Below are 118,326 nucleotides of genomic sequence, written 5' to 3'. Positions count from 1 at the left end.
CATTTGAATTCCTAAATTGTATTTCGTAATTTAAAACCTAGGTGAATATTGCCTTCAGTTTAAATTCAATTTCCATTTTATTTATATATATATATATATGACACACAGTCCCACCTACTGATTCTCACTCGCTCACCTCCTCCCATTGTTAACTGACCCTTCTCACCTCCAACAAACCCCAACAGGCCTCCCCACACAGCAACCCCTCTCTTACATTTACTTATCTTTCCAGTGGCTGTCATCGCTGGCTCTAAGGGAAGGAAAGGATCTGATGCTGACAAACCTACAGATCACAAGAGCATTGAATATAAAGGTAACTGGATTTACTTTTTTCTTTTTTTTCTGCAGTATGGCTTTTGGCTGGCTCTTTAAGGTTGAGGTTCTATGTAAACCATTCTCCCTGCACGGTGTAGTTAGCTGTTCTGGGATCGGTCTCAAACGTCCTTCCAGATGTGATAGCCTTTTTCACAAGTTGAGGCCTGCAGGTTTGAGATCAGTTTTATTTTTAAGTATTTCCTTTTTCACTTTAGCACACACAAATAACAAACCAATGAAGTATTGCTTAAGCAAGACATGGGACAAGAATGGAGCAACAATGACTTACAACAACTAAGCGTTCCTAGTCAGTATTCAGACTGACACCACGTCTTGAGAAATCTGCTGGAGTTAGTCCTGGGGTAAAAACACATATTTTCCAAGTTAATGGTTTTAAGCATTTCTGCTAGTCATCTACGGAGCTGGGGGGGGTGAAAGTCCATGTTGCCCAGCAACAGCCCCAAAACATCACTGCTCTAGAGGAGATCTGCATGGAGGAATGGGCCAAAATACCAGCAACAGTGTGTGATAACCTTGTGAAGACTTACAGAAAATGTTTGACCTCTGTCATTGCCAACAAAGGGTATATAACAAAGTATTGAGAAACTTTTGTTATTGACCAAATACTTATTTTCCACCATAATTTGCAAATAAATTCATTAAAAATCCTACAATGTGATTTTCTGGAGAAAAAAAATGCTAATTTTGTCTGTCATAGTTGAAGTGTACCTATGATAATTACAGGCCTCATCTTTTTAAGTGGGAGAACTTGCACAATTGGTGGCTGACTAAATACTTTTTTGCCCCACTGTATCGTGCATCCCTAACCGAGATGGAACAAAATAATGATTTGCAGCCCAGTAGTAATGCTTAAAGATGAGTAGGCCTAAACTGCCTCTTTCCTTGTGCATTTGCAAGTTGGCTTTACAAATATGATGGGTTTTGTAACCCCAGACAAATTACAAGATTTTGTCGAGTCCGAAGGCATAAATTAATAGGTAAGAGGAATTGGAAGATTCTGGCACGTTAGAAGAGAAACCCTTTTTATGGCATTAATGCGCCCCATCATAGGAGGAGGCAAGTATCCAGCTCTTTTGTTGTAGCTGTCCAACCAGCTCATTGTAAAAGCTTGAAGATGAGCTTTGGGATTCTATGTATTTTTAGTCTACGGTAAGTGAAGTTGTCATGCACCACTTTAAATGGTATCTTCTAGACCACTTGCTCTAATATTATCTGAGATCACTTTTTCTCCCATTTTAATGAATAGCCAGACAGTTAGCCAAATGAATTAAGTATCGTCGGTTAGGGACAGAGGCTGTGTCATCGTCTGCATATAACGAAATGCGGTCTTTTGTTTCCTACTTTAAGACCTTGGATATTAGGATGATTCCTTATTTGTATAGCTAGGGGTTCAAGGGCGACAGCAGACCGCTAAGTGGGGAAACCCTGCTGGACAGATCTATGTAGTTCAAAGGGCCTGGATTTGTCGCTGTTGGGCAGGCAGAGCATATTGCCCCAGGCGATAAAGGAGTCGCCAAATCCAAACCTAGTGAGCGCTTCGAGCATGTGTGACCATTCTATTTGGTCGAACGCTTTTTGAGCATCTAGCGATATAATAGCCGTCTTGGCGCTTTTTCCCATGATTTGCGTATAGAATGTTAAGCAGCCTGCGCACATTAGAACAATAACCTGCCGGGGATAAAACCCTGTCTGATCTGGATGAATAATGGTTGCATGTTTGTGTAACCTATTACAAGTACTTTGTTGATCTTTTTTTAAACGTCTAAATTAAGCAATGCTATCGGTCTAAAATTTGCGGGATCTGTTACCTCTGCCTTTTTAACAAGGCTAATATTGGCTTCTTACAATGACTACGGCAAAATGTAATTTTCTGTTGAATCAGTAAACATCCTGAGTAAGAGGGGAGCGAGGGCTTCACTGAACGTTTTATAAAATTCACAGCCGAAACCATCAGGGTCTGCAGCCTTTCTAGGTGGGAGAGCTTTTATTGCCTCAATTATTTATTCTATTGTGAAATTTGAGTAAAAAAAATAGTTTTTTGCCGCTATCAAGTTTTGGCAGGGTGACGGCGTCACAGAAGGCTGACTCATCGGATCTGGAAAAATATAACTGAGAAATTCTTTGAAGCAGTTTATCTCTTTAGGATATGCCGGCAAGGTGCCCGCCTTAGACCTGATTTTACGGATTGCTCGATTTGCCTGTGCATCCGTTAGTCGTCTAGCGAGCTACCTTTCCGGTTTGTCCTCTAGTTCATATTGTTTTTGTTTCAGCTTTACTGACCCGAGAACCAATAATAGAACTGTGTTCATATTGTTGTAGTCTACCTGAAGTTCTAGTTGTCTCCAAAGCTGGGAGTTAATTTTCTATCTCATGCGATTCCCTGTGTCTGTCACTCGTATGAAATAATGACCTCATAACCGTTTAACGTTTCCCATAGTGTAGAATCAGATACCACTCCCGTGTCATTAGTCTGAGGAACTCATTCAACTTAACTGCCATGCAGTCAATGAATGCTTGGTCTGTGAGCAAGGAGTGGTTAAAACGCCAACTGTAATTCTGTTTTGGTAAAGAGGGACAATGTAATTGGACTGTGGTCACTTAAGAATCTATGGCATTTTGAATTGAGCACTTTGGGTATCAAGTTGGAGTCGATTCTAGAAAAAGACAGACTTCTCATTCTACTCTGTCTGTGGGATGTTGCAGTCTCTTCAAGATGTCCACTAGAATCCTGGATTTGTTTAGATTTAGTATCTGGACATGGGTGAAATTTCGTAGAGTCTGTGTAGACGGTCTGTATGGATCAAGGTAACAATTAAAATCGCCTCCGATTAGTGGGACTAAGATCTGGGAGTAAATCAAAAAACAGGAGAGAAATGTGGGTCGTCAATGTTTGTGCCATTAGAAATTCAATAGGGTGACTGGGAAAGAGTTAATGTTGTACCTACCGTCTGGGTCTGTGGACAAGAGTTAAAAATAGCTGTTTTTACAAAAGAGACTAGCAACACCTCTTGCCTTGGAAGATAAGGGTGATTGATAAACTTGAGAAATCCAGTTGGATCTGATGCCGCTGTCTGGCAGCAGAAAACGACAAAACGCAGTAACGGACGCCAGAGAAACCCACCCTCCCCACTACTTCTCCAAATTAAGCATTGTTCTCCCCATCTCACATAAAACGAGGACTGCTGTGCATGATGGCTAGAACAGACCAATACTACGCTAGCAACAGTCGGACTTAACAGCCCTCTCCGCGGTTGTTGGACATTTTTATTTGTATACTTGTCTTGTCTTTTATGAATAAACATCAAATCCACTGTTTGTTCAGTCAACATTCCAGACATTTGTGGCCAGGGGATTTGCTGTAGTTTTGACACGTAGCTTGCAACATCTTCGAGCTTGGTGAAGGCTCCTGTCATGGCGTTGTGATTCAAATGCAGGCTTGTATTTCACCTCTGCCTCTCATGGTCTGCATCACAGCAGGGAGTCAAGTAGCAGAATGTGTGCCGTTGCTCAATCACCTCCATGGTGTAGTTGGGGAAGATGAGAAACTTTTGACCTTTTTGTATTCCATTGCTCCCTGTTGTATAATGAGCTCCTTTTCCTGAAAGTGATTTACCCTTGTAATTATGGTGTGTGGCTTGGCACCTGATGAGCAGTGTTGTAAAAAAAATAGTTTAAAGTACTACTTAAGTAGTTTTTTGGTGGAATCTGTCATTTATATTTACTCCACTACATTCCTGAAGAAAATATTGTACTTTTTACTCCATTTTCCCTGACACCCAAAGTACTCGTTACATTTTTGAATGCTTAGCAGAACAGGAAATGGTCTGATTCATGGATTTTAAAGAATCCCTGGTCATACCTACTGCATCTGACTGATCTGGCGGACTCACTAAACACATGCTTTGCTTGTAAAATATGTTTGAGTATTGTGCCCCAGGCGATCTGTAAATAAAGTTTTTAAAATAGTGTCAGGATCTTGTTGCTGGGTATCTAGAGTTGTAGTCAGTACTCAATGGCACTAGCTTCTGCTTGCTGGGCCTTTGTCAACTTTGTGTTAGCTGGTCTGTTGGGTTTTCGCTGCCATATTTCACTGCTAGTTGTGCCTCGGGAATATACTAAACCATGTGTATTTTTTGAGGGTTGAACTTGTGAAACGGTAAATTAAGATTTCAAAATTTGTGTCCGAGATATGAACGCTTCTACTTCATGCGCGCCAGCGCCCTACTTCTGAGATCAGTTCTGATTTGTCCTCTGGTCTTCCTGTCTTCCACAGATGCTTGCATGGTGCCCTCGGACTCGGGCCCTTGCCGCGCTGCCTTCAACCTGTTCTACTTTGACCACAGCACTAGCTCATGCCAGTCTTTCATCTACGGTGGCTGCCAGGGAAACGGCAACCGATACGGCACACTGGACGAATGCATGGCCCGGTGCACTGGAGAGCACGGTAAGAATTGTTTTCCTTTTTGTTGCGTTAGTGGGATTAAAATGGATTTAGTTTTGTCATTGATCAACACAATGCTCCATAGGTCAGTGAAAAAATTCTGCAAATGTAAACAAAGTAGTTGCAATAATATATGTATTAAAAGGGCAAGCCTAAATTAAGGGTTTAGCAAATCACAAGTTACATGGACTCTGTGAAATAATGGGGGTTGACACTTGAATTTTTTTTTTTTAATTATGACTACCCCTTCCTCTGTCCCTCAGTGAAATATTTAATTTCAAGCACAGATTCATCTTCCTAAAGAAGAGCAGTGATTGGTAGCTGGGCAACGATAACAAATCAGACTTTGAATATCTATTTTAAGCAGGATCAAGTTCATTAGGGTGTGGATTATGTATTAAATCACCCAGACACAGTCATATTTAACTGAGCTGCCGGACAGGAAGGAAATGTCACCATGAGACCATTAGTGATTTTAAAACCGCTACAGAGTTCAATTGCTGTGAAGTGCGAACTGAGGTGGGTCAATAACATTGTTCCACCACAATGACCTAAATGACGGCATGAAAAGAATGAATAAATATTCCAAGATAAGGTACTACAATAATACTGCAAAACAACTTTGCAAAGGAATACACTTTTTGGCCTAAATGCAAAGCCTTATGTTTGGGACAAATCCAACACAGTAACTGACACCTTATTTTGAGGCATGACAGGGAAAATCTGCTTTACACCAGACACTGGGAGAGTAATTCACATTTCAGCAGGACAATAATCTACAACACAAGACCAAATCTACACTGGAGGTGTTTACCAAGAAAACAGTGAATGTTCCTGAGTGGCGAAGTTTTTATTTTTATTTTTTTATTCTGCTTTTTTAAAAATCTGACACTACTTGAATTGCTGTCTAGTCATCATCCCAAACACCTTGACAGAGCTTGAAGGATTTGGAAAATAATAATTGCCAAGTATTGTGCGATCCAGGTGTGCAAAGCTCTTCGACTTACCCAAGAAGATTCACAGCTGTAATCGTTGCTGCCAAAGGTGTTTCTAACGTGTTGAATTGTTCATTTAAAAAATTTTTTTGTGGTGGCTAGTGATTTTCTCTTTTCTGATTCCATAATTTTCATAGGTGAGCAAGGGCAACACAATGGCCATAACCGCGTGACACCAGGTAAGCTAACCTTCCTTAGGTTCTAGGCTAGCGGTGAGGTTTAAAGGGTTGTGTTCCAGTGGGTGTGATATGGCAAAACTTAACAGTTCTGAATACAGCTTCAGGAGAGGTTTTGATCTAAAGTTTTTTTGGGGTGGCATATGAACTTGGCTTGTGCGAGCCGGAATGGCTTGCACAAGGAGCAGGAGCCAGAGGCAGCTTGAGGTACAAGTACACCCCCTGGACAGAAGGTTAGTTTATCAAAGGGCATTACTGCCAATCTATCTCCTTAATCCCGAGTGCCAAGCAGAGACAGATCAGGTGCCATTTTTAGTCTTTGGTGTGACTCGTCCGGGGATCAAACTCCTAACATTCAAATCTGAGTGCACAAGCCACTGCATTGATCTCATTGATAAATGAGACTGTTATAGGTAACGTGACGTGAAACCAAAGTCATCACGAACAACTGAAAGATACACTGAGTGTACAAAACATTTGGAAAACGAACACTTTCCTAATTGAGTTGCTCCCCCCCTTTGCCCTCAGAACAGCCTCAATTTGCCAGGGCATGGACTCTACAAGTTGTCAAATCGTTCCACAGGGATGCTGGCCCATGTTTACTCCAATGCTTCCCACAGTTGTGTTAAGTTGGCTGGATGTCCTTTGGGTGGTGAACCATTCTTGATACACATGAGAAACTGTTGCGTGTGAAACCCAGCAACATTGCAATTCTTGCACAAACTGGTGCGCCTGGCACCTACAACCATACCCTGTTCAAAGGCACTTGAATATTTTCTTGCACATTCAGTCTCTGAATGGCGCACACACATACACAATCCATGTCTCAAGGCTTAAAGATCCATATTTAACCTGTCGCCTCCCCTTTAATTTACACTGATTGTTTGAAGTGGATTTAATGTCAAGGTATCATGGCTTTTACCTGGATTCACCTGGTCAGTTTGTCCTGGAAAGAGCAGTTTGAAGCTCCAACTTTTTAATTTGGCTCTGTACTCCAGCATTTTGGATTTGAGATGCAATGTTTCAGTGACAGTACAGTCAATGGGTTTACTGTTTAGAAATGAAAGCACTATGTATTTTGCCCCCCACTTATAGCACCTTCAAATGGGGGGGGATGAGATGATAGTTATTTCTAAACAGTACAACATATTTATGAAAATACCCTCAAATACAAGTAATGTACTATTGCCTCCATATGAAACATTTTGCTCTCAAGGAGTATAGAGCCAAATTTAAGCTTAAACTTTCCTGTCCAAATAAATGCATAGGGAAGTGTACTTAAAGTAAATGCATCCATCCTTCCCCTCCAGGGGTCTTCCTGGTGGCCACGCTGGCTGTGAGTTCAGCTCTCATCCTGATGGGTCTGATCCTTATCACCATCTGGCGCTCCAAGCTGCAACGTGGCCACCGCCGCCTCGGTGACAAGGAGGACCTGCTGCCCTACGAGCAGCTGTTTGAGGAGCAGCTGCCCGAGGAAGCGCTCCCAAAAGTGGGCACGGCACCATGAGGGAGCCTGCTCCTGTGTGGCTCCATGGCGCCACAGTCGCCTTACTCCACTGTCACTTTCCATTCCACAAATATCACTGACCCGGAATGCCTGCATCTGTTGGTTGTCAAGGGATGTATTCAGATATGATGGGAAGTTGTTTAATTGTGTCTTTTTGTCCAAATAGCCACGGTACTAATGACATGGATACAGTGATACGTGCATTGCTAATACAGGCACACCTAAGAGGTGTTTTAGGTTTGGGGTTTAGTGAGTGATTTTAGACTTATGCTTGACATTTTCAGATCATAGTGAATATCTGCTGCTGTCATTTACTTCTTGTTTATTTAATTTAAAAGGCTGAAACTTTGACGCGCCGTCTCCCGGACACAGATTAAGCCTAATCATGGAGTAAAACCAACTCAATTGAGAATCTCCATTTTAAAAATGCTTTTTAGTCCAGGGTTAGGCACATCAATGGGTCTGGGGGAAACCTCGCCTGAATGAGTTTTAAAAAATAAATAAAAACTTTTGTAAACTTGAGTTAATGAACGGCACTGCTACACTATGTTTACCGTGATGTTATTTTGTACACCCTATATTCAGTGGCAAGATTGCCTTTTTTTTTAAAGTCTATTTAATGAACAAATAACATATTTCGTTAACATTTTACTTACATTTTAAGAGGTGCACATAATTTAAGTCTTAAACATGACAACTGTTATTTTCATGACTTACACTAGTACCAAACACTTATCTCCTCCATATAGAATGTAAATGTTCAGTAGCTTATTGTGGGATTTCCTGTTCTACCTGTAACTCTGCAGCAGTGAGCCGGATGATGTCAACACTGCGTCCTCTGTATTAACTACTAACTCTTTAATAAAGGACTGGTACTTTACTGATTGCTGTATATCTCTATTTTCTATAGCACATTTTGTACAGTGCAAAGTGCGTCGCATAATTTAAAGGAGAATAATGTATTTATAAATAAGAAGTAAATGCATACGTTTTAGGATGGGGAAAACAGGGGACTGAAACCGAAAGCGTCCTAGGTAAAAAAAGCAGTGAAGTATGTTCATCTTTTTCTTAATGTCCAGTTTGTCAACTCACTCCCATCTGCATTTGTATCGCTACAGATTGGAGAGGACAAGGCTGGAAGGTTTGTTTTTCTTACCTCTAGAGGGCAGAAGTGACCATGATGCATACTAAGTATCTTCCTGGTGAAGAGACTGATTTGAGGGCACTCCTTAAACTGATCTTATTAGTACAAGTTTATGCATAGCGCAGGACTCAAATGTTTTTTTCAACACTAGTTGTGGAAGTTCAGTAAGTGAAGTTTTAATCTGCATCGACACATCCTATTCAACATGATCACAGTAATGTAGGTTTTCATGCAGTTGCTTTCACTGTCAATGTATTACTTTGCACATTTCATCGCCATGCAAAAAAGAATCAAGATAAAGTAAGAGTTTCTTATCTTGATGTGGTGGGTCGTTTTGTAATAAAACAGGAATTAGCTGAACATTTTCATCCCGCACCAATTCTAAAATGACCTAGCTAATTGAGCAAACTTAATTCCCTATTAATTGGTTCCAGGTCTGGGAAATAGTTAGTGATAAAGTAGGTAGCAAGCTGTCTACAGAGGCCGTGGTGTGGTCATGCAGGGTTCTGTGTGTTCTTGACTCTTTCTCAATTCATTTTTCTCGATTCCTTGCACCCTCTCACCACCAAATCCATTGGAGCGTAAGGTACAAGGGGAGTGACTTTGGACCTTCTCGAATACGGTTGAAAAGGAGGCGAGGCGATAGGATGCGTGGAACCACAGAAAGACAAATTGAGAGAGCCCCAGTGGAACGTTCACCTTCCTCTCCCGTTTCTTTCTGCTGAAGAGACTCAATACGAAGCAGCTGGCCTCCTTGACGTTGTGTCCTTGGGTACTAAAGTGCTCTGCTTTCGCTGCGCTCTAAAATGAGGCCCTAAAGACAATGATTAGCTCATTTCCCAACCATGTAAAGCCTCCCACCCCCACACACACACACACACACACACACACACATACTCATTATTAGTCAATGGGATTCAAACTCATTTCCATAAACAGTCAAACATAATGATCATTCTAGTGCCCTGGCTCTGACACAAAACGTTGAGGTAGCTGATGGCCAAAGAGGATGGTAGGAATGAGAGGAATGGGATAGATGGAGAAAGTACAGGGGAGGGTTCGCGATAAGGCTGTTGGGTGGACCAGAGACTTCAAGACCAGAACTCCAACAGCGCAGCATGGGGTGATAATGTTTATAGAGCGCCAGTAACCCTCACTCACTGTCTGAAAGCAGATACACTGCCCACCCCTATAACTCTCACTGACTGTCCAAGGTAAATCCACAGGACACTACAGTCGACTCCTTCTCTTCTCTCCACAGCTCCCAGGCCCAAAACCCGTAACTCTCCTCCTGTAGTTCCAGTGGTGTGCACTATGTGGGGCTTTGTTTGGCCCGATGTGTACCCTGTCCTTGGTAACATATTTCTGTGTTGTCAGTGCCTGTGGTCATCTGTTTTCAATCTGGTGTTGGTGTAATTGTGCTTGTTTAGCATGACCCCCCCAACCCTCCTGTACACCTCCACCCCTCACCAGCTGCCTGACAGATTTGAGGGATGCTCTGCATTCCTGGGGGCATGAGTGGGAGTGTGATCCCTCCCTTTTCCCCTTCTCCAACAGAAGTGTGTGTCGGGGTTTGTGTGTCAGGAAGTTATAGATGGTGGGTTTGAATGCGTGAAGGAGGGTGTTTGTCTGTTTGCTATTATGTCAAGTTGAAGTGAGTTAGTTTGTGTGTCTGTGTGTAAGCTCGTCATGCCCAGGGACACCTCAGTCTGTCCTCACACTCCCCCTGATAGAGCCCAACGCCCCCCCCCCCGCCTCCCCAGCACGGTAGGACCTCTAACCGTGGACCAGTTTCTCTGTCCCACACCTCAGGTACTTTCCCTCACCTCCAGCCCTCTACCACCCATCACCAGGCCTTTAGCAGGCTGATAACAGAGCCCTAAAATTCCACAGAGCCAACCACAAGAACTGACCCCAAATCAGCCATGCAAGAGAGGAGGAACAGAGGAGAGAAAAAGAGAGGGACAAAAAGGGAGGAAAGACAGAGGGAACGAGAGGAAAAGCAAGAGAAAGAAAGTAGTGAGGTGAAGGCTAGGAAAGAATACTTCTCCACTAAGTATGATGTCATGACTTTGGCTCTCTAGAGCGTGGAGGGAAGGTCCTAAAGGGGAGTTGATATCTTGGCAGTAAAGGGGACTGAAATCCGAGTGACCCCGACTAAAATTGAAAGCAGTTGCGAATCCTCTGGAGGGCCGACGTTTTTGCGATCCAGACTCTTCTCCCAGTTCCCACGACACCAACCGACCTCCACTTCTCTTTTTTTATCCACTTCCCCTATATTTTCTCTTTCTTTCTCTCATTCTTTCTTTGGTCCCCGTGCCTATAAATGGGAAGTCTGGTGATATTTTGGACCGCCGGCCATGACCAGTCACACTTAAAAAGTTCAAATTAAGAGGGGGATGGTTTCACTGGGTTGGAGTGGAAGATGCTTTATAAAAAGCATCCTTGAGAATGCTTAAATGGCCATGAAATGGAAAATACTTTTGGCGGATGATTTAGGAGATGGTGAGGTGGCTAGACAACACCATGTCCTTTGACCCCAGTTTTCTTCCAAACACTTCCTGGTATGTGGCTCTATTTCACTGATGATTTGTTTTTGTGAGAAAGTGTGAGAGAAAAACCGAGAGCAGTATGATGACGAAGGGAATGTGTGGAGGAGGGAAAGTGTTGTCAAAGGAAAATGTCGGGCAAAGTGTTGATGGGCTTATACGTGTTTGTAAATCGCTATTCAGTCGTTCATCTCTCTGAGGCCACGAGAACCTCTCAAGCAGAAAACAAGATATTTAAGATATGTCATGTCAATATAATAATAACAATACATGCCATTTAGCAGAAGCTTTTATCCAAAAGGGACTCGGTCATGCATGCATACATTTTACGAAAGGGCACCATGGGATCGAACCCACAATCCTAGCATTGCAAGTGCCATGCTCTACCGAGTCCATGACGGTAAAGTGTTGCGAATAGCTATTCAGTGTATTTAACAGTATCCAATGAAATATGTGGCTATGCCTACACGAAGACGTACAGTACGTACTTGTGTGTTCTCCCAACCTCTTCACTTGGCACGCCCATTCTACGATAGAGTGCCGTAACAACATTTTGATCTGCCTTTTAATGCAGACTGAATGCTAAATGCCTCCAGACTCCGTGTTACATCAGGGATAACCTATTGTTACCTTGAGATGAAGGCCAAATGGTCCTTGATGGCTGTGCATCTCACTTGCCAGGACAACAGACCAATCAGGGCCTTGTATCTAGGTGAAATCTGTGTGGTATTCCTCGTGGTAGCCAAGTCGATGTGTGTGGTAAACTTTACAGGCAATTAACTGTATTTATGAGATTAGAGGAATGGGGGAGAGGTGTTCTCTCAAGCCAGCAGCTATTCACCTCCGAGGAAGGACTCTTCAGTTTGATGTCAAACCTGAGGGAAGTTGAGCTGTTTTAAGGTCATTTCAGTTGTGGTGAAACGGAACAACTTGGACTTTTGGCAGAAAGACCCTGTGTGTTATTGCGAGATACAATCATCAGTGTAGAGGAATGTTTTGGTGGCGATTCAAATATGTAATTAACCGTTAGGTAAACAACGTTGTGCGTAGAGCCTCAGAAAAAAAGTTGAAGACATGCACATTTTTACTACAGTCAGTATTTCATTCTTATGGTTTCACCGGTAATGTGGAAACTGTGGTAATACTTTTCATGTAACGACATGATGAGGTGAAATTAGGCCTATGAAACGCTGGCACCCTCTACCCATAATGCTTCTCCTCCTCCTCCTCTCTTGACGTCTTCTTCCAAACACATGTCAGTTGCACCACTTCGACATAAACAAGGAAACACTGGAGCGAGGCATGAGAGGGGTAGACACTTTGTCATTTGTCAGCTATGATTACAAGCCACGTCGAGCTATTGAGCTATTTCGTTTGAGCCAATGAAAACAGAGATACCTGGGAGTTTACCTGGGAGGCGTGAGAAGCAACTCTACTCTCTCATTACCATCAGAGAAATGTCCATGGTGATCCTGCCTCAGGGAACAGATGCGTAATAGATAATGGTGCAGACATAATGGATGATTCACATAATGGATGATTCACATAATGGATGATTTGTTGCAGGCAAGACAACAAAAGTTGACACGGTGGCGCGGTCATGAGGCTACATACATTGCGCAACTCGAAGATGATTTTTTTTTGTCTGCCTCATATGAATCATCAATGTTTACTGTTCAAAGGTAGTGCCTCTGGTTTGAACGTGACTATCGCTCTGTATGGATATGACAATGTTAGGTAACTGAAGTCGTCTAAGGGCTGGCTTTTATTTCCCTACACCTGGAGGGATGAAGCTTCGTCTGACACTTTTAATTGGCTGAATCATTTTGTGGTTTGAGCTGTCAGGGCACACTGAAACTAGATGAGTCTCCCCAGGCCAGAGGCTCGGAGTGGGTCATTCACCATGGCTGTGGAGGTAGAGAGAGGATCCAACAGCAGGGAGAAAGACGAGAGGCCTTTAAAGGTGTGCTGACAAAGATATTATGAACAGAGAGACAATGAGGACGTGTATTGTAACAAACTATTCTATCTCTGTCTCTTTCTGTCTCCCTCTCGGTCTGTCTGTCTGTCTGTCTCTCTGTCTCTCTCTCTCTCTCTCTCTCTCTCTCTCTCTCTCTCTCTCTCTCGCTCTCTCAGACACTCATGAAGTACACACATTCCAGACTAATGACACAACCTAGTAGACTACAGAGATATTACAGAAATAGCTTCCCAGACACATAATCATAAGCAGTATTATAAACAGCCACTCAGACACACACACACATCCTAACCAACTCGTACCCTACGATATCCACAGTGAGAACAGGAGCTGTGCTTATGCAGCAAATGCCACTTGACTTGTTCCAGACACACACACAGACAGAGAGACAGAAACACACACACACACACACACACACAGAGCTATAGCCGCGGGAAGTAGAGGTGCTGTAGCTTCCCCTGAAACATTGGGGGTAAAATTGTACACAATTATAAGAGAGAAACACAGACACACATAGTAGTTCCAGGACAGAGGGTGACAAACAGTTAGGGAATGTCTGCCACATAGGGGGGGCTTAAATCGAGGGCCCGCCTCCCGTTAGGTTGAGCCTGCTGTATTCAATTAGTCTGTATTCACCACATCATGAAAATAAATGTCCCTTTTCCTGACCTCCTCTCGGTCTCCTAGCCCCATCTCTATCATGATGTAGTTCGTCACACATGTTGTCCTCTGTGGTAGAGCATGGCACTTGCAATGCCACGATCGTGGGTTTGATCCCCGCTGTGGGCCACCCAACCGAATAATGTTTGCATGCATGCAACTTTGGATAGAAGTGTCTGCTACATGGTATATTATATAATACTTCTCCTTTAGGGGCTCTCCTATTGTCTGATGGGTTATTGCTGTCTCAGCGATTAGCAGCCACAACAGCAGACCGTCTTGATCTCCCGGACTCCAACATCTGTCACGAGTTTCTGTCTCTCTGTCGGTCTCCCTTTCTCTCTCTCTCTCTCTGTCGGTCTCCCTTTCTCTCTCTCTCTGTTTCTTCATCCCAATGCTCCCATATCTAGTGAGATGGAGACAGGATCCCTGCATAGTGAGAGTAGTAATCAGAGCATTGGTTTCTTATTCGTCCTCGTATGACATCAGAGGGTGATGTCATCTGCCGAATTAGACACACAGTTCGAATTGTCTACCACAGCCCTCTCTTGTCCCCAAAGAGACCCTACAAAGTACACCGCTTAATGTTCATTTTAAGCATACAGTGTGTGTGTGCCATCGGCAGGAAGGTGTGTGTGGGCATCAGAAGTTGCATGTACTGTATAACTAATGATTCAGTACTTCTGATGTACTTTCCTATAGAGTTTCTATACGTTGGAACTGAGAGACAAAGGACAGAGATGATGTGCAAACTAGTTTGGAGACACATTTAAGCCATCTTGATAAACTATTCTGCCTGTCGCTATCTTTCCATCTCTCCGTCTTTTGCTTATTCTCTCAATCTTTCTCCCCCTCTCTCAAATCTGTTCACTCCTTCTCAATCACTCTCCCCCAATTCCTTCCCTTCTTCCCTCTCTCCCTTCCTCTCTACAGTCTCACGCTAGAGAGGACGTGACAGTGTGAGAGGAGTGGAGGCTGATTATCTCTTCCCCCTAACCTTGCCCAGATTCATCCTTTCCTTTTGCTGACTGCAGCAGACCACTGTCCCCCCCCCCTCCCCTCCAGTGTGTCAGTGTAGTGTGTCGAGGCCCCATTGCTAATGTGTAGATTTATCCTCCATGAGGTTTGGATCCCATGCGGGATGATCCCCTATGGCTCACCTCACCTCCAACATTTTCAGACACTGTTTAAGAGTGAGAGGGTCTTGAGGTTGTGGAGAGAGGGGGGTTTAAGGATAGGGGGGATGCAAACAATGTAACCGCCACCAGCTGTGGCAATAGAACATAATTGGCAAAGCATTTCCTATACCCCTGTTGTCATAGCAACGGGTGAAAGGGAGGGCAAAGGGGTGATTGTGCTGACCTTGGGGGTCCTTGGCAACACACTGCTGGACGGTAAGCGTCGTCTTCTAGGCGCAAGATGCACGGGGCAGGAAGTTGGGGGACTGTTTTCTAGGCCAAAGGCTACAACCATTTCCTGTTGTTGGTCTGGTCACTGCCTTCTCAGGCCTGGGGTCGATGGGCCCTGTGTTGGTTACCCTGCTCACTGTCAAAATACAATGTTATCACTCCAGTATGAGCCACACAAAAGCTGAAACTGTTTGGGAAAGCCCATGTGTACATTACACTCTTAGAAATAAATGTGCAAGTTGGGACCAAATACGATTCTTGAGAGCGATGCCATAGGGAACCATTTTAGGGTCTCTGAAAAACCATACATGTGATGGTTCTTTGAAGAACTGTTAAGTATACTCCCTCCCCGGCGCTCTAGGTCACTAGGCTGCTCATGATGGCGCACACCTGTCACCATCGTTACGCGCACCTGCGCGTCATCAGACTCCCCTGGACTCCATCAGCTCCTTGATTACCTTCCCTATGTATGTCACTCCCTTTGGTTCCTTCCCCAGGCGTTGTTTCTGTGTCAGTTTCATGTCGGTGCGCTGTTCGTGTTTCTTGTCTGGTTCATGTTTGTTTATTAATTAATTAAACGTATTCACTCCCTGAACTAGCTTCCCAACTCTCAGCGTACATCATTACAAAAACCTGACAAAAATCCAGAACGAGAAATGTTTATGCTCTTCAGGACCAGAATTGAATAGGTGGTTTTTAACCTTATTTGCATACATCCCAGGGTGCATTTCGAGTGAATTTTCGAGTTAACAGTTCCAACTATGACTGTGTTTGCTAGTCTAAGGTGGAACCAGGGGACCAAAGCGCAGCGTGGTGAGCATACATACTTCTTTATTATAAGATGTTGCCAACAAAACAATAAACATCCAAACGAACACGTGACGCCAACGTAGTGCTCACAGGCAACTATACATGGACAACTACCCACAAATACAGGTGGGAAAAGGGCTACCTAAGTATGGTTCTCAATCAGAGACAACGATAGACAGCTGCCTCTGATTGACAACCATACCCGGCCAAACACACAGAAATACAAATCATAGAAAAAGGGACATAGAATGCCCACCCAAATCACACCCTGACCAAACCAAAATAGAGACATAATAAAGCTCTCTACGGTCAGGGCGTGACAGTGACAGAGACATGGTTGTTACATTCATTAATTTTCAGTCCTGTGACTTTCATCAAGTGAGATCCTAAGTGAATGAGGGTGTCATCAAAATGTATTTATTAAGACAATACAATACAATACACACTACAGGACAATACAATACATACTTCAAAAGGCCTTTTTTTGAGTGCCTGGTGTTAGCCTAACACAGTGGACTGAAACTCATAGTTTACAGGCCACACCAGGCCTGCAAGACACATTCTGTTGGCTCGCAAAGTGATGTGTAATTCCTATTCAGCCAAAGTGGGGATATCCAGCATTTTGAATGTTTATTCCACAGCAACCTGCATTCAGAATGACTGCCAGGGTCGGGAAGACTAAGATATGAGACTGCCTTAAACATCTAAACTGGAACAACCATTTCTGTAACAGGTGCAATAAGTCCAAGTAACAGATTGGAATAGTTTAGAAAAATGTATAAGATTAATTAGTCCATCAATGTAAAAAAAAACATATATCTTGAAACAAACAATTGTAAAAATCAACCTGCAATAGCACATGCTGGGAAATATGATAATGATGGGCAAGGTTTTGGTTCAACTCTGGTTATTAACACTGACACTGAGCTTCTCGTACACTACTGCATTTTGAATCATCAGGATGATGTGGCAGTTGACACTTTGCTTCTTGAAAAGTCCAACATCTTGAAAACTTGACTACTGGCATGCAAGACATTTTGGGACTGTATTAACAGTGAAATACATACCAACGTGTTGTTTTTGAAAGGAGTTTTCCTTATGAAGGAACCTTATGAGCTGAGGAAGAACCATTTAAGAATGTTTCTTTTTTTCTGTGTAGGGAAACGGGATGGTAATGGTAAAAATGCTTCCAAGACCCAGAGTTCTCTCTGAATGAGATCATTACTGATTGTTCTTATCTGCTCTCGAGATTCTAATGTAAAACACGACACTAATCATTTTATGTGCTTGGAAAGCTAGTTTTTTGAAGGAACGTTGTCCTAGATTTTTTTTCTTTCCCAGAGCATTCATTGCATTAGAAGATAATCAGCTTTTCAACTTCCATCTTGAGGAAGAAGTTGCTCATAGGGAAAGGAATTTGGACACCAGTGATGTTAAGTAACAAGAACAGCTACAGCTGGATTGTTGCGTCACTTGTTCTTGAAATGGCAAACGGCAGAGTACCAAATTACATAGCCGCTTCTACTGACACTGTTCCCCATACTTCTGCCTAACTACAGCCTCTGTTAGAGGCCTGTAATATTCTCAGCTGAAACAGGCCTAGAACTAGTGACTAGCAGCTGTGTGTGTTCCCTAGCATGTGCTCTGACTCATCCAGTGTCTCACTGGATCACGTGACTCATCCAGGTGACCTACGCAATCCTGCTCGCTCCTCAGGGATGTTCAGCTGCCATTTTAAAATCCAAAAACCCTTCCAGCAGCTCACTCACTCACCTTATTAGTCCAGCCAATCTGTCACAGCTCGGCTGTTGCTACAAGTCTGGTGTGACGACTGGTTGCCCACGGCAGGTGTCTGACAGGGTGATTAGTCAAAGGGCCAATCCCTGGCTTCCCAGGGTGAGAGGTGACCTGTACTGGGAAGCAGGTGTGTCTGTGTAAATCACTGGGTACAGTAGTCACCTGAGGGCTGTCACTCATCATAGTGGGGATGGAGCCCTGGGCAGTTAAACAGCTATGGGCCAATGCCAATGGCCAGACAAGGGTAATTAAGAGTAACATGAGCCTGCGTTCCACGTCCATTTGCGGTCTCCTCTCCTCTGAGCCGGACAGTGATAGCTGCTAGCAGTAACGAGGCTCATAGGTCCAGGCAGGGGCCAGAAATCACCTCAGCGTATATGTAGGTCACCGGCATGCGTGTGGCTTTGGCTGGGATCCGGCCTAATCTAAGGGCTTTTGCTCCAGTCAACCACTTTCATCTGTGGTGTAGATGGAGCGTGTGTTTGTAGCCCTCCACTCTGCGGCTGGTGGTTTAGATTTAGCAAGGCTGGCTGCAGAGACGCTGGCTGTAGTCCTGTGATATTTCAACCAAGTGGAATGAATGATATTCTAACTCCGGGGGCCAGAGATTCCTCTCTTTAATCACCATTGCTGCTGTTCCTTTAGATCTCGCTCTGTACTTTGAGGTGCATATTAAAAAGCTACATCTAAGACCATATGGACCTGTTAGAGTAGTATTGTTGCATGGTGAAATATGTAGCCTTTCCTCTCCTTCAACGCCTGTCCTGTACAATTCTCCTACCCTCTTTCCTCCTTAATAAACGATTCAGCAGCTTCAGCGCGAGCAGGCCAGTCGTTGAAACAATGAAAAACCATCTTAATGACTTCTGTTTGGCTTCCCTCCCCTGGCCTAGAATGGGACGCAGGATTCTCTGGAAAGTTTGACTGTTGGGTTTGAAAGGCTCTGCATGGCTAAAACGCCAGTCGCCCATCAAGACATCTGCAGACCCCCTCTGGCTCAGCTTCCTGCTATCTTTCTGTTTCGGCCCAAGATGCACTCGAGTGGAGCATCATGGGATGGCATTTTGTTCAGCTGTATCTGAACTCCAGAATGTTCTGTAGAATCACTTAGAGTTTTTAGCTGTCTGCTGCAAATTCCGTCTGGTCGTCAGAGTCAGACTGGGTTGGATGCGTCAATGTGACCTGCTGGGCCTTCAACAGTAATGATATGGGAAACGGTTCCACATGGCTGTAGTGTGTGATTATTATCAATGGAAAAAGTAGATGATTCTTGATATTGCAATAGTAAATCAAAGACGGGATTTGATGACATAACAGATCAAGGAGCATAGAATATGGCCATCATGTGGAGCTAAAGTAGTCAGCTTCATTTATTGACAAAGCACGGTGACCCTTTGACATTCCATGACCCCCCCAGCATGGGTATCCACTCCACTGTGTTTGCTGGCTCCTGGTTTGAAGAGACAATGTGACTCAAGAATTTCTCACTGTGGCACCAAAGACTCACGTGAACGGCGCAAACATGACATGTCTGTTTATCTTCCCAGAACAAACCTTGTGCCCACGCAGACAGGAGAACACCTGGTCAGTCTGCTCCTTTTGAAAGCAGGGATGGTGTTTGTTTGTGTCAGGGTCAGATGTGCCTTTGGAATGTCTCATGCTTCCCCTCTTCTGCCCTTTCTCCCCACACTCTCGTTATGCGCTTAGCGGGTCTCTGGGCATTGCATGTGTTTGTGTTCAGTTGGGAGTGACTGAATGTGCATGTTGAGCTTGAGCGTCTAAGCACATACAGTGTTCACTACGACAAGAGTGTGCACTTTTGTTTGACAACAGCCTACTAAAGTGCAAATATGGACCTAAACAATGTGGGTCTTTAGTATCATGGTGTTTCAATGAGAGTGGAGTTCTGTGCATGTGCAGACACAACAACAGTGGCTTGGCTCTGGATATCAAACAACTTATGTCTCAGAATGCGTGGTTTCTGTTACCCTTGAGCAAGATCCTTCATCAGCACTGCTAGAGCAGATCCCAGGTGTGGGAATGAATATTTGTAATACAATACAAATGTGGGTTGTGCTGCTAAACTGCACGATATTGATTGGAATAAATCATGGCGATTTGGGAATATGAGGCAATTTAGTCTATGGGGCAATTTCAGATGTGTTCAAACTCTCATGTAGAATGAAAAGCTCAGATGATAAACAATACATTTTTTATCCGAATTTGTTTGTTTTTTACACAGCTGTTTATTGGTCACTACCTTATTATATAGGAGTAAAGACAAGTACATTAACATGACAGAGTACTGTAAGTCAATACAAAACAGTGACTGCTGTTAGTACTGTGCAAGTACGGGTAGGCTATAAGAACAACTTAATGTTAAGTGTTCCTGTAATGACAGTAGTCAAATGAATTCAAAGGAATAAATTATACTGTTTTTATAGGCCAAGCCAACACTATACTTTTTTTATTGTATCCATATCATGTTTACTAGGTGAACCCCCACATGGTTTCCTGATGTGTCCAAGACAACCTTCTGTGTTGTTGGTAATTAAATACCTGTGCAGATGCCGGAGTACATGAGTTGACTGTGGGAGCCCCAGGCTATGATGAGGACTCACATCATTTCACCTAGTTTATGTTGCTATGTCTGAACCGTGACTGACTCACATCATATTAGGAGGATTTCGCAACTATAGGCTTTTTGTGTTTCAGGGGAAGATTAATATATATATATATATATATATATATATATTTTGTGATTTTTTAAATTTGACATACTGTATATTAAGTAGACACTTAAATAATCTGAAGCATAATCTTTCATCTTAAAATTTTGATTTAGTGTTTATTATGTAAAGCATATGGATTTTGCCTTGTCTCACAACTAGACTTTTAATATTCTGTTAAATATTACATTTAGAAAAGTTCTGATAATTTGAAAATATGTAATGCACCTGTTTACAAAAATACCATATAGATATTTGATGTGCATAAGCCGTTTGTTACTTTCTTTTAAAAAAATACTGTCGTCTCACAGTATTGCGTCATGACCATCACTCTGAACAAAATGATTAATTCACACACAAACTGGTAAGTGACTGAGGAGAACAAGGACATAACAAGGAGAGTGTATGATATTATATTTCCACGTATCAAATGACAGCGGATCATATTAACCAAGTAAACCTTACTACCTGGCAGTCAAATCCCAAAAGGGTGCAAATTGTCATTACAAACACTCATTACTAAAACAAAATGTGTCTGTAATGACGATTTCCAGGTTATTGCCATCAGAAAGTAGCAACTTTTTGTATAACTTTTGTATAAAATGGGTATACCCCTGCTCAATACTGCGTATCAAATTATACAGTATTTTATTGTCTTTATAGCAATCAGTGATATTGTAGATATCCATTTTCACCCACTAATGCAATTTAACATTACCCTGTTATTACTGCCACACAGTCATTACCACCCAGGGCCGCCAGGGGGCCCCCAACCCCCAAAATGTAATAAAATACATTACACTTTAATAACAAATGGGCCTCACAATGGGCCTCCGGATATCGTCATGGTATTTCTGTGCATTCAAATTGCCATCGATAAAATGTAAAAGTGTTCGTTGTCCGTAGCTTATGCCTGCCCAGGGCGGCAGGGTAGCCTAGTGGTTAGAGTGTTGGACTAGTAACCGGAAGGTTGCGAGTTCAAACCCCCGAGCTGACAAGGTACAAATCTGTCGTTCTGCCCCTGAACAGGCAGTTAACCCACTGTTAGCCGTCATTGAAAATAAGAATTTGTTCTTAACTGACTTGCCTGGTTAAATAAAGGTAAAAATAAAATAAAAATTAAAACACCGCTACCATGGGGCAGTCTGTTCACAACATTGACATCAGCAAACCACTCGCCCACACGATGACGTATACATGGTCTGTGGTTGTGAGGCCGGGTTGGACGTACTACCAAATTCTCTAAAACTGCTTACGGTAGAGAAATGAACATTAAATGATCTGGTAACAGCTCTGGTGGACATTCCTGCAGTCAGCAGCTCTGGTGGACATTCCTGCAGTCAGCAGGCCAATTGCACACTCCCTCAAACCTTGAGACATCTGTGACATCTGTGGCACTGCACATTTTAGAGTGGTAGTTTATTGTCCCAAGCACAAGGTGCACCTGTGTAATGATCATGCTGTTTAATCAACTTCTTGATATGCCACACCTGTCCGGTGGATGGATTATCTTGGCAAAGCAGAAATCCTCACTAAAAGGGATGTAAACAAATTTGAGCACAAAATTTGAGAGAAAAGCTTTTTGTGCTTATGGAACATTTCTGGGATCTTTTATTTCAGATCATGAAACATGGGACCAACACTTTACATGTTTAATTTTTATTGTTTTGTATCTGTGACCAACACATGCATGTCTGTATTTCCAGTCATGTGAAATCTGTAGATTAGGGCCTAATTTATTTATTTCAATTGACTGATTTCCTCATATGAACTGTAACTCAGTAATATATATATGTATATATATATATATATAATATATATATATACAGTTCATAAACATAAATTGTCGGGGTCTCAACTTACTATTGAGAGTAGAAATAGTACAATAAACCATGTGCAATTTCAAAAGTTGGTTGTGCATCAGCAGTTTTTCTCTGGTTATGTCAGAAGTGTTGGTGCAAATGCTAGCTTGCCACAGGCCGGCGGCCCTGCTGATTTCTGCGACGTGAATAGACAGAAATCGCCAGTGTTGGGGAGTAGTGAACTACATGTAGTACAGCTAGTAATTTAACTACATTTTGCAGTACCTTGGTGGTAGTTGAACTCAATTCAAATCTTGGTAGTGTTTTCAGTAGTTAAGTTCTTTTTTTTGCTATGTAGCAGTGGTAGTTAACTACTGGAACTTATTCAAGCCCATTCCCGCCACCCCGATCATTTTTAAATGTCAATACTATCACAACATTTTGGACACTATCTCAGAATTTTTAGATACTAAGTCAAAATTTAGAGATACTAACTTGACATTTTGAGATACAAACTTGAAATTTCCCAGGTCATTTTGAGATAGTAGAACGTACAGGATATGTTTCTTCATTTGTTGTAGCATTATGTGTCGATTTTCATCTAGCCACGTTGCAGAGATACGCACAGCAGGTAAACGTGTGGCGAACTGCCATTTGCCTCAATACTTTTGATCAGATGGCAGTTGATCACACTGAAGCACAGATTAATTGTGCACAAGTTGCAAATCAGCCTAAACAACAGTACTTTGTCCCTATTTTCAATGATTTTGCATCAATATTTTGTATTAAACCTCATTTTTGGGTGTTGGGGCATATGCCAGCTCGCCAGCCCCCACATAATACCACAAATGAAGAAACATATCCTATAAATATATATCTCCACATTTCAAGTTAGTATCTCAAAATGTTGAGTTAGTATCTAAAAAAAATGTAGATAGCATCTCCAGATTTTTAGATAGTATCTCAGAATTTTTAGATAGTATCGATCTTTTGTGTATTCGTGAGCGGAATGGGCTTCCATAGCCAGGAGTTTTTCCAGGAACTGATTTAAAAAAATGACCTGATTAGAAAACCACTGTCTATCAGTGTATCAGTGTTTTGTTGCTTGTCATGTGTTGTGGTTTTTTTTGGAATCCAGGAAGAGTAGCTGCTGCAAAAGCTAATGAGAATCCAATTAAACAAATAAACATATTATATTATAAGTAGCCTATTATATTAAAACACAACATTATAAAAACGTTTTACAGCTGATTTTTTACTATGTCATACCCTTCAACTAGGGCCCAGAGTTTTACCTGGTTCGGTTAGCCTACAAGATCAGGAAAATCTCTTGGCCCCAGAAAAACACTCCCCCCTTCCCCTCCACCACTCTGGGATGCCACCTCTGAAACCAGCACACAATGTTACAAATTAAGAAACATGTGTGATCTACTGTCGAACATTTGACATAATATCTCAAAATGCTGACGTAGTACCTACACATTTAGACTTATGTATCTCGAAATTTCGACTTAATATATAAAAATGTTGTCTTGCGTATCTCTTAAAACTTAAAAAAAAAATGTTTTGATGCTGAGTATTTTTCTAATTTAGTGGAGATTTGTTTTTGTTAAATAAATTATTTTTGTATTGTGATGTATCAGGGGGTGCAGCACCCTCAGCACCCCTAATCCCCGCGGCTATGCACACAGGCCTACGATTCGACACTTACTATAATACTATTAGTGTATCTGTAATGTAGTACTGGCAATTAGAGACGTTCGCGACGCCTTTTCAAGGAGGAACGAACGGAAAACCATATATGTGCTTGAGTTTTCAGAGGCGGTGGGAAATCGGACTTTTCCTCGGCTCGGTGTACTTTGATCATACCCCTTCACTTTCACTAGTGCTGGGTGATATATGTTGAAGAGACCTTGAGCTACATTGATGTGCCACATTTTCCCGGGATTGTCATACAATTGCGAACGCGGATGTGAAACCGTTACTTTATGGGGATGATCCATCAGGTGAAGAAGCAGTGATTCAAGCCAAAGGGGATGGTTCTTGGCGTCAAGCACCAAGCGAGGCTTGTGCCAAGAAGGGGGAAGACCAAGAATTGAAAGCGGAGTTTAATTTCTCGTTTTTTGGAGCTCTTGTGTGCGGAAGACACCGAAATAAAACTGTTTTCCTTTTAGGGAAACGCATTATCCACCCCAAAGCGTCCGGACTGTGTGATAAATCAACAACATAGCAGAGTGACAAAGTACAGGTTGAGTCAAAGGAGTTTATCGGGCTGCGGTTGGAAGAGGAACACTGATCAAGACAGCAGTACAGCGGTATAGGTTTTCATGTCTCCTCTCCACACACCTGTAAAGGTAAGTTTATGCTCTCTATAATAATGCATTATTAGATGATAATGCCAAGTGATTTATTTAGTTTCACCACAGGATGACAACATCGCATGTTTAACACCGGCGGACTAACCTATGATAAAAATTATGTTTATGTTTTTAGTTTTTCTGTTTTCTGTACATGTTATTAATAGCTATCCCCTCAATCTACGTACATTAGGCTTAATGTTTCATGTTATTAATGGCACGTGTTTGTCTGCCACAAAGTGAATGAGGATAGCCTTTGTATAGCAGATAAGACACAGACAGTACAGTATAGGGTGTTACTGATCATATACATGATTTACTGGTGTAATAATAACAAACTGTCTGAGCATGTCAAACAAAACGAATTCATGTGACTGAATACCGGGCAGCCACATTGAGTCATTGGTAGCATATTCTAATTAGTGCGCAGAGACAGTTGAATAAAAAAATAGGTTTTTTTGGGCGACAGTAACATTTCTGTAGCTGTTCACCATAATCTTCACCACAATTTCAAGTGTTTAAATGAGTCTTTCTTTTTGCCGGTTTTGATTGCCTGCACCCCGCCCTTTTGCCAAAACCGCACTTTAGCCTAGAGTACTGCAAGCAGGAAAATGTCCAAGATCTCACACAGAGATGCTGAAACAATGTACTCATTGCGGACTTTTGGGTCTGGTTTCCTGGACAGAGATTAAGCCTATAGTCCTGGACTAAAAATAACTTTAAATGGAAATGATCCTTAAAGTCGCTCAGGAGGTGCCTTCTTGCACGAAGTTCTCCAGCAAATCAACTGGAACGTCATCTATCCAGAGTGGACAAATAAAACCTCTCATGATCCCTTACGATTTTAATTAAAGCCATGAAGACTCTATTAAATGACTAGAGGGGCTATGTCATAATCCCTCACAATGCCATAATGGGGCAAAAATGGCAGCCATCTAATTGCAAATGAATGGCAGTAGAGGCATAGGGGATGCATTTCCTGCTTTTACTTATGCAGAAAAATAAAAGTAAGGCATGTGATGTATCAGAATTGGTGTAATAGAATTATAGTCAATCTAAAATATTGTCATTGACAGTTGAAGTCAGAAGTTTACATACACTTAGGTTGGAGTCATTAAGATTTGTTTTTCAACCACTCCACAAATGTATTGTTAAACACACTATAGTTTTGGCAAGTCGGTTAGGACATCTACTTTGTGCATGACACAAGTAATTTTTCCAACAATTGTTTACAGACAGATTATTTCACTTATAATTCACTGTATCACAATTCCAGTGGGTCAGAAGTTTACATTCACTAAGTTGACTGGGCCTTTAAACAGCTTGAGAAACTACAGAAACTTTTTTAACAGCTTGAGAAACTCCAGAAAATGATGTCATGGCTTTAGAAGCTTCTAAAAGGCAAATTGACATAATTTGAGTCAATTGGAGGTGTCCCTGTGGATGTATTTCAAGGCCTACCTTCAAACTCAGTGCCACTGCTTGACATCATGGGAAAATCAAAAGAAATCAACCAAGACCTCAGAAAAAAATGGTAGACCTCCACAAGTCTGGTTCATCATTGGGAGCAATTTCCAAACGCCTGAAGGTACCACGTTCATCTGTACAAACAATAGCATGCAAGTATAAACACCATGGGACCACGCAGCCGTCATACTGCTCAGGAAGGACACCTGTTCTGTCTCCTAGAGATGAACGTACTTTGGTGCAAAAAGTGCAAATCAATCCCAGAACAACAGCAAAGGACCTTGTGAAGATGCTGTAGGAAACAGGTACAAAAGTATCTATATCCACAATAAAACACTTTCTATATCGACATAACCTGAAAGGCAGCTCAGCAAGGAAAAAGCCACTGCTCAAAAACTGCCATAAAAAAGCCAGACTACGGTTTGCAACTGCACATGGGGACAAAGATTGTACTTTTTGGAGAAATATCCTCTGGTCTGATGAAACAAAAATAGAACCGTTTGGTCATAATGACCATGGTTATGTTTGGAGGAAAAAGGGGGAGGCTTGCAAGCCCGAAGAACACCATCCCAACCATGTAGCACGGTGGTGGCAGCATGATGTTGTGGGGGTGCTTTGCTGCAGGAGGGACTGGTGCACTTCACAAAATAGATGGCATCATGAGGGGGGAAATGATGTGGATATATTGAAGCAACATCTCAAGACATCAGTCATGAAGTTGAAGCTTGGTCGCAAATGGGTCTTCCGAATAGACAATGACCCGAAGCATACTTCCAAAGTTGTGGCAAAATGGCTTAAGGACAACAAAGTCAAGGTATTGGAGTGGCCATCACAAAGCCCTGACCTCAATCCCATAGAAAATGTGTGGGCAGAACTGAAAAAGTGTGTGCGAGCAAGGAGGCCTACAAACCTGACTCAGTTACACCAGCTCTGTTAGGAGGAATGGGACAAAATTCACCCAACTTATTGTGGGAAGCTTGTGGAAGGTTACCCAAAAAGTTTGACCCAGGTTAAACAATTTAAAAGCAATGCTACCAAATACTAATTGAGTGTATGTAAACTTCTGACCCACTGGGAATGTGGTGAAAGAAATAAAAGCTGAAAGAAATCCTTCTCCCTACTATTATTCTGACATTTCACATTTTTAAAATAAAGCGGTGATCCTAACTGACCTAAGACAGGGAATCTTTACTAGGATTAAATGTCAGGAATTGTGAAAAACGGAGTTTAAATGTATTTGGCTAAGGTGTATGTAAACTTCCCACTTCAACTGTAATTATAAATAACATTTATACCGTTTAATTATTTATTTTTTTAACACATTTACAGTATAAATAGCCTCTACAATATATTTCTAATATGGCATTGTGGGTACTTGTTTCTGATTGAATTCAATGGCTATAGTTCATTCCTATTGTACATGTTCAATGTTTCAGCTGCTTTTAAAAACATTATGGGCATTGTTGCATTCGATTTTCATAATAGTGAGCTAGGACTGATAGTTTGGTTAGCTAAACAAGCAAGTCTGTTTGTTTGGTTACCCAGGCAACTACTGTAGCTATCTAGTAAACTCGCCATCTACTTCAGTGGATGTTGAACACATTTCTACCAGCAAATAAACACATTTCTAGCGTTGACATGTGTTCAATTATGGCAGTGGTATTAAAGGGATAATCAACTTGGCGCTCTATCTGTTCTCTGGAAAAGAATGCAACTCCTTGGAAGATTAGTTCCAAAGCCGCTAGCAAGTGGTTGAACACACCTTCCATGTCGTTCATTATTTTGCATAGAGTGCATGGCCCCTAGTTGATTATCCCTTACGTAAACAGACCGTAAATGTCTCAGATTTTGTTTTCTCGGAAAGTTGTGAGTCCTATTATATGATACAATATCATTACTTGTTACATTTACAACTTCTCTAAGTCCTATCGTAACTGAATTGAGCCAGTGTATGGCTGTAGAGATTGACTGCGTTGTTTGAATAGAGTGTTGGCGTATTGGCAGTTCATTTGAAAAAATGTATGGAATCATTCCTCTAAAACTGACAGGCTAGCTAGATAACACACATACAAAGCAAGAATTTTTTTCACTTTCAATGTTTTACACACTATCTTATCACAGCACTGGCAAACCAACTCCCTGACCAAGATGGCTGACCTTTGGACCACGATAAGAAGGTTCATGCCCATTCTAGTATTCTAATACCTAATTCTGTGATTGAACACCCCTTATTAGTCATGGGAGAGATCCCTAATCATGGCAGGAAAAGAGAGTGAAGTCTGAATAAGTGTAGTAATACTTTAATCTGAAACAACCACAGTCATATTTATAGTCAACCAGGATGAATTCATCTCAGCCAGGTTTTAAGCGGGGGGGGTCAACTGGTTGGAGCTATTTTCAGGGGAACATCCTTCCTTCAATGTCACTCACTGCCAATATAAACGGGCAAGATTTCCCCTGCAAACATGGTGTGTGTATATATATGCACCTATTCAATAGCAAACACAGATTATTCACTGGCACTGGACTGAACTGAATTAGAATTCCTTGTCTTCTTTGACAAGCCTTCTGAAGATCTTTGTTGGAGGATTTCCAAACGTGCAATTCCTAATTATCGTTTGTGAATCCCTCCAACACAAACGTTTTTCACAACTGTGTTTTTTCTGTCTCTGACTTACAATGAATTCGGAAAGTTTTCAGACCCCTCGACTTTTTGCACATTTTGTTACGTTACAGCCTTATTCTAAAATGGATTAAATTTGTTCTTTTTTTTACTGATCAATCTACACACAATACCCCATAATGAAAAAGCAAAAACATGTTTTTAGATGTTTTTGCAAATTTATTTTAAAAAACATATATATATAAATATATCACATTAACATAAATATTCAGACCCTTTACCCAGTACTTTGTTAAAGCACCTTTGGCAGCGATTACAGCCTCGAGTTTTCTTAGGTATGACGCTACAAGCTTGGCACACCTGTATTTGGGGAGTGTCTCCTATTCTTCTCTGCAGATCCTCTCAAGCTCTGTCAGGTTGGATGGAGAACATAGCTGCACAGCTATTTTCGGGTCTCTCCAGAGATGTTAGATCGGGTTCAGGTCCGGGCGCTGGCTGGGCCACTCAAGGACATTCAGAGACTTGTCCCGAAACCACTCCTGCGTTGCCTTGGCTGTGTTCTTAGGGTCATTGTCCTGTTGGACGATGAACCTTCGACCCAGTCTGAGGTCCTGAGCACTCTGGAGCAGTTTTTCATCAAGGATCTCTCTGTACTTTGCTCCGTTCATCTTTCCCTCAATCCTGACTAGTCTACCAGTTCCTGATGTTAAAAGCCATCCCCACAGCATGATGCTGCCAGCACCATGCTACACCATAGGCATGGTGCCAGGTTTCCTCCAGACGTGACACTTAACATTAAGACCAAACATTTCAATCTTGTTTTCATCAGAGCAGAGAATCTTGTTATTCATGGTCTGGGAGTCTTTTAAGTGCCTTTTTTTGGCAAACTCCAAGCAGGCTGTCGTGCCTTTTACTGATGAGTGGCTTTTGTCTGGCCACTCTACCATAAAGGCTTGATTGGTGCAGTGCTGCAGAGATGGTTGTCCTTCTGGAAGGTTCTCCCATCTCCACAGAGGAACTCTGGAGTTCTGTTAGAGTGACCATCGGGTTCTTGGTCAACTCCCTGACCAAGGCCCTTCTCCCCCGATTGCTCAGTTTGGCCTGGCTGCCAGCTCAAGGAAGAGTCTTGGTGGTTCCAAACTCAGTCCAATAAGAATGATGGAGGCCACTGTGTCCTTGGGGACCTTCAATGCTGCATACATTTTTGGTACCCATCCCCAGATCTGTGATTCAACACAATCCTGTCTTGGAGCTCTACAGACAATTCCTTTTGACCTCATGGCTTGGTTTGTGCTCTGACATTCACTGTCAACTGTGGGACCTTATAGAGACAGGTGTGTGCCTTTCCAAATCATGTCCAATCAATTGAATTTACCACAGGTGGACTCCAAATTGTAGAAACATCTCAAGGATGATCAATAGAAACAGGATGCACCTCAGCTCAATTTCAAGTCTCATAGCAAAGGGTTTGAATACTTATGTAAAAAGGTATTTCTCTTTTCTATTTTTAATACATTTGCAAAAATGTTAAAAAAAACTGTTTTCACTTTGTCATTATGGGGTATTGTTTGTAGATTGATGAGGACATTTAAAAAATAAAATAAAAACATTTTAGAATAAGGCTGTAACGTAACAAGATGTGGATAAAGGAAAGGGGTCTGAATACTTTCCTTTTGCACTGTATTTTGAACATGGCCGTGTAGCGTGACCTTATACATAACCTTAGAGCTGGACTGAAGCTGGAGTCTTGGGGGAGAAAGGGTATTGTTTGGCTTTTTGGACCATATCAAATGGAAGAATGGGAAATAGGAATTGGCCATGGAATCTGAACGGAGCAACAGGATGCGACCCAAACCCTCCCTCTCCCTCTCTGAGTGTTCAGGCCGCTGCAGTCTGGAGCTTAAATGCCAATAAGTCCTGTTTGCTTTGAAAGCTGGCATTCCGTTCCTTCCCCAGCCCAGTTCCATCCTTTTTGTAATAGAAACAGACCCCTCTCTTTCAGCAACTTGTCCTCTCTTCGTTCCCCCTAACCCCCTAACTTCAGGAGTGTGAACCCCCTTCCTCCAAATGCTCAGAGGGAATAGGCTTAATCCCCATTTCCTCCTGAAGGAATTTGGACTGATGAGCTTCCCAGCTCTGTACAAATGGGTCCCCCAGCAGAAGTAAAGAGAGAGCCAGCCAATACCAGCAGGGCACATTTGAATATACAGCACAGCCAGAAACCTGCACACAACAATGCAGTCTTGGCTTTGGTCTCTAGATTTGTATTAGATCAGTGATGTATGGAGACAGAACTACAGTATGTGTATGTGTCTCATTTGTCTATGTGGGTTTACCTGCCTATGATGAAAGTATGTTCTTTGAATTGCAAGATATGGTGATCTGTATTTTATGACTGTCTGACACTCCTTTGTTTTGTCCATTGGAGCTGACACACTCGGCTCTGATTTGTCGGTCACTTTTTAGGACTCTCTAAATCCTAAATGCACAATAATAGTAGAGTATTTGTTTGGGACAGAGAAATAACTACCATATTCCTCAATGCTGTTCAGAATGAGCTCTAGCGGCGACAGTGAGAGAACGGGATACTCAGAATGAGCTCTAGCGGCGACAGTGAGAGAGCGGGATACTCAGAATGAGCTCTAGCGGCGACAGTGAGAGAGCGGGATACTCAGAATGAGCTCTAGCGGCGACAGTGAGAGAACGGGATACTCAGAATGAGCTCTAGCGGCGACAGTGAGAGAACGGGATACTCAGAATGAGCTCTAGCGGCGACAGTGGGAGAACGGGATACTCAGAATGAGCTCTAGCGGCGACAGTGAGAGAACGGGATACTCAGAATGAGCTCTAGCGGCGACAGTGAGAGAACGGGATACTCAGAATGAGCTCTAGCGGTGACAGTGAGAGAGCGGGATACTCAGAATGAGCTCTAGCGGAGACAGTGAGAGAACGGGATACTCAGAATGAGTTCTAGCAGAGACAGTGAGAGAACGGGATACTCAGAATGAGCTCTAGCGGCGACAGTGAGAGAGCGGGATACTCAGAATGAGCTCTAGCGGCGACAGTGAGAGAGCGGGATACTCAGAATGAGCTCTAGCGGCGACAGTGAGAGAACGGGATACTCAGAATGAGCTCTAGCGGCGACAGTGAGAGAACGGGATACTCAGAATGAGCTCTAGCGGCGACAGTGAGAGAACGGGATACTCAGAATGAGCTCTAGCGGCGACAGTGAGAGAACGGGATACTCAGAATGAGCTCTAGCGGCGACAGTGAGAGAACGGGATACTCAGAATGAGCTCTAGCGGCGACAGTGAGAGAACGGGATACTCAGAATGAGCTCTAGCGGCGACAGTGAGAGAACGGGATACTCAGAATGAGCTCTAGCGGCGACAGTGAGAGAACGGGATACCACAAAATGACAGACCTCACAGTTCACTCAGTGGCCAGGAAGCTTTTTAAAGGGCTGTCTGGTTCGAAGATGTGATACGAAAAAGAGACAGAGAGAGAGTGATGTGTACACTGTGATTTGATAAGCCGTTTAGTTTTTTCTTAGAGGCAGCTGTGTGTGGTTATGTGATTTTATTCCCATGTACAGGTGTGTATATTGTGGGTGTGTGTGGCTGTGAATGTGTTCCTCTGTCTGTCAGGTGACTCGGGACCAGACTGTCTCTTGGGAGTGTTTTCCATGAGTCATCAATCCCTCCTCTCCCTCTCATGCACACACATACATGTGTCTCCTCCCATGGGTCCAAGGCCCCCACTATTTCCTTGCAACGCCTTCATTGTAAATACCCCGTCTCCCCATCCACAGTACTCCAACTTTCAGCCCCATCTCCCTCCCAATACCTCTTCATCTCCCTCCCAATACCTCTTCATCTCACTCCAAATACCTCTTCATCTCCCTTCCAATAACTTTTCCTCTCCCTCCCAATGGCTATTCATCTCCCAACCAATGCCTCTTCATCTCACTCCAAATACCTCTTCATCTCCCACCCAATACCTCTTCATCTCCCACCCAATACCTCTTCATCTCCCTCCCAAATCCCTCTTCATCTCCCCCACAATACCTCTCCATCTCCCTCCCAATACCTCTTCATCTCCCACCCAATACCTCTTCATCTCCCACCCAATACCTCTTCATCTCCCACCCAATACCTCTTCATCTCCCACCCAATACCTATTCATCTCCCACCCAATACCTCTTCATCTCCCACCCAATACCTATTCATCTCCCACCCAATACCTCTTCATCTCCCACCCAATACCTCTTCATCTCCCCCACAATACCTCTTCATCTCCTACCCAATACCTCTTCATCTCCCTCCCAAATCCCTCTTCATCTCTCACCCAATACCTCTTCATCTCCTACCCAATACCTCTTCATCTCCCACCCAATCCATCTTCATCGGCCCCACAATACCTCTTCATCTCCCTCCCAATCCCTCTTCATCTCCCACCCAATACCTCTTCATCTCCCCCACAATACCTCTACATCTCCCTCCCAATACCTCTTCATCTCCTTCCAAATACCTCTTCATCTCCCACCCAATGGCTCTTCATATCTCAACCAATACCTCTTCATCTCCCACCCAATGCCTCTTCATCTCCCTCCCAACACCTCTTCATCTCCCACCCAATACCTCTTCATCTCCCACCCAATGCCTCTTCATCTCCCTCCCAACACCTCTTCATCTCCCACCCAATACCTCTTCATCTCCCACCCAATACCTCTTAATCTCCCCACAATCCTCTTCATCTCCCATCCAATACCTCTTCATCTCCCCCACAATACCTCTTCATCTCCCACCCAATACCTCTACATCTCCCCCACAATACCTCTTCATCTCCCACCCAATACCTCTACATCTCCCCCACAATACCTATTCATCTCCCACCCAATACCTCTTCATCTCCCTCCCAATACCTCTTCATCTCCACCCAATACCTCTTCATCTCCCACCCAATACCTCTTCATCTCCCACCCAATACCTCTTAATCTCCCCCACAATCCCTCTTCATCTCCCATCCAATACCTCTTCATCTCCCCCACAATACCTCTTCATCTCCCACCCAATACCTCTACATCTCCCCCACAATACCTCTTCATCTCCCACCCAATACCTCTTCATCTCCCACCCAATACCTCTTAATCTCCCCCACAATCCCTCTTCATCTCCCATCCAATACCTCTTCATCTCCCCACAATACCTCTTCATCTCCCACCCAATACCTCTACATCTCCCCCACAATACATCTTCATCTCCCACCCAATACCTCTTCATCTCCCTCCCAATACCTCTTCATCTCCTCCCAATACCTCTTCATCTCCCACCCAATACCTCTACATCTCCCCCACAATACCTCTTCATCTCCCACCCAATACCTCTTCATCTCCCTCCCAATACCTCTTCATCTCCCTCCCAATACCTCTTCATCTCCCACCCAATACCTCTTCATCTCCCCCACAATACCTCTACATCTCCCACCCAATCCCTCTTCATCTCCCTCCCAATACCTCTTCATCTCCTTCCCAATTCCTCTTCATCTCCCTCCCAATACCTCTTCATCTCCCCCCCAATACCATCTCTCCCTCCCTGACTCCATGCACAATGTATGACACCTCTCCACCTTTCCTGGCACCTCTGTGCCCACTAACCCCCCACCCTTCTGTCTATGGTAAAGTGCTAAAACAGAATACTGTGTTGTCACCTCCTACAGTACAATACAGTGACAGACAGACAGACAGACAGACAGACAGACAGACAGACAGACAGACAGACAGACAGACAGACAGACAGACAGACAGACAGACAGACAGACAGACAGACAGACAGACAGACAGACAGACAGACAGACAGAGACAATACATCTCAGCATCTATAATTAGTCCCGTGCATGCACGAAGAAAAATGGAATTTCCCTCCTGGCGTGTTGTTTGACTGCCTCTTGGATCCTAGTGCCTCTTCCCCATTGCCTTTCTTTATGGCCCCATTCTTTACTCCAGCCGATGACACATTTATAGAGGCCCAGAAACTTTGGATGTTACAGCTTTCCCGGGCCAATTTGATGGATTTACTTCCTCCCTTATGGAAGCTCTTTAGGGGATTGATGGCCTTTGTGTGCAATCATGACACATCCCAGAAAGGAACAGAACACGGGATCATTTTGGTCTCTCGTCTCTGATTGCTGACGTCACAAGGTCGATGTCAACTGCCCCACCCATGCCAGGTAGTGTCACAGTTACACCTACTTTTCCCCGGTGACATCGCCACATTGTTGACTTGGTAATTGCTCACATGTTGCATATTACTGAAGAACACAGCTGCTATTTTGTTGGAGCGGCTGCTTGACGTAGTTAACCAGAAGTGCAACTTCTCAGTTTTGGACAGAGGAGCCTCTGAGAGTTGTAAAGCGGGCCTACATAGGCCAACAGATGTTGATTCAACCCAGCTCAAAATAGAAAGCCTGTCCATCACACCCCATTTCAAATCTTCTCAAATCACATTTAGTGTTCCTCATTGGCCATAGCAGCACGACTGTGTCCATCTGCTTCAAATAACTTCAGGTGACCAGTCCAGATCATAAATAAATTGTCTGCTATGAAATGGCACATTTCACATCTTTATATTTAGATAACCTTTAAACCAATGAGCTTTTAACCCTTAACCCTAAGAGCCACCGGGTCTCCTGTAATCCACCATGACTCAACCAAACTCAATGTATTATCCACTACTGGTCAGCTGCTAGACAGAGAATATTGTCTCTGACTAGAATTCTGAGGGTCATGTTGATTTAGTGGTTGAGACGACTGAGTGTTCAGCTCATTAATTGAGCGCCCGAGATAATAAAAGAACAACTGCTGCACGGCAGACCACATACTGTGTTCTCTGCATTCAGTAGCCTAAACACTGCCATGGGACCAGACCTCTTTAAACTATTGCTCTTACCTCTCTTGACCAAACACTTTCAGTTTATTGTATGTGCCTGTGTGTATATTTCTGGGGGCGAATGTATGAGTCTGTGTATGTGTGTTAGTGTGTGTTCCACGTGCCGCCCCCCTACCCGGCGTTTTCCATTATGATCAGGGGCTTGTCCAGCCCTCCCTCCCCACTCCCTCCCTCACACAAAAGAAGCCCTTTGTTGTCTGAGAGAATAAGGAGGTGGCAGGAGAGAAGAGTCTGGGCTGTGGCCCACTGTATGGGCTGCTGGGCCTCTCTGACCCAGGGGGAACATGAAGGTCAGCTGGTCCTCTGACAATGGCCACTGCCCGCCCTGCCTTTGGATGGACAATGGAGCAGCCTCCCTGTCGCTGACGCACGCCCCTGCTGTTGTGTTCCCCAGCGGTCATCGTCCCTCCCTCTCTCTCTGTATTTATTTATGTTTTTGTAGCACCCCCCCCCATCCACCCTTCCTCCAAACCTGACCCTCTCTGTGCCCGTGTTAACTGTTGAACATCCCAAGGTTGCCCCCCCCCCACCACACACATACTGTATGTTCAAGAGTACTGTGTGTGTGTGTGTGTGTGTGTGTGTGTGTGTGTGTGTGTGTGTGTGTGTGCGTGCGTGCGTGCGTGCGTGCGTGCGTGCGTGCGTGCGTGCGTGCCTGCCTGCCTGCCTGCCTGCCTGCCTGCGTGCGTCTCTGTGTCTGTGTGTGTGCATTCAGTTGTTCAGTAGGTTGACCGCTTCTCTCTCATCATATCCTTGACACAGATTGCAGGGAAGTTTGATGAGGTCACTCTGTATGTTTTTGAGAGATGTTTGGATTGTGGCATCAATTATCTCAAGTTAGTGGAGCTATAAGCTGTCAGCTCAGATGGTAGAGCTGAGGAACCAATGGCAGTGGATGAACCGCAGACGCTTCAGAATATATATATATTTTTAAAGTAAAAGCAGCTGATCAGTTTGAGAGATTTAAAACAGTTAAATGTTTGTTTTATTGTTTCTCCTCACTTAGCTAGTAAAATTAGCTAGCTAGCTTGCTGGATAGCCAATAACTGTTATTTAAATCTGTTTGGAATCCTATCTTGCGTCATGCCTATAATTTTGAGATAGGACCAGTCAGCCGGCCAGACGGGACCGACCGGATGGAATTGTTAATAGGAATCAGGCAATTGTTTATTATCATGCAATTGGTAATAGGAATCAACAGAGTAAAGTAATGGCTCGACTGACATCTGCATTGTTCTGTGGATTGGATCAAAGAGTTCAACAGCATAACAGACACTTGGTCAATGAGTTCAACAGCATAACAGGCACTTGATCAAAGAGTTCAACAGCATAACAGACACTTGATCAATGAGTTCAACAGCATAACAGACACTTGATCAAAGAGTTCAACAGCATAACAGACACTTGATCAATGAGTTCAACAGCATAACAGACACTTGATCAAAGAGTTCAACAGTATAACAGGCACTTGATCAAAGAGTTCAACAGCATAACAGGCACTTGATCAAAGAGTTCAACAGCATAACAGACACTTGATCAATGAGTTCAACAGCACAACAGGCACTTGATCAATGAGTTCAACAGCATAACAGACACTTGATCAAAGAGTTCAACAGCATAACAGACACTTGATCAATGAGTTCAACAGCATAACAGACACTTGATCAAAGAGTTCAACAGCATAACAGACACTTGATCAATGAGTTCAACAGCATAACAGACACTTGATCAAAGAGTTCAACAGCATAACAGACACTTGATCAATGAGTTCAACAGCATAACAGACACTTGATCAAAGAGTTCAACAGCATAACAGACACTTGATCAAAGAGTTCAACAGTATAACAGGCACTTGATCAAAGAGTTCAACAGCATAACAGACACTTGATCAATGAGTTCAACAGCATAACAGACACTTGATCAATGAGTTCAACAGCATAACAGGCACTTGATCAAAGAGTTCAACAGCATAACAGGCACTTGATCAAAGAGTTCAACAGCATAACAGACACTTGATCAATGAGTTCAACAGCATAACAGACACTTGATCAATGAGTTCAACAGCATAACAGGCACTTGATCAATGAGTTCAACAGCATAACAGGCACTTGATCAAAGAGTTCAACAGCATAACAGGCACTTGATCAAAGAGTTCAACAGCATAACAGGCACTTGATCAAAGAGTTCAACAGCACAACAGGCACTTGATCAATGAGTTCAACAGCATAACAGACACTTGATCAATGAGTTCAACAGCACAACAGACACTTGCGTTAGAATAATGAAGTGCAGAGCATGATAGTTAAGCTAACTTCAGAAGATTCACTTCAGAGTAGATGTCGGGAATTAGAACACAAAGTGATTTTTGTTGGATTTTACGTCTATGATTAGACTCTTGGTGGTTTTCCCCAGTCATACAACCTTTTGTTTTAACTAGGAATATAGCTTCATAATCCCTTAATCCATTTTATTATGGCCTTAATGAGCCACATTATGGTTTGTTTTTTAATAACTGTTTTATGGAAAAGGAACACATCCGTTGATAAAACTACATCACTATAGAAAAGTGCAGGCTGAGCCTGAACTAAGTTAAAAATATACAACTCAAGCCTGTAGTCAGTGAAAAATGCACATCCAGTGCAATTTTATTTCACTCACACAAACAGGCATACACCAATACAATCACACACAGACACACAGAACAAACACACAGAGCACACACAGATGCATGCACACGCGCACACACACACGCACGCACGCACGCACGCACGCACGCACGCACGCACGCACGCACCCACACACACACACACACACACACACACACACACACACACACACACACACACACACACACACACACACACTCTGAAGCAACTGTCCAGCTGTTCTCTCCCGTATTTGGGTTCTGTCAGCGCAAAGGTTGATTTCTATCCGTTGGCCGCGTCAGATAGCATAGCCGAGCTGAAAGCGCTCTCGGATGCACCTGGAGCAGCAGCACGAGCGATCCGACCAAAATGTGCCAAATTACAGGGCCTGAAGAGGCCTCTCACAGCCTATCCTTCATGATGATAAAGTGACATGTCCCAGGAACATGGTTGAGTGCTCGGAGAACAGTACAGTGTACACTGTTGTACGAGGGGGCTCGGGGGTGGCTGCTACGCTTCAGCAGAGCCTCTTTATCCTGACTGTAACCTCAGAGTTAACCAGCTGTTGGCCAGTTTCCACCCCTCTCTCTCAAACAACCCAACAACTTGTAACCCCCCCCCCCCCACAGACAAACACTATTAGAAACTACACTTAAGAGGTTTTGTGGGGGGGGGGGGTTCATTCTTACCACAATCCTGTTTCTGGAATTCAGGAATTTCACAGCAAACGAGCGGTGGAGCCAAGAAAGTATGTTTGGGGTAGAACGGCAGGGCCGAGCGGTGCTCTGATGTCTTCATCGTAGGAAGAGACGTGGCTTTTAATGAGGTAATGCAGTACTGGAAACAGGCTCTGGAAGTGAAATGGGGGAGTTGTGGTGAGATATGTTTTTGAGGACACGGCTTGGAATACGTCCAGGGCAATTTCTACATTTCTCATGGCTGCAAAAAGTCCAGAGCAGATCATTAAACTTGGCTAATGAAGTAACGTTTGACTTCCATCACAGACATGAAGCATTATGATAGATGGAGAGAGGCCTCTATGGCCTGCGTCATGCCAACACAAACGCAAAGGCACGGTTCTTTGTTCCCAATATTGAAGATTTCAATTTGAACTCCTACACAACCCACAGAATGGTCCTCAGGACAATGACAGATTAGAGGGATTGCTTCATTCCCAGTAGATGAAGCCATTTCCTTGCTCTGTCATGCTGTGAAATTCTTTGCAAAACAAGCAAGTTAGAAGATTTTCAAACAGAAATGTCCAATTTCGGTGTCAAGAACATTTCCCTCCGATACTCGACTTGGAGTACCCTAATCGCTGCCACTCGGCATACTTCCTCGATGATGTTTCGGGTGTGGAGTTTTTTTTGAGGAGAGTCTTTACAATGTAGGACATCCCTGCTGTCTGCAGCTGTCTCGCGAAGAAGTCAAAGATATGGGTCAAGAGAGAGTGACGACCGGGGCAGGTGCCGAGGAAGTCAGGGCCCTATCTCCCAGCCATAAACAAACGCCTCACATCTAACGCGGAGCGCTGAACATTTCCTTGTCACAGTCTGTCATCCCCACATGTTTTAGGATGACTTCCATCATTCCTGTTCCCAAGAACGCAAAGGCTTCAAGCCACAATATGACTAATGCCCTGCACTCACATCTGCAGTCATGAAGTGCTTTGAAAGGCTTGCTATGGCACACATCCACTCTAGACCCACCCAATTTGCATACCGCCCCAACAGATCCATAGACGACGCAATCTCAATTGCACTCCACGCTGCCCTCACCCACCTAGATACAGTAAGAGGAGTACCTATAGTATGTGAGAATGCTGTTCATAGACTACAGCTCAGCATTCAACATCATTGTCCCCTCCACGCTCATCACCAAGCTTAGGGCCTTGGGACTGAGCACCTCCCTCGACAACTGGATCCTGGTCTTCCTGACGGGCTGACCCCAGGTGGTGAGGGTAGGCAACATCACCTCCACCATGCTGACCCTCAACACGGGAGCCCCACAGAGGTGTGTGCTTAGTCCCCTCCTGTATTTTCTGTTCACGATTCCAACACCATCATCAAGTTTGCTGACAACATGACTGTTGTAGGCCTGATCACCGGCAATGATGAGACAGCCTACAGGGAGGAGGTCAGTGACCTGGCAGTGTGGTGCCGGGACAAACTTCCCTTTAACATCAGTACGACCAAGGAGCTGATCGTGGACTACAGGACACTGGGAGGCGAGCACTCCCCCATCCACATCAACGGGGCTGTATTGGAGCGGGTCGAGAGCTTCAAGTTCCTAAGGGTCCAAATATCTAAGGACTTAAAATGGTCCACATGCACAACCCTCAGGAGGTTGAAAAGGTTTGGCATAGACTCTAAAATCCTCAAAAGGTTGTACAGCTGCACTATTGAGAGTGTCTTGATTCGCTGCATCGCTGCCCTCGAACGCATGGCGTTACAGAAGGTGATGTGGACAGCCCAATACATCACTGGGGCTGAGCTCCCTGCCATCCAGGACCTCTATACCAGGCGGTGTGAAAGGAAGGCCCGGCAAAATCGTTAAAGAATCCAGCCACCCAAGCCATAGACTGTTCTCTATGCTTCTGCACAGCAGGTCTGACACCAACAGGTTCCCGATCAGCTTCTATCCCCAAGCCATGAACCTGCTAAATAGCTAACAAAATGGCTTCATGGACTATCTGAGTTGACCCTTGTATTTGTCTCTTTGCACACTCACAGGACTCTATACACTCACTGACAGTCCAACACACACACACACACACACACACACACACACACACACACACACACACACACACACACACACACACACACACACACACACACACACACACACACACACACACACACACACACACACCATCTTCATTTACGCTGCTGCTACTCTGTTTATCATATATCCTGATGCCTAGTCCCCTTACCCCTATACACATCTACCTATATCGATCCCGTATCCCTGAACATTGTAAATATGGTACTGGAAATGATCCTTTATATAACTTCTTACTTTCTCGTGTTCTTCTTATTTCTTCTTTTTATTTGTTGTGTGTTTTTGTTCTACCTTGTGTTGTTTTTAGTGCAACATTGATATTGATTTTCTGCATTATTGGGTTTAGAGCTTGCAAGAAAAATGGCATTTCACTGTACACCGTGACATTAAAACGTGGAACTTGAACATTGCTCCGAAAGACCGCCGGCACCACAGCCCTGGTCCCCTGCCTCCACAGCACATACTCAACACACTGCTATAGAACCAGAGAAGAGCACATTCTTGTCTCACAGCCAAACATGACATAAATGATGTTTGTGTGTGTATGGAGAAAGAGAAAATCATTCTTCCACACGGCAGTGTCTGCCCTCCTCCTCCCTTCCTATTTCCCAAACAGCAACTTTCACGTTTCAGCCTTTTAATTGCTTTAGCTCCAAGTTCTGCTGTCTTCCCCCCCTCCCTTTCTACACCTTCCTTTTTGAGTGAAAGGAGCGGAAGGCACTTCGGCGCTGATAAAGATCGCTTTTGGCTTCGCTCTGTCTAAACCAAAGAGAGTGGGCTTCACTGGACTGGAAATGTAGCCGGAGAAAAGGCCTTTCTGAATTCGAAGCTCTTGCAACTCTGGTAATTTCTCAGGTATTTGTTCCGTGTCTTTGTTTAAGAGGCCTCAGCAGTGTCACCCAACCAGTAGAGAGAATGTATCCATGGAACATCCACTGTGTGTGCTGTACAACTGGTGGAAAACAGCCACCTGGAAGCGATGAATGGTGAAAGAACACATTCTCTGCTAGTGCACATTGCAGAGACCTTGTTATAGTCCTGTAACGGCTGTTGGAGGAAGAAGGTGAAGATGCAGCGCGGTGCGTGTTCATCCTTTTATTAATGGAACTGAACACTGATTAACAAAACGACGACGACGACGACGACGAGAACAACCGAAACAGTTTTGTCTGGTGCAGTCACAAAAACATTAAGCAACTACCCACAAAACCCATGTGGGCAAGAGCTACCTAAGTATGGTTCTCAATCAGAGACAACGATAGACAGCTGTCCCTGATCGAGAACAATACCTGGCCAAAAACAAAGAAATACAAAAACATAGAAAAAGGAACATAGAATGCCCACCCTAGTCACACCCTGAACCAAAATAGAGAATAAAAGCCTCTCCGTGGCCAGGGCGTGACAGTCCATTCAAACTGAAAGTACACTGTAAATGGGGGTCCAGGTCAGATTTACTTAGGTACACACTCTCTTGTGGGCAACGGATAGAAAAACCATGCTTTCTTCGCAGTGTTGTCTACCCTACAGTATGTCCTATGTTGCGCAATGACAACTGTATGTTGCTCATTTCTTTTGTGATGTTTTGGTTGATTGCCCTTTTGCAGGTTTCCACTTCCTGCGATACCATCACACCATGCCTGAGGGGGCGGGCCGAGGCAGCCAGAGAAAGCCCAGCAACCAAGGTCAGAGGTCAACACTGATACTCTCACACCTGTGACGCTACTGTTGTTTTAACGTCAGAGTATTCTATTCAACCTCAGATGTTTTAATATGCTCCATGTCAATGTAAAATCACATGTTCAATGTGTTTACCTTGTTTTGTTATTGTTACCTTAGCAGGTTCACACTGTAGCTACTATATGGTAAAAAATGCACTCTGGGATCTTAACAACAATACATGTGTAACGAATTGGATTCATAACATATCACACTAATTGCAAAATTTGTATGAAATCATACGAATTGCGAAATTCGCAGCATATTACACGAATTGGATGACATAGTGCACCAAAAACGGGGACCCCCCTTTAGTTCGTGAGCACCACTTTCAAAACGATTGGCTGAAAATGACACAAACGTTTGAGAGTGCATCTTTAATGATAGGGATGGAGAGAACTCATTAATGAGATAGCACCATGAAGAGCCACCAAGGCTGATTGTTGGTGTAACATTGGAGCTCTTGTTAAGGGTGTGGAATTAGACTGCGTGTTCTGTGCGCTGTATGTTTCGTTGAACAATGTTTAGGGGTAGAAAAGAGATGAAATCTCTCTCTGCACGTATGATTATACACGACAAATAGGCTACAGAGCACGCCCAAGATAAGGGTGTCCGGTTAGCATACAAATGACAAAATGTCCAAATTGTCAAATTGACGAGAGGGAAGTGGAGAGACCATGGGAGGGCACTGAGCGTGACTATATTTAGGCCTTAGTTTGTCCCCCTTCCAAACCCCAGTTTTTCCCAACAAAGAGAATGCTTATATTAGCGGAGTCAATCATGACTGAAAATGTTGTGGAACTGCACAGACAATTTGGATTGTTTAAGGGTGTTCACTTCTTATTGGAAAGTCCTCTGTAAACATAGGGAAGTTGGGAAGGCCTTCGAATGGCCTAGCTTTGGCCCGGCATTGTGAAGGGTCACAAGATAACATTTCTGGGATTTATTGTTACTGTATTGCACGGTCATTTATTCCAACATAGAAAATACTGTTTCACATAATGCAGTAACATTATATTATACTGCTTTTATAGTAAAAAAAAAAAAAAAAAGACATTTGTGTTTTCATTTTTTATTTAAACAGGAAAGCCTTTTAGTCACTAAGGGGTCCACTAGAGTTTCACTCACTTCAGGGGGTCTCCTTATATGATGTTTTCTTTCAGGTTACAGTTACATTCTCCTCACTAATTTGTCCCGTCTAAAGCATTATCCCTCACTGACTGCCTGTCCCTCAGGTGTATTTAGCTCAAGTGAGAATGTTTGTTTTGCAGAATGCCCAGTGAGTTTCATCTAGATTAGCACAAAGAAACACAGCGTGCTTGTTCGTCTTACTCGCGGAGCCCAGTGGAGGCCCACCAGGCAGCCCACGGCACTTTTGGTCAAACAACATCTCACAGAGACTGAGCCAGAGGACAAGAGAGCTACTGTGTGGCCCTGTGAGCACTAGGTCAGCGTGACTTGGCCAGTTTGTGGTTAGTCAGCGAGGCAGGGACCAGGGTGACTCCCTACAAGTTTGTTGTTGCTGATCAATCAATCAAATTCATTTTTACATCAGCAGATGTCACAAAGTGCTATACAGAAACCCAGCCTAAAACACCAAACAGAGAGCAATGCTGTTGGAATCTGCTAATGACCCTTGAAAGTCCAACTAACACGTCTCTCACTGAGCTCATTTGCACTTTTCCCCCTGTCGCCCCTAGCAACTGCACCGAAGTCAAGCGTGCTCTCAGCTAAAAACTGTGTGTTTTGGTTCCAACCACATCCTCTGATGGGTTGTCAGGTGCAGGCCTCGTTCAACACACACAGGCTGTTCTGTTATGTCAGCGAGCAGAGGACCATCTCTCCCCTAAACTATGTCATCTGTTTACCTTCTCTTTCTCAAAGGCCGTCTTTGACACACACACTGACTTGAAACTCCCCCAAATAATCAGTATTCCAAAACACCAAATAAGGTGAACGCAACATGAAAAGCCAGCATGTCCTTTTGGTTTTCTCTGCGGGGTCCAGAGCTTTTTTTTGTTTCAGAAAGAGCAGAAAATAGCAACTGTGCCAAGCTTTCGCCTTCTCTCTGCCCTTGCTTCATCATTGGCTTGCACCCTGAGGTGTACTAAAACTGGAAAAAAAACACACACACAAAAAAAAAAAATCTCTCTCTCTCTCTCTGTCTCTCTCTCTGTCTCTCTCTCTCTCTCTCTCTCCTCTCTCTCCTCTCTCTCTGTCTCTCTCTCTCTCTGTCTCTCTCTCTCTCTCTATCCTTCTCTCTCTCTCTCTCTCTCTCTCTCTCTCTCTCTCACACACACTCTGCATGTCTCTTGCTAACAATGACAGTTCCTGTCTCTGTAGTCTCTGTGGTCTCTGTAGTCTGTACAAAGTCAGACTCACAAAGTGCTCTAAGAGAGGCCATTGCCAGATGAACGAGGTGAGATGGAGGTGTGCTGTCTGGGGGGAAAAAAACGATCAATTGTAATAACTGTTAGTTGAGTTGGAGTGTGGTTGACGTAACTGAGTTTGGTTGAACGGCGGGTGGGCGGTGGATCCAGGCCAGAGGGTTCAGTGTGGGGTGTGGAGCTGGCTGGTCAGTGGTCTGAGAACTCTGCCTGTATGGGACTGTAGCAGCTGCAGTGTGGTGATTACTCTTTGATAGGGACATGGCTGTGGTTTTGGATCCCGTAGTTTCAACAGGCTGACCTCATGCGTTCTGGAGGCCAAGGGAGAGGCTGAGCTCACTCTTTAGCAGGTAGGGGACTGTTGCTGTTTGCTGGAGTAGGTCTCTAATAGATTATAACCGTCAGTAGATGAAGGCATGCCCCTGTTTGGCACTGCAGGAGACTGTTAGCACTGGTGATTGAGTTAGTAGGGCTGTCCTTAGCCCTCATTGGACCATTACTGGATAAATGGAAAGAGTAGACTGTTCAAGGCCTCCACTGACCAGTGTGGTTATGCTTTATTTTACAGTGATATTTACCTGATTTGACTTTCTGGTTCCATGGTCAATTGTAATTACACAATTATGACCTAATAGCTCATTCTTGTTTTTGATGGAATTACAACAAGCACCGCTGCGTACCAGTTTGTAGCAGGTAGTTTAACAATACTGTGTTTAATTGTTATATACTGTACCAGAAATGACTGCAAAATAATGAGGCGTTTCTGCAAAAAATAGAAATAACGTTTCTGCAAAATAATGTCTTAACAAATACTAGGGAAATGGCAGCTGAAACAAATAAACCGCTGTACATAAACTCAGCAAAAAAATACATGTGTTCTCACTGTCAACTGCGTTTATTTTCAGCAAACTTAACATGTGTAAATATTTGTATGAACGTAACAAGATTCAACAACTGAGACATAAACTGAACAAGTTCCACAGACATGTGACTAACAGAAATGGAATAATGTGTCCCTGAACAAAGGGGGGAGGGGTCAAAATCAAAAGTAACAGTCAGTATCTGGTGTGGTCACCAGATGTATTAAGTACTGCAGTGCATCTCCTCCTCATGGACTGCAATAGATTTGCCAGTTCTTGCTGTGAGATGTTATCCCACTCTTCCACCAAGGCACCTGCAGGTTCCCAGACATTTCTGGGGTGTAATGGCCCTAGCCCTCACCCTCCGATCCAACAGGTCCCAGACATGCTCAATGGGATTGAGATCCGGGCTCTTCGCTGGCCATGGCAGAACACTGACATTCCTGTCTTGCAGGAAATCATGCACAGAATGAGCAGAATGGCTGGTGGCATTGTCATGCTGGAGGGTCATGTCATAATGAGCCTGCAGGAAGGGTACCACATGAGGGAGGAGGATGTCTTCCCTGTAACGCACAACGTTGAGATTGCCTGCAATGACAACAAGCTCAGTCTGATGATGCTGAGACACACCGCCCCAGACCATGACGGACCCTCCACCTCCAAATCGATCCCATTCCAGAGTACAGGCCCCAGTGTAACGCTCATTCCTTCGACGATAAACGCGAATCCAACCATCACCCCTGGTGAAACGTCAGTGAAGAGCACTTTTTGCCAGTCCTGTCTGATCCAGTGATGGTGGGTTTATGTCAATAGGCGACGTTGTTGCCGGTGATGTCTGGTGAGGACCTGCCTTACAACTGGTCTATAAGCCCTCAGTCCAGCCTCTCTGAGCACTGATGGAGGGATTGTGCGTTCCTGGTGTTACTCGGGCAGTTGTTGTTGCCATCCTGTACCTGTCCAGCAGGTGTGATGTTCGGATGTACCGATCCTGTGCAGGTGTTGTTACACGCGTTCTGCCACTGCGAGGATGATCAGCTGTCCACCCTGTCTCCCTGTAGCGCTGTCTTAGGAGTCTCACAGTACGCACATTGCAATTTATTGCCCTGGCCACATCTGCAGTCCTCATGCCTCCTTGTAGCATGCCTAAGGCACGTTCACGCAGATGAGCAGGGACCCTGGGCATCTTTATTTAGGTGTTTTTCAGAGTCAGTAGAAAGGCCTCTTTAGTGTCCTAAGCTTTCATAACTGTGATCTTAATTGCCTACCGTCTGTAAGCTGTTAATGTTAACGACCGTTCCACAGGTGCATGTTCATGAATTGTTCATAGTTCATTGAACAAGCATGGAAAACAGTGTTTAAACCCTCTACAATGAAGATCTGTGAAGTTGTTTGGATTTTTACGAATTATCTTTGAAGGACAGGGTCCTGAAAAAGGGAAGTTTCTTTCTTTGGTGAGTTTAACTACTATGACTGTTGGGTAGATTAGTGTGCACAGGACTGGTCACCTCAGATATGGCTTTGGCCATATATCCTGCGTTAGTACTATAATGTTAACATGTTTAACCCTGATTGTGGCAGTATTATTTAGAGTATTACTCAGAGTATCCACTCCAGACCTTTGGGCTCCCTCTCCGACCTTTTCTCTGATCTCATCTCAGCCCACGTCTGTGTTTTGGTGGGCTGTCTTAAACATTTTGACGCCAGGGAAAATACTGCGATTGTATATACCTACTGTGGAGCAGCTTTGGTGATACGTCAGTGTAGAAAAATCTTCCTGAATGTTCCACTTGAGCCCACATGGGTCTCTTGAGTTGAATCCATTCTACTCTCATGACTCAATTGCCAGTTTTCCCCCAAAATATTTGATTACGGTGACATTACTGTGTAAAAGAGGATTAGTTGAATCAACAAAATCCTACTCAGCCTTGATTAAAGGGTTCCAAACGGGTCCTCCGGCTGTTCCCATAGGAGAACCCTTTTTGGTTCCAGGTAGAACTCTCCCAAAAGGGTTCTGTCTGGAAGCAAAAAGGTTCTACCTGGAGTCAAAAAGGTTCTCAAAAGGCTTCTCCTATAGGGGCAGCTGAAGAACTCTTTTAGGTTCCAGATAGCATCTTTATTTCTAAGAGTGTTCGTTTTTCTGAATGGGAGTGTTGGAAAACGACAGCGGCCACCCAGGCTCCAGGGAGAGGATAAAGACAATGGGTCGGGTATCAGCTTTGACGAGAGCAATATAGCACTGCGTAATGCAGTGATTTGACTTATGACCATGGAAACTCTATCCATATACACATATTGCAAGTTTATAGTCTGTGTTAGCCTCAAATAAGGTAATTCCCAATTGGGCAGCCGTGAGGTTGAAAATTAAACTTTGGACACTCTCCATGGAAAACCACTAAGATTCATTGTGTAAAATGTCAGCAATTAGAAAGTATAGTAAGATTTTGGAGCAATTATACTGATTATATCATTTTTCTATATAATTATTGGTAACGATGCATCTGCCCTTTTGCAGTCAAGTGTCTTAACATAAATATCCAGTGTGTTTATAGAATAAGGGCTGTTTGACCTCCTTTTAACCGATTGTAAAAACAAACCAATTTTTTTTTTAAGTTAATGAATCCTTGATTATAATAAAATTGACTTTAATAGGATAGTTTATCATAATTTATATTTTTGTTTCCTGAAGTGATACAATTTGTTTTCATGCACACGTGCACAAGGAGTCTCACCCGGCATCTTACTAAATGGAGATTACCCCCAGTCAAGCATTCACATCTATGTTAAGCTGGAGGGCATATTCTGCTGTCTTTCTCTATTTTCTCTACTGAAGCCAAGTCATTTTCCGTCCATATAAGACTGGAGTCATTCTACTGCTTTTCTTGGAATCAGCCCAACGTAGATAAACACTGCCCTTCAAGCAGCTCATGAGTTTACTTAAATCAAATTCAGACAATTCATTCTGCCGAAATGCTTTAGAATCGTATGTGAATGTCCTCGAGCATGGAAACCACAGTGAATCCCTGCAACAGCTAATGGTTAAATGAAGCGTCTGATAGATGGAGATATACACACCTCGGTCACAGACAAACAAGGGATTCCTGATCACATGGTGGGATTCGGGTAACATGTTAAGAAGAAAACAGTGGCCCTGGATTCTGTTGTTGATGGCATACAGTAGCTAAATAAGGAGTTGTTGTTTTCGTTGTCGTCATGTAAAGGTTCGTGAGCGAGAGAGGGCATGTACCAGTCCTTTAAACTGAACCATTATGCCGCAGGAAGTGATGGATTGTTCCTCTCGGTTGGCCCTCCCTTTCTAAAGTGGGCAACCATCGTAGCACCACCAGTTCTACATTTTACGCTCGACACAATGGAACTATTTCTTCGTAGCCTGGGCTTATTTCATGCTCATTTACCATGACAACCAGTCTATTTTCTCTCAAATTGTTTGATTGCAGACAGAACCTTTCCCTGTCTAGTGTTCTGTTTCCTGTGTTCAATTGGCCTTGCCTGACAACGCTGAGATGGTCCTAATAAAGGGGGTCACTGGGGCCTCACCGAATTTAGTCCACCGACGGGCAGATCAAGCTGGGGGGAGGAAATTGGTCTCTCTGTTTCCTGTTAGCTCTGAATTGGCTTTGTGTGTTTTTGCACAAAAGTGCAGGAGGTTGCCAGGACAAGAAGATTGACAGCGAGATTGTAGCAACCAAACTGTGAAAAAAAGAGAAGGTTTTCTCGTAATTATACCTTTTCTTTTGACACCCCTTGTTTCCTGCATGGCAGCTTTGTGGTCGTGTTCAGAGGAACACAAAGTAAGCTGTTCAGTCAGCCTGCTCTGACTTTCATGGCAGAAACCAACCTACATATTAGTGTTGTAGCTGTACTGTAAGTATTTTGTCTAATTCTTCCCCAAAAGAAGAAGGCAAAGTGTTCTAGCACCTGTGTCAACCAATTTCCCAACTGCTGCTGGCAGTCCAACCTGGTCATTTGAACTGATTTCTTTTAATAGACTTCAGCGAAGTGTGAAAGTGATCCACGAAAAGCCTGTCAGGTTAAAACAGTCCTGCGTGGTTGGTTGGTTGTTTGGTTGGTTGGTTGGTTGGTTGGAGTAGTTTGTGTTGATTTATGTTGACATGACATTGACCGCCTCCTCCTTTTCTCTCCATCTTCTCCCTTCTCCCCTCACCCAGCTGCCAAGCGCCCCTCCTCCGTGTCCTCCCTGAGCAGCATTGTGGGTAGGATGACCTCGTCGGAGCGCGCCTCCCGCGGGAGCTGCACCTCGGTCAACACGGTGTGCTCGGACAGCGACCGCACGGCCAGCCTCAGCTCCTCTGCCTCCTCCGTCTCCCTGCAGGACGGACACTCTTCCTCTTCCTCCTCGCTGCCCTACGGGGCCGTGCCTGCCTACCCTTCCTCGCCGCAGCGCAACGGCTCCGACATCAGCCTGGACCTCACTCCTCTCTCCCAACTCCCAGCGGGGGTAAACCCTGCCACCGCCGCGTCCCTGCCCAAGCTGTCTCGCTTGGAGAGGGTGGCGCTGGAGATAGTGGAGACGGAGCAGGCATACGTGAGGGACCTGAAGAGCATCGTAGAGGTAAGAAAGAAACGCTCCCCTCCAAACCACTCTCCTTTCCTCTCCTCCTGTCCTCAGTACAGTCAGTGTGTCTCCTCTCTATGCTCTGGCCTGCTGCTGCTACTGGTCTGAGGTCAGCATTACCTCTTCATTCCTGGTACTTGGTACCATATTGACATGGAAAGAATAGGGTTTAACATGATCATCATATGGTTTACATATTGGCATGTATACAGTTTACAGTATACATATTGAGTTGATTATTTCTGAATTGGAAATAGCACAATGCCTAATGTCTATAGTGAAACTGGAACTCATGGATACTGTAGTTGTGTCAGCAATTTTTCAACCCCTTTCCGACGAGGAACTCCTCGACTCTCCCACCAGCTTCCTATTAGTAAAATGTGAACAATGCTTTCATCCCCTCTTCGTTCGGTGGCCATCTTGGAGCCCTGTCTGGCCTCCCCTTGTGCCTCTGTAGCTCCATCCATCAGTGGCCCAGGTGGAACACAAGGAGGGCAAGAGGAGGGCATGGCACAGGATGAAAGCAGCAGTAAATCCAAGTCATTACTTCAAAAGAGTGTTTCACACTCTTATCCGATAGGGTCAGCTGGCCTGCGACAATGAGGAGTCTGTGACTGATCTCTCTCTCTCTCTCTCACACACACACACACACACACACACACACACACACACACACACACACACACACACACACACACACACACACACACACACACACACACACACACACATACACACACACACACACACAGAGAGGGAGAATTAGTTTGATAAGGAACAGAGTGGGGTTTTTGAGTCAGGGGCCCTCTGAGTGGACGGCCGTCAACACTTTTATCATATTGCCCTTGGAAGCGGATGGATTTAGCTGTGGCCTCTAGTAACTCCCCATCCCGGGTCCGGGAGCGTAATCATCGACGGCCACTAATTAGCATAACGCAACGGACATAAATATTCCTAGAAAATATTCCTATTCATGAAAATCACAAGTGAAATATATTGAGACACAGCTTAGCCTTTTGTTAATCACCCTGTCAAAATATGCTTTACAGCCAAAGCTAGACAAGCATTTGTGTAAGTTTATCGGTAGCCTAGCATAGCATTTTGTCCAGCTAGCAGCAGGTAACTTGGTCACGGAAATCAGAAAAGCAATCAAATTAAATTGTTTACCTTTAATGAGCTTTGGATGTTTTCACTCACGAGACTCCCAGTTAGATAGCCAATGTTCCTTTTTTCCAAAAATATTATCTTTGTAGGCGAAATAGCTCCGTTTCTTCTTCACGTTTGGCTGAGAAATCCCCGGGAAATGGCAAATTAGCTCCATAATATCGACAGAAACATGGCAAACGTTGTTTATAATCAATCCTCAAGGTGTTTTTCAAATATCTATTCGATAATATATCCACCGGGACAATTGGTTTTTCAGTAGGACCGATTGGAATAATGTCTACCTCTGTATTTTACGCAAGAATCACTCTGGGAGCCATCAGGTGACCAGTTGCGCAATGTAGCCGCTTACGGGTATTCTTCAACATAAATGCGTAAAATTACTTCACAATGCTGTAGACACCTTGGGGAATACGGAGAAAAAGTAATCTGGTTGATAGCCCATTCACTGCTCAATAGGGACGCATTGGAACGCAAGAGCTTTCAAAAGATGAGTCACTTCCGGATTGGATTTTTCTCAGGCTTTCGCCTGCAATATCAGTTCTGTTATATTCACAGACAATATTTTTACAATTTTGGAAACTTTAGAGTGTTTTCTATCCTAAGCTGTCAATTATATGCATATTCTAGCATCTTGTCCTGACAAAATATCCCGTTTACTACGGGAACGTTATTTTTCAAAAAATGAAAATACTGCCCCCTAGTCACAAAACGGTATTAAGACAGGTCAGGAATCAGGAGTCTCAATACGGGACTGAGGAGGAAAACAGAAGAAAGACAGTCTTAAAGGAAGTGACATCACTTTAATGGCTAATTTTATGGGAGGCCAGCACTCCCTTGAAAAAGTCATTAGGAACTCTTTTCCTCGTTTAAGGTTAGTTTGACGTTTACATGTAGGGTAGCAGTTAGGGTAAAAGCCAATTTATTCTTGATCCAAAAATGTGGTCGGAGGTTTCATATGGAGGGTGTGAAGCAATTGTGGAGCTCACGAATGCATGCAGAGGCCAAATCAAGCTCTGTAATGCATCTTTGTGCGCCTCTCAAATTTTGTAACAATGCGGAGAGCTCTGTATAGCTCCGCATTGACGTGACTGATTGACAGTAGGTGAGGGCGTGAGGTCCTGTCTAAACACAAACTCACTTCCCTGACAACTTCCTTCACAACAGCTCTGTTCCGCTAAGCACAGGAAGTATGCAAGCCCTGTCTAATACACACAAATCTAAAGGGGTGAATGAGAATATGTACATATAAGTATATGGATGAGCGATAGCCGAGTAGCATAGGCAAGGTGCAATAGATGGTATAATATACAGTATAATATACAGTATGTACATGTGACATGAGTAATGTAAGATATGTAAACATGATTAAAGTGGCATTATTTAAAGTGGCATTGTGACTGTTTTTCAGTCTCTCGGTCCCTGCTTTGATGCACCTGTACTGACCTCGCTTTCTGGATGTTAGCGGGCTGAACAGTCTGTGTCTTGGGTGGTTGTTGTCCTTGATGAACTTTTTGGCCTCCTGTGACATCGGGTGTTGTAGGTGTCCTGGAGGGCAGGTAGTTTGCCCCCGGTGATGCGTTGTGTAGACCGCACCACCCTCTGGAGAGAGTTGCGGTTGAGGGCGGTGCAGTTGCCGTACCAGGCTGTGATACAGCCCGATAGGATGCTCTCGATTGTGCATCTGTAAAAGTTTGTCAGGGTTTTGGGTGACAAGCCAAATTTCTTCAGCCTCCTGAGGTTGAAGAGGCGCTGTTGCACCTTCTTCACCACGCTGTCTGTGTGTGTGGACCATTTCAGTTTGTCGGTGATATGTACACCGAGGAACATAAAACTTTCCACCTTCTCCACTGCTGTCCCTTCGATGTGGATAGGGTGTGCCCCCTCTGCTGTTTCCTGAAATCCATGATTATCTCCTTTGTTTTGTTGACATTGAGTGGGAGGTTGTTTTCCTGACACCACACTCCGAGTGCCCTCACCTCATCCCTGTAGGCTGTCTCGTCGTTGTTGGCAATCAAGCCCACTACTGTGTCGTCTGCAAACTTTATGATTGAGTTGGAGGCGTGCATGGCCACGCAGTCGAAGGTGGACAGGGAGTACAGGAGGGGGCTGAGCACGCACCCTTGTGGGGCCCCAGTGTTGAGGGTCAGCCAAGTGGAGATGTTGTTTCTTACCTTCACCACCTGGGGGTGGCCCGTCAGGAAGTCCAGTACCAAATTTCACAGGGTGGGCCAGCAGCCTTGCGAGGGTTAACATGTTTAATTGTTTTTCTCGCATCAGCCACGGAGAAGGAGAGGGGGGGTGCGCAGTCCTTGTTAGCGGGCCACGGCGGTAGCACTGTATTATCCTCATAGCGGGCAAAGAAGGTGTTGTGATTTCATTTAGACCCTGTCACATACCTCTCGTGTCTGAGCCGTTGAATTGCATCTCCACCTTGTCCCTGTACCGGCATTGCGTAGGTAAGGGGTTCTGCCTCTGCTTTGATGTGGAGAGAGGGGGAACGTTGCCAATGCTGCCCATTAGCAGGTGGAGATCAGCAGGTGATGCAATCAGCGCTCTGGGAGAACGGTGCTGAGAGCGGAGGGGTAAATGTGCTTCTGTGCGTGGTTGAGAGAGAGAGAGAGAGAGAGAGAGAGAGAGAGAGAGAGAGAGAGAGAGAGAGAGAGAGAGAGAGAGAGAGAGAGAGAGAGAGACAGAGAGAGAGAGAGAGAGAGAGAGAGAGATCTTCAGGACATATCATGGTGGGTGTGTGGGGTATGCGTTAGAGGTTCGAGAATGCCTGAAATGTAACCCCCTTTTTGAAGCTCAGCCTTTTAAGAGCCAGTAAAACGAGCAGGCATTTGACAGAGCTGGTCTGTGCAGGGATGCCTTACAGAACAAATGTTCATACATTTGTTTATGCGGGACAGGGATTTGGGACAGAGCGCAGCTGTGGGCATCTGAGTTGATGGAATGGAGTTAGTTGTCGGTTGTCCCAGACTGCTGACTGCTGACACATGTGATGTCTATCGGCTCGAGTGTGCGTTAGGCTCAGCCTTTACAGCTATGGAAATCTGGTTTTGATCCAGGGATGATGTCAAAGTTGCAGTGGTAATAAGAACCAAGTATGATGATTGGAGTCAGTGTGTGTGTGTGTGTGTGTGTGTGTGTGTGTGTGTGTGTGTGTGTGTGTGTGTGTGTGTGTGTGTGTGTGTGTGTGTGTGTGTGTGTGTGTGAACAGTTTATTAGCTTGCCTTCTCGTGTTTGTGCATGCGTGAGCTCCTATATGTATTTGTTCGTATAGGTCTTGAATGTGCAGTATACAGTATGTTGGAAGACACAGGAGGAGAAAGGTGGAGAGAAAATTGGGAGAGCCAGGGAGAGCGAAGCCCCCTTTCGTTCTCGTTGTACTCCTGCCAAATAGGACAGGAAATTGGGGGGTGGGGGTTTAGGGGGAACGGAGCGTTTTTTTGCCTCTCCTTGGCTGTTAACCCCCCAGTTTGGGGCACATGCGGAGGGGATGGAGGGGCCCTCGCAGGCAGCACAGAGGGACAAACTCTGACATAGTTTCTCAGACAAAGAGACCAAAACCTGCCGGCTGCTCCAGCCTCTCGATCTCTCTCTCTCTCTCGCTTTCATTCTAGCTGTCTCTCTTCCCTTTCACAGTGAAACATGTATCTCTTTCTCAGTCCTTTCTGTTCTTGTGCTCTCCTGCGTTTAACCCTCTTATGTCTCAATTTCCCCCTCAAGTCTCTTCCTCATTTTTCCGGTCTTCTCCTCGGTTCTTCTGTCAACTTCTCACTCATCCATCTGTCTCTTGCTCTCCTCCTCTCTTCTCGCTATGGGTCCTCCTTGCCCTCTGAAAGGAGTGTGTGTGTGCCTGCCTCCGTATGTGTGTCTGTCTCTCTGTCTGTGTGTGTGTGTAAGTGTGTGCCCGAGGGGGAATTCTTGTTCACCCGTGACTGTCTGTAAGTCGACAGTAATTACAGTGCCAGTGTTCCCTTGCCTTTAAAAGGTGATGAATGTGGCGGAGCCCCCTTATGTTTTGTCTCACTTTGCCCCACCTCGGCCTGTTTGCTTTTCCCAGAACCCCGGTGACTCTGGAAACAAACACAACTGGAGACAAAAAAACAAAACAAAAAAAATCATTTTACCATCCAGGAATGTACCCTAGGAGCGCTCCACTCTGCTCAGGCTCTATCAGGGTTAGGGTACATTGAAGCCCCCTTCCTGGTCATAACGCCCTGCCATCCCCCCCTCCCACCCCCCTGTACTCTCACGCATACTTTGTCTGTTTGCTTATTTAAACCCGTTTATTTTTGCAATTAAATTGGCTTCATCCTAATTTAGCCCCTCTTTGTTTTTCTGTTGTTGGCTCGTTCTCGCGGGCCAGAATGGTAACTGGGTCTCTGGGTGGACCGCAGCCGCCCTCACGGTTACTCAGATCTCTCTGTTAAACTCAGACCAACAGAATGAACAGCAACTCTGGATAGGGATCCTCTGTGGTTTCTCCATCGGGTTGGCATCTGGAGAGAGAGTTGTCTGTAGGATGTGGCTTTATCAGATGGGCTTGTTGGCCACTTAAAAAACATGCTGATTACGGGACTATTGGACCCTGGAGGCCTCTGATAAAGTGCTGACAGCTAGCCTATGTAAGGTATTTTAGCCTAACTAATGAACACTACATTGAAGATGGTAGACTTGGAGAGTACTGTGCTCTGGGCCTGTGGATTGGCCAGACACATTTTGAAGCCCCCGTCTTTCTTAAGGCCCAGGTCGGAATGCTCTCTTCCAGGTTTCGCGGAGCAACGTGCCCTGTGGGTGGTGGTACTTGGGGATGTTAGTCTGTGTTTTTAGGGGGCGGGGGGGAGGGGGGGGGGCATATCATACTCATGAGACTGGAGCATGGCTTTATTTCCCAGGTCAGGGAGAGGAGCACGAAAGGAAAATGAAAAATATTGTAACAACGAGGCCTTTACCACTGCATTAATTGCCAGGTTTGCTTTCTTGGGCTTCTCGGTGCGTTTACAGTAAGGGTTGATGTAGGGCTCAAGTGTCCGTTTTTTCTCACGAAGAAAGCCTTCATGATTATTCAATTACAAATGACCGTAAGACAGCTATCAGAGAATCATTTGGAATATCTAAAGCTACCACGCTGGGGAGGGACGAAGGGAGGGACGAAGAAGGAACTTTTGTCCATTTGAGCAACTATGCTTAGGCATTTTGTGTTATGAAGTCAGAAACAAACGAACTTGAAGTATGAATCTCTCTCTCTCTTCTCTCTCTCTCAGGACTACCTGGGTTGCATCATTGACTGTGGGGACCTGCCGCTCAAGCCGGAGGAAGTCAGCACTCTGTTCTGCAACATTGAGGACATCTATGAGTTCAACAGGTGGGTTAGTGTGTGTTCTCTCTGTCTGCTTACACGTTAGACCTACTTCATCCTCACTGATCGCCACAGCTGTTAGACTGTATCAGCCCTGAACTGGGGTCGATGACATGTGTCCTCGTGCTTTTGTGTAGATCGTAGCTTCTGTCCATGAAAATGTTGCAGGTACGTTGGCAACGTCTTTCGTCCCAGTGCAATGTCTAATTGGTGATCAATACTACCACTTACCGTCAACAAAAATTGCAACTTCTTCCATTTTACTCGGCTCAATTTCACTCAGCACTGATTCATGTAAAATTCTACAACTATGGTGGTGAGAACTCTCCTGCAGCTACCCTTAAACCCTACCCTCCTTTCTCCTCCCTTTCTCCGCTTGTCTCCGTCCTCTCACTCTTCTGCTCCATGCTCTCTCTCTCGCTCTCTGTCTCTCTCTCTCTCTCTCTCTCTCTCTCTCTCTCTCTCGCTCTCTCTGCCGAGGCAGCTTGTGTACAGGCTGCAGCCTGGGTGGCAGTGATGTCCGTTTAATGTGCTGCAGACACAATGGCTGGCCCAGACCCCAGGCCTCCACCAGACAGACAATGTGCAGACACAGAGAGAGATAGAGAGAAAGAGAAACAGAGATAGAGAGAGAGAAGGGTGGGAGAGAGAGCGAGAGAGATGCAGGCAACAAAAGAAAGACAGCGAGAGAGACTTGGAATAAGTGATACTATCCAGCGAGCCCAGTTATGGTCACAACAGCTCTCAAGGTGAAGGTATACGTCTTAAGTCATGGCTCACCGCATTTCACATTCCACAACCAGAGAGGAGGCTTGAGATTGCTTATATGTGTGAGATGATGTTCCGTACACAGTGGCACGGCAGCGTATCTGAGATGCTCTCCGGCTAGATTTTTCAGATTGCTGTTTACACTGAAAGTAGAGATCCATTTATGTTTCCTGGAACCCAAGCGATTGGACTTTGTTTAACTGTAGCCTGATTTTCATCATTTCCCCATTTCAGGAGTGATGCATTGGTACGGTATTTCTGTTTATTTGCCTGGAATAGCGAACGTGTCAACGAAAAGCGTCAATCATTCCCATGTCATGAGTTCAGTTCATTCAGTGATGGGAACGTTGTGTAGGGAGAAATGGCAGGGATGAGTTTGGCCCCGGCAGCTTCCAGTGAAGCCCTGGGAAGAGTACCGCTCATATTTTTCCTATTTCCTCAACGCTCCTCGCCCTGCCCCCCTGCTGACACTTGTTGTTTTCACACTTCAGTCTCAATGCCCGTGCCAGGTCGGCTCTTTTCATTACATACCTCCCTCTACATGAGTAAGTGCTCCTAACCTGCCCCCTCCTTCTCCAAATCCAATATGGCTTCCTGCCCCCGGTTATCATGGGAAATGGCCTCACTGTTGCAGAAAGAAACAGAGAGAGAGAGAGAGAGAGAGAGAGAGGGATTTCTCCCATCTGCCCCAGGCTCTGTGCAGAGTAACTCATTGCAGTACAGTAGAGTATGTGCATCAGTGCCAGGGGTTTACCCCCATTGCTCGCTGCCGTGGGGCTAGCTGGTCCATAAATTACATTTGTTTGTAATGAGCAGAATGAGAGCAGTCAGTTCCCTAACAAGCTCCCAGGGAGAAAAACATTTCTTTTTCTAAAACTCTCTTTTTCTATTTTTCATCACTCAAAGTAGCGCACCGTCTGAGAGAGAAACAAGGATAGACTTCACCTTTATCCTCTTCTTGCCCCAATAAGTAGAGAAAAAAACTTGACCCTTTTCTCCCTCGTCCTTTCTCTTGTTCTGCCTTTCCTAAATCTCATCTCCTCATCGCTGTGGTATGCAGCCTATGTATCCTCACTGGTGTTGTTACGTCTACTTTCTTGGCCTGTTCTCCAGGCAGCATACGGATGTCGTTCGCCGTGGCCCGCCGCGGTGGACAAAGCCCGGGGTTAGAGCTCTGGACCCTGCTGTGAGCCGACCGCACCGCGGCGAGAGACAGGGCACAGCCTGGCGAACAGCACAGCCAGGACAGACAGACGTGCTCTGTACTATTCAAGTAGTTAGTGCGGTTAATCCTGTCCATCTTTATTAGATTCGCGGCTGAGTAGAAATTGTGGCTGAACGGGCCACTAGGACAGTCAGAGAAGTGCTGGAATGGTCTAGTCTGCCATGGAAAAAGGATACGGCATCACATATAGATTTATCTCTATGGATACGTGACAAATACGTGGAATCGTGACCCGTAACTTTTTCTAACCCAACCCATCATGAGAGACCAAGAGGCAGACACAGAGACAGAGAGATTAGTCAGGCCTGAGTTTATCAAGATGGCTTAACCGTCTCTTGCTAAGCACCTCTGTCCATCCTCTCTTTCGTCTCTCTGTTCCAAATCTCTCATATGGAAAGTTTGCCAGAGACGTTGAAATCCTCTGTAGTCTAATACAGCGCATGTGAGAAACACAGAAACAAAGAAACGGAGAGACAGAGAGCGATGGAGACTTTACTACAGCACATGAAGATGTTCAATTGCATTGTCTGAGTTCCATGATTTATCTCTTGTGTCTGTCTAAGGCCTGGTGCGAAACCAGGCCACGAACTCGCACGCAAAGTCAATTTCAACTAGAAACATAGACCTTTCAAAAGGAACTTTTTTTTTTTTTTTTTGGCGTGCAGCTGCTGTACTGTATAATGATAATGAGAAGTAGAGGATCTGTAAGAAAAAGCCTAATAAGAAGCAAATGTTCTGTATTGTATCACGGGTTTCAATGCTGGCCATGGACAGCGCACATTGATAGTGCATGACGTTACAGTATAAACAGATCAATTACCTCCAGTGACTGTGGATAATGGTTTTATTACCCGTTTGGTGTACCACCACTATTTCCGATACTGCCGGTATTTAAGTTGTGCCATAGAGTTGAAGTCTATTGGAATGTGGACGCGTGGCACCATAGAAATATAGAAGTAGAACAGTTTCCCTGTTCTAGTAATTATATTTCTATGTGTGTCTAATTCCTTCCATTTCTCATGGAGTAGACACGTTGCTTGTGGAACGTACATTAAGGGGCTGGGCTCCGGGGCCCATCGCTCATATCCCGGGGGCGGCCCGTGTGCGGTGACGTTTAGTCAAGCCTGGTTAGATTCCTCCACTACGTGTGATTTAGACCTCACTGTGACCCCTGCATGCTTGCCTGGGGTCACGGCTCCCATGAAGTCCCACACGAAAGACATAACCCCTCAGCCTCTCGCACCTGACCAGACTGAGACAGTCTGAGTGCTCAAGGCCACCCACCCCTTCACAGTCATCCTTGTGACCCGGAGAAGTCTGCCTGGCTGGGATCCCCCTAAACAGCCCTGGATCCATGCTGTCTGCTTTTATCTGCCGTGGCTCGTGTGGGAGTGGGTGGTGTTGCTGAGGATGTGGTGTCACATGAAAGAAGTTCTCACTTTTGAGAGAGGCGGTGAAGTCAGCGTGTGACGATACTCAGGGATGGGATTGGGAACACAAGGCCAGCAAGGTTCAAGTGCATATAAACATTCTCTGATGAAGGGATCTAGATAGGTCTCTGTTGCTTTTGTTGCTGGCACTTACTGTGTAGTTACTAAAGAGGAAAACAGACCTGCAAGTGCTTAAAATCTAATGCAGAGATCGCACTCCACGAGAGAGGGATGATTATTAAAGGAGAAGAAGGAGGGAAGTGAGGAGTACCGGAGGGAAAGAGAAGGGGGAACAGGCCGTATGGAAGGTATTACCTTATAAACACAATGAAAAGAGGGGTTCAGAAGTACGGACGTGGAAAGAACGGAACAGAGAGAAGTGAGGGAGCGTGTGAGTTCATTGACAGTGCGCCTCTCAGGTGACTCCCCTGTTTGACTGTAAGTCCTCGTGAAATATATACGACTGTAAAGGGATCATCTGTAGGAAACTCCTCTTTCCCCTCACAGTTCACCCTCGATCTTAGAGGATCAAATGCGCATACTTCAAATACCAGATTGTCGTGTGTCATATTTCACAGGGAAGAACAATGCGCGTACGGCGAGGAGATCAAATCAGTAGGCGTGACTTAAAACTGGACTTTTTCCCCCAGAACTCAAATATGGAGCATCTCTGTTCAAAGTCTATGGATGGAGTGTTTTCAAAATGAAAAGCTGGGAAAGTAATTAGTAGGGTTGGTTACAAGCATAACTCAAGTCCAAGGTCCTGACAGCCAAATACATTCCAGGGCTTTTGTCTTAAAGTACCAGGCCCTTCTAGTAAGTGCCAAGCCTTAATGAAATCCAACGTGAGGATACAAGTTTGCAAACATGCTGCAGCACTGCAGATGTAGTCTTGTTGAAAGCCCTCTTGCAGATGGAGGGGAATGTCTCCGTGGTGGCATGTTCTTTGTTCCCTCTTTCTCTTTGTCTTTGTCTGTCAACAACAGGATTCCCACATCAGTCAGGGCCAGTGGCACTCAGAGACACCCTGCTCTGTGGCCATTTGTAAAAAAACCACCCATAACTCCCCTCTGCTTCCCCCGAAACCCTAATGACGCCCTCTCACCACGGAGGGCAGCCGCGAAACAAGCCTCGTCTCCGAGGGAGGAGAGAGCGACGCGAAAGAATGAAGGGCTGCGGTTTCACTCGGAACCCCCCCCCCCCCTCCCGGCCGTATGAAGGCGAACTCCGGGTGTTTACAGAGCGCCTCTCTGTTTTCCTTCGGAAGAGGGGGGATCCCGAGAGACTGGCCAGTCCGGCGGCCCAGGGCCTCTCAGAGATGCAGGGAAGTTGGGCTTTGCTAATGAACGGAGTGTGGCTGGGCTGCTCATCACGTCGTGTAACCTCAGATACGGGCTGATGGGACCGCGGCGAACGACACCCTCAGTTTCAGCATGCTGTCCAGGAATGTGAGGCTAGTTGTCCATTTTGAGATGTCCCAGTAACCACTAGGGACGGCCATTACATTAGTCAACCTCCATCCTCTCCTAATCGGAGTCAGAATTCAAACCGTCATCACTATCCCCACTCCCTCAAATCTCCCCTCCTCACTACTATTCCTTACCTTTTCCACACTCTCCCGCCAAGAAAATCTTTCACCGATCATTTTGATTCATTCAGATACTGAAAAGAGAGACCCTCCGCTCTCTCCCTCCGCTGACATACACGAAGTAGGATGTTAATCAAAAGTTACCGGGTCCTGGAGAGAGGTTGCGTATGTGTTTCATAAGATGTCTTTCTATGGTGATGAGGAGGCTAGGGTGAGCTCGCGGCACGGGACCAAAGGTGAAACGGGTGCACGTGGTTATTTGACCCTTGAAAGCAAACACCCACCCACTCTCCCCTGTTAAAGGCAGTCTGATTCAGGTCTGTGTTTGTAAGGTGCGGGTGTTGCGGAGGGGTGGGGAGGGGGGCGGGTAGTGGGACAGCTGGAAGGGGGTTCTGGTTGGGGTTGGCTGATGTGAAGCCAAGGCTAGATGTGTCCCATCTGCATGCATTTAGGAGATTGTTTGGAAGGATCGGAAGGGGAGACATAAATGAATCCTTTGTGGAAATGGAGTTGGGCTTTGGGATCCATCCCTGCCAGGATCGTCTTCAACACCAGCTCCAAGAGCCTCGGTGGAGACGGAATAACAGTCTCCAAACAAATGGGGGTGCTCAGTTCTCATGAACTGTCCTAGGCCTTGACAAACTCACATGCACTCATAAGCACTGTACAGTGTCTACCAAGCAATATCTGTGCTATCCATTTTACATAGCAGTTTATGTGCTCATCGTTATGTGTTATGAGTAGTTGTTACATGGATGTTACAGTATTTGACAGTGATATGTTTAATCATGACTGAGGGCTGTTGTACTGATTCGTAGAGCATGAGTCCCAGGAATGTAGACAAGTTCCGTGACCTCTGTGTGTTTCATTGATAAGTTTACATTACTGCACTGGTGTTCTCATGGCCCATAACTGACCTACCTCTCTCTCTCTCTCTCTCTCTCTCTCTCTCTCTCTCTCTCTCTCTCTCTCTCTCTCTCTCTCTCTGTCTGTCTGTCTGTCTGTCTGTCTGTCTGTCTGTCTGTCTGTCTGTCTGTCTGTCTGTCTCTGTCTCTGTATGTCTGTCTCTGTCTGTCTGTCTGTCTGTCTGTCTCACAGTGAGCTTCTGGAGGACCTGGAGAGGAGTCCTCATGCAGCAGCCATCGCTGAGTGCTTCGTTGAGAGGGTGAGTCACCACATTGCTATGATAAAGCACAAACAATCCGTAAATTCACATTGCACATTTTTGGTGGGTATTCCAATGACCTAAACCAGTGTTTCCCGAATGGTTGGTCACAGCCAGCCCCTGTTGGGTCATGGCTTAAGACTGGCTCGCTGTGTAGGCTAATATGGTGCTTGTATTCAGTAGCTCTTTTGTTCTCTGGATGCAGAGCGCTGTTAAAATATCAAGCAAGCAGATCGTGTGAAACAAACTTTTGTTTTCGGCCAAGTAGAGAACCACAGCTGTTTGAAGTGGGCCGCTGACATTGGGCAGTGTGTCAGAGGAAATGTTTGTACTTGGGCTATGTGAGTGTGTGCAGGCCCGTGACCAGGGAGATGTCGTGATTGGTTCTGAAGCGGTGCTGGCGGTGATCCTTCAACTCGTGTGCTCACTACAGTTGAGTGGGTCTGCACACCCTCATGGTGCTCTACTCTAGTCGTCTGGGTAATGACACAGAACCACCGCTGACTAAACAGGAACAGTGAAGGGTCCAACCGACCAGGGGAAACAGGCTCTCCTTTGTGTCGGCTGGGAGAATGGCCAGCGTCTATGTCCCTGACTCCCAGGGTACGCCTCCATATGTGGGGCTCCAGACTGACACGCCTGGCCCTGCCAAAGCCGGACCAAGACACAAGAACCAGAATCCCATTTGCGGTCCAGGATCCAAGGGTGCCTATTCTTAGTCCCATCTCCAGCCTGTACTTTTCTCTTTGGCGCCCAAACCCTCTTATCCAGCAGGTCGCTATAGTTCTCGGCTATTGATTGGGCTACTGTTGTGGCCAATTATAGATGGCTGCGGAAATTTGATTAAGCCATTACCGGCAAGGTTATTCTGGGTTTTGCGATGCTTCTCTGAGCTAAGCTAACCTCTCTAAACAGTGTGAGGACAACGGCCCCTCGCTACCGCGGAGTGGAATGTGGGAAACGCAGTTCAAATGTGACCGTTTCTGCTTGGAATGAGGCCATTACGTGCTCTTAGTTTAGGTGCAGTAAGACACTGGGTCTGCATGGAGTCAGCTGTAGCCTGTAACTATTCACCATCTGCTAAGCTACGAATCTCAAACCCTATACCTGCTGGCCATATGTAAGACTGAGTGGTAAAGACACGTATACATGGATACACAACTGTTTTGGAAGGTAACATTCAGTTGACCTCACGGAACCGTTATCTAAACCTACTTAAATATAAAATGCAATTATTTTCTCATTCCTTTGCTTTCTGAGATGAGATGTTTAGATGAGATGTTTCTTGCATGAGAATACATGTTTACATAAGTCAGGGAATGGGGTTTTGCTACGAGATAGAAACAAAGTATTTATTTCTGAGTGAGGCCTGGAGAATGACCCTGGTGTGAGGAGAGGTGTCACATGATCACAGGGGGTCTCTCAGATGACAGTGATTTGTAGCAGAGGGAACATGGAGACCGACGCTCGGTGTCGCTGGTCTTTCTCACCTGTCTCTCTTCTCCCCACTAATGTAATCGTTTTTTGGGGGGGGGTTTCTCTTTCTCTTGTTTAGAGCGAAGCCTTCGACATATATACCCTGTACTGTATGAACTACCCCAAGTAAGTCACACACACGCACACACACACCGCTATACTGATGTGCCCTTGGGGCTGTCATTCGACCTGGATCATTGCATGATAGCTATAGTGAAGTGACCTGGGGTGAGAATGGAATGAATTCAATACAGTGGACAAGTAAAGTTCAATATACACATTTTCATTTGTTATTTCAATAAGAATACAATTGTATATGATGAAGGTGGGGGGGGAGGGGTACAGTTGTAATCACCATCCTTTGTGGAGAGACATTAGTGAAAGGGAAATTACTTTTATGGACATTGAGCACATTTACATGCACCAGTAATAATTCCATATTAAACTGATTGTGGCAGTAGGTCAAGTATGGCATTAGTCGTGTAAACACATTTACATTTACATTTACATTTAAGTCATTTAGCAGACGCTCTTATCCAGAGCGACTTACAAATTGGTGCTTTCACCTTATGACATCCAGTGGAACAGCCACTTTACAATAGTGCATCTAGGTCTTTTAAGGGGGGGGGGGGGGGGAGGGGGAGAAGGATTACTTTATCCTATCCTAGGTATTCCTTAAAGAGGTGGGGTTTCAGGTGTCTCCGGAAGGTGGTGATTGACTCCGCTGTCCTGGCGTCGTGAGGGAGTTTGTTCCACCATTGGGGGGCCAGAGCAGCGAACAGTTTTGACTGGGCTGAGCGGGAACTGTACTTCCTCACTCTGCTGATCTTAACCGGAGTACGGTCAAAAACCGAAGTAAACATGAGCCGATTAAAGCGCCTGATTTTCTGAGCCATCTTTCAAATTATTAGGACATGTAAACACCTTAATCAGCGTTCCAGCGGTGTATTTAATCTGTCCATGTGCCATTCCCGGGTAGCGCGGGCCTCCCTCTTATGCGGCAGCGAAGTGAGTCCTGAAAAACTGAACCTATGCATCTTGTAAATAGTTTTGACATACAAATGTCCGAACTCAGAATCAAAAGGTCTTCGCAAAAAATAACATGGCCACTGTGGTAGAACGTTTATTTTGGTTAGCGATTTTGTGCACTAGCTTGATTTCAGATGTGTCATGTAAACAGGATTATTAGGGAAATCATTCTTCTTGAAATGCACGTCAACGTTTTGAACAAACTATTATGTTAACCCGACTATCCACAATAATCACATTATCGTGTGCATGTAACCGTGCTCAGGGTCTTGATTAGCTTGAACTACTCAGTGGTCGGACAGACAAGTGAAACTAGGTGAATCCAACGAAAGACGACAGTGACTGACTTAATGATCGCGGTAAAGATTCGGTCACTGCTCAATCAGGCTAATTTACAGTATATTGGTGCGTGTAAAAATACAAACGCATCGCGAGCCTTTTGGAAGCAGCATCTTTCGCGCCACATCAATTCTAATCTCACGGGCCACTACTATTTGACTGGCAGATGTTTGAATAGCACTGGATCGCTGCCCGTCACCATGAAGATGTGGTGATCCACACGTGCTCTGTATAAACAGCCTTTCATGTGTCTGTCACAGAGAACCGAATTAGATTTGTTATAATATGTCGACGGTGCCGTGACCCTGTACCTGAGCTGTGTGCATTCATCCACTGATGTCTTAAAAAGACCACGTTCGTAGCTCAACCCCGAAAAGATGCTGTTAAACAGATATCTGAGCTTTTGCCTAAGAAAGACATCACAGTCGGACAGCAAGGGGAATGAAGCAGAATGTTCTAGTGTGCGTAAAATAGTTGCGTTCAGACAAAAAAGAGGCCCCTCTGAAGGGGGACCGGAGGCATACGCTGAACACATTACTGTACAATTCACCATGAGATGAAGTGCTGTCTGGCATAGCGATGAGCCAACTGATGAGTCGTACTGTGGACCCCCCCCCCCCCCTATTCCACCCCCAACATCCACCTCCACTCCTCCTGGATATCTTTCCCCAGCTCGGTGGCTGTTCTGAGGGACTGCATGAAGAACAAGAGCCTGGTGGGCTTCTTCCAGGAGAGGCAGACCACCCTGTGCCACTCCCTGCCCCTGGAGACCTACCTGCTGAAGCCAGTGCAGAGGATCCTCAAGTACCACCTCCTGTTGCAGGTCAGTATGGGTCATGGACTGGGTCAGAGAGACAATATGATGATACTGATCCAATACTATCAATGTCAAACTTATTCAGAGAATATGTACAACTCCTCTATATTGTACACAGAGGAAAGGTACAGGCCCCATTGTAGACTGTTTCCCTTCAATCCAAATCATCAGAAATCATCCTGTTTCTTACTCTGCACTCCTTGCCTTTATTGGTGTGTGATACTCAGCAGACCAAGGGTACAGCCAGCGAGTAAATGAAGCAGAGATTCTGTGAAATGAAATAAGGATCCTATGTTTAAACGCACACTCACAACTCATGGCATTTAACTAGCTGTGTTTGGACACTGATCAACGACCTCGGGTTCTCTCTCCAAGCCCACCTCTGTGGTGGTTGTTCTCAAGTATGGGTAGTTGCAGCACAATATGGTGTGGGTGTGTCGAAAGGAGTATGGAAAGAGAGAGAATCAGCTCATTTCAACGTTGATAAACCAGTGCGAATGAGGGAGTTATATTAACCTGAGCAACGGTGCGCTGGTCTATGGCCCCATTGGCCAGTGACATGAACGGGCAAAATCGAACAATAATCTGTGCCGTTCTATCATGTTGTCAACAAGACAGCATGGTGCATCGTCCAGAAACATACATCTCTTTCCCATCAAATATATGTTTGAATTTTCAAACTAGTTTTCATTGGGAAGGTAGAGGAAGCGTTTAAAAAAAATCAAAAGCAATCACGTTTGCATGTGAAAACACAAAATCCTACTCATTATCTACATGCTTCATCTAACCTAAACTAGCCACTTTTGTTTTGAGGAAACTTTTCCGTGGGCTTTGAACGGAGCATCTTAATCACACCCGGGCCAGATAATCGAATCCCTTCATTGTCTGGTGCACCGGTGTTGTGTGGAGCTGCTTGCGGACATGAGGTGCTTCCCACTGAGCAGCTGTACCACAGTGTTGCAGGCGGTAGCTAACGTGGCCATTTAATTTTTTTTTTTTTTTAACCTCCTATGATTTTATTTCAAGTAGGATAGCAGCCTACACAAGAAATAACTCCTATTGAAAACCATTTAGATGTCACCTTGATACATACATACAGTCGGCAAAAACACAGAGGCACAATGCCCTTCGCTCTCGCTTGCCAAGCACTTACTGTCCCGCAACGGTGTGGGAAGGAGATGCCTAGTAGCCAACGTTAGGGTGACAGTCACAGTAAGAACACACACATGATCAGTACTTTTAATAAAAAAATAAACAATCGTCAGTTTTTATAACCGAAATTTTTAAATTACTGGTGTAAAACTAACAGTGAAATTACAACCCAGACTCATCCTCTGGCTTCAAAACAGAAGTTCTAACTCTTGCGGTACAGTAGTCGCCTTGTTACTCCTTTCCTTTCGACACACCCACACGTCCATACTCCGGTCGCCATATTGAGCTGCAGCTACCCCCTTCTCGTTATACAGACACTAACGCTTCGAACACACCAACAGCATTATCTGGATGTGTATGTAACAAACGCTTAACATTCCCCTTCTGCTACCATTTCTGTCAAGCCGTCTACACATACAGTTTGTCGTATTCGTTCGATAAATCCAACATATGCATCACACCGAACGCACTGCAACTGCCTCTGCAAGGCAAACGCAGCGTTTCATTTGAAAAGAATGTAATTCTGGTGTGCCAAAATGCAATAACACTGACGGTGTGATCGAAGCGTAATAGAAGACTAACCTCACTATCGCCCCCGTGTGGCAGGAGCTGGCCAAACACTTTGATAAAAGTGACCCTGGCTACGAGGTAGTGGAGGATGCCATCATCACCATGACAGCCGTGGCCTGGTACATCAACGATATGAAGAGGAAGCAGGACCATGCCGTCAGGCTGCAGGTATGGACCACCATACAGCTGTTGTCATTGAAAATATAACAAAGAAGTTAGCTTTTGTTGCTGATCATAATCTATGACCCTGAACTGGCTGTAGAGGTCAGAGGTTAAAAGTCAAAAGAGGTTAGAGGTTGCAGAGGTCTTTGGACACCTCAGTCTCCACTACATCTGGAGGTCTTTGGACACCTCAGTCTTGACTACTGTTTTTGAAGATCAGAGGTCAAGCTGAGGTTAACACAAACACTGTTTTTCTTTTGACTCTGGCAGGAGGTTGAGAGCTTGTTGACCAACTGGACAGGTCCAGACCTGAGTGGCTTTGGGGAGCTGGTGTTGGAGGGCGCCTTCAGGGTTCAACGGGTCAAGAAGGAGAGGGCATTCTTCCTCTTCGACAAGATGCTGCTTATCGCTAAAAAGAGGCTGGAGCATTTCATCTACAGCACCCACATATTTGTGAGTGACTCGCGGACACCGGAATGAATTGATCAGATTATTGTGTTTCTGTAAATGCTAGGAGCATGTATCAATAGAGATGACGCCTACACCAATCAAAAAAGTATAATGTTTTTGTTGCTTGATTCTCTATCATGTACTGACACCCTTATTTCCCCTCCACTGTCGTTCCTCTCGTCTTTCACTCTCCCCTTTCCCTCATCTCTCTACCCTCCTCTCCAATCAGTGCTGTAACCTTCTTCTCGTAGAAACCATGAAGGACCCCCTGTGTTTTAAGGTGTCCGATCAGACCATCCCCAAACAGCAGCACATTGTACAGGTACGTGTAAACCACTATCAAATTACAAGTGAACCACTATCAAAGGACAGGACATTGTATTGTGTCAGGCCAGTGTACTTGAACTACCCTCCTACCCATGTTACAGACCAAAAACCAGGAGGAGAAACGCCTTTGGCTGCACTACCTCAAGAGGCTGATAGTGGAGAACCATCTTGCCTCTCTACCCCAGAAGGTAAGGCTTATTGTACATTACTGTAAATGTTGCCGATATGAATGGCAATACTTTTCAGCCAATACAACACTGAAGGCTGTGGCTAAACTGAAACAGAGAATATTGTAATCACTCTGTTAGGATGTGCAGCCACCTTGTGGCTGTTTATAGTTACCGCAAACACTGTCACAGGTTGAGCAATCATTGAAATACCCGGATGTATTTTTCAGGCAAGGCAGGTACTCGGTGACAACTTCTGTCAATGTGAGTTTCATGTCATTTCAAACCATCATACGTTCATACACCTACACTTTTTGCACTTTCAATTTACACTGTATTTGACACCAATTGTGCACAGTTTACAATCATGCACAACTCAGTAACTCGCCATTTATTTTTCACAGCTCCTCAGTTTGATCAGGATCGGTTAAAAAAATCATCTCCAAGATGCGATGAATACCATCGAGGCAGACGCCAATCAGGTCAGGACAAGCCATTCTTACCTGTAATGCACCTAGTGTCTACTTTGTGTGTCAACGACTTTACTGGTTTTAAGCATATTTTTTTACCCCAAAGTTGGATGAGGGTGATGGCTTCTTCTTTGTCATAAATCTAACAAATAACAAAGCCATTTTGCCATGTGCCTGTCTGGTCTGTGTTTGTTGAGTTAAATTAATTCTGTGTGTGTGTGTGTGTCCAGAGCCCCCAGAGTTCATCTACACCCCAGAGAAGGCCAAGAAGAGCCTTCCCTGCTGCTGGAGGGGAACCTGTCCTATCGCCGTGGCAGGAGGCAGTCTGGTGAGACTTCATGTCTATAGACCAGGACCTGTCCACAAAGCGTCTCAGAGTAGGAGTGCTGATCTAGGATCAGTTTAGCCTTTTAGAACAGAATGAATAAGATTATATGGACAGATCCTAGATCAGCATTCCTACTCTGAGACAATTTGTGGATACAGGCCCAGGGCCCACATACATCAAGAGCCTCAAAGCAGAAATGTTTATCAAGGATCAGTTTTGCCTTTTAGATCATATTTGAATCAGATGATATGGACAAGGAGGACCTGATCCTAGATCAGCACTCCTACTCTAAGACGCTTTATGAACAAGGGCCCAGAGAGGAATCACTCACTGCACAGGACTTGGACTAAACATACAGAGCTTGAAAATATGAATTCATAAATGTAATAATTGGAAATGACTCATTCTTAAATGCTTATGGCTGTTTCTTTCCAGCTCCAACTAAAGACTTGGAAACAGCATATCATGGTGAGAATTTTCTTAAAGGATTCTTGTTTATCTTGTTTCCTTGTAGTGCTTCAGTCTGTCAGGGCTGAAAGATTTGGTACGTTTTTAATGGAAAGTAAACACACCCTTGTTTGTTTCCCCCAACCATTCCTATCTTCTCATGACATCCAGTCTCTTCAAAGGTAAGCTTGATTCAGACTGGTTTTTCCCCTATCCACCCACAACTGTCATACACATCAGATGATATCTCATTTGCAAGAATAGTACATGAGTAGTACACCTTCCCTTCCTGACATTCTCCATCTCAGTGTTGATGTTCATGTCCATCTCCACAGGCTGGCAGCGAGGGGAGCTGTGTCCTGGGGCAGATAGCCTGGGATTCTCAGGCAGCACCAACACCCTGGCCTCCTCTGTGATGGAGGTGGAGGCTGAGGCAGAGCGTCCGGACCCCTGCCTGGGCCTGGAAGAAGAGGACCTACCCCCCCTGAGCGCCCCCACCCACCCTCTCCATCACCGAGGAGATCATGCAGTTCATTAACCAGAGCCGCGTGCGAGAGGGCATGGCCGAACTCAAGCCTGACATAGTATGGGTGGGCTATACTCTCTTTCACAATTCACACACTATTAAACAGCTGCCATGGATTTGAAGCAACCTGTGTCACTTGTCTAGTCACTAGACATCAGTGTCTAGTTTTATGAGCTATCAATTTAGTGCTGCATTACTTCCCCATGTACGTATAGTAGGAGATGCGGGGATGACTTGACTTTTTTTTGTGTCTGTTTCTGTCTCTCCACAGGATTCACCCCTGGATGAGTCTCTGGAGGACCCAGCAACTGAGCCACATCCATGTCCACTTGCTCAGCAAGGAAATTACCTGCTGCTTGCTTCCCCTACGGAGGAGACTTACGAGTCACAAGACCCCGATCCCAATAGTCCAGAGGAGATAACAGTGCAACTGGAGGGGAGCAGAACCAAAATGGAAGACCAAACTCTTCCACCATGTCTGTCCAGGGAATCCTCAGAGGAGGGTGGTTGTGAAGAGGGAGAGTCAACACCTTTGCCAGCTGATGTCATAGAGGAGAGGCCTCAGGAGGAGAGCACATCAGCCAAAGAAACCGGGACAGTTGGGGAAAGAAATGCATCCGAGGTGGAGGACGATCAAACGTTCAAAACCTCGACGCCACTCTCTCCTGTAAACCTCCCAGACGAAAGAGAGAGGGAGAAGGAACTCTGCTCTGACCTTCCCAACGAGGACAAGCCCCCAGAAGCTCCTCTCTCTGTCCCAGAGCACACTGTACAGAGCCCTCTGGCGCACAAGAAAGAGACCCAGCTCACCAAGTCAGACAGGCAGATCATCGAGAAGATCCGCAGCTACTACGAGGCGGCTGAGGCCGAGGCAGGAGAAGCAGGAGAAAGTGACAGCAGCCCCACCGCCAGGAGAAACAGCTTCTCCCTCATCATCCCCACCGGCCTGGTCAAAGACTCCGTGTCCCACTTTGCTGTCTTTGGCCACCAGGACAGCCTGTGTGACTCGGAGAGCGGGCGCTCCGATGGGGGGGCAGAACCAGAGCCTGAGTCAGAGCTCCCCTCTCCTCTTCCGTCAGTTCCTGACCAGGGAGAGGGAGCCCTCAGCCCAGATTGTTCCTCCACTTCTGCTGCTGGTTCCCAGGAAGACCACAGCCAGGCACCAGGTCAGGGTGAGCCTGCTCTGGAAAAATGTAGCAGGTTTGAGCCAGGGAGTGAGCTGCCCTGCACAGAGCTGATGAAGGATTGGAAAGAGAAGGAGAAAGTAGGAGCCCCTGTTAGCACAGAGAGGGAAATCATACCAAACCTGTCAACAGACATCACCAAAGAGCCCTTATTCAGCGACGAAGCAGCCAAAGTGATCACAAAAGGCCAGCAGGTAATCAATGGCCACAAACCAAGTCCAAGTGATCCGGACACAGAACCTAAAGAGGCCCAGAAAGACTCCACTGTCCCTCCACCTACAGGTCTTCATGACAGTAAGACCGCCCCAATGTCCCAGGCTGGGTGGGGTACAATCAGAGACAGGAGCTCCCTCACTGGGAACCTAGAGGGCCTACCCAGCCAGATCAAGGTGGGCCGCTGGTCCCGCCACTGTAAGATGGTGTCCTCCAGCCGGACCCTGTACGAGGGAGCAGCGGTCGCAGACGTGGCGGGGATAGGCCTGTTCGAGGCCAGCCCCGGTGATCCATGTCTGGTGGAGAACTCCGAGAGAATCCTCAGTAAAGTTCAAATGCTGGCTCGAATGTACAGCGCCAAGGCCAGCATCATGAAGGTGCCACTTCACCACAAGAGGGTGTGTGTGGGTCATGCACCGTGGACCGTCACCACCAGGCACAGCGTCCCTCCTCAGGCCCAGCCGCTACAGCAGCATCAGGAGGAGAAGATTACAGTAAAACGAGCTCAGAGCCATTCCACTGGTCAGTACCTTTAGCATCCTGTATAAATGGCTATGATTTGATTAGATAGTGTAGTGGTGAGGATATGTAAAGACTTGTTGGTGTCTTATTGTTGAATTTGAGTTGTTTTAGTAAGCACTGCTAAATAATGGAAGAACACATATAAACTGTGGTTTACCATGATTGATAGTGAAAGTAAAGCCTTCATATGGTTGGTCAGGAAACACAACAAATAAAACATGACATGCAAAGCCTCCATATTGTTTATCAGTGAATGACAGTGTTTAGGCTGATTTTTTTACATTTAATTTACAGGCTGCCAGGAGATGACTTCAGTTTCCTCAGAACCCCAGCTCTTTGGCCACATCCTTGTCAGTGAACAGCTGTCCCCCACCTACCGCCAGCAGGAGAACAGCTGCGCCCTGACCGGACCCAGGGACAGTGTTTCCAACCTGGAATCCACATCCATTGCCTCTCCCCCCTCCTCCCCTCTGACTACCCCACCAAAAACCTCTCAGGTTAGGCCTGAGGAGGTAGTGACTACTGCTCTGGAGGGGAAGCTTATGGGGAACCAGTCTGAGGAAGTCATCTCAGGAGCTGAGATGCGGAGGCTTCACCCCAAGAGGGCCTCCCCAGTCCAGGAAGGCCCCATCCAAGGGGTAGGGATGGAGTTTCCAGCTGATGGTTATCCAAGGACCCCAGAGAGGTCTGTGAATCTCAGCAGGACTTGGGCAGAGCAGAAAGGACATAATCTGTACTCCATTAGGGAAGATCCTGCTCTGGGGGCAGTAGCAGCCTCTTTAGCAGGCCCATGTGGGAACAAAGACTGGTCTCCAGGGGTTGGAGCTGCAGAGGAGCTGCTGAAGACCATTCAACAGCAGGCTCCAACTGAACCAGAGACAAGCCAGGTGGTGAAGCCAGACAAAGCCTGTTTAAACACCAAGATAATGCCGCCTTATGTGGCCGGTGGGGCTGAGAGGGGGAGCTCACCCCAGATGGCCCCTGGTCATCAAAGCGAAGCTGAATCCACCAAAGCCAAGTCACAAGATGGCACTCTAGATGATCGGGATGTTTCACCTGCGGCACCAAAGATTTCCTCTCACATCTCCGACACATCTCCCACACAACAGAGGCCCATCTCTGGGCTAACTGAGGGGTCAAACCCCTTAGTGTGGAGTCCCACTCAGTCGCCTATGACTGAACCCATGCAAGCCACACATACATCTGGTCAGAGAGTCAAGGAGTGTCAAGTCCCAGAGGATCCCAAAGGAAAAGAGTGGGACATGGTTCCCCGTCCGTGGTCATCGCTCCAAAGCCTGATGCCTACACCTCCGTCAGGGGTGCAGTCCTCTGACTGTCTGCCTAAGTTCACCAGCCAAAGACCATCCAACCTGCACCTGCCCACTACCAAGGGCAGAAGGAGCCTCCCTATGAGTTGGAACGGATCAAACAACGCCACACTCCCCAGCCAAAGGTACAGTATTTAATAGGGCTTAATACAGTAGTAACACAATTTCACCGGTCCATAGCTTCATTCTTCCACTAAGAATTCTTGTAGAATAATAGGCAGAATCTACTACATACCCTAAACCGATTTGTGATGGTAATGGGGGTCAAATGTAAAACTGGAGAAAGATTAAAGGAATGTGCCTCTGACCGGAAGTGTGCAAATACTGTTTCCTGTTTCTCCACTAAGAGTTCTGACAGAAATTCTATGAATCAGGTAAAACAGTGTTATTCACAGAGTAGATGGAGTAGATGGAAAGAAAGCATTTTACAGTGCCTTCATAAAGTATTCATACCTCTTGACTTATTCCACATTTAGTTGTGTTACAGCCCAAATTCAAAATGGATTAAAATATATTTTTTTCTCACCCATCTACACACAGTACCCCATAATCACAAAGTGAATACGTTTTTAGAAAGTTTAGCAAATGTATAAAAAATGAAATACAGAAATATCCAATTTACGTAAGTATTCATACCTCTGAGTCAATAGATGTTAGAATCACCTTTGGCAGCAATTACAGCTGTGAGTCTTTCTGGGTAAGTCTCTAAGACCTTTGCACAACTGGATTGTAGAATACTTGCTAATTATTCTTTTTTAAATTCTTCAAGCTCTGTCAAGTTGGTTGTTGATCATTGCTAGACAGCCATTTTCAAGTCTTGCCATTGATTTTCAAGCTGATTTAAGTCAGAACTGTAACTAGGCCACTCAGAAACATTCAATGTTGTCTTGGTAAGCAACACCAGTGTTTTAGGTTATTGTCCTGCTGAAAGGTGAATTTGTCTCAGTGTCTTTGGAAATCAGACTGAATTAGGTTTTCCTCCAGGGTTTTGCTTGTGCTTAGCTCTATTCCCTTTACTTTTTTTAAACTCCCTAGTGCTTTCCAATGACAAGTCTACCCATAACATGATGCAGCCACCATGCTTGAAAATATGAAGACTGGTACTCAGTGATGTGTTGTGTTGGATTTTCTCCAAACATAACGCTTTGTATTCAGGACATAAAGTTAATTTCTTACCCACATTTTTTGCAGTATGACTTTAGTGCCTTATTGCAAACAGGATGCATGTTTTGAAATACTTTTTATTCTGTACAGGCTTCCTTCTTTTCACTCTGTCATTTAGGTTAGTATTGTGGAGTAACTCCAATATTCTCTTATCACAGCCCTTAAACTCTGTTAAATCACCAAATCTCTGAGTGGTTTCTTTCCTCTCCGGCAACTGAGTTAGGAAGGACGCCTGTATCTTTGTAGTGACTGGGTGTATTGATACACCATTCAAAGTGTAATTAATAACTTCACCATGCTCAAAGGGATAGTCGATGCCTGCTTTTTTATTTATTTTTATCCATCTACCAATAGGTGCTCTTTGCGAAGCATTGGAAAACCTCCCTAGGCTTTGTGGTTGAATCTGTGTTGGAAATTCACAGCTCGATTTAGGGACATTACAGATCATTGAAATCATGTTAAACACTATTATTGCACACTATTAGTCCATGCAACTTATTATGTGACTTGTAAGGCAGATTTTTACCCCTGAACTTATTTAAGGGTTTGAATACTTATTAGCTCAAGACATTTCAACTTTTCATTTTGTATTCATTTGTAAACATTTCTAAATGCATAATTCCACTTGTATATTATGGGGTATTGTGTGTCGGCCAGTTACACAAAATCTACATTTGATAAATTTTACATTCAGGCTGGAACACAACAAAATGTGAAAAAGTCAAGGGGTGTGAATAGTTTCTGAAGGCACTGTAGATGCAAAGTATGTGAGAAGGCCCCTGACATGGAAATAACTGTGTTTTGTCATGAATGTCCAGGTCGTATCGAGTGGGAAAATGTTCAACAGTTCCTATTTGACTGTATATTAAAAAATAAATTGTTGTATTTTATTTTGTGTACATTGCAGCTAAGAGCTCAAATTGCATATACAAATGTACAAACGTACTATCAATGTAGCTTATTTTCACAAGACTGAGTAATCGCTGCCTGCACTCCCTCTCCTCTCCTCTCAATTTTGCTTCTCCTCAAGCCAAGTTTTGTGGCAGTGGCATTAATCAGTCCCTCCAGGGTTTCACAGGGATTTTCAGTGATAATATGCATGGCAATATGCGAAGATTTAGTTGAATTTGTAGCGAAAATGCACTGACGAGGAAAAAAAGTTTGTTAACATGTGGCTTGATTGAAACATATTATGTGGTGAATGTGCAATGATTGGTTGAAATTCCGAGCACTCTTTTTGTACTGCGTTGATGGGTCACTTCTATGCGATAACATTGTGATGATTTGGTTTTTCTATGCTGAAATAGTGCGGTGATTGGTAAAAATTTGCAACCCCTCGCATATTGTGTGTGAAATTGTAGATTTTGCATAACAAATTGCCATCACAGAATCCTGGAGGGACTGATTAATGAAGTCTATTAATTTCCTCTTCCTCTATGCTTTCCTTTGGTTATAGACTACCACCTTCTCCACTGAGGTCCAGAGAGCCAAGTCAGGATCCATCACTCCCATCCATCCATGCCTCTGGGTTGTCCCCCGTCAGACGGCCTTCCTCCCAACCCTCACTGGAGAGATCAGCCACCATGCTTCCAGGCATTGGCCAACCCATGGATGCCAAGCCCCCCTCTGCCTTCAGCCCCAGTCTCTACCAGCACTCTCCCTCCCCCATCAGGGACTCCCTGCTCCTCTCCCACCCTTCTGCCTTGACCAAGTCCCTGGCTGCCTCCTGCATCAGCCAGTCCATCAGCCAGAGTCTTGCCAAGAAGAACACTCGCCTCCAGGACCATGCCACCCCTCACCCAAACAGTACAGCCCCTCTGGCTCCCGCTCCCACTGCATCCCCACTGAGGATGAGGTCTCCCTCCCCCAAACTCACCTCTGGCCCGAGTGGCCCCCTCTGAGTCCTGGCTATGCCCATGCTTCCTACACCAGAGATGGGAGCCAGCCACCTAAGTGTCCCCTTCCCCTCTCCGGTCTACTTCAGTCCGCTCCAGCCCATGCGCATCCCCAGCCCCAGCCCTGTCCCCCCACCGTATCGCAGCCAGCACTCAGTCTCCCAGCCCCCCAGTCAGCCTGCATCACACCGCCTTTTCCTCTGCCTCTCCACGGCCCAGGCCTGCTGTCCTACACCAGCCACGCCATATTGGTTTGAATGGAAACAGTAACAACAATAATAACAATAACACCACTAACGGAGGATGGGTCGTGAATCACCGGAAGCCACCGTTAGCGAGTGCCAATAGTATACCCCATCCCCATGATCCTCTTTGGAGTGGTTCTGCTCACACTCTTAACAGGGTGGCAAGGCCCTTCTCTGTCTCGGAGCCCAGCTCACGAGTGCAGTCCCGTCCCCTTCTCCCTCCCCATCTCCATTCAGCAGGATCTGCCTCCTCCCCCAGTCCAGAATCATACAGGCCCCTGATGAACAAGCCCCCCAACCCTAGAAGCACCCGGGCAGGAGGGGCTTGCCCCTTCAATCACCTGGGCCTCTCCCTGGAGCTCCCCAGGGCCTCCTCAGCCTGCTCCTCAGGCATAACCTCCCCTCCGCCCATTGGGGTTCCTGCCAATGTCTGGGGAGTCGCCGCTCCTCAGCCGCGGAATGCCAAATTGGCATTTCCTTTCTCCTCCATTGCCTCACCCACATGGATAGATGTTTATCCCCCCTCCATTCAGAGAAGCTCCAGCACCACCTCCCCTCCCCATCTGGTTTCTCGCCATGCTCTCCAACCCATTCTCAGAACCTGCGGAGGACCAAGGGAAGCAGCCTGCCCTTCCTTAGCCTGGCTGACCGACCACCCAGTCCAGTCAGGAATGGGAGGGGGTCTTGGGGAGAGAGCGAAGGGTGCGGGTCTGTGGGTGCAGAGCAGGAGTCTGTTGATAAGCCCCGAGGGGGATCCTGCTCCTACAGTGGCTCCCCATCCTGCATCAGCCCCGGGGCCTTGTCCCCTGTCAGACTGGCCCCTGGGAAGAGCACCCACGGCGAGCAACACTTCACCAGCATTGCCTGGCCCGACGTGCGAGAACTCCTGACCAAGTATGACAGTGGGGACAGCCCTGACCAGAGTGCTCCAACCTCCCTGTCTGGCCTCAGGATGAATGGGGTGACCCAGACCTTGGGGAGGACAGTTGCCGGAGCCACCTGATCTGTGCCTATGTGCCTCGGGCCTCCCAGCCCCAGACACGGGTGCGCCCATCCAGTACCCTCACAGGAGTGAGCCAAAGCCAGAGGACGCTCCTCAATGCAGGCAGCCAGAAGGACTCTAAAGACTAGCTATGCTACCACTGTGAACCTGCAGATTGCTGGCAGTGGACGTATCACTTCCTTCAGCAACACCCAGGTGAGCCTGAACCAGACCTTATCCCCCGTGGTAGACAGCCAGGGCAGACGGAGGGTCAGCATCAATGCCTGCAACTTTACCCTTCCCGTTCACCAGAACTGCAAGAGGCTGTGAGGGGCTACGACTGGGCGACCTCCTCCAAGGTGCCTTATGCCTCAGTGAAAGTCTAAATAGGCACTTTACCCAGAAACAGTGGTGATCATAGGGATCCTATGAGATATAACTCCAGGTAATATGGTAAAGAATTACATTAGACTTAATTGGACTGTAGATTGAATCACCTGTTCTTTCAGATGACAATCTGACAATGTCAGGAATTCTGCAACCAACCCCCATATCACCACCCGCCACCTAGATCACTGTCCAACAGGACACGACTGAACCCACAGACAAATTAGTTTGCCAGTGTCGTTTTTCTTCGTCTTTTTGTTGTTTGTTGTTTCAAAATCAATTCTGTTTATTCTGTTCAACAAAAAAACGATGTCTTGTTTATCAAACTCCTGCGTTTGTGCTTGTGGCTGGCATGGTAAAAATGGTCCATTCTTTTTTAAAAAATTTTATTTATGAACTAGTCTTATTTTGTCTGCATTTCTGGCACTTAATTGTATGTCTTTATTTTGCACAATGTCCTCAGCTGTGTGCGTAGTTAAGACGTGTCTGTGAAGGTAGCTTTTATTTCAGACCAAATCACGATGTTGATGTTTTTATGTGTTCTAACCTATGTAGTTTTACCAGTGGTTCATGTTGAAAAAAATACATGATTTATTTGGTTACACAAGAGCAGAAAATAAGGAAAATAAGAGCAACAATGTTCAGGGAAAACAAAGTGCAAGAACATGAATGGTGACTCGACCAACATGCATTTTTATTGCTACACAACACAGTGTCTTCAGGCTACATTGGCCCGTTTTGATAGCATAGGCCTAACTACTTTTTAAGTACAGTATTTAAATATCAGATTTGAAATTATGTGAACTCCGTGGTCAAAAGACTCAAAGAACAACCACTGTGTCTATTACTGATGTGCATTTCAGTTATTTGTACTCCTATAATAATAAAAATATTAAAGACCCTTTGATGTTGTCTGTCTCCTTTATAAATCCTCCCATTATACATTATGATATTGATTAGTCAACATCCTGGAAAACATAGCTATTGTTGTAGGAAATTCACCACTAAGGACTCAAATTCAAAGTAAATTAAGCAATCTTTATTATCACGGCCCGGAGAGGTTCACAAACGCAATATAAGCCCAATGAAAACTTCCCTTTCAGTCCTTATATACTGCTACACATACAAGTTATATAACCATGATTTACATGATTCATTATTCATCATTAACGTTGATTCCTGCATGTGACTGACTGATACCTGACGAGGATTCTTCTCTCAAAGCTGAGACCTTGTATCGCGTATTTAGTCCCAGATATGATTTATTTTATTTCACCTTTATTTAACCAGGTAGGCCAGTTGAGAACAAGTTCTTATTTACAACTGCGACCTGGCCATGATAAAGCTGTCACGGCTCACATCGTAATGAGGATCAGACCAAAACGCAGCAAGGTATGTGTTCATGATTCTTTATTAACCAAAACACTTGAACAAAATAACAAAGTGAAAAAAACTAAACAGTTCTGTAAGGTGAATAAACTATACAGAAAACAACTACCCACAAAACACAGGTGGGAAAAGGGCTGCCTAAGTATGATTCCCAATCAGAGACAACGATAGACAGCTGTCCCTGATTGAGAACCATACCTGGCCAAAATATAGAAATAAAGAAACTAGAATGCCCACCCAGGTCACACCCTGGCCTAACCAAAATAGAGAATAAAAGGCTCTATATGGCCAGGTGTGACAAAAGTAAAGCAGTGCGACAAAAACAACACAGAGTTACACATGGGATAAACAATTGTACAGTCAATAACACAATAGAAAAATCTGTATACAGCGTGGGCAAATGAAGTAAGGGGGTAAGGCAATAAATAGGCCAATAGTGGCGAAGTAATTACAATTTAGCAATTTACACTGGAATGATATGTGCAGATGAGGATGTGCAGGTAGAAATATGGTGTGCAAAAGAGCAGAAAAACAAATATGGGGACTTGGTTGGATGGGCTATTTACAGATGGGCTGTGTACAGCTGGAGCAATCGGTAACCTGCTCTGACAGCTGACGCTTAAAGTTAGTGAGGGAGATATAACTCTCCAACTTCAGTGATTTTTGCAATTCGTTACAATCATTGGCAGCAGATATCTGGAAGGAAAGGCGCCAAAGGAGGTGTTGGTTTTGGTGATGACCAGTGAAATATACCTGCTGGAGCGCGTGCTACAGGTGGGGTTTGCTATGGTGACCAGTGAACTGAGATAAGGCGGAGCTTTACCTAGCAAAGACTTATAGATGACCTGGAGCCAGTGTGTTTGGTGACGAATATGTAGCGAAGACCAGCCAACGAGAGCATACAGGTCGCAGTGGTGGATAGTATATGGGGCTTCGGTGACAAAATGAATGGCACTGTGATCCAATTTGTTGAGTAGACTGTTGGATGCTATTTTGTAAATTACATCGCCAAAGTCAAGGATCGGTAGGATGGTCAGTTTTACGAGGGTATGTTTGGCAGCATGAGTGAAGGAGGCTTTGTTGTGGAATAGGAAGCTGATTCTAGATTTAACTTTGGATTGGAGATGCTTAATGTGAGTCTGAAAGGAGAGCTTACAGTCTAGCCAGACACCAAGTTGTCCACATATTCTAAATCAAAACCGTCCAGAGTAGTGATGCTAGTCAGGCGGGTGGATGGGGGCAGCGATCGGTTGAAGAGTATGCATTTAGTTTTACTAGCATTTAAGAGCAGTTGGAAGCCACGGAAGGAGTGTTGTATGGCGTTGAAGCTCGTTTGGAGGTTTGTTAAAACAGTGTCCAAAGAAGGTCCAAAAGTATACAGAATGGTGTCATCTGCAAAGAGGTGGATCATAGAATCACCCGCAGCAAGAGTGACATCATTGATATATACAGAGAAAAGAGTCGGCCCAAGAATTGAACCCTGTGGCACCCCCATAGAGACTGCCGGAGGTCCTGACAACAGGCCCTCCGATTTGACACACTGATCTCTATCTGAGAAGTAGTTAGTGAACCAGGCGAGGCAGTCATTAGAGAAACCAAGGCTCTTGAGTCTGCCGATAAGAATACGGTGATTGACAGAGTCGAAATAATTGGCCTGGTCGATGAAGACGGCTGCACAGGTCTTTTATCGATGACGGTTATGATATCGTTTAGAGCGTGGCTGAGGACCAACAGTGACCAGCTCGGAAACCAGATTGCATAGCGGAGAAGGTATGGTGGGATTCGAAATGGTCGGTGATCTGTTTGTTCACTTGGCTTTCAAGACTTTGGAGAGGCAGGGCAGGATGGATGTAGGTCATATATAATCAAGATGGCGCCGATAGATAGAGCAGTCTTGCTTCTAGCTCCTAAGCATCTTTGCAGTTTTTTGTTTTTATGTGTTATTGGATAATAAAGTTGACGAGCTCAGGGTGAGTATCTCCTTCCAGAGACACATCAGGGATTGTAACATACTCTGTTTCACGGAAACATGGCTCTCTCGGGATATACTGTCTGAGTACATACAGCCAGTTGGGTTCTCAGTTCATAGCGCAGAATTGAATAAAGATTTCTCTGGGAAGAAGAAGGGCGGGGGTGTATGTTTCATGATTAACTACTCAGTGTGATTGTGATAACATACAGAAACTCATGTCCTTTTGTAAACCCATCTAGAAGAAAAAGAAACGCACACCTATTAAGACGAGGTGCTGGCTAGCGGAGTAGAAACTTGAAAATAAAAGAGAGCCGCACACTCTTGGAGCTCAGATGCAAAATGTAATACCAACGTTTCGACAGCCAAGCTGTCTTCATCAGGGTATAATCACAAACACTGCGGGATGACTCGTTTATATAGTGTCAAAAGACACAGGTGTCTGTAATCATGGCCATGAGTGGCCTAATATCATTGGTTAATAATCAAATATTAAAATGTCATACAAAGAACAGCATTCACACAAATGGATAGCATACGATCATAGATTAATTTGACTATACAAGTTTACACACAATTACAATGGCAAAGTCACAATAATCACAAGAATGGCTTCAGATCAAAGTCTACGTTGAGACCGAAGGGCGCAAGGGTCTTTAAATTAAAGATCCAGGCAGCCTCTCGTTTTAACAATAAATTATCAAGGTCACCCCTCTCCTAGGAGGGTGACATGTTCGATGCCAATATAACGCAGAGACGAAATCCAGTGGCCTGCCTCCAAGAAGTGGGCCGCAACTGGATAAGTAAAGTTTTTACACCTAATGGTACTACGATGCTCTGAGATACGTACTTTTAATTCGCGCTTTGTTTTACCTACATAATTTTTACCACAAGGACAAGTTATACGATAAATAACTGCCTTAGTGGAGCACGTAATAACACCTTTTATTGGGATCGATTTCCCTGTTTGTGGGTGTTTGAAGGATCTACATTTATAAGTGCCATTGCATTGAGCACAGCCATTACATTTGTAATTTCCATCCAGTAGGGGCGCAAATAGACGTTGTTCAGAATATCTTGGGGTGGTAAATCAGAGTTTACCAATTGGTCTCTGAGATTTCTGCCCCGCGAGAATACGACCAAGGGAAGGTCCGAAACACATTACCGAGACTATCATCGGATTTTAGAATGTGCCAATGTTTGTGAACAATTCCCTTAATTTGTTCAGAGCACTTTGAATAGCGGGTAGTTAGAACGCAAGAATGCGAGGCTGACCTTGAAAAAGGTCATGTCTGGTTTTGTTTTGAATTTTCTCAATGGCAATATTAATCTGATCATTCTTGTAGCCCCTCTCCTCGAACTTTCTTTGCATCTCAGCCATATTTCTGTCGAAATCGGACTGTGTTTTGCAAATTCTTTTGATTCGACAGAATTGGCTGTAGGGCAAACTATTTTTTAAGGGAAGTGGGTGACAACTATCAGCCCTCAACAAACTGTTACGATCAGTAGGTTTCCTGTAAAGGTCAGTGTATAGAACATTATCTTCACACAAGATCAGAAGATCAAGAAAACTGATTAGACGTGTATCAAGATTGCATGGTAAATGTCAGATGCTCAGAACAGGAGTTAAGAAAAGCATGGAACGCCTGGAGCTGTTTTGCATCACCCCTCCATAGAACAAAAATATCATCAATATACCGTTTCCAAATAATGATGTGAGGCAAGAAAACATTTTTGAGAGGATTGAAAATAGACTGTTTCTCCATGTAACCCACATACAAATTAGCATAGTTAGGAGTCATGGGGGATCCCATAGCAGTCCCTTTGTAAACCCAATCTAGAATACCTCATAATCAAATGCTGACCGTATTACCTCCCAAGAGAATTCTCTTCCGTTATAGTCACAACCGTGTATATTCCCCCTCAAGCCGATACTACGACAGCCCTCAAATAACTCCACTGGACTCTATGCAAACTGAAAACCACATATCCTGAAGCAGCATTTATTGTTGCCGAGGATTTTAACTTGCTAAACTAATCTGAGGAAAACACTACCGAAGTTCTACCAACACATTGATTGTAGCAAATCTGATCGTGACTCCATTTTCTCCTCCTTCCTATATGCAGAAACTCAAACAGGAAGTACCCGTGCTATGGACTATTCAATGCTGGTCTGACCAATCGGAATCCATGCCTCAAGATTGTTTTGATCACGCGGACTGGGATATGTTCCAGGTAGCCTCTGAGAATAATATAGGTGAACACATAGATACGGTGACTGAGTTTATCAGGAAATGTATAGGAGATGTTGTACCCACTGTGACTATTAAAACCTACCCAAACCAGAAACCGTGGCTAGATAGCAGCAAACGAGCAAAACTGAAAGCGTGAACCACCACATTTAACCATGGCAAGGTAACTGGGAATATGGCAGAATATAGACAATGTAGCTATTCCCTCCTTAAAGGTAATCAAAAAGGGAAAACCTCAGTACAGAGACAAAGTGGAATCGCAATTCAATGGCTCAGACACGAGACGTATGTGGCAGGGTCTACAGACAATCACGGACTACAAAGGGAAAACCAGCCACCGCAGACAGTGACCTCTTTCTTTCGGATAAGCTAAACACCTTTTTCGCCCTCTTTGTTGATAACACAGTGCCACCAACATAGCCAGCTACCACAGACTGTGGTCTCTCCTTCTCCGTGGTCGATGTGAGTAAGACATTTAAGCGTGTCAAAAGCAATCACGTTTGCATGTGAAAACACAAAATCCTACTCATTATCTACATGCTTCATCTAACCTAAACTAGCCACTTTTGTTTTGAGGAAACTTTTCCGTGGGCTTTGAACGGAGCATCTTAATCACACCCGGGCCAGATAATCGAATCCCTTCATTGTCTGGTGCACCGGTGTTGTGTGGAGCTGCTTGCGGACATGAGGTGCTTCCCACTGAGCAGCTGTACCACAGTGTTGCAGGCGGTAGCTAACGTGGCCATTTAATGATTTTTTTTTTTTTTTTTACCTCCTATGATTTTATTTCAAGTAGGATAGCAGCCTACACAAGAAATAACTCATATTGAAAACCATTTAGATGTCACCTTGATACATACATACAGTCGGCAAAAACACAGAGGCACAATGCCCTTCGCTCTCGCTTGCCAAGCACTTACTGTCCCGCAACGGTGTGGGAAGGAGATGCCTAGTAGCCAACGTTAGGGTGACAGTCACAGTAAGAACACACACATGATCAGTACTTTTAATAAAAAAATAAACAATCGTCAGTTTTTATAACCGAAATTTTTAAATTACTGGTGTAAAACTAACAGTGAAATTACAACCCAGACTCATCCTCTGGCTTCAAAACAGAAGTTCTAACTCTTGCGGTACAGTAGTCGCCTTGTTACTCCTTTCCTTTCGACACACCCACACGTCCATACTCCGGTCGCCATATTGAGCTGCAGCTACCCCCTTCTCGTTATACAGACACTAACGCTTCGAACACACCAACAGCATTATCTGGATGTGTATGTAACAAACGCTTAACATTCCCCTTCTGCTACCATTTCTGTCAAGCCGTCTACACATACAGTTTGTCGTATTCGTTCGATAAATCCAACATATGCATCACACCGAACGCACTGCAACTGCCTCTGCAAGGCAAACGCAGCGTTTCATTTGAAAAGAATGTAATTCTGGTGTGCCAAAATGCAATAACACTGACGGTGTGATCGAAGCGTAATAGAAGACTAACCTCACTATCGCCCCCGTGTGGCAGGAGCTGGCCAAACACTTTGATAAAAGTGACCCTGGCTACGAGGTAGTGGAGGATGCCATCATCACCATGACAGCCGTGGCCTGGTACATCAACGATATGAAGAGGAAGCAGGACCATGCCGTCAGGCTGCAGGTATGGACCACCATACAGCTGTTGTCATTGAAAATATAACAAAGAAGTTAGCTTTTGTTGCTGATCATAATCTATGACCCTGAACTGGCTGTAGAGGTCAGAGGTTAAAAGTCAAAAGAGGTTAGAGGTTGCAGAGGTCTTTGGACACCTCAGTCTCCACTACATCTGGAGGTCTTTGGACACCTCAGTCTTGACTACTGTTTTTGAAGATCAGAGGTCAAGCTGAGGTTAACACAAACACTGTTTTTCTTTTGACTCTGGCAGGAGGTTGAGAGCTTGTTGACCAACTGGACAGGTCCAGACCTGAGTGGCTTTGGGGAGCTGGTGTTGGAGGGCGCCTTCAGGGTTCAACGGGTCAAGAAGGAGAGGGCATTCTTCCTCTTCGACAAGATGCTGCTTATCGCTAAAAAGAGGCTGGAGCATTTCATCTACAGCACCCACATATTTGTGAGTGACTCGCGGACACCGGAATGAATTGATCAGATTATTGTGTTTCTGTAAATGCTAGGAGCATGTATCAATAGAGATGACGCCTACACCAATCAAAAAAGTATAATGTTTTTGTTGCTTGATTCTCTATCATGTACTGACACCCTTATTTCCCCTCCACTGTCGTTCCTCTCGTCTTTCACTCTCCCCTTTCCCTCATCTCTCTACCCTCCTCTCCAATCAGTGCTGTAACCTTCTTCTCGTAGAAACCATGAAGGACCCCCTGTGTTTTAAGGTGTCCGATCAGACCATCCCCAAACAGCAGCACATTGTACAGGTACGTGTAAACCACTATCAAATTACAAGTGAACCACTATCAAAGGACAGGACATTGTATTGTGTCAGGCCAGTGTACTTGAACTACCCTCCTACCCATGTTACAGACCAAAAACCAGGAGGAGAAACGCCTTTGGCTGCACTACCTCAAGAGGCTGATAGTGGAGAACCATCTTGCCTCTCTACCCCAGAAGGTAAGGCTTATTGTACATTACTGTAAATGTTGCCGATATGAATGGCAATACTTTTCAGCCAATACAACACTGAAGGCTGTGGCTAAACTGAAACAGAGAATATTGTAATCACTCTGTTAGGATGTGCAGCCACCTTGTGGCTGTTTATAGTTACCGCAAACACTGTCACAGGTTGAGCAATCATTGAAATACCCGGATGTATTTTTCAGGCAAGGCAGGTACTCGGTGACAACTTCTGTCAATGTGAGTTTCATGTCATTTCAAACCATCATACGTTCATACACCTACACTTTTTGCACTTTCAATTTACACTGTATTTGACACCAATTGTGCACAGTTTACAATCATGCACAACTCAGTAACTCGCCATTTATTTTTCACAGCTCCTCAGTTTGATCAGGATCGGTTAAAAAAATCATCTCCAAGATGCGATGAATACCATCGAGGCAGACGCCAATCAGGTCAGGACAAGCCATTCTTACCTGTAATGCACCTAGTGTCTACTTTGTGTGTCAACGACTTTACTGGTTTTAAGCATATTTTTTTACCCCAAAGTTGGATGAGGGTGATGGCTTCTTCTTTGTCATAAATCTAACAAATAACAAAGCCATTTTGCCATGTGCCTGTCTGGTCTGTGTTTGTTGAGTTAAATTAATTCTGTGTGTGTGTGTGTGTCCAGAGCCCCAGAGTTCATCTACACCCCAGAGAAGGCCAAGAAGAGCCTTCCCCTGCTGCTGGAGGGGAACCTGTCCTATCGCCGTGGCAGGAGGCAGTCTGGTGAGACTTCATGTCTATAGACCAGGACCTGTCCACAAAGCGTCTCAGAGTAGGAGTGCTGATCTAGGATCAGTTTAGCCTTTAGATCAGAATGAATAAGATTATATGGACAGATCCTAGATCAGCATTCCTACTCTGAGACAATTTGTGGATACAGGCCCAGGGCCCACATACATCAAGAGCCTCAAAGCAGAAATGTTTATCAAGGATCAGTTTTGCCTTTTAGATCATATTTGAATCAGATGATATGGACAAGGAGGACCTGATCCTAGATCAGCACTCCTACTCTAAGACGCTTTATGAACAAGGGCCCAGAGAGGAATCACTCACTGCACAGGACTTGGACTAAACATACAGAGCTTGAAAATATGAATTCATAAATGTAATAATTGGAAATGACTCATTCTTAAATGCTTATGGCTGTTTCTTTCCAGCTCCAACTAAAGACTTGGAAACAGCATATCATGGTGAGAATTTTCTTAAAGGATTCTTGTTTATCTTGTTTCCTTGTAGTGCTTCAGTCTGTCAGGGCTGAAAGATTTGGTACGTTTTTAATGGAAAGTAAACACACCCTTGTTTGTTTCCCCCAACCATTCCTATCTTCTCATGACATCCAGTCTCTTCAAAGGTAAGCTTGATTCAGACTGGTTTTTCCCCTATCCACCCACAACTGTCATACACATCAGATGATATCTCATTTGCAAGAATAGTACATGAGTAGTACACCTTCCCTTCCTGACATTCTCCATCTCAGTGTTGATGTTCATGTCCATCTCCACAGGCTGGCAGCGAGGGGGAGCTGTGTCCTGGGGCAGATAGCCTGGGATTCTCAGGCAGCACCAACACCCTGGCCTCCTCTGTGATGGAGGTGGAGGCTGAGGCAGAGCGTCCGGACCCCTGCCTGGGCCTGGAAGAAGAGGACCTACCCCCCCTGAGCGCCCCACCCACCCTCTCCATCACCGAGGAGATCATGCAGTTCATTAACCAGAGCCGCGTGCGAGAGGGCATGGCCGAACTCAAGCCTGACATAGTATGGGTGGGCTATACTCTCTTTCACAATTCACACACTATTAAACAGCTGCCATGGATTTGAAGCAACCTGTGTCACTTGTCTAGTCACTAGACATCAGTGTCTAGTTTTATGAGCTATCAATTTAGTGCTGCATTACTTCCCCATGTACGTATAGTAGGAGATGCGGGGATGACTTGACTTTTTTTTTTTTTTGTGTCTGTTTCTGTCTCTCCACAGGATTCACCCCTGGATGAGTCTCTGGAGGACCCAGCAACTGAGCCACATCCATGTCCACTTGCTCAGCAAGGAAATTACCTGCTGCTTGCTTCCCCTACGGAGGAGACTTACGAGTCACAAGACCCCGATCCCAATAGTCCAGAGGAGATAACAGTGCAACTGGAGGGGAGCAGAACCAAAATGGAAGACCAAACTCTTCCACCATGTCTGTCCAGGGAATCCTCAGAGGAGGGTGGTTGTGAAGAGGGAGAGTCAACACCTTTGCCAGCTGATGTCATAGAGGAGAGGCCTCAGGAGGAGAGCACATCAGCCAAAGAAACCGGGACAGTTGGGGAAAGAAATGCATCCGAGGTGGAGGACGATCAAACGTTCAAAACCTCGACGCCACTCTCTCCTGTAAACCTCCCAGACGAAAGAGAGAGGGAGAAGGAACTCTGCTCTGACCTTCCCAACGAGGACAAGCCCCCAGAAGCTCCTCTCTCTGTCCCAGAGCACACTGTACAGAGCCCTCTGGCGCACAAGAAAGAGACCCAGCTCACCAAGTCAGACAGGCAGATCATCGAGAAGATCCGCAGCTACTACGAGGCGGCTGAGGCCGAGGCAGGAGAAGCAGGAGAAAGTGACAGCAGCCCCACCGCCAGGAGAAACAGCTTCTCCCTCATCATCCCCACCGGCCTGGTCAAAGACTCCGTGTCCCACTTTGCTGTCTTTGGCCACCAGGACAGCCTGTGTGACTCGGAGAGCGGGCGCTCCGATGGGGGGGCAGAACCAGAGCCTGAGTCAGAGCTCCCCTCTCCTCTTCCGTCAGTTCCTGACCAGGGAGAGGGAGCCCTCAGCCCAGATTGTTCCTCCACTTCTGCTGCTGGTTCCCAGGAAGACCACAGCCAGGCACCAGGTCAGGGTGAGCCTGCTCTGGAAAAATGTAGCAGGTTTGAGCCAGGGAGTGAGCTGCCCTGCACAGAGCTGATGAAGGATTGGAAAGAGAAGGAGAAAGTAGGAGCCCCTGTTAGCACAGAGAGGGAAATCATACCAAACCTGTCAACAGACATCACCAAAGAGCCCTTATTCAGCGACGAAGCAGCCAAAGTGATCACAAAAGGCCAGCAGGTAATCAATGGCCACAAACCAAGTCCAAGTGATCCGGACACAGAACCTAAAGAGGCCCAGAAAGACTCCACTGTCCCTCCACCTACAGGTCTTCATGACAGTAAGACCGCCCCAATGTCCCAGGCTGGGTGGGGTACAATCAGAGACAGGAGCTCCCTCACTGGGAACCTAGAGGGCCTACCCAGCCAGATCAAGGTGGGCCGCTGGTCCCGCCACTGTAAGATGGTGTCCTCCAGCCGGACCCTGTACGAGGGAGCAGCGGTCGCAGACGTGGCGGGGATAGGCCTGTTCGAGGCCAGCCCCGGTGATCCATGTCTGGTGGAGAACTCCGAGAGAATCCTCAGTAAAGTTCAAATGCTGGCTCGAATGTACAGCGCCAAGGCCAGCATCATGAAGGTGCCACTTCACCACAAGAGGTGTGTGTGGGTCATGCACCGTGGACCGTCACCACCAGGCACAGCGTCCCTCCTCAGGCCCAGCCGCTACAGCAGCAGCATCAGGAGGAGAAGATTACAGTAAAACGAGCTCAGAGCCATTCCACTGGTCAGTACCTTTAGCATCCTGTATAAATGGCTATGATTTGATTAGATAGTGTAGTGGTGAGGATATGTAAAGACTTGTTGGTGTCTTATTGTTGAATTTGAGTTGTTTTAGTAAGCACTGCTAAATAATGGAAGAACACATATAAACTGTGGTTTACCATGATTGATAGTGAAAGTAAAGCCTTCATATGGTTGGTCAGGAAACACAACAAATAAAACATGACATGCAAAGCCTCCATATTGTTTATCAGTGAATGACAGTGTTTAGGCTGATTTTTTTACATTTAATTTACAGGCTGCCAGGAGATGACTTCAGTTTCCTCAGAACCCCAGCTCTTTGGCCACATCCTTGTCAGTGAACAGCTGTCCCCCACCTACCGCCAGCAGGAGAACAGCTGCGCCCTGACCGGACCCAGGGACAGTGTTTCCAACCTGGAATCCACATCCATTGCCTCAACCCCCTCCTCCCCTCTGACTACCCCACCAAAAACCTCTCAGGTTAGGCCTGAGGAGGTAGTGACTACTGCTCTGGAGGGGAAGCTTATGGGGAACCAGTCTGAGGAAGTAATCTCAGGAGCTGAGATGCGGAGGCTTCACCCCAAGAGGGCCTCCCCAGTCCAGGAAGGCCCCATCCAAGGGGTAGGGATGGAGTTTCCAGCTGATGGTTATCCAAGGACCCCAGAGAGGTCTGTGAATCTCAGCAGGACTTGGGCAGAGCAGAAAGGACATAATCTGTACTCCATTAGGGAAGATCCTGCTCTGGGGGCAGTAGCAGCCTCTTTAGCAGGCCCATGTGGGAACAAAGACTGGTCTCCAGGGGTTGGAGCTGCAGAGGAGCTGCTGAAGACCATTCAACAGCAGGCTCCAACTGAACCAGAGACAAGCCAGGTGGTGAAGCCAGACAAAGCCTGTTTAAACACCAAGATAATGCCGCCTTATGTGGCCGGTGGGGCTGAGAGGGGAGCTCACCCCAGATGGCCCCTGGTCATCAAAGCGAAGCTGAATCCACCAAAGCCAAGTCACAAGATGGCACTCTAGATGATCGGGATGTTTCACCTGCGGCACCAAAGATTTCCTCCACATCTCCGACACATCTCCCACACAACAGAGGCCCATCTCTGGGCTAACTGAGGGGTCAAACCCCTTAGTGTGGAGTCCCACTCAGTCGCCTATGACTGAACCCATGCAAGCCACACATACATCTGGTCAGAGAGTCAAGGAGTGTCAAGTCCCAGAGGATCCCAAAGGAAAAGAGTGGGACATGGTTCCCCGTCCATGGTCATCGCTCCAAAGCCTGATGCCTACACCTCCGTCAGGGGTGCAGTCCTCTGACTGTCTGCCTAAGTTCACCAGCCAAAGACCATCCAACCTGCACCTGCCCACTACCAAGGGCAGAAGGAGCCTCCCTATGAGTTGGAACGGATCAAACAACGCCACACTCCCCAGCCAAAGGTACAGTATTTAATAGGGCTTAATACAGTAGTAACACAATTTCACCGGTCCATAGCTTCATTCTTCCACTAAGAATTCTTGTAGAATAATAGGCAGAATCTACTACATACCCTAAACCGATTTGTGATGGTAATGGGGGTCAAATGTAAAACTGGAGAAAGATTAAAGGAATGTGCCTCTGACCGGAAGTGTGCAAATACTGTTTCCTGTTTCTCCACTAAAGAGTTCTGACAGAAATTCTATGAATCAGGTAAAACAGTGTTATTCACAGAGTAGATGGAGTAGATGGAAAGAAAGCATTTTACAGTGCCTTCATAAAGTATTCATACCTCTTGACTTATTCCACATTTAGTTGTGTTACAGCCCAAATTCAAAATGGATTAAAATATATTTTTTTCTCACCCATCTACACACAGTACCCCATAATCACAAAGTGAATACGTTTTTAGAAAGTTTAGCAAATGTATAAAAAATGAAATACAGAAATATCCAATTTACGTAAGTATTCATACCTCTGAGTCAATAGATGTTAGAATCACCTTTGGCAGCAATTACAGCTGTGAGTCTTTCTGGGTAAGTCTCTAAGACCTTTGCACAACTGGATTGTAGAATACTTGCTAATTATTCTTTTTTAAATTCTTCGAGCTCTGTCAAGTTGGTTGTTGATCATTGCTAGACAGCCATTTTCAAGTCTTGCCATTGATTTTCAAGCTGATTTAAGTCAGAACTGTAACTAGGCCACTCAGGAACATTCAATGTTGTCTTGGTAAGCAACACCAGTGTTTTAGGTTATTGTCCTGCTGAAAGGTGAATTTGTCTCAGTGTCTTTGGAAATCAGACTGAATTAGGTTTTCCTCCAGGGTTTTGCTTGTGCTTAGCTCTATTCCCTTTACTTTTTTTAAACTCCCTAGTGCTTTCCAATGACAAGTCTACCCATAACATGATGCAGCCACCATGCTTGAAAATATGAAGACTGGTACTCAGTGATGTGTTGTGTTGGATTTTCTCCAAACATAACGCTTTGTATTCAGGACATAAAGTTAATTTCTTACCCACATTTTTTGCAGTATGACTTTAGTGCCTTATTGCAAACAGGATGCATGTTTTGAAATACTTTTTATTCTGTACAGGCTTCCTTCTTTTCACTCTGTCATTTAGGTTAGTATTGTGGAGTAACTCCAATATTCTCTTATCACAGCCCTTAAACTCTGTTAAATCACCAAATCTCTGAGTGGTTTCTTTCCTCTCCGGCAACTGAGTTAGGAAGGACGCCTGTATCTTTGTAGTGACTGGGTGTATTGATACACCATTCAAAGTGTAATTAATAACTTCACCATGCTCAAAGGGATAGTCGATGCCTGCTTTTTATTTATTTTTATCCATCTACCAATAGGTGCTCTTTGCGAAGCATTGGAAAACCTCCCTAGGCTTTGTGGTTGAATCTGTGTTGGAAATTCACAGCTCGATTTAGGGACATTACAGATCATTGAAATCATGTTAAACACTATTATTGCACACTATTAGTCCATGCAACTTATTATGTGACTTGTAAGGCAGATTTTTACCCCTGAACTTATTTAAGGGTTTGAATACTTATTAGCTCAAGACATTTCAACTTTTCATTTTGTATTCATTTGTAAACATTTCTAAATGCATAATTCCACTTGTATATTATGGGGTATTGTGTGTCGGCCAGTTACACAAAATCTACATTTGATCAATTTTACATTCAGGCTGGAACACAACAAAATGTGAAAAAGTCAAGGGGTGTGAATAGTTTCTGAAGGCACTGTAGATGCAAAGTATGTGAGAAGGCCCCTGACATGGAAATAACTGTGTTTTGTCATGAATGTCCAGGTCGTATCGAGTGGGAAAATGTTCAACAGTTCCTATTTGACTGTATATTAAAAAATAAATTGTTGTATTTTATTTTGTGTACATTGCAGCTAAGAGCTCAAATTGCATATACAAATGTACAAACGTACTATCAATGTAGCTTATTTTCACAAGACTGAGTAATCGCTGCCTGCACTCCCTCTCCTCTCCTCTCAATTTTGCTTCTCCTCAAGCCAAGTTTTGTGGCAGTGGCATTAATCAGTCCCTCCAGGGTTTCACAGGGATTTTCAGTGATAATATGCATGGCAATATGCGAAGATTTAGTTGAATTTGTAGCGAAAATGCACTGACGAGGAAAAAAGTTTGTTAACATGTGGCTTGATTGAAACATATTATGTGGTGAATGTGCAATGATTGGTTGAAATTCCGAGCACTCTTTTTGTACTGCGTTGATGGGTCACTTCTATGCGATAACATTGTGATGATTTGGTTTTTCTATGCTGAAATAGTGCGGTGATTGGTAAAAATTTGCAACCCCTCGCATATTGTGTGTGAAATTGTAGATTTTGCATAACAAATTGCCATCACAGAATCCTGGAGGGACTGATTAATGAAGTCTATTAATTTCCTCTTCTCTATGCTTTCCTTTGGTTATAGACTACCACCTTCTCCACTGAGGTCCAGAGAGCCAAGTCAGGATCCATCACTCCCATCCATCCATGCCTCTGGGTTGTCCCCCGTCAGACGGCCTTCCTCCCAACCCTCACTGGAGAGATCAGCCACCATGCTTCCAGGCATTGGCCAACCCATGGATGCCAAGCCCCCCTCTGCCTTCAGCCCCAGTCTCTACCAGCACTCTCCCTCCCCCATCAGGGGACTCCCCTGCTCCTCTCCCACCCCTTCTGCCTTGACCAAGTCCCTGGCTGCCTCCTGCATCAGCCAGTCCATCAGCCAGAGTCTTGCCAAGAAGAACACTCGCCTCCAGGACCATGCCACCCCTCACCCAAACAGTACAGCCCCTCTGGCTCCCGCTCCCACTGCATCCCCACTGAGGATGAGGTCTCCCTCCCCCAAACTCACCTCTGGCCCGAGTGGCCCCCTCTGAGTCCTGGCTATGCCCATGCTTCCTACACCAGAGATGGGAGCCAGCCACCTAAGTGTCCCCCTTCCCCTCTCCGGTCTACTTCAGTCCGCTCCAGCCCATGCGCATCCCCAGCCCCAGCCCTGTCCCCCCCACCGTATCGCAGCCAGCACTCAGTCTCCCCAGCCCCCCCAGTCAGCCTGCATCACACCGCCTTTTCCTCTGCCTCTCCACGGCCCAGGCCTGCTGTCCTACACCAGCCACGCCATATTGGTTTGAATGGAAACAGTAACAACAATAATAACAATAACACCACTAACGGAGGATGGGTCGTGAATCACCGGAAGCCACCGTTAGCGAGTGCCAATAGTATACCCCATCCCCATGATCCTCTTTGGAGTGGTTCTGCTCACACTCTTAACAGGGTGGCAAGGCCCTTCTCTGTCTCGGAGCCCAGCTCACGAGTGCAGTCCCCGTCCCCTTCTCCCTCCCCATCTCCATTCAGCAGGATCTGCTCTCCTCCCCCAGTCCAGAATCATACAGGCCCCCTGATGAACAAGCCCCCCAACCCTAGAAGCACCCGGGCAGGAGGGGCTTGCCCCTTCAATCACCTGGGCCTCTCCCTGGAGCTCCCCAGGGCCTCCTCAGCCTGCTCCTCAGGCATAACCTCCCCTCCGCCCATTGGGGTTCCTGCCAATGTCTGGGGAGTCGCCGCTCCTCAGCCGCGGAATGCCAAATTGGCATTTCCTTTCTCCTCCATTGCCTCACCCACATGGATAGATGTTTATCCCCCCTCCATTCAGAGAAGCTCCAGCACCACCTCCCCTCCCCCATCTGGTTTCTCGCCATGCTCTCCAACCCATTCTCAGAACCTGCGGAGGACCAAGGGAAGCAGCCTGCCCTTCCTTAGCCTGGCTGACCGACCACCCAGTCCAGTCAGGAATGGGAGGGGGTCTTGGGGAGAGAGCGAAGGGTGCGGGTCTGTGGGTGCAGAGCAGGAGTCTGGGTTGATAAGCCCCCGAGGGGGATCCTGCTCCTACAGTGGCTCCCCATCCTGCATCAGCCCCGGGGCCTTGTCCCCTGTCAGACTGGCCCCTGGGAAGAGCACCCACGGCGAGCAACACTTCACCAGCATTGCCTGGCCCGACGTGCGAGAACTCCTGACCAAGTATGACAGTGGGGACAGCCCTGACCAGAGTGCTCCAACCTCCCCTGTCTGGCCTCAGGATGAATGGGGTGACCCAGACCTTGGGGAGGACAGTTGCCGGAGCCACCTGATCTGTGCCTATGTGCCTCGGGCCTCCCCAGCCCCAGACACGGGTGCGCCCATCCAGTACCCTCACAGGAGTGAGCCAAAGCCAGAGGACGCCTCCTCAATGCAGGCAGCCAGAAGGACTCTAAAGACTAGCTATGCTACCACTGTGAACCTGCAGATTGCTGGCAGTGGACGTATCACTTCCTTCAGCAACACCCAGGTGAGCCTGAACCAGACCTTATCCCCCGTGGTAGACAGCCAGGGCAGACGGAGGGTCAGCATCAATGCCTGCAACTTTACCCTTCCCGTTCACCAGAACTGCAAGAGGCTGTGAGGGGCTACGACTGGGCGACCTCCTCCAAGGTGCCTTATGCCTCAGTGAAAGTCTAAATAGGCACTTTACCCAGAAACAGTGGTGATCATAGGGATCCTATGAGATATAACTCCAGGTAATATGGTAAAGAATTACATTAGACTTAATTGGACTGTAGATTGAATCACCTGTTCTTTCAGATGACAATCTGACAATGTCAGGAATTCTGCAACCAACCCCCATATCACCACCCGGCCACCTAGATCACTGTCCAACAGGACACCGACTGAACCCACAGACAAATTAGTTTGCCAGTGTCGTTTTTCTTCGTCTTTTTGTTGTTTGTTGTTTCAAAATCAATTCTGTTTATTCTGTTCAACAAAAAAAAAACGATGTCTTGTTTATCAAACTCCTGCGTTTGTGCTTGTGGCTGGCATGGTAAAAATGGTCCATTCTTTTTTAAAAAAATTTTATTTATGAACTAGTCTTATTTTGTCTGCATTTCTGGCACTTAATTGTATGTCTTTATTTTGCACAATGTCCTCAGCTGTGTGCGTAGTTAAGACGTGTCTGTGAAGGTAGCTTTTATTTCAGACCAAATCACGATGTTGATGTTTTTATGTGTTCTAACCTATGTAGTTTTACCAGTGGTTCATGTTGAAAAAAATACATGATTTATTTGGTTACACAAGAGCAGAAAATAAGGGAAAATAAGAGCAACAATGTTCAGGGAAAACAAAGTGCAAGAACATGAATGGTGACTCGACCAACATGCATTTTTATTGCTACACAACACAGTGTCTTCAGGCTACATTGGCCCGTTTTGATAGCATAGGCCTAACTACTTTTTTAAGTACAGTATTTAAATATCAGATTTGAAATTATGTGAACTCCCGTGGTCAAAAGACTCAAAGAACAACCACTGTGTCTATTACTGATGTGCATTTCAGTTATTTGTACTCCTATAATAATAAAAAAATATTAAAGACCCTTTGATGTTGTCTGTCTCCTTTATAAATCCTCCCATTATACATTATGATATTGATTAGTCAACATCCTGGAAAACATAGCTATTGTTGTAGGAAATTCACCACTAAGGACTCAAATTCAAAGTAAATTAAGCAATCTTTATTATCACGGCCCGGAGAGGTTCACAAACGCAATATAAGCCCAATGAAAACTTCCCTTTCAGTCCTTATATACTGCTACACATACAAGTTATATAACCATGATTTACATGATTCATTATTCATCATTAACGTTGATTCCTGCATGTGACTGACTGATACCTGACGAGGATTCTTCTCTCAAAGCTGAGACCTTGTATCGCGTATTTAGTCCCAGATATGATTTATTTTATTTCACCTTTATTTAACCAGGTAGGCCAGTTGAGAACAAGTTCTTATTTACAACTGCGACCTGGCCATGATAAAGCTGTCACGGCTCACATCGTAATGAGGATCAGACCAAAACGCAGCAAGGTATGTGTTCATGATTCTTTATTAACCAAAACACTTGAACAAAATAACAAAGTGAAAAAAACTAAACAGTTCTGTAAGGTGAATAAACTATACAGAAAACAACTACCCACAAAACACAGGTGGGAAAAGGGCTGCCTAAGTATGATTCCCAATCAGAGACAACGATAGACAGCTGTCCCTGATTGAGAACCATACCTGGCCAAAATATAGAAATAAAGAAACTAGAATGCCCACCCAGGTCACACCCTGGCCTAACCAAAATAGAGAATAAAAGGCTCTATATGGCCAGGGTGTGACAAAAGTAAAGCAGTGCGACAAAAACAACACAGAGTTACACATGGGATAAACAATTGTACAGTCAATAACACAATAGAAAAATCTGTATACAGCGTGGGCAAATGAAGTAAGGGGGTAAGGCAATAAATAGGCCAATAGTGGCGAAGTAATTACAATTTAGCAATTTACACTGGAATGATATGTGCAGATGAGGATGTGCAGGTAGAAATATGGTGTGCAAAAGAGCAGAAAAACAAATATGGGGACTTGGTTGGATGGGCTATTTACAGATGGGCTGTGTACAGCTGGAGCAATCGGTAACCTGCTCTGACAGCTGACGCTTAAAGTTAGTGAGGGAGATATAACTCTCCAACTTCAGTGATTTTTGCAATTGTTACAATCATTGGCAGCAGATATCTGGAAGGAAAGGCGGCCAAAGGAGGTGTTGGTTTTGGTGATGACCAGTGAAATATACCTGCTGGAGCGCGTGCTACAGGTGGGGTTTGCTATGGTGACCAGTGAACTGAGATAAGGCGGAGCTTTACCTAGCAAAGACTTATAGATGACCTGGAGCCAGTGTGTTTGGTGACGAATATGTAGCGAAGACCAGCCAACGAGAGCATACAGGTCGCAGTGGTGGATAGTATATGGGGCTTCGGTGACAAAATGAATGGCACTGTGATCCAATTTGTTGAGTAGACTGTTGGATGCTATTTTGTAAATTACATCGCCAAAGTCAAGGATCGGTAGGATGGTCAGTTTTACGAGGGTATGTTTGGCAGCATGAGTGAAGGAGGCTTTGTTGTGGAATAGGAAGCTGATTCTAGATTTAACTTTGGATTGGAGATGCTTAATGTGAGTCTGAAAGGAGAGCTTACAGTCTAGCCAGACACCAAGTTGTCCACATATTCTAAATCAAAACCGTCCAGAGTAGTGATGCTAGTCAGGCGGGTGGATGGGGGCAGCGATCGGTTGAAGAGTATGCATTTAGTTTTACTAGCATTTAAGAGCAGTTGGAAGCCACGGAAGGAGTGTTGTATGGCGTTGAAGCTCGTTTGGAGGTTTGTTAAAACAGTGTCCAAAGAAGGTCCAAAAGTATACAGAATGGTGTCATCTGCAAAGAGGTGGATCATAGAATCACCCGCAGCAAGAGTGACATCATTGATATATACAGAGAAAAGAGTCGGCCCAAGAATTGAACCCTGTGGCACCCCCATAGAGACTGCCGGAGGTCCTGACAACAGGCCCTCCGATTTGACACACTGATCTCTATCTGAGAAGTAGTTAGTGAACCAGGCGAGGCAGTCATTAGAGAAACCAAGGCTCTTGAGTCTGCCGATAAGAATACGGTGATTGACAGAGTCGAAATAATTGGCCTGGTCGATGAAGACGGCTGCACAGGTCTTTTATCGATGACGGTTATGATATCGTTTAGGAGCGTGGCTGAGGACCAACAGTGACCAGCTCGGAAACCAGATTGCATAGCGGAGAAGGTATGGTGGGATTCGAAATGGTCGGTGATCTGTTTGTTCACTTGGCTTTCGAAGACTTTGGAGAGGCAGGGCAGGATGGATGTAGGTCATATATAATCAAGATGGCGCCGATAGATAGAGCAGTCTTGCTTCTAGCTCCTAAGCATCTTTGCAGTTTTTTGTTTTTATGTGTTATTGGATAATAAAGTTGACGAGCTCAGGGTGAGTATCTCCTTCCAGAGACACATCAGGGATTGTAACATACTCTGTTTCACGGAAACATGGCTCTCTCGGGATATACTGTCTGAGTACATACAGCCAGTTGGGTTCTCAGTTCATAGCGCAGAATTGAATAAAGATTTCTCTGGGAAGAAGAAGGGCGGGGGTGTATGTTTCATGATTAACTACTCAGTGTGATTGTGATAACATACAGAAACTCATGTCCTTTTGTAAACCCATCTAGAAGAAAAAGAAACGCACACCTATTAAGACGAGGTGCTGGCTAGCGGAGTAGAAACTTGAAAATAAAAGAGAGCCGCACACTCTTGGAGCTCAGATGCAAAAATGTAATACCAACGTTTCGACAGCCAAGCTGTCTTCATCAGGGTATAATCACAAACACTGCGGGATGACTCGTTTATATAGTGTCAAAAGACACAGGTGTCTGTAATCATGGCCATGAGTGGCCTAATATCATTGGTTAATAATCAAATATTAAAATGTCATACAAAGAACAGCATTCACACAAATGGATAGCATACGATCATAGATTAATTTGACTATACAAGTTTACACACAATTACAATGGCAAAGTCACAATAATCACAAGAATGGCTTCAGATCAAAGTCTACGTTGAGACCGAAGGGCGCAAGGGTCTTTAAATTAAAGATCCAGGCAGCCTCTCGTTTTAACAATAAATTATCAAGGTCACCCCCTCTCCTAGGGAGGGTGACATGTTCGATGCCAATATAACGCAGAGACGAAATCCAGTGGCCTGCCTCCAAGAAGTGGGCCGCAACTGGATAAGTAAAGTTTTTACACCTAATGGTACTACGATGCTCTGAGATACGTACTTTTAATTCGCGCTTTGTTTTACCTACATAATTTTTACCACAAGGACAAGTTATACGATAAATAACTGCCTTAGTGGAGCACGTAATAACACCTTTTATTGGGATCGATTTCCCTGTTTGTGGGTGTTTGAAGGATCTACATTTATAAGTGCCATTGCATTGAGCACAGCCATTACATTTGTAATTTCCATCCAGTAGGGCGCAAATAGACGTTGTTCAGGAATATCTTGGGGTGGTAAATCAGAGTTTACCAATTGGTCTCTGAGATTTCTGCCCCGCGAGAATACGACCAAGGGAAGGTCCGAAAACACATTACCGAGACTATCATCGGATTTTAGAATGTGCCAATGTTTGTGAACAATTCCCTTAATTTGTTCAGAGCACTTTGAATAGCGGGTAGTTAGAACGCAAGAATGCGAGGCTGACCTTGAAAAAGGTCATGTCTGGTTTTGTTTTGAATTTTCTCAATGGCAATATTAATCTGATCATTCTTGTAGCCCCTCTCCTCGAACTTTCTTTGCATCTCAGCCATATTTCTGTCGAAATCGGACTGTGTTTTGCAAATTCTTTTGATTCGACAGAATTGGCTGTAGGGCAAACTATTTTTTAAGGGAAGTGGGTGACAACTATCAGCCCTCAACAAACTGTTACGATCAGTAGGTTTCCTGTAAAGGTCAGTGTATAGAACATTATCTTCACACAAGATCAGAAGATCAAGAAAACTGATTAGACGTGTATCAAGATTGCATGGTAAATGTCAGATGCTCAGAACAGGAGTTAAGAAAAGCATGGAACGCCTGGAGCTGTTTTGCATCACCCCTCCATAGAACAAAAATATCATCAATATACCGTTTCCAAATAATGATGTGAGGCAAGAAAACATTTTTGAGAGGATTGAAAATAGACTGTTTCTCCATGTAACCCACATACAAATTAGCATAGTTAGGAGTCATGGGGGATCCCATAGCAGTCCCTTTTGTAAACCCAATCTAGAATACCTCATAATCAAATGCTGACCGTATTACCTCCCAAGAGAATTCTCTTCCGTTATAGTCACAACCGTGTATATTCCCCCTCAAGCCGATACTACGACAGCCCTCAAATAACTCCACTGGACTCTATGCAAACTGAAAACCACATATCCTGAAGCAGCATTTATTGTTGCCGAGGATTTTAACTTGCTAAACTAATCTGAGGAAAACACTACCGAAGTTCTACCAACACATTGATTGTAGCAAATCTGATCGTGACTCCATTTTCTCCTCCCTTCCTATATGCAGAAACTCAAACAGGAAGTACCCGTGCTATGGACTATTCAATGCTGGTCTGACCAATCGGAATCCATGCCTCAAGATTGTTTTGATCACGCGGACTGGGATATGTTCCAGGTAGCCTCTGAGAATAATATAGGTGAACACATAGATACGGTGACTGAGTTTATCAGGAAATGTATAGGAGATGTTGTACCCACTGTGACTATTAAAACCTACCCAAACCAGAAACCGTGGCTAGATAGCAGCAAACGAGCAAAACTGAAAGCGTGAACCACCACATTTAACCATGGCAAGGTAACTGGGAATATGGCAGAATATAGACAATGTAGCTATTCCCTCCTTAAAGGTAATCAAAAAGGGAAAACCTCAGTACAGAGACAAAGTGGAATCGCAATTCAATGGCTCAGACACGAGACGTATGTGGCAGGGTCTACAGACAATCACGGACTACAAAGGGAAAACCAGCCACCGCAGACAGTGACCTCTTTCTTTCGGATAAGCTAAACACCTTTTTCGCCCTCTTTGTTGATAACACAGTGCCACCAACATAGCCAGCTACCACAGACTGTGGTCTCTCCTTCTCCGTGGTCGATGTGAGTAAGACATTTAAGCGTGTCAAAAGCAATCACGTTTGCATGTGAAAACACAAAATCCTACTCATTATCTACATGCTTCATCTAACCTAAACTAGCCACTTTTGTTTTGAGGAAACTTTTCCGTGGGCTTTGAACGGAGCATCTTAATCACACCCGGGCCAGATAATCGAATCCCTTCATTGTCTGGTGCACCGGTGTTGTGTGGAGCTGCTTGCGGACATGAGGTGCTTCCCACTGAGCAGCTGTACCACAGTGTTGCAGGCGGTAGCTAACGTGGCCATTTAATTTTTTTTTTTTTTACCTCCTATGATTTTATTTCAAGTAGGATAGCAGCCTACACAAGAAATAACTCATATTGAAAACCATTTAGATGTCACCTTGATACATACATACAGTCGGCAAAAACACAGAGGCACAATGCCCTTCGCTCTCGCTTGCCAAGCACTTACTGTCCCGCAACGGTGTGGGAAGGAGATGCCTAGTAGCCAACGTTAGGGTGACAGTCACAGTAAGAACACACACATGATCAGTACTTTTAATAAAAAAATAAACAATCGTCAGTTTTTATAACCGAAATTTTTAAATTACTGGTGTAAAACTAACAGTGAAATTACAACCCAGACTCATCCTCTGGCTTCAAAACAGAAGTTCTAACTCTTGCGGTACAGTAGTCGCCTTGTTACTCCTTTCCTTTCGACACACCCACACGTCCATACTCCGGTCGCCATATTGAGCTGCAGCTACCCCCTTCTCGTTATACAGACACTAACGCTTCGAACACACCAACAGCATTATCTGGATGTGTATGTAACAAACGCTTAACATTCCCCTTCTGCTACCATTTCTGTCAAGCCGTCTACACATACAGTTTGTCGTATTCGTTCGATAAATCCAACATATGCATCACACCGAACGCACTGCAACTGCCTCTGCAAGGCAAACGCAGCGTTTCATTTGAAAAGAATGTAATTCTGGTGTGCCAAAATGCAATAACACTGACGGTGTGATCGAAGCGTAATAGAAGACTAACCTCACTATCGCCCCGTGTGGCAGGAGCTGGCCAAACACTTTGATAAAAGTGACCCTGGCTACGAGGTAGTGGAGGATGCCATCATCACCATGACAGCCGTGGCCTGGTACATCAACGATATGAAGAGGAAGCAGGACCATGCCGTCAGGCTGCAGGTATGGACCACCATACAGCTGTTGTCATTGAAAATATAACAAAGAAGTTAGCTTTTGTTGCTGATCATAATCTATGACCCTGAACTGGCTGTAGAGGTCAGAGGTTAAAAGTCAAAAGAGGTTAGAGGTTGCAGAGGTCTTTGGACACCTCAGTCTCCACTACATCTGGAGGTCTTTGGACACCTCAGTCTTGACTACTGTTTTTGAAGATCAGAGGTCAAGCTGAGGTTAACACAAACACTGTTTTTCTTTTGACTCTGGCAGGAGGTTGAGAGCTTGTTGACCAACTGGACAGGTCCAGACCTGAGTGGCTTTGGGGAGCTGGTGTTGGAGGGCGCCTTCAGGGTTCAACGGGTCAAGAAGGAGAGGGCATTCTTCCTCTTCGACAAGATGCTGCTTATCGCTAAAAAGAGGCTGGAGCATTTCATCTACAGCACCCACATATTTGTGAGTGACTCGCGGACACCGGAATGAATTGATCAGATTATTGTGTTTCTGTAAATGCTAGGAGCATGTATCAATAGAGATGACGCCTACACCAATCAAAAAAGTATAATGTTTTTGTTGCTTGATTCTCTATCATGTACTGACACCCTTATTTCCCCTCCACTGTCGTTCCTCTCGTCTTTCACTCTCCCCTTTCCCTCATCTCTCTACCCTCCTCTCCAATCAGTGCTGTAACCTTCTTCTCGTAGAAACCATGAAGGACCCCCTGTGTTTTAAGGTGTCCGATCAGACCATCCCCAAACAGCAGCACATTGTACAGGTACGTGTAAACCACTATCAAATTACAAGTGAACCACTATCAAAGGACAGGACATTGTATTGTGTCAGGCCAGTGTACTTGAACTACCCTCCTACCCATGTTACAGACCAAAAACCAGGAGGAGAAACGCCTTTGGCTGCACTACCTCAAGAGGCTGATAGTGGAGAACCATCTTGCCTCTCTACCCCAGAAGGTAAGGCTTATTGTACATTACTGTAAATGTTGCCGATATGAATGGCAATACTTTTCAGCCAATACAACACTGAAGGCTGTGGCTAAACTGAAACAGAGAATATTGTAATCACTCTGTTAGGATGTGCAGCCACCTTGTGGCTGTTTATAGTTACCGCAAACACTGTCACAGGTTGAGCAATCATTGAAATACCCGGATGTATTTTTCAGGCAAGGCAGGTACTCGGTGACAACTTCTGTCAATGTGAGTTTCATGTCATTTCAAACCATCATACGTTCATACACCTACACTTTTTGCACTTTCAATTTACACTGTATTTGACACCAATTGTGCACAGTTTACAATCATGCACAACTCAGTAACTCGCCATTTATTTTTCACAGCTCCTCAGTTTGATCAGGATCGGTTAAAAAAATCATCTCCAAGATGCGATGAATACCATCGAGGCAGACGCCAATCAGGTCAGGACAAGCCATTCTTACCTGTAATGCACCTAGTGTCTACTTTGTGTGTCAACGACTTTACTGGTTTTAAGCATATTTTTTTACCCCAAAGTTGGATGAGGGTGATGGCTTCTTCTTTGTCATAAATCTAACAAATAACAAAGCCATTTTGCCATGTGCCTGTCTGGTCTGTGTTTGTTGAGTTAAATTAATTCTGTGTGTGTGTGTGTGTCCAGAGCCCCCAGAGTTCATCTACACCCCAGAGAAGGCCAAGAAGAGCCTTCCCCTGCTGCTGGAGGGGAACCTGTCCTATCGCCGTGGCAGGAGGCAGTCTGGTGAGACTTCATGTCTATAGACCAGGACCTGTCCACAAAGCGTCTCAGAGTAGGAGTGCTGATCTAGGATCAGTTTAGCCTTTTAGATCAGAATGAATAAGATTATATGGACAGATCCTAGATCAGCATTCCTACTCTGAGACAATTTGTGGATACAGGCCCAGGGCCCACATACATCAAGAGCCTCAAAGCAGAAATGTTTATCAAGGATCAGTTTTGCCTTTTAGATCATATTTGAATCAGATGATATGGACAAGGAGGACCTGATCCTAGATCAGCACTCCTACTCTAAGACGCTTTATGAACAAGGGCCCAGAGAGGAATCACTCACTGCACAGGACTTGGACTAAACATGCAGAGCTTGAAAATATGAATTCATAAATGTAATAATTGGAAATGACTCATTCTTAAATGCTTATGGCTGTTTCTTTCCAGCTCCAACTAAAGACTTGGAAACAGCATATCATGGTGAGAATTTTCTTAAAGGATTCTTGTTTATCTTGTTTCCTTGTAGTGCTTCAGTCTGTCAGGGCTGAAAGATTTGGTACGTTTTTAATGGAAAGTAAACACACCCTTGTTTGTTTCCCCAACCATTCCTATCTTCTCATGACATCCAGTCTCTTCAAAGGTAAGCTTGATTCAGACTGGTTTTTCCCCTATCCACCCACAACTGTCATACACATCAGATGATATCTCATTTGCAAGAATAGTACATGAGTAGTACACCTTCCCTTCCTGACATTCTCCATCTCAGTGTTGATGTTCATGTCCATCTCCACAGGCTGGCAGCGAGGGGGAGCTGTGTCCTGGGGCAGATAGCCTGGGATTCTCAGGCAGCACCAACACCCTGGCCTCCTCTGTGATGGAGGTGGAGGCTGAGGCAGAGCGTCCGGACCCCTGCCTGGGCCTGGAAGAAGAGGACCTACCCCCCCTGAGCGCCCCACCCACCCTCTCCATCACCGAGGAGATCATGCAGTTCATTAACCAGAGCCGCGTGCGAGAGGGCATGGCCGAACTCAAGCCTGACATAGTATGGGTGGGCTATACTCTCTTTCACAATTCACACACTATTAAACAGCTGCCATGGATTTGAAGCAACCTGTGTCACTTGTCTAGTCACTAGACATCAGTGTCTAGTTTTATGAGCTATCAATTTAGTGCTGCATTACTTCCCCATGTACGTATAGTAGGAGATGCGGGGATGACTTGACTTTTTTGTGTCTGTTTCTGTCTCTCCACAGGATTCACCCCTGGATGAGTCTCTGGAGGACCCAGCAACTGAGCCACATCCATGTCCACTTGCTCAGCAAGGAAATTACCTGCTGCTTGCTTCCCCTACGGAGGAGACTTACGAGTCACAAGACCCCGATCCCAATAGTCCAGAGGAGATAACAGTGCAACTGGAGGGGAGCAGAACCAAAATGGAAGACCAAACTCTTCCACCATGTCTGTCCAGGGAATCCTCAGAGGAGGGTGGTTGTGAAGAGGGAGAGTCAACACCTTTGCCAGCTGATGTCATAGAGGAGAGGCCTCAGGAGGAGAGCACATCAGCCAAAGAAACCGGGACAGTTGGGGAAAGAAATGCATCCGAGGTGGAGGACGATCAAACGTTCAAAACCTCGACGCCACTCTCTCCTGTAAACCTCCCAGACGAAGAGAGAGGGAGAAGGAACTCTGCTCTGACCTCCCCAACGAGGACAAGCCCCCAGAAGCTCCTCTCTCTGTCCCAGAGCACACTGTACAGAGCCCTCTGGCGCACAAGAAAGAGACCCAGCTCACCAAGTCAGACAGGCAGATCATCGAGAAGATCCGCAGCTACTACGAGGCGGCTGAGGCCGAGGCAGGAGAAGCAGGAGAAAGTGACAGCAGCCCCACCGCCAGGAGAAACAGCTTCTCCCTCATCATCCCCACCGGCCTGGTCAAAGACTCCGTGTCCCACTTTGCTGTCTTTGGCCACCAGGACAGCCTGTGTGACTCGGAGAGCGGGCGCTCCGATGGGGGGGCAGAACCAGAGCCTGAGTCAGAGCTCCCCTCTCCTCTTCCGTCAGTTCCTGACCAGGGAGAGGGAGCCCTCAGCCCAGATTGTTCCTCCACTTCTGCTGCTGGTTCCCAGGAAGACCACAGCCAGGCACCAGGTCAGGGTGAGCCTGCTCTGGAAAAATGTAGCAGGTTTGAGCCAGGGAGTGAGCTGCCCTGCACAGAGCTGATGAAGGATTGGAAAGAGAAGGAGAAAGTAGGAGCCCCTGTTAGCACAGAGAGGGAAATCATACCAAACCTGTCAACAGACATCACCAAAGAGCCCTCATTCAGCGACGAAGCAGCCAAAGTGATCACAAAAGGCCAGCAGGTAATCAATGGCCACAAACCAAGTCCAAGTGATCCGGACACAGAACCTAAAGAGGCCCAGAAAGATTCCACTGTCCCTCCACCTACAGGTCTTCATGACAGTAAGACCGCCCCAATGTCCCAGGCTGGGTGGGGTACAATCAGAGACAGGAGCTCCCTCACTGGGAACCTAGAGGGCCTACCCAGCCAGATCAAGGTGGGCCGCTGGTCCCGCCACTGTAAGATGGTGTCCTCCAGCCGGACCCTGTACGAGGGAGCAGCGGTCGCAGACGTGGCAGGGATAGGCCTGTTCGAGGCCAGCCCCGGTGATCCATGTCTGGTGGAGAACTCAGAGAGAATCCTCAGTAAAGTTCAAATGCTGGCTCGAATGTACAGCGCCAAGGCCAGCATCATGAAGGTGCCACTTCACCACAAGAGGGTGTGTGTGGGTCATGCACCGTGGACCGTCACCACCAGGCACAGCGTCCCTCCTCAGGCCCAGCCGCTACAGCAGCAGCATCAGGAGGAGAAGATTACAGTAAAACGAGCTCAGAGCCATTCCACTGGTCAGTACCTTTAGCATCCTGTATAAATGGCTATGATTTGATTAGATAGTGTAGTGGTGAGGATATGTAAAGACTTGTTGGTGTCTTATTGTTGAATTTGAGTTGTTTTAGTAAGCACTGCTAAATAATGGAAGAACACATATAAACTGTGGTTTACCATGATTGATAGTGAAAGTAAAGCCTTCATATGGTTGGTCAGGAAACACAACAAATAAAACATGACATGCAAAGCCTCCATATTGTTTATCAGTGAATGACAGTGTTTAGGCTGATTTTTTTACATTTAATTTACAGGCTGCCAGGAGATGACTTCAGTTTCCTCAGAACCCCAGCTCTTTGGCCACATCCTTGTCAGTGAACAGCTGTCCCCCACCTACCGCCAGCAGGAGAACAGCTGCGCCCTGACCGGACCCAGGGACAGTGTTTCCAACCTGGAATCCACATCCATTGCCTCTCCCCCCTCCTCCCCTCTGACTACCCCACCAAAAACCTCTCAGGTTAGGCCTGAGGAGGTAGTGACTACTGCTCTGGAGGGGAAGCTTATGGGGAACCAGTCTGAGGAAGTAATCTCAGGAGCTGAGATGCGGAGGCTTCACCCCAAGAGGGCCTCCCCAGTCCAGGAAGGCCCCATCCAAGGGGTAGGGATGGAGTTTCCAGCTGATGGTTATCCAAGGACCCCAGAGAGGTCTGTGAATCTCAGCAGGACTTGGGCAGAGCAGAAAGGACATAATCTGTACTCCATTAGGGAAGATCCTGCTCTGGGGGCAGTAGCAGCCTCTTTAGCAGGCCCATGTGGGAACAAAGACTGGTCTCCAGGGGTTGGAGCTGCAGAGGAGCTGCTGAAGACCATTCAACAGCAGGCTCCAACTGAACCAGAGACAAGCCAGGTGGTGAAGCCAGACAAAGCCTGTTTAAACACCAAGATAATGCCGCCTTATGTGGCCGGTGGGGCTGAGAGGGGGAGCTCACCCCAGATGGCCCCTGGTCATCAAAGCGAAGCTGAATCCACCAAAGCCAAGTCACAAGATGGCACTCTAGATGATCGGGATGTTTCACCTGCGGCACCAAAGATTTCCTCTCACATCTCCGACACATCTCCCACACAACAGAGGCCCATCTCTGGGCTAACTGAGGGGTCAAACCCCTTAGTGTGGAGTCCCACTCAGTCGCCTATGACTGAACCCATGCAAGCCACACATACATCTGGTCAGAGAGTCAAGGAGTGTCAAGTCCCAGAGGATCCCAAAGGAAAAGAGTGGGACATGGTTCCCCGTCCATGGTCATCGCTCCAAAGCCTGATGCCTACACCTCCGTCAGGGTGCAGTCCTCTGACTGTCTGCCTAAGTTCACCAGCCAAAGACCATCCAACCTGCACCTGCCCACTACCAAGGGCAGAAGGAGCCTCCCTATGAGTTGGAACGGATCAAACAACGCCACACTCCCCAGCCAAAGGTACAGTATTTAATAGGGCTTAATACAGTAGTAACACAATTTCACCGGTCCATAGCTTCATTCTTCCACTAAGAATTCTTGTAGAATAATAGGCAGAATCTACTACATACCCTAAACCGATTTGTGATGGTAATGGGGGTCAAATGTAAAACTGGAGAAAGATTAAAGGAATGTGCCTCTGACCGGAAGTGTGCAAATACTGTTTCCTGTTTCTCCACTAAAGAGTTCTGACAGAAATTCTATGAATCAGGTAAAACAGTGTTATTCACAGAGTAGATGGAGTAGATGGAAAGAAAGCATTTTACAGTGCCTTCATAAAGTATTCATACCTCTTGACTTATTCCACATTTAGTTGTGTTACAGCCCAAATTCAAAATGGATTAAAATATATTTTTTTCTCACCCATCTACACACAGTACCCCATAATCACAAAGTGAATACGTTTTTAGAAAGTTTAGCAAATGTATAAAAAATGAAATACAGAAATATCCAATTTACGTAAGTATTCATACCTCTGAGTCAATAGATGTTAGAATCACCTTTGGCAGCAATTACAGCTGTGAGTCTTTCTGGGTAAGTCTCTAAGACCTTTGCACAACTGGATTGTAGAATACTTGCTAATTATTCTTTTTAAATTCTTCGAGCTCTGTCAAGTTGGTTGTTGATCATTGCTAGACAGCCATTTTCAAGTCTTGCCATTGATTTTCAAGCTGATTTAAGTCAGAACTGTAACTAGGCCACTCAGGAACATTCAATGTTGTCTTGGTAAGCAACACCAGTGTTTTAGGTTATTGTCCTGCTGAAAGGTGAATTTGTCTCAGTGTCTTTGGAAATCAGACTGAATTAGGTTTTCCTCCAGGGTTTTGCTTGTGCTTAGCTCTATTCCCTTTACTTTTTTTAAACTCCCTAGTGCTTTCCAATGACAAGTCTACCCATAACATGATGCAGCCACCATGCTTGAAAATATGAAGACTGGTACTCAGTGATGTGTTGTGTTGGATTTTCTCCAAACATAACGCTTTGTATTCAGGACATAAAGTTAATTTCTTACCCACATTTTTTGCAGTATGACTTTAGTGCCTTATTGCAAACAGGATGCATGTTTTGAAATACTTTTTATTCTGTACAGGCTTCCTTCTTTTCACTCTGTCATTTAGGTTAGTATTGTGGAGTAACTCCAATATTCTCTTATCACAGCCCTTAAACTCTGTTAAATCACCAAATCTCTGAGTGGTTTCTTTCCTCTCCGGCAACTGAGTTAGGAAGGACGCCTGTATCTTTGTAGTGACTGGGTGTATTGATACACCATTCAAAGTGTAATTAATAACTTCACCATGCTCAAAGGGATAGTCGATGCCTGCTTTTTATTTATTTTTATCCATCTACCAATAGGTGCTCTTTGCGAAGCATTGGAAAACCTCCCTAGGCTTTGTGGTTGAATCTGTGTTGGAAATTCACAGCTCGATTTAGGGACATTACAGATCATTGAAATCATGTTAAACACTATTATTGCACACTATTAGTCCATGCAACTTATTATGTGACTTGTAAGGCAGATTTTTACCCCTGAACTTATTTAAGGGTTTGAATACTTATTAGCTCAAGACATTTCAACTTTTCATTTTGTATTCATTTGTAAACATTTCTAAATGCATAATTCCACTTGTATATTATGGGGTATTGTGTGTCGGCCAGTTACACAAAATCTACATTTGATCAATTTTACATTCAGGCTGGAACACAACAAAATGTGAAAAAGTCAAGGGGTGTGAATAGTTTCTGAAGGCACTGTAGATGCAAAGTATGTGAGAAGGCCCCTGACATGGAAATAACTGTGTTTTGTCATGAATGTCCAGGTCGTATCGAGTGGGAAAATGTTCAACAGTTCCTATTTGACTGTATATTAAAAAATAAATTGTTGTATTTTATTTTGTGTACATTGCAGCTAAGAGCTCAAATTGCATATACAAATGTACAAACGTACTATCAATGTAGCTTATTTTCACAAGACTGAGTAATCGCTGCCTGCACTCCCTCTCCTCTCCTCTCAATTTTGCTTCTCCTCAAGCCAAGTTTTGTGGCAGTGGCATTAATCAGTCCCTCCAGGGTTTCACAGGGATTTTCAGTGATAATATGCATGGCAATATGCGAAGATTTAGTTGAATTTGTAGCGAAAATGCACTGACGAGGAAAAAAGTTTGTTAACATGTGGCTTGATTGAAACATATTATGTGGTGAATGTGCAATGATTGGTTGAAATTCCGAGCACTCTTTTTGTACTGCGTTGATGGGTCACTTCTATGCGATAACATTGTGATGATTTGGTTTTTCTATGCTGAAATAGTGCGGTGATTGGTAAAAATTTGCAACCCCTCGCATATTGTGTGTGAAATTGTAGATTTTGCATAACAAATTGCCATCACAGAATCCTGGAGGGACTGATTAATGAAGTCTATTAATTTCCTCTTCTCTATGCTTTCCTTTGGTTATAGACTACCACCTTCTCCACTGAGGTCCAGAGAGCCAAGTCAGGATCCATCACTCCCATCCATCCATGCCTCTGGGTTGTCCCCCGTCAGACGGCCTTCCTCCCAACCCTCACTGGAGAGATCAGCCACCATGCTTCCAGGCATTGGCCAACCCATGGATGCCAAGCCCCCCCTCTGCCTTCAGCCCCAGTCTCTACCAGCACTCTCCCTCCCCCATCAGGGGACTCCCCTGCTCCTCTCCCACCCCTTCTGCCTTGACCAAGTCCCTGGCTGCCTCCTGCATCAGCCAGTCCATCAGCCAGAGTCTTGCCAAGAAGAACACTCGCCTCCAGGACCATGCCACCCCTCACCCAAACAGTACAGCCCCTCTGGCTCCCGCTCCCACTGCATCCCCACTGAGGATGAGGTCTCCCTCCCACAAACTCACCTCTGGCCCGAGTGGCCCCCCTCTGAGTCCTGGCTATGCCCATGCTTCCTACACCAGAGATGGGAGCCAGCCACCTAAGTGTCCCCCTTCCCCTCTCCGGTCTACTTCAGTCCGCTCCAGCCCATGCGCATCCCCAGCCCCAGCCCTGTCCCCCCCACCGTATCGCAGCCAGCACTCAGTCTCCCCAGCCCCCCCAGTCAGCCTGCATCACACCGCCTTTTCCTCTGCCTCTCCACGGCCCAGGCCTGCTGTCCTACACCAGCCACGCCATATTGGTTTGAATGGAAACAGTAACAACAATAATAACAATAACACCACTAACGGAGGATGGGTCGTGAATCACCGGAAGCCACCGTTAGCGAGTGCCAATAGTATACCCCATCCCCATGATCCTCTTTGGAGTGGTTCTGCTCACACTCTTAACAGGGTGGCAAGGCCCTTCTCTGTCTCGGAGCCCAGCTCACGAGTGCAGTCCCCGTCCCCTTCTCCCTCCCCATCTCCATTCAGCAGGATCTGCTCTCCTCCCCCAGTCCAGAATCATACAGGCCCCCTGATGAACAAGCCCCCAACCCTAGAAGCACCCGGGCAGGAGGGGCTTGCCCCTTCAATCACCTGGGCCTCTCCCTGGAGCCCCCAGGGCCTCCTCAGCCTGCTCCTCAGGCATAACCTCCCCCTCCGCCCATTGGGGTTCCTGCCAATGTCTGGGGAGTCGCCGCTCCTCAGCCGCGGAATGCCAAATTGGCATTTCCTTTCTCCTCCATTGCCTCACCCACATGGATAGATGTTTATCCCCCTCCATTCAGAGAAGCTCCAGCACCACCTCCCTCCCCCATCTGGTTTCTCGCCATGCTCTCCAACCCATTCTCAGAACCTGCGGAGGACCAAGGGAAGCAGCCTGCCCTTCCTTAGCCTGGCTGACCGACCACCCAGTCCAGTCAGGAATGGGAGGGGGTCTTGGGGAGAGAGCGAAGGGTGCGGGTCTGTGGGTGCAGAGCAGGAGTCTGGGTTGATAAGCCCCCGAGGGGGATCCTGCTCCTACAGTGGCTCCCCATCCTGCATCAGCCCCGGGGCCTTGTCCCCTGTCAGACTGGCCCTGGGAAGAGCACCCACGGCGAGCAACACTTCACCAGCATTGCCTGGCCCGACGTGCGAGAACTCCTGACCAAGTATGACAGTGGGGACAGCCCTGACCAGAGTGCTCCAACCTCCCCTGTCTGGCCTCAGGATGAATGGGGTGACCCAGACCTTGGGGAGGACAGTTGCCGGAGCCACCTGATCTGTGCCTATGTGCCTCGGGCCTCCCCAGCCCCAGACACGGGTGCGCCCATCCAGTACCCTCACAGGAGTGAGCCAAAGCCAGAGGACGCCTCCTCAATGCAGGCAGCCAGAAGGACTCTAAAGACTAGCTATGCTACCACTGTGAACCTGCAGATTGCTGGCAGTGGACGTATCACTTCCTTCAGCAACACCCAGGTGAGCCTGAACCAGACCTTATCCCCCGTGGTAGACAGCCAGGGCAGACGGAGGGTCAGCATCAATGCCTGCAACTTTACCCTTCCCGTTCACCAGAACTGCAAGAGGCTGTGAGGGGCTACGACTGGGCGACCTCCTCCAAGGTGCCTTATGCCTCAGTGAAAGTCTAAATAGGCACTTTACCCAGAAACAGTGGTGATCATAGGGATCCTATGAGATATAACTCCAGGTAATATGGTAAAGAATTACATTAGACTTAATTGGACTGTAGATTGAATCACCTGTTCTTTCAGATGACAATCTGACAATGTCAGGAATTCTGCAACCAACCCCCATATCACCACCCGCCACCTAGATCACTGTCCAACAGGACACCGACTGAACCCACAGACAAATTAGTTTGCCAGTGTCGTTTTTCTTCGTCTTTTTGTTGTTTGTTGTTTCAAAATCAATTCTGTTTATTCTGTTCAACAAAAAAAAAACGATGTCTTGTTTATCAAACTCCTGCGTTTGTGCTTGTGGCTGGCATGGTAAAAATGGTCCATTCTTTTTTAAAAAATTTTATTTATGAACTAGTCTTATTTTGTCTGCATTTCTGGCACTTAATTGTATGTCTTTATTTTGCACAATGTCCTCAGCTGTGTGCGTAGTTAAGACGTGTCTGTGAAGGTAGCTTTTATTTCAGACCAAATCACGATGTTGATGTTTTTATGTGTTCTAACCTATGTAGTTTTACCAGTGGTTCATGTTGAAAAAAATACATGATTTATTTGGTTACACAAGAGCAGAAAATAAGGGAAAATAAGAGCAACAATGTTCAGGGAAAACAAAGTGCAAGAACATGAATGGTGACTCGACCAACATGCATTTTTATTGCTACACAACACAGTGTCTTCAGGCTACATTGGCCCGTTTTGATAGCATAGGCCTAACTACTTTTTTTTAAGTACAGTATTTAAATATCAGATTTGAAATTATGTGAACTCCCGTGGTCAAAAGACTCAAAGAACAACCACTGTGTCTATTACTGATGTGCATTTCAGTTATTTGTACTCCTATAATAATAAAAAATATTAAAGACCCTTTGATGTTGTCTGTCTCCTTTATAAATCCTCCCATTATACATTATGATATTGATTAGTCAACATCCTGGAAAACATAGCTATTGTTGTAGGAAATTCACCACTAAGGACTCAAATTCAAAGTAAATTAAGCAATCTTTATTATCACGGCCCGGAGAGGTTCACAAACGCAATATAAGCCCAATGAAAACTTCCCTTTCAGTCCTTATATACTGCTACACATACAAGTTATATAACCATGATTTACATGATTCATTATTCATCATTAACGTTGATTCCTGCATGTGACTGACTGATACCTGACGAGGCTTCTTCTCTCAAAGCTGAGACCTTGTATCGCGTATTTAGTCCCAGATATGATTTATTTTATTTCACCTTTATTTAACCAGGTAGGCCAGTTGAGAACAAGTTCTTATTTACAACTGCGACCTGGCCATGATAAAGCTGTCACGGCTCACATCGTAATGAGGATCAGACCAAAACGCAGCAAGGTATGTGTTCATGATTCTTTATTAACCAAAACACTTGAACAAAATAACAAAGTGAAAAAAACTAAACAGTTCTGTAAGGTGAATAAACTATACAGAAAACAACTACCCACAAAACACAGGTGGGAAAAGGGCTGCCTAAGTATGATTCCCAATCAGAGACAACGATAGACAGCTGTCCCTGATTGAGAACCATACCTGGCCAAAATATAGAAATAAAGAAACTAGAATGCCCACCCAGGTCACACCCTGGCCTAACCAAAATAGAGAATAAAAGGCTCTATATGGCCAGGGTGTGACAAAAGTAAAGCAGTGCGACAAAAACAACACAGAGTTACACATGGGATAAACAATTGTACAGTCAATAACACAATAGAAAAATCTGTATACAGCGTGGGCAAATGAAGTAAGGGGGTAAGGCAATAAATAGGCCAATAGTGGCGAAGTAATTACAATTTAGCAATTTACACTGGAATGATATGTGCAGATGAGGATGTGCAGGTAGAAATATGGTGTGCAAAAGAGCAGAAAAACAAATATGGGGACTTGGTTGGATGGGCTATTTACAGATGGGCTGTGTACAGCTGGAGCAATCGGTAACCTGCTCTGACAGCTGACGCTTAAAGTTAGTGAGGGAGATATAACTCTCCAACTTCAGTGATTTTTGCAATTCGTTACAATCATTGGCAGCAGATATCTGGAAGGAAAGGCGGCCAAAGGAGGTGTTGGTTTTGGTGATGACCAGTGAAATATACCTGCTGGAGCGCGTGCTACAGGTGGGGTTTGCTATGGTGACCAGTGAACTGAGATAAGGCGGAGCTTTACCTAGCAAAGACTTATAGATGACCTGGAGCCAGTGTGTTTGGTGACGAATATGTAGCGAAGACCAGCCAACGAGAGCATACAGGTCGCAGTGGTGGATAGTATATGGGGCTTCGGTGACAAAATGAATGGCACTGTGATCCAATTTGTTGAGTAGACTGTTGGATGCTATTTTGTAAATTACATCGCCAAAGTCAAGGATCGGTAGGATGGTCAGTTTTACGAGGGTATGTTTGGCAGCATGAGTGAAGGAGGCTTTGTTGTGGAATAGGAAGCTGATTCTAGATTTAACTTTGGATTGGAGATGCTTAATGTGAGTCTGAAAGGAGAGCTTACAGTCTAGCCAGACACCAAGTTGTCCACATATTCTAAATCAAAACCGTCCAGAGTAGTGATGCTAGTCAGGCGGGTGGATGGGGGCAGCGATCGGTTGAAGAGTATGCATTTAGTTTTACTAGCATTTAAGAGCAGTTGGAAGCCACGGAAGGAGTGTTGTATGGCGTTGAAGCTCGTTTGGAGGTTTGTTAAAACAGTGTCCAAAGAAGGTCCAAAAGTATACAGAATGGTGTCATCTGCAAAGAGGTGGATCATAGAATCACCCGCAGCAAGAGTGACATCATTGATATATACAGAGAAAAGAGTCGGCCCAAGAATTGAACCCTGTGGCA

At 45.2% G+C, this 118,326-nt stretch overlaps 8 protein-coding genes across 13 annotated transcripts in view; all 8 read left to right on the top strand.

Moving 5' to 3' along the window:
• Nucleotides 1-8,335, top strand: part of LOC115141576 (kunitz-type protease inhibitor 2-like) — a 21,219-nt gene extending 12,884 nt beyond the window's left edge. Inside the window, exons 4-7 of the mRNA XM_029680574.2 lie at nucleotides 233-313; nucleotides 4,610-4,780; nucleotides 5,910-5,951; nucleotides 7,259-8,335. Coding sequence (XP_029536434.1) covers nucleotides 233-313; nucleotides 4,610-4,780; nucleotides 5,910-5,951; nucleotides 7,259-7,455 — 491 coding nt within the window. The 3' untranslated portion in view covers nucleotides 7,456-8,335. The remainder of the gene's footprint in view (nucleotides 1-232; nucleotides 314-4,609; nucleotides 4,781-5,909; nucleotides 5,952-7,258) is intronic.
• A 15,854-nt stretch (nucleotides 8,336-24,189) lies between these two features.
• LOC115141243 (pleckstrin homology domain-containing family G member 3-like) lies at nucleotides 24,190-71,449 on the top strand. 2 transcript variants are annotated; one of them, XM_065000220.1, is made up of 15 exons: nucleotides 24,190-24,690; nucleotides 42,764-42,841; nucleotides 50,310-50,713; nucleotides 57,151-57,251; nucleotides 63,355-63,421; nucleotides 64,977-65,023; nucleotides 66,938-67,088; nucleotides 68,841-68,972; nucleotides 69,237-69,419; nucleotides 69,646-69,738; nucleotides 69,845-69,931; nucleotides 70,141-70,174; nucleotides 70,315-70,392; nucleotides 70,611-70,708; nucleotides 71,144-71,449. In XM_065000220.1, exons 2-15 carry the CDS (start codon nucleotides 42,793-42,795, stop codon nucleotides 71,339-71,341), a joined length of 1,722 nt encoding a protein of 573 aa, XP_064856292.1. In that variant the 5' UTR covers nucleotides 24,190-24,690; nucleotides 42,764-42,792; the 3' UTR covers nucleotides 71,342-71,449. The 2 variants fall into 2 exon arrangements, with proteins under 2 accessions (XP_064856292.1, XP_064856293.1); XM_065000221.1 differs by lacking the exons at nucleotides 24,190-24,690; nucleotides 42,764-42,841 and adding an exon at nucleotides 44,962-45,612.
• Nucleotides 71,450-71,507: 58 nt separating this feature from the next.
• LOC135575055 (uncharacterized) lies at nucleotides 71,508-77,993 on the top strand. The gene is made up of 4 exons (XM_065027215.1): nucleotides 71,508-71,745; nucleotides 71,953-73,600; nucleotides 73,895-75,053; nucleotides 77,549-77,993. The coding sequence occupies exons 1-4, from the start codon at nucleotides 71,680-71,682 to the stop codon at nucleotides 77,991-77,993; spliced, it is 3,318 nt and encodes a 1,105-aa protein (XP_064883287.1). The 5' UTR covers nucleotides 71,508-71,679.
• Nucleotides 77,994-85,161: 7,168 nt separating this feature from the next.
• Nucleotides 85,162-89,423, top strand: LOC135575054 (pleckstrin homology domain-containing family G member 3-like). Its single transcript, XM_065027214.1, has 9 exons — nucleotides 85,162-85,673; nucleotides 86,737-86,868; nucleotides 87,133-87,315; nucleotides 87,542-87,634; nucleotides 87,741-87,827; nucleotides 88,037-88,070; nucleotides 88,211-88,288; nucleotides 88,509-88,604; nucleotides 89,386-89,423. The coding sequence occupies exons 2-9, from the start codon at nucleotides 86,803-86,805 to the stop codon at nucleotides 89,421-89,423; spliced, it is 675 nt and encodes a 224-aa protein (XP_064883286.1). The 5' UTR covers nucleotides 85,162-85,673; nucleotides 86,737-86,802.
• LOC135559662 (uncharacterized) lies at nucleotides 88,517-91,885 on the top strand. Of its 3 annotated transcripts, none has more exons than XM_065000219.1 (5): nucleotides 88,517-88,604; nucleotides 89,039-89,232; nucleotides 89,386-89,634; nucleotides 89,854-91,503; nucleotides 91,798-91,885. In XM_065000219.1, exons 3-4 carry the CDS (start codon nucleotides 89,467-89,469, stop codon nucleotides 91,477-91,479), a joined length of 1,794 nt encoding a protein of 597 aa, XP_064856291.1. In that variant the 5' UTR covers nucleotides 88,517-88,604; nucleotides 89,039-89,232; nucleotides 89,386-89,466; the 3' UTR covers nucleotides 91,480-91,503; nucleotides 91,798-91,885. The 3 variants fall into 3 exon arrangements, with proteins under 3 accessions (XP_064856291.1, XP_064856289.1, XP_064856290.1); XM_065000217.1 differs by having other exon boundaries at nucleotides 89,386-89,640; XM_065000218.1 differs by lacking the exons at nucleotides 88,517-88,604; nucleotides 89,039-89,232 and having other exon boundaries at nucleotides 89,255-89,640.
• LOC135575053 (proline-rich protein 36-like) lies at nucleotides 91,809-98,432 on the top strand. The gene is made up of 3 exons (XM_065027213.1): nucleotides 91,809-92,520; nucleotides 92,848-92,954; nucleotides 95,448-98,432. The coding sequence occupies exons 1-3, from the start codon at nucleotides 91,809-91,811 to the stop codon at nucleotides 97,458-97,460; spliced, it is 2,832 nt and encodes a 943-aa protein (XP_064883285.1). The 3' UTR covers nucleotides 97,461-98,432.
• Nucleotides 98,433-103,089: 4,657 nt separating this feature from the next.
• Nucleotides 103,090-108,844, top strand: LOC135559661 (pleckstrin homology domain-containing family G member 3-like). Of its 3 annotated transcripts, XM_065000216.1 has the most exons (11): nucleotides 103,090-103,609; nucleotides 104,666-104,797; nucleotides 105,062-105,244; nucleotides 105,471-105,563; nucleotides 105,670-105,756; nucleotides 105,966-105,999; nucleotides 106,140-106,217; nucleotides 106,436-106,534; nucleotides 106,970-107,162; nucleotides 107,316-107,570; nucleotides 107,776-108,844. In XM_065000216.1, exons 2-9 carry the CDS (start codon nucleotides 104,732-104,734, stop codon nucleotides 107,068-107,070), a joined length of 741 nt encoding a protein of 246 aa, XP_064856288.1. In that variant the 5' UTR covers nucleotides 103,090-103,609; nucleotides 104,666-104,731; the 3' UTR covers nucleotides 107,071-107,162; nucleotides 107,316-107,570; nucleotides 107,776-108,844. The 3 variants fall into 3 exon arrangements, with proteins under 3 accessions (XP_064856288.1, XP_064856287.1, XP_064856286.1); XM_065000215.1 differs by lacking the exons at nucleotides 103,090-103,609; nucleotides 104,666-104,797; nucleotides 105,062-105,244; ... (4 more) ...; nucleotides 106,436-106,534; nucleotides 106,970-107,162 and having other exon boundaries at nucleotides 107,201-107,564; XM_065000214.1 differs by lacking the exons at nucleotides 103,090-103,609; nucleotides 104,666-104,797; nucleotides 105,062-105,244; ... (4 more) ...; nucleotides 106,436-106,534; nucleotides 106,970-107,162 and having other exon boundaries at nucleotides 107,202-107,570.
• Nucleotides 108,845-110,744: 1,900 nt separating this feature from the next.
• Nucleotides 110,745-115,380, top strand: LOC115128091 (uncharacterized). The gene is made up of 3 exons (XM_065027212.1): nucleotides 110,745-110,877; nucleotides 113,370-114,492; nucleotides 114,786-115,380. The coding sequence occupies exons 2-3, from the start codon at nucleotides 113,432-113,434 to the stop codon at nucleotides 115,378-115,380; spliced, it is 1,656 nt and encodes a 551-aa protein (XP_064883284.1). The 5' UTR covers nucleotides 110,745-110,877; nucleotides 113,370-113,431.
• The last annotated feature ends 2,946 nt before the right edge of the window (nucleotides 115,381-118,326 follow it).

This window comes from Oncorhynchus nerka, linkage group LG14, assembly GCF_034236695.1.
Source record: "Oncorhynchus nerka isolate Pitt River linkage group LG14, Oner_Uvic_2.0, whole genome shotgun sequence".
NCBI lineage: Eukaryota > Metazoa > Chordata > Actinopteri > Salmoniformes > Salmonidae > Oncorhynchus > Oncorhynchus nerka.
This window is presented reverse-complemented; position numbering and strand designations above follow the sequence as displayed.

What these genes read in the sequence shown, in the direction of transcription:
- LOC115141243 (XM_065000220.1), top strand. Translation starts at nt 42,793, where the DNA reads ATGCCTGAGGGGGCGGGCCGAGGCAGCCAGAGAAAGCCCAGCAACCAA. An exon ending in CTGAGTGCTTCGTTGAGAGG is followed by an intron (nt 63,422 to 64,976) that starts GTGAGTCACCAC and finishes TCTCTTGTTTAG; the next exon opens with AGCGAAGCCTTCGACATATA. An exon ending in CCGTGGCAGGAGGCAGTCTG is followed by an intron (nt 70,709 to 71,143) that starts GTGAGACTTCAT and finishes GTTTCTTTCCAG; the next exon opens with CTCCAACTAAAGACTTGGAA.
- LOC135575055 (XM_065027215.1), top strand. Translation starts at nt 71,680, where the DNA reads ATGCAGTTCATTAACCAGAGCCGCGTGCGAGAGGGCATGGCCGAACTC. An exon ending in AGCTCAGAGCCATTCCACTG is followed by an intron (nt 73,601 to 73,894) that starts GTCAGTACCTTT and finishes TTTAATTTACAG; the next exon opens with GCTGCCAGGAGATGACTTCA. An exon ending in GCCACACTCCCCAGCCAAAG is followed by an intron (nt 75,054 to 77,548) that starts GTACAGTATTTA and finishes CTTTGGTTATAG; the next exon opens with ACTACCACCTTCTCCACTGA.
- LOC135575054 (XM_065027214.1), top strand. Translation starts at nt 86,803, where the DNA reads ATGACAGCCGTGGCCTGGTACATCAACGATATGAAGAGGAAGCAGGAC. An exon ending in AACAGCAGCACATTGTACAG is followed by an intron (nt 87,635 to 87,740) that starts GTACGTGTAAAC and finishes CCCATGTTACAG; the next exon opens with ACCAAAAACCAGGAGGAGAA. An exon ending in TCGAGGCAGACGCCAATCAG is followed by an intron (nt 88,289 to 88,508) that starts GTCAGGACAAGC and finishes GTGTGTCCAGAG; the next exon opens with CCCCAGAGTTCATCTACACC.
- LOC135559662 (XM_065000217.1), top strand. Translation starts at nt 89,467, where the DNA reads ATGGAGGTGGAGGCTGAGGCAGAGCGTCCGGACCCCTGCCTGGGCCTG. An exon ending in TCAAGCCTGACATAGTATGG is followed by an intron (nt 89,641 to 89,853) that starts GTGGGCTATACT and finishes GTCTCTCCACAG; the next exon opens with GATTCACCCCTGGATGAGTC.
- LOC135575053 (XM_065027213.1), top strand. Translation starts at nt 91,809, where the DNA reads ATGACTTCAGTTTCCTCAGAACCCCAGCTCTTTGGCCACATCCTTGTC. An exon ending in GCTGAATCCACCAAAGCCAA is followed by an intron (nt 92,521 to 92,847) that starts GTCACAAGATGG and finishes TGTCTGCCTAAG; the next exon opens with TTCACCAGCCAAAGACCATC. An exon ending in GCCACACTCCCCAGCCAAAG is followed by an intron (nt 92,955 to 95,447) that starts GTACAGTATTTA and finishes CTTTGGTTATAG; the next exon opens with ACTACCACCTTCTCCACTGA.
- LOC135559661 (XM_065000214.1), top strand. Translation starts at nt 107,397, where the DNA reads ATGGAGGTGGAGGCTGAGGCAGAGCGTCCGGACCCCTGCCTGGGCCTG. An exon ending in TCAAGCCTGACATAGTATGG is followed by an intron (nt 107,571 to 107,775) that starts GTGGGCTATACT and finishes GTCTCTCCACAG; the next exon opens with GATTCACCCCTGGATGAGTC.
- LOC115128091 (XM_065027212.1), top strand. Translation starts at nt 113,432, where the DNA reads ATGCCTCTGGGTTGTCCCCCGTCAGACGGCCTTCCTCCCAACCCTCAC. An exon ending in CCATTGGGGTTCCTGCCAAT is followed by an intron (nt 114,493 to 114,785) that starts GTCTGGGGAGTC and finishes CTGTGGGTGCAG; the next exon opens with AGCAGGAGTCTGGGTTGATA.